Raw genomic sequence first — 137,697 nt, 5'->3', positions numbered from 1 at the left:
AACGGGGCCTTGCTGGTTCCCCCTATCAGAGGGGACAGCGATCTACAGAGGCAGGATAGACAGTGGAGTATCCCCAGTTCCCTAAGGGAGAGAGGGCAGCAGCTGAATTCTGGAGACTTATCAAGGCAGAGATCCGCTGGGCGCAGTGGCTCACGCCTGTCATTCCAGCTCTTTGGGAGGGCGAGGCAGGATGACTGCTTGAACTCAACAGCTCAAGACTAGCCTGGGCAACATAGCAAGCCCCCATCTCTACAAAAAATTTCAAAAAATTAGCCAGACATGGTGGCACATCTGTAGTCCCTGCTACTCTGGAGGCTGAGGCAGGAGGTTGAGGCTCCGGTGAGCTATGATTGCACCACCGCACTCTGGCCTGGATGACAGAGCAAGACTCTGTCTCAAAAAAAGAAAAGAAAAAGGGAGAGACCAATTTTGTCTTTGGGACAGGGTGTTGCACTTAATAGGAATTTCATTATTTGTTGGTTGGACATACAGTAGGCACTTTTTCTTTTCTTTTCTTTTCTTTTTTTGAGGTGAAGTTTTGCTCTTGTTGCCCAGGCTGGAGTGCAATGGCCCGATCTTGGCTCCTGGCAACCTCCACCTCCTGGGTTTAAGCGATTCTCCTGCCTCAGCCTCCAAAGTAGCTGGAATTACAGGCATGTGCCACCATGCTTAGCTAATTTTTGACGGGGTTTCTCCATGTTGGCTAGGCTGGTTTCGAACTCCCAACCTCAAATGACAGACCCACCTCAGCCTCCCAAAATGCTGGCATTACAGGCATGAGCCACCCAGCTGGGCCCACATTAGGTGCTTAATGACTCATTGCAGAGATGACACCTAGTAGGTACTTCCAAGGCTCTTTGTCGAGTAAATAAAGGTAACCTCGTGTTTTCTTCCAAGTCCAGAGTCCCAGGGGTGAGCCCAGAGTGAATCTAGAGTTGAAGATAGTTGTTTCAGGTTGAGGCCACCTGATCAGGAACACTGTGATGTCACTAGGCCAGCGTTACGTCTCGCGCGGACCGGTTCTCACGGGTGGGGGCTGGGAGGGGCAGACTGAGAGGTGGGGGGGCGGACAAAGGGGCCCTCGGTGCAGCTCCTGCCAGTCCCCGCGTGCGCCCGGCCCGGCCGGCAGGCCACATCTGGAATTCATTGCAGCCGCAGCCGGAAAGAGGAGAGGAGGGCGGGGCGAGCGGGGGGCAGAAGCGGTGGCTTTCCCCGCCCCCACTTCTGTCCCTGGTCCCTGCCCCGGGACGCTGCCGAGCCCGGCGGGCAGTCCCAGCCCCAGCCGCGGCCGCCCCAGGGACGCAGACGCCAAGGCCCCTCCGGCCAGGGCAGGGAGCCGGGTCGGCCTTGCCAGGTGAGCGCGCGTGGGGAGGAGGAGGCAGAAAGGGCCCCGGTCCCCCCTGAAGTCTCGGGATCCGAGCTGCGGGGCCCGATCTGGGGGAGTGGGGCGCGCACGCGCCGCGCGGGTTCCTGCTGCACGGAGCGGGTGGTCACGGTGCGCCCTCTCCACGACTCCCGGCAGCCCCCACTGTCTCGGCCGCGAACCCCCAGATTCCGCTCCCCGCCTTTCTCAGAGGCAGGAAGTTGGCGCCGGGGAGAAGGCAGAATCCGAGCGCTTTCGACTGGAGTCTTTGGGAGGCAGGACGCTGTGCCCGGCGACTAGGGTTTTGGGGAGTGTGTTTGGGGGAGGGGTGCAGCACCCCTCCTGGCTGACTCCGGCTATTGCGAGGGCAAAAGGAGGGGCGTGCTGAGGAGCCTCCAAGCCAAGGGGCGGGACCCCCGGGGAGGGCGGTCGCACTTCGGGCTTTCTGCCTCGGTTTCCCCAAGTTGTTTGCCATCCCCAGACTCCCGCGGGGGCGTGGCTTTCTTTTGGAAGGAAAAGGAAAGTCACCGTGTGGCTCAGACGCCTACTATTTCAATTCCAGCTCAGGGATGGGGCGTGGGTGAAGGGTGCGTGGGGCGGACCCCGCGTGTCCCCGGGCCCGGCAGAGAGTCGGAACTCGCCCCTTTCTCCGGCACGGGTTGACTCACCCGGGGATTTCCACCCCCTCCTCTGTCTCTGCCCTTGTCTGATGCTCCACGCGCTGAGCCCACGGTCTCCCGCGTGGGGCCACTCGGGCAGGCGCGTAACGCGGGGTGCAGCTGCTGCTGGGATCTGGTCCCCCACCCCTAGTCTTCCCAGAATCTCGAGGCGGGACCCCTGGAGGGACGGAGAGGAATCCCTCCAGTCCAACTTGGAGACGTGGGGGTCCCGCGCGTGTGGCGGTCTGGGGTCGGTGGGGAGAGGAGGCGTGGCTCCAGCGCGAGCGAGTGTGGATACCGCGCATTCCTAGGCCAGATAAGGAGGCCGAGAGTGCGGGCCAGCGCGGGGGCGGGTCCTGCTGTCGTCTCCATGGAGACACGCTGGGCTTTGCCTGGTTGTTGTTGGTGGTGGTGGTGGGGGGCGCTGCCCAGGGACTAGAGGTGTCCAGGCTCCTTTGTTGTTGTTTGGGTCTGGGCTGAGCTTAGGAGCTTCCACCCTTGGGAACCCACTAGGGGTCTCCTTTGTTGGTTGGTTCATTCAATCATTCATTCATTTGCCCATTCCACACGTTTTCTGAGGGCTTTCTTTGTGCCAGGCATCCCTGTAGGAGCTGATAACGGACTTGCTTCTTGGCCTTCTGCATTGACATTCTAGGTGCAAGGCCAGACAGAAAAGGAGAAATACCATGATAGTCTCTGATAGTGGCAAGTGCTGTGCAGATACAAAATTCCGCGGTTAGGAAAGGCTGCGAGACGGCTGCGGTAGACTGGCAGTCAGGGGAGTCCCCTCTGAGGAAGTGACCTTTAAATAGACACCTGAAAGATGGGGAGACAGTCATTCAAAGATTTGGGGAACGGTCAGGGACGGTGGCTCACACCTGTTTCAGAGGCCGAGGCAGGTGAATCACCTGAGATCAGGCATTCCAGACCAGCCTGGTCAACGTGGTAAAACACTCTCTCTACTAAAAATACTAGCTGGGTGTGGTGGTGGGCACCTACAATCCCAGTTACTTGAGAGGCTGAGGCAGGAGAATAGCTTGAACTCAGGAGGCAGAAGTTGCAGTGAGCTGAGATCACACCACTGCACTACAGCCTGGCCAACAGAGTGAGACTATATCTCAAAACAACAACAACAACAAAAAACAAAACAAAAGCTCTGGGGAGGGCCGTGCGAGGTGGCTCATGCCTGTAATCTCAGCACTTTGGGAGGCCAAGGTGGGCGAATCAAGAGATAAGGAGTTTAAGACCAGCCTGGCCAACATGGTGAAACCCTGTCTCTACTAAACATGCAAAAGTTAGCCAGGCGTGGTGGTGCGTGCCTGTAATCCCAGCTACTCAGGAGGCTGAGGCAGGAGAATTGCTTGAACCCGGGAGGCAGAGGTTGCAGTGAGCCAAGACTGTGTCATTGTACTCCATGCTGGGCAACAGAGAGAGACTCTGTCTCAAAAAAAAAAAGGTTTTGGGGAAGGGCGAGCCCCAAGAACAGCAAGGGCATGCCCCAAGAACAGCAAGGGCAAAGGCTTAGAGGTAGGAGTGGGGTGGCATGGAGGAAGCTTCAAGTGGTTGGAGTGGAATGGCTCTGGGGGAGAGTGGGAGGAGGCTGAGTGGGAGGAGGCTTTGTGGGCACAGGCCATGCTACTTGGGGTATAGGGAGCCATGGAAGAATTTGGAGTCATGGAGTGACATGGAGTTACAAGTTTAAAAGCTCCCCCTGGCTGCTTGGTAGGGAACGGCAGGGTAAGGGATCCTGACAGCCACAGGGAAACCAAAAGGTAGGGTGGCTGCCGGGCGCGGTGGCTCACACCTGTAATCCCAGCACTTGGGGAGGCTGAGATGGGCGGGTCACCTGAGATTGGGAGCTCGAGATCAGCCTGACCAACATGGAGAAACTTGTCTCTATTAAAAATACAAAATTAGCCTGGTGTGGTGGCACATGCAAAAATCGCCTGAACCTGGGAGGCAGAGATTGCTGTGAGCCGAGATGGCGCCACTGTACTCCAGCCTGGGCGACAGAGCGAAACTCCTTCTCTGGGGGACCGGGGGAAACTGTAACCACAGGGCCTGCCTCTCTGGAACTGCGAGGGGGTGGAGAGGAGCTCAGAAGCCACTGAGGCTTCTTCTAGCCTTCCCCTCTCCTAATCTCCAGCCAAACACTCGTCTGAGTCTCTCTCTCTTCCCTTCCTTCCAAAGCCCGTCGCTTGTCCCTCCTGTTCCATTTGAGTCAGGATGGCCTTGGTGAAGGTGACCAGGAGATAGGCTCTGTCTCCTTCTCAAAACCTGGTAGTCTGACACAGGGAAGGGATACAGGCCAGGCCACCATCCACCTAGAGGGTGACTCTTCTGCCAGCTCCAACCTCAGCGCCTGCTTCCTCTTTCTGGGAAGTGTCAACCGCCTAAGTACTTACCTCAGTCAAGTCCTAGTGGTTAAAATGAGGCTTGGATAGAATGTGGACCTCAGTTTCCCCTTCTCTAGGAGAGCTGCCTCTCCCTCTGTGGATGCCATTTAGCCTCCTGGGGCTGCATAAAGTGAGAGTGCAGCGCCCCCAGTTTTCCTCTCAGGGAAGACAGACTTTTTGGTCAGTCCCTGGGGTGCAAGAGCTGAACACATTTTATTTGTTTTGAGACAGAGTCCGGCTCTGTTGCCCAGGCTGGAGTGCAGTGGCAAGATCTCAGCTCACTGCAACCTCTGCCACTCGGCTTCAAGCAATTATCCTGCCTCCCGAGTAGCTGGGATTACAGACGTGCACCACCATGCCTGGCTTATTATTATTATTTTGTATTTTTAGTAGAGAGGGGGTGTTTCACCATGTTAGCCAGGCTGGTCTCGAATTCATGACCTCAGGTGATCTGCCCACCTTGGCATCCCAGAGTGCTGGGATTACAGCCGTGAGCCACCGCGTCCGGCCTGAATACATTTCTTATTTCTCCAGGAAGCCACAGTAAATCTTTTGGTGAGCGGCAGAGGCGGCGGCTGCACTGGCGAGTGTGCTTCCCAGGCCTGCAAAGGGACCTTGTTATTACTTATGAACTCCAAGAGGGGCTCAGCCCGCCAGGGCAGCCTGGGGGCGTCTGGGCCGGGTGACCCAGCGGTCAGACCCAGTTCAAACTGCCTCTAGGGACGTCCACACAGCATTAACTCTATCCTTGGAAAGCGCCGAGCTCCCGTTGCCTTTAAAGGACCCATCAGTAGGGCTGGCCGTAGAGCGCCCTCAACTGGACCAATCAGAGGCCGAAGATGGAAAGCGCGGGCCAATAGGCAAATCGTTCAGTGTCCTGGGATTGAAAATGAGCCAATCAGGGCGCCGGCTGTTTCCGGTCCGACGGCCGCAGCTGATCTGGCTGCAGTCTGGGCCCAAGCCTGCCTGGGACTGGCTGCAGCGTGCAGAGGGCATCAAGATGCCCGGGGCTCCGTCCAGCAAGGGAACAAGGGGCCTCTGTGTGGCGATCTGGGAGGGGCAGCAGTCCCCGGGGACGTGCACAAGCTCTTGTCTGTTCCCAAACTAGGACGGATGTCCCTCCGCCCTTGGGAGAGCAGCTGCCTCTGTCCAGCCAGGGGCCAGAATGCCCCTTGGAGGGGGCGGCCAGGGACTGCAATGGCTGGGTGACTCCGGAAGCCCTCATCACTCCTGGGCTCAGAACTGGCCTAACCAGAATTTTCTGGAAGGGTGCACATACTCCTTGCCAGATGTGTTTCTAGGGACCTGGGGAGGACTCCCCCTATTCTCTCCGCTCCCTGCCATTTAGCTAAGGGCTGGAACTTCCTCCCTCTCCCTTCATGAAAGGCATACACTGCACCGGCTCTTCTGACACCCCCCAACCCTACCCCCAAGCTGGGGGAAGGCCATGGTGTCTGCCTCTCATCCTCTCTGCCCAAAAGTGCCTCTTCCCGCCCTTTCCCCCCTGCCCCCACAGCTCAGTTTTCCTTGGTGGGGGTGACTCAGGCTTTCATGGAACAAATGTCTTACCCCCTCCCAGCGAGGCTGCACGCCCCTTCAGGGCTCACATGACTTCAGCAAATCTGCCCCATCCTCCCAGCCAGGACGTCCCAGTTTGGGTCTCTCCCATCTTAACTCTCCCCTCCTCACCCCCCCATCAGGCCTTCCTCACACCGGATGTGACTGCAGAGTGAGGACTCCACCCTCTTTGTTCGGGAGGCCTCACATCTGGATTTCATCCTGGCTGGGGAGGGGGTGCCAGGGCTCTGCCCATCCCCATGGGGCCTTCTGTCCCAGGGCAGAGCAAGATGGTGCTGATGAGAACAGGCTGTTGGAGATTGCGCCTGGTTGGCTTACATCCCTTCTCTTCCCAAAGGATTGGAGGGAAGAGGGGAACTAATAACATTAGCCAGTATTTGTTGAGTGCTTACTGTGAGCTAAACGTGCCTCATGCGTCATTTAAAAGGATTTTCCCAACACCCCACAAAATGGGCTTTCTTCTCTCCATTGCACAGATGAGGACATTCAGGCTGACACAGCGTCTAGGGACTTGGCCAGTGTTTCAGAGGTGAAATGGGAGCACACTCTGGATTGCCTCCAAGGTCTATGTCCTTGAAGATGGTGTGACCTCTGGGATGTTTGAACCTCAGGGCCGCCCTGGTGTCTCCCCAAGACCTTATCTTGGGAGCACCCGTGGCTTCAAGGCTTAGACTCAGCCTGAAATCCAGGGTTAGTGGGTGGTAACGAATGAGCAGGGGTAGGAGCTATCAGTGGTGACCCAGGTCAGCATGAGGCCCCAGGTGCCTGTGTGTTCCAGAAAAGAGATCATCCAGGCCCTACCTAAGGCTTGCTTTCTGGGTAGCTGGGCAAGGTTTCTGGAAGTCCACATATTTTTCTTTTATCTTTATTTTTTTTTTGAAACAGAGTTTTACTCTTGTTTCCCAGGCCGCAGTGCAATGGTGTGATCTCGGCTCACTGCAACCTCTACCTCCTGGGTTCAAGCAATTCTCCTGCCTCAGCCTCCCAAGTAGCTGGAATTACAGGCATGCGCCACCATGCCCAGCTAATTTTTGTATTTTTAGTAGAGACTGGGTTTCGCCATGTTGGCCAGGCTGATCTCGAACTCCTGACCTTATGATCCACCCGCCTTGGGCTCCTAAAGCGCTGGAATTACAGGCGTGAGCCGCCGCGCCCGGCCCCACATTATATTTTTCACGCAATTTGGGGGAACTTCTGTTCCTTTGAAAGCATGTAGCTACCCAGGAGGCTGAGGCGGGAGGAGGATCACTTGAGCCCAGGAGTTGAGTCAACTGTGAGCTATGATCATGCCACTGCACTCCAGCTTGGGTGACAGAGAAAGACCCTATCTCTAGAAAATAATAATGAAAATTAAAATAGGCAAGGCGTCATGGCTCATGCCTGTAATCTCATTGCTTTGAGAAGCCAAAGAGAATTGCCCAAGGCCAGGGGTTCAGGACCAGCCTGGACAACACAGCGAGACCCAATCACTAAAAAAACAAAAATCAGCCAGGTGTGGTGGCATGTGCTTGTGGCTGAAGCTGAAGTGGGAGGCTGAGGTGAGAGGATCATTTGAGCCCAGGAGTTTATGTCTGCAGGTAGCTATGACTGTGCCACAGCACTCCAGCCTCAATGACAGAGCAAGACCTTGTCTTGAAAAAATAGATAAATAGAATAAATAAGAAAGCGTGTAGCCTAGGGCTTACCAAGGCTGCAGAGCCAGTCTTTCTGGCCCTGACGCCGGTTAGATTTGAGACTTTAGGAAAGTGAATGAACTTCTCTTGATTTCTTCTCTGTAAGTGGGGATGGTTATGATTCTGAACTCCTGTGGCCATGCCACGAGGATTAACAGAATGGCAAATGGAGTCTCAGCCCATCCCAGGCCAGAGCCCAGGGACAGCCACAACTCTGACTGTCTGTCTGTCTTCTCTGCAGTTCTGACAGCCCCATGGCCCCAGCGGGCCTCTGAGCCCCACCATGGGCAGCTTGTACTCGGAGTACCTGAACCCCAACAAGGTCCAGGAACACTATAATTATACCAAGGAGACGCTGGAAACGCAGCAGACGAGCTCCCGCCAGGTGGCCTCGGCCTTCATCATCATCCTCTGTTGCGCCATCGTGGTGGAAAACCTGCTGGTGCTCATCGCAGTGGCCCGCAACAGCAAGTTCCACTCGGCCATGTACCTGTTCCTGGGGAACCTGGCCGCCTCTGATCTGCTGGCAGGCATGGCCTTCGTAGCCAATACCCTGCTCTCCGGCTCTGTCACACTGAGGCTGACGCCTGTGCAGTGGTTTGCCCGGGAGGGCTCCGCCTTCATCACGCTCTCTGCCTCCGTCTTCAGCCTCCTGGCCATCGCCATTGAGCGCCACGTGGCCATTGCCAAAGTCAAGCTGTACGGCAGTGACAAGAGCTGCCGCATGCTGCTGCTCATCGGGGCCTCGTGGCTCATCTCGCTGGTTCTCGGAGGCCTGCCCATCCTTGGCTGGAACTGCCTGGGCCACCTCGAGGCCTGCTCCACCGTCCTGCCTCTCTATGCCAAGCATTATGTGCTGTGCGTGGTGACCATCTTCTCCATCATTCTGTTGGCCATCGTGGCGCTGTATGTGCGCATCTACTGCGTGGTCCGCTCAAGCCACGCTGACGTGGCCGGCCCACAGACACTAGCCCTGCTCAAGACGGTCACCATTGTGCTGGGCGTCTTTATCGTCTGCTGGCTGCCCGCCTTCAGCATCCTCCTCCTGGACTATGCCTGTCCCATCCGCTCCTGCGCAATCCTCTACAAAGCCCACTACTTTTTCGCCTTTGCCACCCTGAATTCGCTGCTCAACCCTGTCATTTACACGTGGCGCAGCCGGGACCTTCGGCGGGAGGTGCTTCGGCCGCTGCAGTGCTGGCGGCGGGGGACGGGGGTGCAAGGACGCAGGCGGTCTGGGACCCCGGGCCACCGCCTCCTGCCACTCCGAAGCTCCAGCTCCCTGGAGAGAGGCATGCATATGCCCACATCGCCCACGTTTCTGGAGGGCAACACGGGGGTCTGAGGGTCAGGTGGAACAACCAGGCCAGGGCACAGAGCGGTTCACAGAGAGGCCACTGGGTGACCCCAGACAGAGACGAGGGGCTGCTGAGCCAGATGCCCCACCCCACGGACCTGGGTGATGTTACAAGTATTTCACACCTGGAAAGGCCAGATAAGGCACTGACTAGTCACATAGCAGTCGGGTCCTGAAGGCCAGTGTGGTGGCAAATGTGACTCCTTTAGAACTGGATCCTGGGGAGGCCAGGGCAGGGCACCTGTGAAGAGCCAGAGTGACGGCAGGTAGAATTTAGGGGAGCTCAAGGCAGGAGCACTTTACTACCTGGTACCAAGGATTTCTCCTTTCTTTTCTCCCTCCCTCCCTCCCTTCCTTCTCCTCCCTCCCTCCCTCCCTCCCTCTCTCCTTCTTTCTTATCTTGCTATGTTGCCCAGGCTGGAACTCAGCAGAGAGGTCTCAGCTCACTGCAACCTCTGCCTCCCGGGTTCAAGCGATTCTCCTGCCTCCGCTTCCCAAGTAGCTGGGATTACAGGCTCCCGCCACCATGCCCAGCAAACTTTTTTTGTATTTTTCATAGAGACAGGGTTTTACCATGTTGGCCAGGCTGGTCTCGAACTCCTGACCTCATGATCTGCCTGCCTTGGCCTCCCAAGGGCTGGGATTACAGGCGTGAGCCACCATGGTACCCCCATGCCTGGGGGCACAAAGAATGACCACGTTTTCCTTTCTGGCCCCCAGCCCTGCACTGATGTCTCCTCTTCGAATGTATCCCTCCTGCCACCTTCTCTGGGTCATTTCATGCAACTTCAGAACCACTGTCCCGAAGAGCGAGAGGCCTTCTCTCTGACCCTCCGGGGCCCAAATCCACAGCTTCCCCAAATTTCATCAGCTTCCATTTCGGACTTCTTCCCGTCTCTCTGAGTCTCGGAAACCACAGCTAGAAGTGGAACGGGGACGGCGCTGAGGCCCATTCCTCATTCTCACACTTCATTGGTCGATTGCACTATTTGGGGCACAGAGGAATCACCAGAGATGGGAAAATCAGCTTGAGGGTGCTGTGGAGGGCTTTGGGACTTTGACGTGGGGCGGGTGCAACTTGAGAAAATTCTAGGGGGTCAATGTTTGCACAGACATCCCCCTTTGAAAAACAGCCACCCTTCAGCTAGTCTCAGCTCCACACCTGCAGCTTCAGCTGAAGTACCCGGTCTCCCAAGCAAGACAGAGTGAAGTCTTGAGCCTGAGCCCCTCTGTGTCTTCTTTCAAGAGTTTTTTTTGGGGGGAAAGTTTCAAGATTTTTGTTTTGTTTTGTTTATTTGAGACAGAATCTCACTGTTACCCAGGCTGGAGTGTAATGGCACGATCTCAGCTCACTGCAACCTCTGCCTCCCAGGTTCAAGCAATTCTCCTGCCTCAACCTCCTGAATAGCTGGGACTACAGGCACCTGTCACCACACCTGGCTGATTTTTGTATTTTTAGTAGAGACGGGGTTTCACTATGTTGGCCAGGCTGGTCTCAGACTCCTGACCTCAAATGATCTGCCCGCCTCAGCCTCCCAAAGTGCTGGGATTACAGGCATTAGCCACCACGCCCAACCTTCTTCTTTCAAGTTATATTGAATGGAGCATGGGAGTGGTGGTGGCTAGGGACATTTCCTGGGGACGTTCTCCCCTAATCTGCCCCAGAAGAACTTCGCTAAACCCTGTGGATAATGGAAGGTTTGTTACGGTACAAACGTGTATTTATGTGTCTGTGTGTGTGCGTAGGTGTGATGTTTGACCCCCTCTCCCCATCATGTTTCCCCTGGAATGAATGCTGTTGGGTCTTCTCAAGTTCGTGTTGAAGCTGCCAAAGTCAGGGGGGGATCTGGTCCTGCCCATCCCCCTATGGGAGAGCTGGGGTGCAGCTCACCTTGGGGGAAGAAAACCTCATGCCTCAAAGTAATTTCTTGTGAATGCAAAGGCTGGGGGAGCAGGTCTTTGGGGGGCAAGGAGCCAGTCAGGGGCTTGTCTCCTCTCATAGAGCTCCCCAGATGCACCCCCGAACCCCAATGCCTGAGAACCAGATCTAGGCTAATAAACGGTTCAGTTTCTCTTTCTGGTGGTTGGTGCGTCTTTTCAGGCTTAAGGGAACAGTTTCTCCCAGGAGTGCCCCATGGCTGGGCTGGATGGAATGGGAAGGGGGTGGCTGCCTGGGTAACTCATTCTTTGCCAACCTTCCCTTTCTGTGCCCCTGACACCCTTAACCTGGCCTGAGCCAGGAGAAAACAGGTCAACCGGGATCCTTCCCAGGGGCTGCTCTCTTGCCCCTCCCAGGAATTAACTAGACCTGGGATCTCCCTGCTTTCTCTGAAAGAGACAGGCTGGCTGGAGGTGGGAGGCTCCTTCTCCCTCCCAATTTTATGTATCTACTAGGGGAGCTGCAGAGATGGTTTGAGTGGGATACAAACCATCCATATACCCACCCTGGGACTCAGTGTTCACCAAGCACTTCCTGGGCATGAAGACCTGACTGCTCAGGAGTGGAAGTTATTATAAACTCTTACGGAGGTGTGAGTTCAGAGACATCAAGCAAACTGCTCAGAGTCACACAGCGCTAACTGGGGCAACAGCTGTCTGGATTTGAACCCAAGCAGGCTGACTCCAGACCACACTAGACCCACCACTGGGCAATTGAGAGTTGCTAGAGAGAGGCAACTCAGCCAAGTGTGGTGGCTCATGCCTATTATCCCAGCACTTTGGGAGGCTGAAGTGGGCGAATCACTTTAGGTCAGGAGTTTGAAACCAGCCTGGCCAACATGGTGAAACCTCGTCTCTGCAAAAAATACAAAAATTAGCTGGGTGTGGTGGTGGGCACCTGTAGTCCCAGCTACTTGGGAGACTGAGCAGGAGAATCTCTTGAACCCGGGAGGTTGAGGTTGAGGTTGCAGTGAGTTGGGATTGCACCACTGCACTCCAGTCTGGGTGAAAGAGCCAGACTCTGCCTCAAAAAAAAAAAAAAAAAAAAAAAAAAAGGGAGAGAAAGAGAGGCCACTCAGCCCCCTCTTTGCAATGGAAGGAGGAGCCATGAGGTTCATCAGGAACCAGAAGCCAAGATGGGATGCCGCTGGGGCTGGGTCCCTCAGTGGCTCCCTGTACTCTTCTGTCTGCAGGCAGATGGCTCAGTGGCTCCTTTCCTTTGAAGACAGGTCTGGAGCTTTTTTTTTTTTTTTTGAGACAAGGTCTTGCTCTGTCACTAGGCTGTCGTGCAGTTGGTGCCATCATGGCTTACTCAGCCTCTGAAGTAGCTGGGACCACAGACAGGCACCACCAGGCCTGGCTAATTTTTGTGTATATATTTTTGTTTTGTTTTGTTTGTTTGTTTGTTTGTTTTTTGTAGCAAGGGGGGGGTCTCTCTATGTTTCCCAGGCTGGTCTCGAACTCCTGGGCTCAAGCGATCCTCCCACCTCCACCTTGGTCTCCCAGAATGCTGGGATTTCAGGCATGAACCCTTTGATGGAGGACTCGGCCCCCAAGCTGGAGCCCTACACAGCAACACCAGCTCAAAGGCCAGGACAGCCAGTGGGAGAGAAGGCAGATGGCAGAGGCTGAGGGCCTGCAACCCCCATTGGAATTCCCCTTCTCTAGCAGTTGAGAAAACAACCTCTGTTTGGAAACCTGAACCCTTGATGGGATGGGGGGTGGGGTGGGGGAAAGAGGCACAGGCCAGGTCAGAGCCAGTAGATTTTCCCCAAGTACCCACAGGCTTCTCCATTTCTGCCTTCAGGACTCTGCTCAAATGCCACCTCCTCAGAGAGGTCCTCCCTAGCCACCCCCTCTTATCGCCTGGTGGTATAGTATTGGGTTGGTGCAAAAGTCATTGCTATTTTTGCCGTTAAAAGTAATGGCAAAAACCAGTAACTTTTTTTTTTTTTGAGACAGGGTTTCACTCCTATCGCCCAGGCTGGAGTGCAATGGTGCCATCTCAGCTCACCACAACTTCCACCTCCCAGGTTCAAGTGCTTCTGCCTCAGCCTCCCGAACAGCTAGGATTAAAGGTGCCTGCCACCACTCCTGGTTATTTTTATATTTTTAGTAGAAATGAGGTTTCTCCATGTTGATCAGGTTGGTCTCGAACTCCGACCTCAGGTGATCTGCCTGCCTCAGCCTCCCAGAGTGCCGGGATTACAGGCATGAGCCACCACACCCGGAGAAAGAACCAGTCACTTTTAATGGCAAAAACAACAATGACTTTAGCACTAACCTAATATAAATCAATTTATCTGTCTCTACCTTCATTAAAATACAGGCACCGTGAAGATAGGACTGCACCTGCCTTATTTACTAATGGATCTCTAGCATTTTTTATTTTTAAGACAAGGTCTCACTCTGTTACCCAGGCTGGAGTGCAGTGGTGCAATCACAGCTCACTACAGCTTCATCCTTCTGGGCTCAGGTGATCCTTCCACCTCAGCCTTCCTAGTAGCTGGGACTATAGGCTTGCTAATTTTCTTTTTTTGTAGACACAGGGTTCTGCTGTGTTGCCCAGGCTGGTCTTGAACTCCTGGGCTTAAGAGATCCGCCCACCTCAACCTCGCATCGTGCTGAGATTAGAGATTGAGGTGTTAGCCGCCACCTTTCCTGGCTATCTATAGCTCTCTCACATCTTTTTTTTTTTTTTTTTTTGGATACAGGGTCGGGTTCTGTCACCCAGACTGGAGAGCAGTGGCGCAATCCCAACTCACTGCAGCCTTAGCGTCCTGGGCTCAAGCCATCCTCCCACCTCAGCCTCCCAAGTAGGTGGAACTATAGGCAGGTGCCAACACTCTGGGCTACTTTTTTGTTTTTTTTGAGATGGGCTCTCACTCGGTCGTCGAGGCTGGAGTGCAGTGGCGCAATCTTGGGTCACTGCAAACTCCACCTCTCAGGTTGAAGTGATTCTCCTCCCTCAGCCTCCCAGTAGCTGGGACTAAGGTGCATGCCACCACGACCAGCTCATTTTTGTATTTTTAGTAGAGATGGGGTTTCACCATATTGTCCAGGCTGGTCTCAAACTCCTGACTTTGTGATCTGTCCGCCTCCCAAAGTGCTGGGATTACAGGTATGAGTCACTGTGCCCAGCCACATTTTTTTTTTTTTTTTTTTTTTGAGACGGAGTCTTGCTCCGTCACCAGGTGCCAGGCTGGAATGCAGTGGCGCGATCTCGGCTCACCGCAACCTCTGCCTCCTGGGTTCAAGCAATTCTCCTGCCTCAGCCTCCTGAGTAGCTGGGACTACAGGTGTGTGCCACCATGCCCAGCTAATTGTTTTTTGTATTTTTAGTAGAGACAGGGTTTCACCATGTTGGCCAGTATGGTCTCTTGACCTCGTGATCCACTGGCCTCGGCCTCCCAAAGTGCTGAGATTACAGGCATGAGCTACAGCGCCCAGCCCCAGCCACTTTTTGTAATTTTTTGTAGCGACAGGGTTTCACCATATTGCTCAGGCTGGTCTCAGACTCCTGGCCTCAAGTGCTCTCCCACCTTAACCTCCCAGAGTGTTGTGATTACAGGCATGAGCCACCGCACCCAGCTGTCTCTAGCATCTTAAACATTACTTGGCAGGCCGGGCGCAGTGGCTCACGCCTGTAATCCCAGCACTCTGGGAGGCCGAGGCGGGTGGATCACGAGGTCAAGAGATTGAGACCATCCTGGTCAACAAGGTGAAACCCCGTCTCTAATAAAAATACAAAAATTAGCTGGGCATGGTGGCGCGTGCCTATAGTCCCAGCTACTCGGGAGGCTGAGGCAGGAGAATCGCTTGAACCCAGGAGGCGGAGGTTGCAGTGAACCGAGATCATGCACTGTTTTTTTTGTTTGTCTGTTTTGAGACGGAGTTTCGCTGTTGTTACCCAGGCTGGAGAGCAGCGGTGCAGTCTTGGCTCACTGCAGCCTCCACTTCCCAGGTTCAAATGCTTCTCCTGCCTCATCCTCCCGAGTAGCTGGGATTTCAGGCACCACCACGCCTGGCTAATTTTTTTGTATTTTTAGTAGAGACAGGGTTTCACCATGTTGGCCAGGCTGATCTCAAACTCCCGACCTCAGGTGATCCACCCGCCTTGGCTTCCCGAAGTGCTAGGATTACAGGCGTGAGCCACCGCGCCTGGCCCACGATCATAGCTGATCTTCCTCCATATCTGGGTCTGAAGATGCTTTGTTGATATCTCTCAAATCTTGGAGTCCAGATTAGAGTGAGCCTTCTGGCAGGAAACACAAGATGAGTTTCACCTCCTTCTTTGTCTAGGGAGGCTGCTGCCTATTATCGAGCAACAAAGGAATGAACTGGAAGAACCTGCTCAAATGCGAATTCTCAAGCTCTGTAGTCAGAGATTCTGACTAAGTAGGTCTGGAATGAATCTGGAAGTGTGTTTCTCACCAGTAATCCCTGGTAGTTAAACAATATATATTCCTTGCACTATATTCTGTTTTGTTGTTGTTTTGGAGACAGGGTCTCACTCTGTCACCCAGGCTGGAGTGCAGTGGCACCATCTCAGCTCACCGTAGCCTCAACCTCCCAGGCTCAAGTGATTCTCTTGTCTAAGCCTCCTGAGAAGCTGGGAAATATAGGCGCTCACCACCAAGCCTGACTACTTTTTAAATCTTTTATTTGTAGTGATGGGCTTTTGCCATGTTCCCTAAACTGGCCTCAAACTCTTGAGCTCAAGCAATCCTCCTACCTCAGCTTCCCAAAGTGCTGGGATTACAGGCGTGTGCCACCGTGCCCGGCCCTTGAACTATATTCTAAGAAGCATTCTAGGCTGGGCACAGTGGCTCAAGCTTGTAATCCCAGCACTTTGGGAGGCCAAGGCAGGCAGATCACGAGGTCAAGAGATCGAGATTATTCTGGCTAACATGGTGAAAATCCATCTCTACTAAAAATACAAAAATTAGCTGGGCGTGGTGGCATGTGCCTGTAGTTCCAGCTACTCGGGAGGCTGAGGCAGGAGAATTGCTTGAGCCCGAGACTCAGAGGTTGCAGTGAGCTGAGATCGCACCACTGCACTCCAACCTGGTGACAGAGCAAGACTCCATCTTAACAAAAAAAAGCAGCAGCATTCTAGACTCCATAATTCAGAGCAACACTGTCTGTGAGCACTGCAAATATGACTAATGTGAGCCAGGGACTGAATTTTACATATTATTGAATTTTAATGAACAGAAATCTAAATAGTTACATGTGATCATTAGCTACAGTACTGGGCAGTGCAATTCTAGATTTCATATTTCTAGTTTCTGCAGCCTCTGAACAACTGGGCTCTTTTGGCTACCATCTCAACACCTTTCTTTTTTTTTTTTTGACGGAGTTTTGCTCTTATTGCCCAGTCTAGAGTGTAATGGCACAGTCTTGGTTCACTACAACCTCTGTCTCCTAGGTTCAAGTGATTCTCCTGCCTCAGCCTCCCAAGTAACTGGGATTACAGGCGCATGCCATTAGGCCTGGCTAATTTTTGTATTTTTATTAGAGATGGGGTTTCACCACGTTGGCCAGGCTGGTCTCAAACTCCTGACCTCAGGTGATCCACCTGCCTTGGCCTCCCAAAGTGCTAGGATTACAGGTGTGAGCCACCACGTCGATCCAATTTATTTTTAAGAGATTAGGTCTTGCTATGTTGCCCAGGCTGGTCCGGGAGTCCTGGGCTCAAGCAATCCTCCTGCTTCAGCCTCCCAGGTAGCTGGGACTACAGGTGCACACTACTGAGCCCAGCTACAAAAATTCTTAATTCCTACTACCACTACTCTTATTAATGATAGTGTAACTTTCACATATTTCTTCCTAAGTTTTGGAATATTTCTTTCTTTTTTTGAGATGGAGTTTTGGTCTTGTTTCCCAGGCTGCAGTGCAATGGCACAATCTTGGCTCACCGAAACCTCCGTCTCCCGGGTTTGAGCAATTCTCCTACCTCAGCCTCCCAAGTAGCTGGGATTACAGGAATGTGTCACCATGCCCAGCTAACTTTGTATTTTTAGTAGACAGAGGGTTTCTCCATGTTGATCAGTCTGGTCTCAAACTCCCAACCTCAGGTGATCCACCTGCCTTGGCCTCCCTAAGTGTTGGGATTACAGGTTTGAGCCACTGTGCCTGGCTGGAATATTTCTTTTAATAATACCAAGATTAGACTCAGCTGGAAATGACAATAAATACAATATATTAATGACTTAAATGAGAGATAAATTGATGATTAGTGAGTTAAATGAGAGAAAAGGACAAACGCCCACCTCACCAGTCCTGTATAGGTTCCTATCTATCCATCCTTCCACCCATTTAAATAGTTTACTGAGTTTCCTATGAACAAGGCATTCTCTCTCTTTTTTTTTTTTGAGATGGAGTCTTGCTCTGTTGTCCAGGCTGGAGTGCAACGGCGAGATCTCAGCTCCTGGGTTCAAGCAATTCTCCTGTCTCAGCCTCCTGAGTAGCCCGCAACTACAGGCATGTGCCACCATGTCCAGCTAATTCTTGTATTTTTAGTAGAGACAGGGTTTCACTATGTTGGCCAGGCTGGTTTTGAACGCTTAACCTCAGGTGATCCACCTGCCTCAACCTCCCAAAGTGCTGGGATTACAGGTGTGAGCCACTGCACCTGGCCAGAACAAGGCATTCTCTAAACATAACCTCAATAAAATGATGAAAAGCAGGAAATCGGGAAACCTAATCAGATTTCACCCATCGTTACATCACTGACCTTGACGGCAAAAGAAAATCCAAGATCACTTGTTGCTTCCAATTGTCTTTTCACTAAGATCAATTTCTGAGCCTTTTTGTCTTTTGTGACCTTGATGTTTTCACAAAGTGAGGTCAGTTATTAGGCAGAATGTCTTTCAACTTGGGTTTGTCTGCTGTTTCCTTATCATTAGATTCAGTTTGTGCCTTTTTGGCAAGAAGACCCCAGCCTGCCACCAATTGGACCCATCACTGGTGATGTTAATTTTGACCACTTGGCGAAAGTGGTCTCTGCCAGGTGTCTGCTATAAAGTTATTGCTTTCCGGTTTGTGGGAGGTATGTGGAGACTCTGTAAATGTCCTGTTACTCATCAGACTTTCACTCTTTCAGCATCTATTCCTGCCTGAATAGATTATTACTCAATAGAATTTTTCTTTTTTTTTTTAAGACAGTGCCTCACTCTGTCGCTGAAGCTAGAGTGCAGTGTTGTGATCACAGCTCACTGCAGCCTCGACCTCCCAGGCCCAAGTGATTCTCCTGCCTCAGCCTCTCAAGTAGCTGGGGCTACAGGGACAAGCCAGTATGCCTGGCTAATTTTTGTAAAGAAAGGTTTCTCGGGGCTCTGCCTGTGACATACAGTCCCTTTCCACAACGTTGGAGATGAAGCTGGGCCTCGTGTCTGCACCTGCATGTTCCCCCAGCTTCCCAGAGTCCTGTGGACAATGACTGGGGAGACAAACCATGCAGGAAACATGTCTAGGGGAAAAAAATAATAACAATAAATAAATAAATGAAAGGTTTTGCCATGTTACCTAGGCTGGTCTCCAACTCTTGGGCTCAAGCAATCCACGCACCTTGGCCTTCCAAAATTCTGGGATTACAGGTGTCAGCCACCACACCCAGGCAGCCTCACCGGATATTTGGAAGCAAATCTGAGACCTCAAATCATTTCATTTGTAAATACTCCATTTTTTTTTTTAATTTCTAAAAGGTAGCAACACTAAAAAAAAAAAACAACTATACAATATCTTTTTTAGTCAGGGCGTGGTGGCTCACTCCATAATGCCAGCAGTTTGAGCGGCTGAGGCAGGCAAATAGCTTGAGCACAGAGGTTGGAGACCAACCTGGGCAACATGGTGAAACCCTGTGTCTCCAAAAAAAAAAAAAAAAAGCTGGGCATGCTGGGGGTGGTGGCATGTGCCTGTAGTCCCAGCTACTCAGGAGGCTGAGGGGGGAGGATTGCTTGAGCCCAGGACTCGGAGGTTGCAGTGAGCTGAGATTGTGCCCCTGCACTCCAGCCTGGGTGACAGACTGAGACCCTCATCCAAAAAGCAAAACAAAACAAAAACCAAAAAACCTTTTTGTAGAACCAAGGTCATACTACATTGCTTAGGCTGGTCCGGAACTCCTGGGCTCAAGCGATCCTCCTGCCTCAGCCTCTGAAAGTGCTAGGATTACAGGTGTGAGCCACTGCACCTGGCCTGTCTTTCCATTTTACTGATAACTAAGAATGATCCATCCGGGGGTTCAGATGCCATCTGCCTGACCCTGCCTTTGTAAATTCCCCATTTGGCATTTCCCTAAGGGTTTGATCCACCATGGATAACCATTGCCTGGACCCATGGTTTCATTAGCAGTCTTCAAAGGGTTTCTGGCTGGGCGTGGTGCGGTCCACATCTATAATCCCACCGCTCTGGGAGGCTGAATCGGGAAGATCTCTGGAGCCCAGGAATTCGAGACTAGCCTGGGTGACACTGTGAGACACCCCCAGCTCTACAAAAAAAATAAAAAATTAGTTGGGTGTGGTATCATGCACCTATAGTCCCAGCTACTTGGGAGGCTGAAGCAGGAGGATCGCTTGAACCCAGGAGTTGGAGGATGCAGTGAGCTCTGACGGCACCACTGCACTCCAGCCTGGGCCACAGAGTGAGACTGCCTCTCTAAAAACAAACTAACAAAAACCTACAAATGGTTTCTAAACCACTCTCCATCCTCACATCTAGCCATTTGTTCCTATTTGTCTACAAAGCTGACATACTTCTCAAAATTCAGACACCCGGTACCACCGTCTTCCCCACTTTTTTGGACAGATTTACCTATTCCCGGATAAGATGTTCAAAAAACCCAATACCACCTCCTTTCCTTGAATGTCTTATCCAGGAATAGTCAAATCTGTCCAAAAAACAAAGGAAAATGAAGTGAGTCGGATGTGATTCATTTTTGTCGGCAATGGTGGTGGCGTAACCGTTAAAAGTGCATACTATCAAGTTGGGAAAAGCAGATTTGAATCTTACATCCAACATTCAGCAAGCCATGTAGACTTCAGGCATGGCACATGACAACCGTCAGCTGGCTTCCTCATCTGTAAAATGAGTATGTTATTTTTTTTTCAGGTGGGGATGGAGTCTTGACTCTGTCTCCCAGGCTGGAGAGCAGTAGCACAATCTTGGCTCACAGAAACCTCTGCCTCCCAGATTCAAGCGATTCTGCAGCCTCAGCCTCCCAAGTAGCTGGGATTGTAGGCACCTGCCACCACGCCCAGCTAATTTTTGTATTTTTAGTAGAGACAGGGTTTCATTATGTAGCCAGGCTGGTCTCAAACTCCTGAGTTCAAATGATCCACCTGACTCGGCCTCCCAAAGTGCTAGGATTACAGGTGTGAGCCACTGCACCCAGCTCATTACTTTTAATAGCAAAGACTGCAATTACCTTGGCTTGGCACCAGCTAACAATCTCCAAGTTGCCGATTGCTTTTGGAGAATCAGCTGTGGGTGATTGGTGGTCTTTTCCGGGACGGAGCCTCCTCACCTGAGATCCCTCTGGCTGAATTTAAGGCCAGGGCAGGCTTAGCATTTTTTCCTGCTCACTGTGGTGGTGTAGAGAGGGAAACTTTCTCTGCGATTCAGGAGCAGACGCTGAGTGTTTTCACATCGTTCTTCAGAAGGTGGGCGAGTCTCTGGGCCGTGACTGGCATTTTTCTCTAGGGCTTGTGGCTGTCATGGACAGTGGCCATGTCAATGCCCCCCCATCCCCAGCAGGCTGTAGGGGGCTGGGAAGAACTGAGGGAGGAAAGCAGGGTGTAAGTTTCCTGGAAAGAAGGAAGGAAGGAGGCCCAATTTTGAAGTGGGTGAGAGAAGTGAAGATAAGTGCCTTGGCAATTTCTATAAACAGAATTACCCAGTATGTATTCTCCTATGACTGGTTTCTTTAAGGCAGTGTAATGTTTTTGAAATTCATCTTCTTTTTCTGACATAGGGTCTTGCTCTATTGTCCAGGCTGGAGTACAGTGGCATAATCATAGCTCACTACAGCCTTGACCTCCATGGCTCAAGCAACCCTCCCACCTCAGCTTCCCAAGTATCTGAGACCTCAGGTGTGTGCCTCCATGCCCAGGTGGCCTAAATTTTTATGTTTATTTCTTGCTGGGCATAGTGGCTCATGTCTGTAATCTCAACACTTTGGGATGACAAAAAAAAAAAAATTAGCTGTTTGTGGTGGTACATGCCTGTAGTCTCAGCTATTACTTGGGAACATGAGACAAGGGGATTGCTTGAGCCTGGGAGGTTGAGGCTGCAATGAGCTGTGATCACGCCACACACAGCAGCCTGGGTGACAGACAAAGACCCTATCTCTAAAAAAAGTCTATGGACTGGGCATGATGGCTCACACCTATAATCCCAGCACTTTGGGAAGCCGAGGTGGGTGGATCACTTGAGGTAAGGAGTTTGAAACCAGCTTGGCCAACATGGTGAAACCCAGTCTCTACTAAAAATACAAAATTAGCCAGGCGTGGTGGTGCATGCCTGTAACTCCAGCTAGTTGGGAGGCTGAGGCTGGAGAATCGCTTGAACCCAGGAGGCGGAGGTTTCGGTGAGCCAAGATCGCACCATTGCACTCCAGCCTGGGCAACAAAAGAGAAACTCTGTCTCAAAAAAGAAAAAGAAAAAGAAAGTCTATGGCCCCTATGTTTGTATCGCATGTGAGTAGGTAACTATTCTATTACTGTGTTTTCAGCTTTCAGCTATGGTGAGTAAACTGCTGTGAACATTTCTTGTTCATGTTACTTGGTAAATATATGCACTCATTCCAGGCATGGGATGGGTGGGTCCCGTGCCTCAGTAAAATTAGCTTTAATAAATGTTGACTAATCATTTTCCAAAGAGGCTATACCATTTGAGACTTCCTCCAGCAACGTAGACTTCTGGTTTTGCCAACACTTGAAAAAATGTTTTTTCATTGGTGCGTGTGCGTGTGATACTGCATTGAGGTTTTAGATTGTATTTCCCTAATGAGCAGCTTCCCATGTTAGCATTGGCCATCTGGGCTGCTTTTGTGAAGTGCCTGTTTAGCTCTTTTAGCCACTTAGTAAAAAATCGATTGTCTTATTAAATTGAAAGAGTTCTCTCTTTTTTTTTTTTGAGATGGAGTTTCGCTCTTGTTACCCAGGCTGGAGTGCAATGGCACGATCTCGGCTCACCACAACCTCCGCCTCCTAGGTTCAGGCAATTCTCCTGCCTCAGCCTCCCAAGTAGCTGGGATTACAGGCACCTGCCACTATGCTTGGCTAATTTTTGTATTTTTAGTAGAGATGGGGTTTCACCCTGTTGACCAGGATGGTCTCGATCTCTTGACCTCGTGATCCACCTGCCTTGGCCTCCCAAAATGCTGGGATCACAGGTGTGAGCCACCGTGCCCAGCCCATGGCTTTCTTTTTAATTGCACCTTTTGATGAGCCAAAACTCATTTTCAGCTGGGTGCAGTAGCTCACACCTGTAATCTCAACAGTTTGGGAGGCCAAGGTGGAAGGGTCACTTGAGGCCAGGAGGTCAAGACCAGCCTGGGCAACGTAATGAGACCCTGTGTTGACAAAAAAAAAAAAGGTGGGCATGGGTGGTGCATGCTTATAGCCCCAGCTACTCTGGAGGCTGAGGTGGGGAGATCACTTGAGCCCAGGAGTTCAAGACTGCAGTAAGCTGTGACTGCAACACTACACTCCAGCCTGGGAGAGTGAGCCCCTCTCTCAAAAACAACAAAAACCAAAGACTTGTTTTCTTTTTTAACTAGATGGGTGGGTGGGGACAGCAGCAGGGTGGGCTGGTGGAGGTGGCCTTTCTTTTCTTTCTTTTTTTTTATCAGAACTCATTTTTGTAGAGTCCGGTATATTTTTCTTTATGACTGATGTGCTTTGTGTCCTATTAAACACTTTACTGTCCACATGTCACACAGTTATTCTATGTTTTATTTCAAAAGCTTTCTTGGGCCGGGCGCGGTGGCTCACGCCTGTAATCCCAGCACTTTGGGAGGCCGAGGCGGGTGGATCACGAGGTCAAGAGATCGAGACCATCCTGGTCAACAAGGTGAAACCCCGTCTCTACTAAAAATACAAAAATTAGCTGGGCACGGTGGCACGTGCCTGTAATCCCAGTTACTCGGGAGGCTGAGGCAGGAGAATTGCTTGAACCCAGGAGGCGGAGGTTGTGGTGAGCCGAGATCGTGCCATTGGACTCCAGTCTGAGTAACAAGAGTGAAACTTCGTCTCAAAAAAAAAAAAAAAAAGCTTTCTTGACTCTGCTTTCTTATTAAGATAAGCAACTTGTGTGTTTTGTTTTGAGACAGGGTCTCGCCCAGGTAGGAGCACAGTGGTATGATCACATTCAATGTAGCTTCAACCTCTTTGGGCTCAAGTGATCCTCCCACCTCAGCCTCCAGAGTAGCTGGGACTAGAGGCACCTGCCACCATGTCCAGCTAATTTTTTTTTTTTTTTTTGAGATGGAGATTCCCTCTTGTTTTCCAGGCTGGAGTGCAATGGCACAGACTCGGCTCACTGCAACCTCTGCCTCCCAGGTTCAAGCAATTCTCCTACCTCAGCCTCCCAAGTAGTTGGGATTACAGGTGTGAGCCACCACACCCAGCTTGTTGGTAGTTTTGAAGGATATTTGTAAACTGAGTATTATGTGGGGAGAACAGGTGTCGTACCTTCTCCATCTTTGTAGGGCTCCATAACTCTTTATTGGGTATTAACTCCATCCTGGGTGCTTTGCTAGGCACTGGGAATAGGTCAGGGTATGGCTGATGTAAATCTCAAAATATATGATCACCAGCTGGGGTAAAGGCTCCGCAGGAAAGGGCTTTGCTTCTGAAACACCTGAAAGGGCTAGGGGAGGTCAGGTAAGGCTCCCTGAAGGGGGTCATGGTTAAGCCACAATAGGGAGAATAATTGGAGATTATCCAAGTGGGAGAACTGGGCATGTAGAATAGAAGGACTTTCCAGGCTAAGGAAACAGCACATGCAGAAGCCTTGCAATAAATATCTATGGCTGCATTAATGACAAGCCTCAAAGCCTAGTGGCTTAGAACAACACCCATGTGTTATATCTTGTGGTTTCTGTGAGCTGGGAATTTGGGAGCAGCTCTGTTAGGGGGTCTCTCATGAAGTTACAGTCAGATATCATCCAGGGTTCCACTCAGTCTGGTGAGTGCTAGAGCAGCCACTTCTAGTGTGGCTCATTCACCTGGCTGGTAAGTTGGTTTCTTTCCTATAGGCCTTCCTGCAGGGCTGCTTGAGCACCCTTACAATATGGTGGCTGGTTTCCCAGGGAGCCCGAGGTGGTGCTGCCATGCCTTTTATGATCACTCACCTCTTAGCCTCATGAACTGGCCCTGACTATGGAAGAAAGCTTCACAGGGCATGAATACCAAGAGGCAAGGGACATTGGGGGCCTTCTTGGAGGCTGGCCACCACAGGTCTTAGGCAGAAAGAGACTGGGACTATCCATGATGTAGCTCAACTGGAGTGGGTTGATAGGTGAGTGGCAGGAGCTGAATAGACAGGGCTGGGCACTGAGGTCTTGAGGGCAGCAGTGGTTGGCGGAGGTGGGCATTTCCCCTAAGAGCCCTGGGAAGCCATTCAGGGGCATTCAATGAGGTAGGGTGGAGCTAACATCAGATTTGGGCTCTGACGGGCTTTCTCCATGGTGAATAGGATGGTTAGAGGGCCGAGTAACTGCCCAAGAACGAGGCTGGGCAGGCATCCAGGAGAAAGGTGAGGGTGACCTGGGCTAGGGGCCGGGGAGGAGCAGATCAGCTGACTCAAGGGCTCTTTGAAGGAAACCCCACGGGGCTTGGCAACAAGCCTCTTGTGATCTCCAACAGAGAGCTGGCTTCTTGCTCAAAGGCCCCACAAGGAGTAGGCGGCTCTATCCAGCACACATTACAGGACTTGGGTTTCTGCAGAATTCAGTTCCTGGCTTGGGAAAGTCACTTCAGCCTGGAGAGAGTGCTTCTGAAGCCCTTCCGGGTGGTAAAGTGTCCCCTCTGTAACTGAGTGCTGCCGTTCCTGCCCAGGGCCTCTGCTGGTATGACTCAGCTTCAGCCTTCTGAGTGACCATGGCTCAGGACATGTGGCCAGCTCTCTACCAGCCCTCATGCTCTGGGCTATTTGGACTGTTGGACTGATCTCTGGGCCTCTCTTGGCCTCCCTGGAACGTGGCCCGGGAAGCAGGGAGCTATGGCCTGGCATATCTTTCCTTTTTTTTTTTTTTTTGAGACAGAGTCTTGCTCTGTCGCCCAGGCTGGAGTGCAATGGCACAATCTTGGCTCACTGCAACTTCTGCCTCCCGGTTCAAGCAACTCTTACCAGGTTAGGAATTTAAGACCACCTGGCCAACATGGTGAAACCTTGTCTTTACTAAAAATACAAAAATTAGCCAGGTGCAGTGGTACATGCCTCTAATCCCAGCATCTCAGCTTCTCGGGAGACCAAGGCAGGAGAATTGCTTGAATCTGGGACGTGGAGTTTGCAGTGAGCCAAGATTGTGCCGCTGTATTCCAGCATGGGCAACAGAGTAAGACTCCGTCTCAAAAATAAAGTTTTCTAGCCGCAGCATTTGGAAAGGATTTTCTAGGGCAGCTGGGAGGTCAGGGAGGAGGCTTCTAGAATGAAGTCCAGGTGGGTGATGATGGCTGGGGAAGCAGGTAAGTGGATAAGCAGAGAGACGTGGATTGTATTTTAGAGGAAAACATCAGAGCTTGCTGATGTTTTGCATCTGAGTCAAGGAGAGGCACGAAAGGAGATGCCTAGATATTTCGCCCAAACAACTTGGAAGCAGATTCCAACTTGCAGGGTGCCCTTAAGGCAAATCGTTTCCATATCTCTGAGCTTTTTTCCCCCTATCTGGGAGATGGGTCAAGCCATCTCTTCCAGACAAGGTTGACAACACCTTTGCAAAGGAAATTTAGCCAACAGGAAGTCCCCAATGAATGCAGCTGGTCTTCTTGAGTTCAAGTCCCTGAATAGGAGGTTTGTTCATCCGTCCCCTCTTCTGATCCCTTCCCCTGGCTCTAAGGTGGGTAGGGCCCTTGATCATGGGTTCTGACAGGTTTATGGGTTACTCTGGTGAGACTGTCCTCTGTCATTCCCTTTCTGATCCTACCCTAGTCCAGCTTCCTTCAAGTGCTAATCCCTTTGGTTTCCCATGGCCTGGACAGCTGGTCATCCCTGGGGCCACTGTTTTGCCTTCCGGTTCTGGATGAAAGACAGCTGGATTCATGATCCTTACTGCTGAGTGAGACTATGGTCTTGGGTAAGTGGCCTCTGAGAGTCCTGTGTGATGACTATTTCAGGCCATGGGAAACAGTGTCCTGCTACCTCCCTTTATGGTTGTTAAGGATTAAATAAAATAATTCCCAGCCTGGGCAACATGGGAAAGCCCGTCTACAAAAATACACAAAAAATTAGCCAAGCCTGGTGGTGTGTGCCTGTGGGTCCCAGCTACTTGGGAGGCTGAGATGGGAGGATTGCTTGAGCCTGGGAGTCTGATGTTGCAGTGAATGGTGATCATCCCACTGCATGCCAGCCTGGGTAGAATGAGACCCTGTCTCAAAAAAGACAAAAAAAAAAATCACAGCACTTTGGGAGGATGAGGCAGGAGGATAGCTTGAGCTCAGGAGTTTGAGACCAGCCTGGCCAAGATGGCAAAACACTCTCTACTAAAATATGGAAAAACTAGGTGGCTGTGGTGGCAGGCACTGTAATCCCAGCTACTTGGGAGGCTGAGGCAGGAGAATTGCTTGAACCTGGGAGGCGGAGGTTGCAGTGAGTCGAGATCATGTCACTGCACGCCAGCCTGGGAGACAGAGAGGCGCTATCTCACAAAAATAAAAACACAACAACAAAAAGCTTAGCCCTGTTTACTAATAGTATTTTATTTACCATCTTAATTCTTCAGTGTACAGTTCAGTATGTGCACATTGTGCAACAGATCTCTGGAATCTTCGTTTAAAACAGAAACTCTACACTTTGAATAATAACTCCTTTTCCTCTTTCCCACAGTCCTTGGTAACCACTATTCTACTTTCTGTTTCAAACGTTTTGCTTACTTTAGATACTTTGTAAGTGGAATCATATGGCTTGTCTTTGTGTGATTAAGTTCTCTCGCTGAGCATAAGATCCTCAAGATCCATGTTGTGCCTAATATATTTTTTCTTTTTCTTTATTCTTTTTTCCTTTTCCTTTTTTGAGACAGAGGCTCGCTCTATTGCCCAGGCTGGAGTGCAGTGGCATGATCTCAGCTCGCCTCATCCTCCACCTCCCGGGTTCAAGCGATTCTCCTGCCTCAGCGTCCCGTGTAGCTGGGATTACAGACATGTGCCACCACACCTATCTACTTTAGGTATTTTTAGTAGAGATCAGGTTTCTCCATGTTGGTCAGGCTGGTCTCTAACTCCTGACCTCAGGTGTTGTGCCTGCCTTGGCCTCCCAAAGTGTTGGAATTAGAGGCATGAGCCACCTGGCCTGGCCATTTTCCCTGTTTCAAAGACTGAATTAGGCTGGGTGTGGTGGTTCATGCCTGTAATCCCAGTGCTTTAGGAGTCTGAGACTGGCAGATCGCTTGAGCTAGTTCGAGACCAGGCTGGGCAACATGAAGAAATCCTGCCTCTACAAAAAAATATAAAAAATTAGCTCCTTGTGGTGGCACACACCTGTAGTCCCAGCTACTTGAGAAGCTGAGGTAGGAGGATGCCTTGAGCCCAGGAGTTTGAAACCAGCCTGGACAGCATAGCAAGACCTGTCTCTTTAAAAAAAAAAAAAAAAAGACCCTGTTGCTTCTACCTTTTGGCTGTTGTCACTAATGCTGCAATGAAGATGGGTATGCAAATATCTCTTTAAGATCCTCTTTTCAATTCTTTTGAATTTATATCCAAAAATGGGATCGCCAGATCATATGATAATCCTATTTTTAGTTTTTTGAGGAACTTCCACACTGTTTTCTTGTAGTGGCTCCACCATTTTACTGGATTCTCAACTGTGCACAAGGGTTCCAATATCTCTACACCCTCACCAACACTTATTATTTGACAGTGGCCATTCTAAGGGGTGTTAGGGGATATTTCATTGCTATTTTGATCTGCGTTTCCCTGATGACTAGTGATGTTAAGCATATTTTCATATGCTTATTTTGTATTTGCATATCTTCTTGGGGAAAGTGTGTAGGAAAATCGTTTGTGCATTTTTAAATCAAGTTTTTGTTGTTGGATTGTAGTAATTTATCTTTTTTTTTTTAGAAGGAGTCTTGCAGCCAGGCATAGTGGCTCACGCCTGTAATCCAAGCACTTTGGAGGCCAAGGTGGGTGGATCACCTGAGGTCGGGAGTTCAAGACCAGCCTGACCAACATGGTGAAACCCTGTCTTTAAAAAGAAAAAAAAAAAGTCTTGCTCTGTCGCCAGGCTGGAGTACAGAGTTGTGATCTTGGCTCACTGCAACCTTTTCCTTCAGGATTCAAGCGATTGTCCTGCCTCAACCTCCTGAGTAGCTGGGACTATAGGCATGCGCCACCATGCCCAGCTAATTTTTGTATTTTTAGTAGAGATGGGGTTTCACCATGTTGGTTAGGATGGTCTCGATCTCTTGACCTCCTGATCAGCCTCAGCCTACCAAAGTGCTGGGATTACAGGTGTGAGCCACTGAGCCTGTCTGGCAGTAGTTTATTTTTTAATACAAGTTTTTTTGTTTTTTCTTCCTTTTTGGTAGAGATGAGGTTTTGCCATGTTGCTCAGGCTGATCTGAAACTCCTGGGCTCAAGCGATCTGCCTTCCTGGGCCTCCCAGAGGGCAGGAATCACAGGCATGAGCCACTGTGCCTGGCTGTAATTTTTCATATATTCCAAATATTAGCAATTTACCAGATAATATAGTTTGCAAACTTTTTTTCCTCCATTCTGTAGGTTCCTTTTTCACCGAATTGGTCGTTGCTTTTGCTGTATAGCTATCCTTAAGTTTTATGCCAATCCATTTGTCTATCTTTTTTTTTTTTTTTGAGACGGAGTTTCGCTCTTGTTACCCAGGCTGGAGTGCAATGGCGCGATCTCGGCTCACCGCAACCTCCGCCTCCTGGGTTCAGGCAATTCTCCTGCCTCAGCCTCCTGAGTAACTGGGATTACAGGCACGCGCCACCATGCCCAGCTAATTTTTTGTATTTTAGTAGAGACGGGGTTTCACCATGTTGACCAGGTTGGTCTCGATCTCTCGACCTCATGATCCACCCTCCTTGGCCTCCCAAAGTGCTGGGATTACAGGCTTGAGCCACCGCGCCCGGCCCCCATTTGTCTATCTTTTCTCTGGTTGCCTATGTTTTGCTGTCATAACCACAAAATCATTGCCAAATTCAATGTCATGAAGCTTTTCCCCATGTTTTCTTCTAGGAGTCCTATATTTTCAGGTCTTACATTTAGGTCTTTAATGAGTTTTGAGTTAGTTTTTGTATAAGGTATAAAGTAAGGCTCCAACTTCATTCTTTTGCATGTGGCTATACAGTTTTCCCAGAACCATTTGTAGAAGACATAATCTTTCCCCCATGCTCTGGTGCTTTAAAAAAAAAAGAAAAAATTCTGCTGGGCGAGGTGGCTTAAACCTGTAATCCCAGCACTTGGGAGGCCGAGGCAGGCAGATCACCAGGTCAGGAGTTCGAGACCAGCCTGGCCAACATGGTGAAACCCCATCTCTACAAAAGTACAAAAATTAGCCAGGCTTGGTGGTGCGTGCCTATGATCCCAGCTACTCGGGAGGCTGAGGCAGGAGGATCACTTCAACCTGGGAGGCAGAGGTTGTAGTAAGTCAAGATTACGCCATTGCACTCCAGCCTGGGCAATAGAGTAAGACTCCATCTCTCAAAATAAAATAAAATAAAATAAAATAATTCCAGCTGGTTGCGATTGCTCACGCCTATTTAATCCCAGTACTTTGGGAGGCTGAGGCAAGCAGACGCTTGAGGCCAGGAGTGCCAGACTAGCCTGGCCAACACCGTGAAACCCTGTCTTTACCAATAAAAATACAAAATTAGCCAGACTCGGTGGAGTGCGCCTGTAATCCCAGCCTTCTAGGGAGGCTGACGCATGAGAATTGCTTGAAACTGGGAGGCAGAGGTTGCAGTGAGCCAAGATCTCACCACTGCACTCCAGCCTGGATGATAGAGTGAGACAGAATCTTATCCTGTCACCCAGATGGGAGTCCAGTAGCCCAATCACATCTCATTGCAGCCTCCACTGCTAGGGCTCAAGCCATCCTCCCACCTCAGCCTCCAGAATAGCTAGGATTACAGGTATGTGTCACCACACCTGGCTAATCTTGGTATTTTTGGTAGAGATGGGGTATTCCTATGTTGCTAAGGCTGGTCTTGAACTTCTAACCTCAAGCCATCCTCCCACCTGGGCCTTTGAAAGTACTGGGATTACAGGCATGAGCCACAGCGTCTGGCATGGTACTTCTTAATATATTTTTACCAATCTTCCTGCCTTAACCTCTGGAGTAGTTGGGACTACAGGCACACACCACCATGCCTAGCTAATTTTTTTTTTTTTAGAATGGTTTCTCCATGTTACCCAGGCTCCTGGACTCAAGCAATCCTCCAGCCTCGGTCTCCCAAAGTGCTGGGATGACAGGCATGAGCCATGTGGTGCTTTAAAAAAAAAAAGGAACAACAACAACGAAAAACCCCACACTGGCTATAGAAGAGGCACGGGCCTCTGTACACTGTGAGATTATTAGTACTAGCTACAAATTCTGTGCATACTCAAGATTTTCTGGAGTAGGTGTAATTACCCGGTTTTACAGGCAAGGATGCAAAGGCTGAGCCTCAAAGACCTACCCAAGGTCGTATAGCCGGCAAATAGATGGAGGTTGGATTAGAACTGAGGACTTTATTCAAGAGCCCTATTCTCACAACCCCATGGGGGCTTCTCGCTGCTTTATTCCCAGCACGCCTGAAAGAATGAATGAATGAATGCCTCGGGCACTGTGCCCACCTCCCAGCAAACTGTGGAGCTTGGACGAGCCCACTGTTTGGCGCGGGGGTGCCTGTCCGCCTTGCGCATGCGTAGTCCGTCGGCATGGACCGCTCCGCTCCATCCGTCTGCACAGGGTATCGTCTCTCTCTGTTTGGTACATCCCCTCTCCCCCTGCGCCAGGGCCAGGGTGGTACACGCCGCCTCCGCTAGTCGCCCCTCCCCATCGGTTTCCGCGCGAAAAGCCGGGGCGCCTGCGCTACCGCAGCTGCTTCTGCTCTAACCTCCGAGATGCCGGCGCGCACCACCCCAGCCCGGGTGCCCACGCTGGCCGCCCCAGCCATTTCGCTGCCCGACGATGTCCGCAGGCGGTAGGTACCATGGGGGGATCGCGGACTCTGGGGACCAGGCAGGGCGCTGGGTGGGGGGTCGTTTCCCCTCGGGGTGGCCGCTGGCCGCTGCTGACAGACGGGCGCGCATGCGTGGGGTGGTGCGGCGCGCAGCGGCGGTTGGCGCGGGCAGAGTGGCACTTCCGGTCCCGCGTGCCCGGGCTGTTTGGCGCCAAAATGGGCCGTGGATTCCCCCGTACCTCCCTGGTGGCTAGAAACTAGGTAGCGGGAGAGGTCTCTTTTGATCCCCAAATCGAGCAAGCTTTGGGTTTGTCTCCAGGGTTCCCTTCTCCACGCAGTGGCGTGCCGGGCTCCTGCTTCCAGCCTGGTTGCACAGGAAGTGGGCAGCCCGCGGCCAGCGGACACCCCTCGGGCACGGGCACTTCGGCCTCCACTTCCGGTGTCCGGCCGGGTCCCTGGGGGTGCTTCTCTGGCGGGAGGGGGTGCCTCAGTGCCTTTCCCCAAAAGCTGTGCATCCCGGTAGCGGCCCCCAGAGACGGACGTCATCGCTCGGGCCCGGGCTGGGCTGGCTACTGTTTGCGAGCCCAGCCTTCCATCAGTGGGGGGACTCATTCTGTCACTTGGGACTGTGCGGTCCTTGCTCCTTGGGAAAGTCGTGTTTTGGCAGGAACTTTAAGCATGCAGTACAGTGCAGCGCAAGGAAGCGTGAAGGATGCATGGTCGGTCTTCACTAGTAAATGTGTGTCTGTACTAGTAAATCTATGCCTTTGAGTGGGCATCAGGGAAGCCTTGCTAATGGGAACTGGCTACACTTTCGGGTGTGTGTGTGTGTGTGTGTGTGTGTTTGTTTGTGTCTAATGTTGGGGGCCGTGGCTATAGCAATTCATAACCTCTGTCCAATTTCCGTGCATAAGTATCAGTGGGAGCACTGGTCCCAGCCCCTTGTTCATGAAATTTATGCCTAAGAACTTGTTCAAGTGAGGTGTGCATTAGTCATCAGACCCTCACCAGACCTGGACACTTCCAACTGGATTTGCAAAAGCACTCTTTGCCATTTTGCTTCCTTGGGCTTGTTAAGTGACCTGGTTGGGCCAGGCCAGTACTGATTTGGGTCCTTGGGGTGGGATGGATATTTGGTTTGACCCCCTCTTTCTCTTTTTGAAGGCTGGGCGCTGTGGCTCACGCCTGTAATCCCAGCAGTTTGGGAGGCCGTGGCGGATGAATCTCTTGAGCCAGGAGTTTGAGACCATCCTGGGCAAGGTGGCAAAACCCCATCTTTACTAAAAATACAAAAATTAGCCAGGAGTGGTACCATGCGCCTGTAGTCCCAGCTACTGGAAAGACTGAGGTGGGATTAACACTTGAGCCCCAGAGGTTGAGGCTGTAGTGAGCCGAGATTGTCCAACCTGAGTGACAGAGTGAGACCCTGTCTCCAAAACCACTTTTTAATTTTATTTTTAGAGATGGGTCTCTGTTCAGGCTGGAGTGCCCTGGCACAATTATAACTCACTGTAGCCTTGAACTCCTGGGAGTAGCTGGGACCACAGGCCGCTCACCACCATGTCCAGCTGACTTTCTTAGTTTTTGTTTCTGTATACATGAGGTCTCACCATATTGGCCAGGCTGGTCTTAAACTCCTGCCCTCGAGCAGTCCTCGTGCCTCTGTATCCCAAAGGTTAGGATCACAAGCGTGAGCCACCCTGCCTTAACTACTCCGTGTTTTTTTTTTTTTTTTTTTTTTTTGAGATGGAGTCTTGTTCTGTCGCCCAGGCTGGAATGCAGTGGTGTGATCTCAGCTTGCTGCAGCCTCCACCTCCTGGGTTCAAGTGATTCTCCTGCCTCTGCCTCCCAAAGTGCTGGGATTATAGTCAAACCACGTCATAACCAGTTAGTGGGGATATATCTTCTTGAATTATCTGTGCCAGTATCCTCCCAAGATAAACCTTGGTTTAAAATGGAAGTGAAATTATGAAAGTGTCTAACTGCATGATGTTAAATGCAATTCAGAGAAGCTTGGGCCTAGTCTTTTTTATTTGCTTTTATTTTGCAGAGATGGGGTCTTGCCATGTTGCTCAGGCTGGTCTTTGACTCCTGGACTCAAGCAATCCTCCTGCCTTGGCCTCTCAAAGTGTTAGGATTATGGATGTGAGCCTGGCCTGCCCAGCCTTCTTGAAAACACAGCCTCCACTTGGAGGACCTTAAACAAGCACATGCCACCTCTATATTCTTAGTCTAGGCATGATGACATGGGTTTTCAGCTGGTATTGGACTAAATGAGAATATGCCTGGCTCAGAAAGGCTCACATGCTAGTGGCCAATTAGCTTGCTTTTTTCAGTTTTTGTTTTTTTTTTTTTTTTTTTTTAAGAGATAGGATCTCACTGTATCATCTAGGCTGGAATGCAGTGACACAATCATGGCTCACTGCAGCGTCGAACCCCAGAGCTCAAGCCATCCTCCTGCCTCAGCCTCCTGAGTAGCTGGTACATGCCACCATGCCCAGCTAATCCTTAAAAACTTTTGTAGAGGTGAGGGTCTTGCTTCATTGCTCAGGCTGGTCATGAACTCCTGACCTCGTGATCCACCCTTCTTGGCATCCCAAACTGCTGGGATTACAGGCATGAGCTACCGTGCCCAGCGTTAATTCATTCTTAAACCTGCTCATAGACAGGTAGGCTTCCCCACAAGAGTGCGGAATTTTGTCAGTCCACCCTGCATGTTGCCATTATAACGCTAAAATTAGTGATTATTTCAGGGTCTGTTATCAGAGTATGTCTGCTGTATTCACTGTGCCTGCAGCTTGGAGCACAGTAGACTGGAATGTTTGCCTGCCAGCTCTTCCCCTGCACAGCCTGGATTAACACACCAATGCTAGCAGCCTCCTTCACAATTACTACAGCTTTCTTATCTGCTAGTTATTCTGTGATTAGATTAAGCTAGGTCTTGAACTCCGTAAGTCCAGTTCCTTGACTAAGTACATACTGAATAAGGCAAAATTGACTTAACTCTTCGTTTTGCTCCCCTGTGGTAGGATTCTAGGGGTGCAGACTGCTGGGGTTCAAATTCCACCCTACTTGCCAGCTATATGGCTCAGTCATCGAACCTCTTGGTGCCTTGGTGTTTCATCTGTAAATACCTAAGTATTGGGTATTGGGAGTATTGGGAAGACTGAGCCCATCTGTATAAATGTGTTAAGAGCAGCACCTGTCCACAGGACCGGTTATCACATAGTTCTGTGTGTACAGACAGCATGCTGTGAGTTCGGTTCCAGACCACCCCAGTAAAGTGAATCTAGCAAGAAAGTGAGTGACACACACATTCTTGTTACTCAGTACGTGTAAGAGTTATTATTAGACTAGGCTGTGCACAGTGGCTCATGTCTGTAATCCCCAGCCCTTTGGGAGGCCGAGGTGGGAGGATCGCTTCAGCCCAGGAGTTCAAGACTAGCCTGGGAAACATGGTAAGAACACCCCCATCTCAACACACACACACACACACACACACACACACAAACACACAAACACACAGCCAAAAGTGGTGGCATGCACCTGGGATCCCAGCTACTCAGGAGGCAGAGGTGGGAGGATCGCTTGAACCCATGAGGTTAAGGCTGCAGTGAGCCAAGATTGTGCCACTGCACTCTAGCCTGGGTGACAGAGTGAGACCATGTCTCAAAAAAAGGTATACTACAGTTTTGACTATGCAGTAGTATTATATCTAAAACATGGTACCTACCTTAATAAAAAATACTTTTTTGCTTAAAAAATAGTCATCTAAGCCAGGTGTGGTGGCTCATGTCTGCAATTCCAGCACTTTGGGATGCTGAGGTGGGTGGATCACTTGAGGCCAGGAGTTTGAGACCAGCCTGGCCAACACGGTGAAACCCGGTCTCTACTAAAATACAAAAAATTAGCCAGATGTGGTGGTATGTACCTGTAGTCCCAGCTGCTTGGGAGGCTAAGGCAGAAGAAACACTTGAACTTGGAGGTGGAGGTTGCAGTGAGCCAAGATTGCACCACTGCACTCCAGCCTGGGCATCAGAGTGAAACTCCCTCTCAAAAATTACGAGCCTTCAGTGAATCATCTTTTTGCAGATAGAGGGACTTACCTCAAACTTACTGGCTTAAAGGACATAGATTTATTTTCTTACAGTTATGCAGGTCAGAAATCTGATGTGGGTCTCACCTGATGAAAATCAAGGTATTGTAGCCTACATTCCTTTCTGGGGGCTCCAGGGGATAATCTGTTTCCTGTTTTGGGGTGTTGGCAGAAGTTGGTGGTTGTAAGACTCAGGTCCTAGTTTTCTCACTGGCTCTAAGCCAAGGGTCGTTCTCCATTTCTGGAGGCCATCTCATCCCTCAGTCCATGCCCCCTTCCTCTCCCTTTAAAATCAGCAGCCGAGGGTTGCATCTCTCTCTGATCCATCCCTCATTATTGCTCGCTCTCAGTGCAGCTAGGAAGGTTCTGTGTTCTTAAGGACTCAAGTGATTAGATTGGACCCACCCAGATAATCCAGGATAATCTCCCATCTCAAGGGCTGTATTCTTAGTTATATCTGCAAAGTCACTTTTGTCACATAAAATAACATATTCACAGGTTCCAGGGATTACGGCATGGACATTTTTCGGCAGGTCTGCTTTTTTTTTTTTTTTAAACAGTCTCACTGTCAACCAGGCTGGAGTGCAGTGGCGCAATCTCCGCTCACTGCAACTTCGGCCCCCTGGGTTCAAGCAATTCTTGTGCCTCAGCCTTTTGGGTAGCTGGGATTACAGGCATGAGCCACCACGCCTGGCTAACTTTTGTATTTTTAGTAGTGGCAGGGTTTTGCCATGTTGCCCAGACTGATCTCGAACTCCTGAGCTCAGGTGATTTGCCTGCCTTTGCCTCTGGAAGTGCTGGGATTATAGGTGTGAGCCACCACACCTGGCAGGTCTACTCTTTTGCCTACGGCAGATGGCATCTTGGGCAGCCCTGCTCCAGCTGCCATGCAGCCAGCCTGAAGAAGCTGGGTTAACAGACTTGTAACTTGTCTTGCATGGTCCACTGTATTTTATTTTTGGAGACAAGGTCTTGCTCTGTCACCCAGGCTGGAATGCAGTGACACAATTACAGCTCTGTATGCTATAGTGATCCTCCTGCCTCAGTCTCCTGAGAAGCTGGGACCCCAGGTATGTGCTACCACACCTGGCTAATTACTATTTTTTGTACAGGCAGGGTCTCGCTATGTTGCCCAGGCTGGTCTCGAATTCCTGGGCTCTAGTGATCCTTCCGCCTCGGCCTCCCGAGCAGCTAGGACTACAGGCACATGCTGTCATACCCAGCTAATTACTATTTTTTGTAGAGACAGGGTCTCGCTGTGTTGCCCAGGCTGGTTTTGAATTCCTGGGCTCTAGTGATCCTTCCGCCTCAGCCTCCCGAGCAGCTAGGACTACGGGTATATGCTGTCATACCCAGCTAATTACTATTTTTTGTAGAGACAGGGTCTCGCTGTGTTGCCCAGGCTGGTTTTGAATTCCTGGGCTCTAGTGATCCTTCCGCCTCAGCCTCCCGAGCAGCTAGGACTACGGGTATATGCTGTCATACCCAGCTAATTACTATTTTTTGTAGAGACAGGGTCTCGCTGTGTTGCCCAGGCTGGTTTTGAATTCCTGGGCTCTAGTGATCCTTCCGCCTCAGCCTCCCGAGCAGCTAGGACTACAGGTACATGCTGTCATACCTAGCTAATTACTATTTTTTGTAGAGACAGGGTCTTGCTGTGTTGCCCAAGCTGGTCTCAAATTCCTGGGCTCTAGTGATCCTTCCGCCTCGGCCTCCCAAGCAGCTAGGTCTATAGGTACATTCCACCATACCCAGCTAATTATTCTTTCTTTTAGAGACAGGGTCTCACTCTGTTGCCCAGGCTGGTCTCGAATTCCTGGGCTCAAGTGATCCTCCTGCCTTGGCTTCCCAAGTGTTGAGATTACAGACATGAGCCACTGTGCCCAGCCATGATGTGTTGTATTTCAGACCAGCATTTCTGGCATAGAGGTATTGGAGTAATCTAACATTTTTGTAATTTCTTCCTGTCCATTATGTATTAGATACCTCTGCTGGGTTATTTTTCTTAAAACATAGGCTCTGATAAGGGTCGGGCACGGTGGCTCATGCCTATAATCCTAGCACTTTGGGAGGCTGAGGTGGGCGGATCACCTGAGGTCAGGAGTTCAAGACCAGCCTGCCCAACATGGCAAAACCCCTGTCTCTATTAATAATACAAAAACCCCTCAATTACGGTGGCGGGTGCTTGTAGACCCAGCTACTCTGGAGGCTGAGGTAGGGGAATCACTTGAACCCAGGAGGTAGAGGTTGTGCTGAGCCAAGATGGCACCACCGCACTCCAGCCTGGGTGACAAGAGCGAAACTGAGTCTCAAAAAAAACAAAACCAAAAAAAGGCTCTGATATCATGGGTTTTACTTCCCCTTGACTGGTTTGGTGGTTTGTTAACTCTGGAACAAGATTGATGAGCGTGATTGATGCTCCTGCCCTCCCTCAGAGCGTCCCCACCCTCCTCTCTGGAGGTGCCTTTCTCTCCCTGTGTGTGGCTAGTCTCGAGTTTGTTTCTTGGGTGTTTCCAGAGCCAGCTGTCCCGAGATGGAGCCCCTGTTTGAGCAGCTTCCTGTGCCCAGTTCACACAGAGCCCTCAACTCCTTCTTCCTGAGCCTGTTATCCTTTCCCTTGGGAAGCCTGCAGGCATGAGCTGTATTTGCCTTGTTCCTCCATGGCTGTTTATGTATGTCTTATCTTCCCTCTGTGGCGGGCTAATCTCCGAGGGAAGCACTAGGAATGAATCACAGAGTCTCAGGCCGAGCCCTAAGCCGGCATTCTCAGTCCTCTGCTAGGTCCTTCACCGCCATCTGCAACCCTGATGGCTTCAGCAGATGTGATCGGTGTCATCACAGTTTTACCAGGGAAGGGACGTCTCTAAAGTGACCGTCCCATGGGCTCCTCGGTGCCTGCCTGGGATCCCACCTGCCACTCTGGGGCCAGGCAGGTTAAATCAGGTCTTCACTGGATGAGACATCCTAGGGGTTCTGAAGGTTTCTCTCTTCTTCTCTTTGCCAGGCTAAATATCCCAGTTGATAGGAAGGGTTGAAAGAAAGCAGACCCATTCTGCAAAGGAGACCTTGGTCTCTGCAGTCAATTGAGCCTTGGCCTTCACACTCCAGGCAACCTCGGGATCAGGGACTGGCTGGCTGAGAAAACCAAGTCCCTCCGGTTTTCTCAGCGAAGTGACTGAGAAGTCAGGTGTAACGCTGCTACCACAGCATGTGTGCCTCTGGCTGGAAGTATGTATTTCTGAAGCCCTCCTGACTTAAGGCTCTCCCTGGACCCCAGTTGCTATAAGGGTGGAATGACTTTTGCCTGGAAGAGATTCCTTGTTCTCCTAGAAATCCTGATGGTTTTTTCTTTTGAGACAGGGTCATGCCCTATTGCTCAGGCTGGACAGGCTGGAGTGCAGTGGTACCATCATAACTCATTGCAGGCTCAAGCGATCCTCCCACCTCAACCTCCCAAGTAGCTGGTACCACAGGTGCACACTACCACACCCGGCTAATTTTTACTTTTTTTTTTTTTTTTTTTTTGTAGAGATGGGATCTCTCAGTATAGCCCAGGCTGGTCTCAAACTCCTGACCTCAAGTGATCCTCCTGCCCCAGCCTCCCAAAGTGCTGGGATTACTCAGTAGCTGGCATGAGCTACTGCGTCTTGCCTTGAGTCCAAGTGATACAGTATATATAATGTATAATATGCAGTCTCTATCACCACTCTGTCTGCATGGTACTAAGTATCGCTTCTACAGAGCGGCCTTGCCTGACCACCCAGCAAGGCGGGAAGTCCCTGTCTAGTGGCACCTACATCTAATGACTTAGCTCATTTTCTGGAACAGGGCCTGGCATTCATCAGGTGCTAAGATGCGAGCAGCACTGGTGGGGAAGCAGGGCCCGCATGGCCCGGAGCACCTGTTGTATGACATTGGTTCAGCAAAGCATTCCACACACTGCTGCCTGCACTGGCCCTCTAGGAAGTCCAGCCTGGAGGAGCCACTTCTGCCCTTCAGGAAAATGATAACTGAGCACCTGTCTGTGCGGATGCTGGGTGGGAAGGTCCAGAGATGGCAGTGGCCTGGTCTCTGCCTGGGGCACCTTCCTTCCACCACAAGACACTTACCCAGCTGGTTAGACCTGTTCTCACCCCACAGTCTGCAGTTAGCACCCAGGCTGGGAACAATAACCTCTGTGTTCCCCTCTCTTTCCTTGGTGCCTTCTCTTGTTCTTTCATATTTTTCCTGAAGAGATAATCTCCCTATGTTCCCCAGGCTGGACTCAAACTCCTGGCCTCAAGCAGTCCTCCCACCTCAGCATCCTGAGTAGCTGGGATGTCAGGCGTGCACCACTGCACTCAGCTATTGTTCTTTTATCTCTTCCCTCTTTCCCCACAAAAGAGTCAAGCCACTAATTGTCAGTAATCAGATCAGACCTCAGTTTTCCAGGCAAACTCCTGGCCGTTATATACTTAGGAATGATTAGTTAGATACATCCTGAAGAATGTTCTTCGAGGAGGCACCAGCCACCTTCTCTAACTTCACCTCTCTCTGCCCTGTGTGTGGAGGGCTTCCCTCGATGCCTTGACTCCCCCCATTTCATCCTTATTAAAATGCTATTACGTCCCACAGGTCTTTAGGAGCATTAGCTGGCTTCTCCGCAGTATCCTGTGGCCCTGGGCTACTCATTCTCACACTGGCCATTCTGTGGCACACCTTATTATGGGCTGTCATCAAATCCAGCTGGAGAAACCAGCTGTAACTGATTTCCCTTAGGGAAGAGCACCAACTGTATGACCTGCCCTTCCCCTTTCCTGGTACCTTTTTGAGTCAGGGTCTCACTCTGTTGCCTAGGCTGGCGTGTGGTGATGCAATCATGTCTCACTGTGGTCTCGACCTCCCAGGCTCAGGTGATCTTCCTTCCTCAGCCTCCCAAGTAGCTAGGACCACAAATGTGAGTCACCAAATTAAGATAATTTTTTTTTTTTTGAGACAGAGTATTGCTCTTGTTGCCCAGGTTGGAGTGCTATGGTACGATCTTGGCTCACTGCAAGCTCCACCTCCTGGGTTCCAGCGATTCTCCTGCCTCAGCCTCCCGAGTAGCTGGGATTATAGGCCTGTTCCACCACACCTGGCTAATTTTGTATTGTTAGTAGAGATGGGGTTTTTCCATGTTGGTCAGGCTGGTCTTGAACTCCCAACCACAGGTGATCCACTGCCTCGGCCTCCCAAAATGGTGGGATTACAGGAATGAGTCACCGTGTGTGCCCAGCTTTTTTTTCTTTTTTTTTTTTTTTTGAGACAGAATTTCACTCTTGTTACCCAGGCTGGAGTGCAATGGCACAAATCATGGCTCACTGCAACCTCTGCCTCCTTGGTTCAAGTGATTCTCCTGTCTCAGCCTCCAGAGTAGTTGGGGTTACAGGCATGCGCCACCACGCCCAGCTAATTTTGTATTTTTAGTAGAGACGGTTTCTCCATGTTGGTTAGGCTGGTCTTGAACTCCCAACCTCAGGTGATCCGCCCACAAGTGCTGGGATTACACATACATGTACATAGACACGTATATATGTGTATATATGTATATATTCTGTTATAGAGATGCTGTATAATCTCACCATCAGAAAAATCACCCCCAAAAGGGGAACCTTGTTCAGGTCAGATGACTTCTTAGCATTAGGCATTTCAGTAGGACACTCTAGATAGTGGTGGAAAGACAAAAGCCAGCTTATTTTTTTCTAACTCTCAGATTAAACTTCCTTAGAACTGTGATATTCTTACAGGCAAATGAAGTTGCTTAACAAGTATTTGTGTTTTCTCCCCTATTTTCTCCCCCTCAGGCTCAAAGATTTGGAAAGAGACAGCTTAACAGAAAAGGTAATCACCACCTTAAAGTTTTTCTCGCTATTAAATGTGACTGACATGCTTTGTGCCTCATAAAAAGAGGTTTGTTTTCTTGAAGTGGATTTGGCATTTTTTTCCCATGAAGTTTCAAAGATAATTGGGATAGTCTTGTTAAATGTTGGCATTAATTTACTGCTAATAGTTTTTTTTTTTTTAACCAATCTCAGTTACTAAACAATGTATTTTGGATTGTAACTTGTCCTGGTAACACTGTTATATTGTGTTTTTGTTGTTGTTGTTTTGAGATAGGGTCTCATTCTTTCACCTAGGCCAGAGTGCAGTAGCAGTGCAACCTTCGCCTCCTAGGCTAAAGTGATCCTCCCATTCAGCCTCCCAAGTAGCTGTAACTGTGGGCTCAAGCCATCACGCCCAGCTAATTTTTTATATTTTTTGTAAAGATGGGATTTTGTTATGTCACCCAGGCTGCCCTGAACTCTGGGGCTCAAAGCAATTCATTTGCCTTGAGCTCCCAAAGTGCTGGGATTATGGGCGTGAGCTACTGTGCCTGGCCAACACTTTGTTTTTTTTTTTTGAGGCGGAGTTTCGCTCTTGTTACCCAGGCTGGAGTGCAATGGCGCTATCTCGGCTCACTGCAACCTCCGCCTCCTGGGTTCAGGCAATTCTGCTTTAGCCTCCTGAGTAGCTGATTTTACAGGCACGTGCCACCATGCCCAGCTAATTTTTTGTATTTTTAGTAGAGACGGGGTTTCACCATGTTGACCAGGATGGTCTTGATCTCTTGACCTCCTGATCCACCCACCTTGGCCTCCCAAAGTGCTGGGATTACGGGCGTTGCGCCACCGCACCCGGCCCTGGCCAACACTTTTCAAAAGCGCAGTAATGTTCTTATAAACCATGATAAGTCTCCGTCTCACCTCCAACTTTCCCATTTTTCACCAATTTGGAGATAGGAGTGAAGTGATCCTAATGGAAATAACCCTGAACATGTTTCATGACTGTTTAGTTTTTTGGCCAAGACAGTGTTGCCTGCCATTCAATCATGGTGATGTGACCAGGCAGCTCAGTAATTTGTGTATTAGTCCATTAGTGAATAGCTTGGGAATGAGGGGACTGCTAAACCTATACTCTTCCCTTAGGAATGTGTGAAGGAGAAATTGAATCTCTTGCATGAATTTCTGCAAACAGAAATAAAGAATCAGTTATGTGACTTGGAAACCAAATTACGTAAAGAAGAATTATCTGAGGTAAGTCAGTTTCCAGCATCTTAGCCTCTAGAAAAACATCTCCTCCCTGTAACTTCTATGTGACCAGGGAGGCGGCTCTATCCCTAGTTGTCCTTGTTGCCTGATGATGATGATGGAAACGAATGTGTTTCCTTGTTCTCTTGACTGCCACTTGTTTACATTCACTGCTGCTTAAATTATCCTTTCCTGCTGTAGGAGGGCTACCTGGCTAAAGTCAAATCCCTTTTAAATAAAGATTTGTCCTTGGAGAATGGTGCTCATGCTTGCAACCGGGAAGTGAATGGACGTCTAGAAAACGGGACCCAAGTAAGAGGTCAAGACCGGAGAGTGAGAATGGCAGATGCCAACAGCCCGCCCAAACCTGTTTCCAAACCTCGCACGCCCAGGAGGAGCAAGTCTGATGGAGAGACTAAGCGTAAGAGCACGATTCATTTTCCTTTTAATTAGTTTTGAGACGGAGTCTCACTCTTGCCCAGGCTGGAGCGAAGTGGCATGATCTCAGCTCACTGCAACCTCCGCCTCCCAGATTCAAGTGATCCTTAGCCTCCAAGTAACTGGGATTAGAGGCATGTGCTACCACACCTGCTAGTTTTTATATTTTTAGTAGACATGGGGTTTCACCGTGTTGGCCAGACTGGTCTCAAACTCCTGACCTAAGGTGATTCACCCGCCTCAGCCTCCCAAAGTGCTGGGATTACAGGTGTGAGCCACCATACCCAGCGCTTTATTTTTTTAATTTTTTTGAGACAGTCTTGCTGTGTTGCCCAGGCTGGAGTACAGTGGTATGATCTTGGCTCACTGCAACCTCCATCTCCTGGGTTCAAGTGATTCTCCTGCCTCAGCCTCTTGAGTAGCTGGGATTACAGGTGTGCACCACTACGCCCGGCTAACTTTTTTGTATTTTAGTAGAGATGGTGTTTTGCCAGCTCAGATGATCTTCCCACCTTGGCCTCCCAAAGGATTGGGATTACAGACACGAGCTACTGCGCCTGGCCCACTTCATGTTTGGATATTATGAGGAGAGGTTCTATTCCTGGCCTTCTTTAGCGTTTGGCCCCTCAAATAACTGATGTGATACGGCTCAGCAAACTGGCAGCTGCTAACTGCCAACATTAGCAAGCTGGTTATTGACTAGAATAAAAATGCAAAGATGCTTAGTCCTCAGAACCTGGCTTCCTGCACTAACTTGGTAATGTTTAACTGCATCATTGCTGTGGGATTTCTATTCATAGTGGCTTTTTGTTTGTTATTAATGCTTTTTATTTCTTTAAACAGCTGAACCTTCACCTAGCCCCAGGATTACAAGGCAAAGCACCAGGCAGACCACTATCACATCTCATTTCGCAAAGGGGTCAGTATCTGATAAATTGGCAGCTGGCTTTTTTAGGGGCCAGCTGTTCTGGGACGGAACTGGTAGGGTGTCAGGTGGCAATTCTGTCTTCCGTGTTGATAGGTTTTTGTCTTGCAGTTCTGTTCACTAGACATTCATGAATAGCATTTCTGAAAACCTTACCTGTTTTTACTCACATAGGAAAGTTCAAATGTGCACAAAATCATGAGTTTTGTATAATGAATCCTGAAATACCCAGCATCTGAAGCCAACAGTTATCCACTCACAGCGATTGTTTTATCTATGTCCCTGTGTTGTGTGTCCCCACCTGGATTACTTTGTCCATAAATATTTCAGTATATTTCTAGACAATGAGATATCTTTTGACAACTTTTTCTTTATTACTCATATTTTACAATAATTGCTAACATTTAACAGTGTTTTTTTTTTTTTTTTTTAAACCAGGCTAGAGTGCAGTAGCATGATCTTGGCGCTCTGCAGCCTCTGCCACGCTCAAGCGACCCTCACCTCAGCCTTGCAAGTAGCTGGGACCACAGGCATGTGCCACCATGCCTGGCTAATTTTTTGTGTATTTTTGGTAGAGACCGGGTTTCATCATGTTGCCCAGGCTGGTCTTGAACTCCTGAGCTCAAGCATTTCTCCTGCCTTGGCGTGGCAAAGTGCTGGGATTACAGGTGTGAGCCACTATGCCCTTCACAGTCTTTTTTTTTTTTTTTTTTTTTTTTCTTTTTTGAGACTGAGTCTTATACTCTGTTGCCCAGGCAGGAATGCAGTGGCACAATCTTGGTTCACTGCAATGCAACCTCTGCCTGCTGGGTTCAAGCCATTCTCCATCCTTAGCTTCCTGAGTAGCTGGGATTACAGGTGTGTGCCAACATGCCTGGCTATTTTTGTATTTTTAGTAGAGATGGTGTTTCACCATGTTGGGCAGGCTGGTCTTAAAATCCTGACCTCAGGTGATGTGCCCACCTTGGCCTCCCAAAGTGCTGGGAGGAGTGAGCCACCACACCCGGCCAAAACAGTCTTTTTAACAAGACAAAGTATAATACTGTTCTGATGCTTTATAAAAATGTAAGAATTTCCTAACATCAAATGTATAGTTGGTATTCACGTTTCTTCCTTTGTGGTGAACAAGCTTTTGTGGCAAACCAACAGTGTTTCGTTGACTTGTTTCTTAAAAGTTTTAGATTCTTTCCCTCCTATTTTCTTGTAAATTCCTTAATTCCTGCCTTCTCTTCTTGCTGTTTACTTGAAGAAATTCATTCATTTGGGGCTGGGCACGGTGGCTCATGCCTGTAATCCTAGCACTTTGGGAGGCTGAGGTGGGTGGATCACCTGAGGTCAGGAGTTCAAGACCAGCCTGGCCATCATGGTGGAGCCCCGTCTTTTAAAAAAAAAATTCATTCATTTGTCCAATAGTTTCTAGATTGGGCTGATTGCATTCTTGTGGTGTTCCACAGGTCCCTTTGTCTTATGTTCCCTATAAACTGATTGATAGAACTACAGGCCTGATCACATTCCAGCTTTTTATTTTTTATGGCTTTTTTTTTTTTTTTGGTGACGGAGTCTTGCACTGTTGCCCAGGCTGGAGTGCAGTGGCATGATCTTGGCTTACTGCAACCTCCACCTCCTGGGTTCAAGCTGTTCTCCTGCCTCAGCCTCCTGAGTAGATGGGCTTATAAGTGCCTGCCACCCTGGCTTACGTTTGTACTTTTGGTAGAGACAGGGTTTTACCATGTTGGCCAGCCTGGTCTGAAACTCCTGAACTCAGGTTATCCGTCTGCCTTGGCCTCCCAAAGTGCTGGGAATACAGGTGTGAGCAACTGTGCCCCGTCTGAGGCTGACTTTATGGATGGTACTGTGTCCCTCCATCAGAGAGGTGTGTAATGCTTCTTCTCTGACACCAGCAGCTGTTGGTCAGTTATGAAACCCGTGATTTCTTAGGACTTGCAAGATGGCAAGATAGCATTCTAAGCCCATCATTCGGAGAAACGTGAAATCTGAAGCCTCGTGCTGGACGTGGTGGCTCGCACCTGTAACCCAGCACTTTGGGAGGCAGAGGCAGATGGATCACCTGAGTCAGAAGTTCTAGACCAGCCTGACCAACATGGAGAAACCCTGTCTCTACTAAAAATACAAAATTAGCTGAGAGTGGTGGCACATGTCTGTAATCCCAGCTACTGGGGGGGCTGAGGCAGGAGAATCACTTGAACCTGGGAGGCGGAGGTTGCGGTAAGCCATGATCACATCTGCACTCCAGCCTGGCCAACAAAACCACAACTGTGTCTTTAAAAAATAAAAAACAAACGGTGAACAAGGGCCCTTGCTGGGAGAGAAGAAGGCATCCATGCCCTGAACTGTCCCTAAGGGAGTGCATTGAGGAAAGAGTCCTGTTAGTCACTCTAGGCCCGCTGGAGGTCTAGGGTCTTGTTACACTAATGGTCGGCCTCGCTGTGTGTGACAGCCCTGCCAAACGGAAACCTCAGGAAGAGACTGAAAGAGCCAAATTGGATGAGTCCATCAAGGAAGAAGATAAAGACAAGGTAGGGCTGGCACTTGTTTCCTGATTCCAGCTGAACTTTTCCACTCTTGTATTTGATGATTGTGACCTCGTATGTGGTCTGTTCAAGTAAAAACCCTGTCTCGTTGGAGCTCTCCAGAGAGATGGGGCCAATCAAATGTATATGTGTGTATACAGATAGATAGATGTGTTTATACATGTGCACATGTATGTGTGTACATATACGTAATTTTATTTTCTTTGTGGGTACATAGTTGGAGTGTATATTTATGAGGAAAGACATGTATTTTGAGGAAGTGGCTCACAAGATTGTGAAAGCTGGTAAATGTGAAATCTGTGGGGCAAGGTAGAAGCCCGGGGAGAATTCATGTCACAGCTCAAGTCTGAAGGCAGTCTTGTATACATATGTGTTATATAGATGTATGTATATGTATTCTGACTGTTTTTTTTGAGACCAGGTTTTGCTCTTATCACAGGCTGGAGTGCAATGGCGTGATCATGGCTCACTACAACCTCCACTTTTCAGGCTCAAGCAATTCTCCTGCCTCAGTCTCCTGAGTAGCTGGGATTACAGGCACCCACCACCACACCCAGCTAATACTTTGTATTTTAGTAGAGATGGGGTTTCACCGTGTTGCCCAAGTTGGTCTCAATCTCCTGAGCTCAAGTGATCCACCTACCTCTGCCTCGTAAAGTGCTGGCATTACAGGCATGAGCCACCGTGCCTGGCCAAGTTTTTTTCTTTTAAGCTTTTTTTTTGAGGTGAAGTCTTAACTGTCACTCAGGATGGAGTACAATGGCATGATCTTGGCTCACTGCACCCTCCGCCTCTCAGGTTCAAGCGATTCTTTATCCTCAGCCCTTCTGAGTAGCTGACACTGCAGGCATGTGCCACCACACCCAGCGAATTTTTTTTTTCTTTTGCGAATTTTTATATTTTTAGTAGAGATAGGGTTTCACTGTGTTGGCCAGGTTGATCTCAAACTCCTGACATCAAGTGATCCACCTGCCTCGGCCTCCCAAAGTGCGAGGATTACCGTTGTTTTTTTTTTTTTTTTTTTTTTTTTTTGAGACAGGTCTCTGTCACCCAGGTTGGGGTGCAGTGGCGCAGTCATGGCTCACTACAGCCTCAACCTCCTGGGCTCAAGCAATCCTCCCACCTCAGCCTCCTGAGCAGCTGGGACTACAGGCACATGGCACTCAGCTAATTGTTCTATTTTTTGTAGATTTTGGGTTTCCCCATGTTGTCCAGACTGGTCTTTAAATAGATAAACAGATTTCTGACACAAGATGGAGAATCTTTGATTCTCTTATGTCGTATCGCTAGGCAAACTCTAGTGATGGGCAGTACCCCTGCCTGCTTCTCGGAACTGCCTTTGTTTTGGGATTGGCAGGGCATTAATACCGGAGTAAGAGTTTCTCAGGTCTTCTCCCCAAGACCCAAGCCCGCTCCTTTTCCACTCTTGTTGTAACTGTGTCAAATATGTTCATATTTCAGTTCACATTGTGGTGTTGATCTTCCCTTGAAACCAGTATTCTTATCTTTTTTGTTCTTCCCTTCCCTCCACACAGGATGAGAAGAGGCGTAGAGTTACATCCAAAGAACGGTAAGAATAGTTACTACACCTTTCTTTTTCTATGAGTTGTGTAATCTTGATCACAGAATTACTGTTTCAGAAAGTTTAAGGCCGGGCACAGTGGCTCATGCCTGGAATCCTTGCACTTTGTGGGGACCGAGGAAGGCTAGTCATTTGAGGTCAGGAGTTGAAGATCAGCCCGACCAACATAGTCTTTAGTAGAAACCCTGTCTCTACTAAAAATCCAAAAATCAGCTGGGTGTGGTGGTGAGTGCCTGTAATCCCAGCTACTCCGGAGGCTGAGGCAGGAGGACTGCTTGAACCCAGGAGGTAGAGGCTACAGTGATCCGAGATCATAGCACTGCACTGCAGCCTGGGCGATAGAGCAAGACTGTCTCAAAAAAAAAAAGTTTAAAAAGAGCTTTATCGTAAGTTTCCATGGCAACCATATCCTCATTAAGGATGTTGAATTTGGGGTCAGATCATTAGTGTTTAGATTGAAATTTAATTCTCCTCTTTCCTTGGAAGGAATGAATTGAGGATGTCTGACATTGGAACCATATGTAAAAATTGTATCAATTACTGAATGTTAAATGAGTATGCATCTGTTAGGGCTCCTGAGATAATGAGGGTTGCTTTTGGGGGTAGGAAAGAGGAGCTTTATAAAAACAGCTTCTGTGGGGAGGCTCTTGGCATTCACACTTGGGGTCTGTTTTGCTTGACAGAGTTGCTAGACCACTTCCTGCAGAAGAACCCGAAAGAGTAAAACCAGGAACATGCACTGAAAAGAACGAAGAAAGAGATGAAAAAGTAAAGCTCTATCACCTCCAAGTTTGTTAATTTTCCTTATATTCTGTACAGTCCCAATTTCTTTTCAGAATGCAGGGACAGGGTGTGGGGAACGTGGAGGAACAAGATGGCTTCTGCCAGTGATGCAATTGGCCTTGACTTTGGCTAAAACACTTTTAAAACTTGTTTTTTGGTGGTTCTCTACATGGAAGGTGGGTTATGAGGTTGTGATAGTGAGGATCTTTGCTACTTATTTGTGGTATTTCTTTTGTGTGTGTGTGTGTGTGTGTGTGTGTGTGTGTTTTGTTTTTTTTTGAGATAGTCTCCTGCTCTGTCACCCAGGCTGGAGTGCAGAGGTGCAATCTCAGCTCACTGCAACCTCCACCTCCCAGTTTCAAGTGATTCTCATGTCCCAGCCTCCCAAGTAGCTGGGACTACAGGTGCCCACTGCCATCCCAGTTTGTTTTTGTATTTTTAGTACAGATGGGGATTCACCGTGTCGGCCAGGCTGGTCTCAAACTCCTAACCTCAAATGATCCACCTGCCTCAGCCACCAAAGTGCTGGGGTTACAGGCATGAGCCACCATAACGACCAACCTTTGCTAGTTTATCAACTAGTCACAGAGCTTCAGTTTGTTATGTCACCCACTTGCTTCTCTGGCTGACAAGATCTTTGTAAAGATCTAATTTTCAGACATAGGGGGTGCTAATTTTTTTTCTTTTTTGAGACAGAGTCTTGCTCTGTCGCCCAGGCTGGAGTGCAGTGAACCTCCTGGTTTTAAGTGATTATCTTGTCTCAGCCTCCTGAGTAGCTGGGATTTCAGGCGCCTGCCACCACACCTGACTAATTTTGTATTTTTAGTAGAGATGGGATTTCACCATTTTGGTCAGGCTGGTTTCAAACTCCTGACTTGAGGTGATACACGCACCTTGGCCTCCCAAAGTACTGGGATTGCAGGCATGAGCCACTGCACCCCACCTAAAAACACTTTTCAAACTTGTTTTTTCGTTGTTTTCTACATGGAAGGTGGGTTATGAGGTTGTGATAGTGAAGACCTTTGCTACGTATTTGTGGTATTTTATTTTATGCTACTGTTTTTTTTTTTTTTTTTTTTTTTTGAGACAGTCTCCCGCTCTGTCACACAGGCTGGAGTGCAGAGATGCGATCTCGTTTCATTGCAACCTCTGCTTCCCAGGTTCAAGTGATTCTCGTGTCCCAGCCTTCCAGGTAGATAGGATTATAGGCACCTGCCACCACGCCTGGCTAATTTTTGTATTTTTAATAGAGACGGGGTTTCACCACGTTGGCCGGGCTGGTCTTGAACTCCTGACCTTGAATGATCTGTCTGCCTCAGCCATCAAAGTCTTGGCATTACAGGCATGAGTCACTACACTGGCCAACCTTTACTGCTTAATCAACTAGTCAGAGTTTCAGTCTGTCACCTCGCCTACTTGCTTCTCTGGATGATGAGATCTTGGTAAAGATCTAATTTTCAGACGTAGGAGGTGCTAAAATTCTTTAGCATCATCCAGACATAAAATTGCATTTTCCTCTATGAAGTCAGACCAGCTCTTTCCCCAGTCCCCCATCTTTTTTGTAAAATCTGAGCGTCTAAGGTTCTACGCAATACAGATGTTGGATCCTGTATTTTTTTTTTTTTTTTTTTTTTGATGCCTAAGGGCTGGGCATGGTGGCTCATGCCTAAAGCCTAGCACTTCGGGAGGCCCAGGTGGGTGGATCACTTGAGCTCAGAGTTCAGGACTAACCCAGACAATGTAGTGAGACCCTGTCTACAAAAAATTAAAAAATTAGCCTGGTGTGGTGGAGCGTGCAGCATGCAACGGGCCTGTAGTTCCAGTGTCTCGGGAGGCTGAGGCAGAAAGATCACTTGAGCTCACGAGGTTGAGGATGCAATGAGCCATTTTTGCCCTACTGCAATCAAGCCTGGGTGACAAAGGAAGACTGTTTCAAAAAAAAAAGACTAGAAGTTACTTACCAACTTGGGTGGGTAATGAGTGCCTTTCTCAGGAGGTTGGTAAAGGATAGCTGTCCATTGGGGAATCAACTAAGATAATGCACAATTAATTTTTTTTTTGAGACAGTTTTGCTCTTGTTGCTCATGTTGCTCTTGTTGCTCAGTGCAGTGGTGGGATCTCGGCTCACTGCAACCTCTGCCTCCCAAGTTCAAACTATTCTCCTGCCTCAGCCTCTCAAGTAGTTGGAATACGGAGCCTGCCAGCATGCCTGGCTCATTTTTGTATTTTAAGTAGAGATGGGGTTTCGCCATGTTGGCTAGGCTGGGCTCAAACTCCTGACCTCAGGTTCAGGAGTTCACCCACCTTGGCCTCCCAGAGTCTAGGACTACAGGCGTGAGTCACCACACCCAGCCGAGGTTGGTCTTTCATTGATCACCTTTCCTACCCTGATTCTAGTTAAATTAGACAGCAGTTGCAATCAGTGCATACCTGGAATTAATTTCAGAACAAGCAGTCCTAATGGGCTGGTTCAACCACCACCCTCCAAAGAAGGAACCTGGGGCAAGATTGACATCGCTCACCTGTAGGCACACTCGCAGGACCTCTTTTTGGCAGTAGGAAGGTTTGCAGTGTGTCTTAATACCAGCAACTTTGTGATCTCTTCCCAAATTACCACATGGGGAGTTTCTGAGGGTGGATTTGATTTGCCTGGTTCTTCTATGGCAAGATAGTTTGTTGTTGTTTGTTTTTAAGACAGTCTTGCTCTGTTACCAGGTTAGAGTGCAGTGGTGCTGTCTTGGCTCACTGCGGTTTCCGCCTCCCAGGTTCAAGCGATTCTCCTGCCTCAGCTGCCTGAGTAACTGGGATTACAGGCGCCTGCCACCACACCCAGCTAATTTTTGTATTTTGAACAGAGACAGGGTTTCACCATGTTGGCCAGTCTGGATCTCTTGACCTCGTGATCCGCCCGCCTCAGCCTCCCAAAGTGCTGGGATTAAAGGTGTGGGCCACCATGCTGGGCCATGTCTGGTTCTTTAAATGCAGCCTTAGGCTGGGTGTGGTGACTCACACCTGTAATGCCAGCACTTTGGGAGACTGAAGTGAATAGATCACTTGAATTCAAGATTAGCCTGGCCCCATCTCTACCAAAAATAAAAAATAAGCTGGGCATGGTGGTGTGCACCTGTAAACTCAGCTACTTGGGAGGCCGAGGGAGGAGAATTGCTTGAACCTGGGAGGTAGAGGTTACAGTGAGCCAAGATTGCACCACTGCCCTCCGCCTGGGTGACAGATCGAGGCTCCATCTCATAAATAAATAAATGAATAAATGCAGTCTCACTGGATGTGTTGTTGTCTCTGTTGGAGCTACTTTCTGGATTGGGCCATCCTACTTCATTCCTTTATATGGAAAGTGGAGATCTGTAATAAGGTTACTTTCTGTGAGGACATCAACACTTACTGATGACAGGTGGCAGAAGAATTTTGAAGTAAAAATACTTAAATAGCAGTGTTGTAGTATCTCCTTTCTAAAAGTTTCATTTTCTATCTACTTACCCTACTGAAGAAGAAAAGTGCTGTCTTGAACACCTGGGCACAAGTGATCCTCCCACTTCGGCCTCCCAGAGTTCTGAGGACAGGTGTGAGCCGCTGTGCCCGGCCGGTAGACCGTCTTTACTCCCACCAACTGGACTCTAGGATAAGCTCAGGTGTTTTATTTCCATAGGATGCTTTAATAGATCCAAACCAAATCAAAAAAATTAACTTGTCTTTTTTCCCCCCAACTCAGGAAGACAAGAGACTCCGGAGTCAAACCAAAGAACTGTAAGTACAGCGAACCTGCCTTTGCGCTTTGTTGTGAAACTGAATTGCTAGCATAAGTATTCTGGTAAAGTAACGTGTTGCTGTGGAACAATGAGCACCAATTAGACGCCTCTTATGTGGGCAACTTCTACTTGTGAAAGGTGAGACTACCCTGCAGCGAAGGCTGAAGTTAGCTTCTTTAATTTTAATTTTATTTTGGAAGGAATCTTGCTTTGTCACCCAGGCTGGTGTGCAGCGGCATGTTCTTGGCTCACTGCAACCTCTACCTCCCGGGCTCAAGCAATTCTCCTGTCTCAGTCTCCTGAGTAACTGGGACTACAGGCACATAGCACCATACCCAGCTAATTTTTGTATTCAGAAATACAAATTAAAAATAAAAAGCACAAATTTTAAAAATATTAAATTTAAAAACCACTTAAAAATAATAAAAGTACAAAAAAATTAGCTGGGCAGCAGTAGCCTGTGGTCCCGGCTACTTGGGAGACTAAGGCAGGAGAATCACTTGAACCTGAGAGGTAGAGATTGCAGTGAGCCGAGATCACACCACTGCACTCCAGCCTGGGCGACATAGTGAGACTCCATCTCAAAAGAAAAAGAAAAAACAATTAGCTGAAGCAAATGTGGAGACTGAGCCTGAATCCAGAGACAGCATTTCGCCATATTGGTCAGGCTGATCTTGAACTCCTGACCTCAGGTGACCCTCCCCATTCAGCCTCCCAAACTGCTGGGATTACAGGGTGACTTTGGCTTCGATTTCTCCTCCTGACCCCTGGGCCCTCCTCGGGGTTGGTCACACAGCTGTGTGTTGTGTGGTAGTGAAAGGCTATCGAGTGAGCAGCTGTGTTGTTACTTATCACTGTGAAAATGCTGTGTGACTAATTGCCCCAAGTCCAGAGGCCTAGAACAGTGTGCATTTGTCAAGCTTGCCTGTCTACGACTTGGTGGCTGTCGGCTGATCTTGAGCTGGCTTAATGGGGGTGGCTGAGCTGCCCCACCTCTGCCTTCACTACTTGGCCAGCCTGGATAGACGCTTGTGGCTGTGCAAGGGCATGAGGGCAAAAGTGAAATAGTACTTTTTCAAACCTCTGTTGAAAAAAATATTGGGCCAGGTGCAATAGCTCACACCTGTAATCCCAGTAGTCAGGGAGACTGAGGCAAGTGGATCACTTGAGGTCAGGAGTTTAAGATCAGCCTGGCCAACGTGGTCTCTATTAAAAATATAAAAAAATTAGCCAGACATGGTGGTGCATGGTCTCAGCTACTTGGGAGGCTGAGGCAGGAGAATCACTTGAACCAGGGAGGTGGAGATTGCAGTGAACTGAAATCATACCACTGCACTCCAGCCTGGGTGACAGTGAGACTCCATCTCGGAAAAAAACAATTAGCTGAAGCAGATGTTGAGACTAAGCCTGAATCCAGAGGTGGGCAGAATACCCCACCTGAGTGGCAGGGCCATGGCAGAGGGAGAGGTGATGACTCGGACCCGTGTGTGGTCAGCTTTCTACAGTCACTGACTGACAGATCGTATATCAGCCCAGGTCTGCTAAACCTGGGCAGGCCAGTCATGAGTCTTCCTCTACTGCAGTTCGGGTACCCATCAGGCCACAGAAATCAGGGCATTCCCTTGTCTGTTTTTTGCATTAAACCACTAGCATCTCTGACCAACATTTAGGTGGGGTGTTGATGGTGTTCCTGAGGACCATGAGTCCTGAAGTAGTAGTAAATGCCCTCTGAGTTTCCTGCAGCGAAGAAAGGCCACCTGACCTCTGAACCTGAAGGGGAGCCTCTGTCAGCCCTGGGAGCCTGTTGGTCCCGGTGCAGAGTCCCCGAGCTGACCAGCCTGTGCATGTGTTGTCTTCCTTGACAGAACACCCAAACAAAAACCGAAGGAGGAGCCGGACCGAGAAGCCAGGGCAGGCATATATGCTGATGTGGACGAAGATGGAGAGGAGAAAGTAAGGGCGGGATCTTTGGTTTTTGAACTCCCCTTATTCTGCTCCTGTTTGGTTGGGCAGGAGGGTACAGGGTGGGGCTCTGGGTTCAAGTCCAGCCCCATCCACCCAGACTCCATGGGGCCATCCAGACTCTTTTTCTCTGTCTGGGGGCTGGGATTTGTGGCTGGATCCCTGTGCCCGATGCCCAGTGAACGCTCAGTTGTCCTCTGTCCTTTGCACTAGAGAGGGTCTATGTGCGCCTGGGCTGAGATGTGCGTAAAGCATATTCTCTTGAGGCCTAATTGCTAAGAAGCCTTGACACATGTCAGCTCTGACGCACTTGTCAGCCACACCTCGATTTTTTACCAGCCTCCTACGTTTATCTGAGACTAGCTCTCCCCCTGCCAACCTCCCCAGTCTAGTTCAGCCAAGTGCATACATTTAAACCCTAAAGTATCACGTGGCACACAGCTGAGCCTCTGTCAAAGTACAGGACAGCCAGGTGTGCTGCAGGCTCTCCTGCCTGAACTCTAGGGAAGAGAGCTAGGTCATTGGTGGGGGGTGGCGCGTCCCTATCTAAGAGAGGCTGAAGACCCCAGGAGGGTCTCTGTGGGTTTCTGCCTGTTGTGTTCTAGAGAGCGGAGCGCAAAGTTACGGGCTTGGTGGGTGGCGAGTAACCTCAGTTCTGACCTGGCCGCTGATGGGCCTCCATCCTCACCCCGTAGCAGGGGAAACTTGGTATTTCCTCCAGCCTCCCACCGTGACTCCTTTTGTCCCTCATCTCTTCTGTCCAGATATTAGTCACCTTACTGTCGGTACTTGCCTGGGATCCCTTCAGACTGGAGAAAGCTTAGTGGCTTAATCACATTACTCCTTGTCCTCTATCAGAAACTAGCAGGGGCCTGAGCTCACACTGCCAGCACTTTTGCTTCATGTTAGAAACGGATGTGAGGGCCGGCATGGTGGCTCATGCCTATAATCCCAGCACCTTGGAAGGCTGAGGCAGGCAGATCACTTAAGGACAGGAGTTCGAGACCAGCCTGGCTAAGATGGTGAAACTTTATTTCTACTAAAAATACAAAATTAGCCGGCATGGTTGTGTGTGCCTGTAATCCCAGCTACTTGGGAGACTGAGGCAGGAGAATAGCTTGAACCCAGGAGACAGAGGTTGCAATAAGCCGAGATCATGCCATTGCACTCCAGCCTCGGCAACAAAAGCAAAACTCCATCTCAAAACAAAACAAACAAACAAAAAAAAACATTTTTTTGTAGAGACAGGGTCTCACTGTGTTGCCCAGGCTGGCCTCGAACTCCTGGCCTCAAGCAGTCCTCCCACCTTAACCTCCCAAAGTGCGGGGATTACAGGTGCATGCCACTGCACACAGCTTGTAAATAAAGTTTTATTGGAACAGAGCCTTGCTTTTCATTTACATTTTGCCTGTGGGTGCTGTTGTGCTACTGTGGCGGAGATGATCATCCTGACACAGACCACATGGCCGGCAAAGCTGAAAAACTTATTCTCTGGCTCTTTCAAAAACAGTTTGTCAAGCCCTAGTCTAGGAGATTGTTTAGTGCCTGCTTGTTTGTAGCTAGTAGGAACAGCTAAGTGGGGGAGGTGAAGCCTCATGTGTACCTGGTAGATCTTCCTAGGCCTGCCTGTCCTCCAGCTCCTCAGTGCTGGGACCCATAACCTGTAATTTTGCTGTTTGCATTTTGTCTCACTCTGGCTCAGAAACTAACTTTTTCTCTTCTTTATCTCTCTACCTCCCTTTTATTTTTCCCTGTTAGGATGAGAAGAAGCACAGAAGTCAACCCAAAGATCTGTAAGTGGTTAAAATGCTTGTGCCTTTGTGTCGTCTAAATCAGTAGAAAGCCTGTGCTAGGCTGAGTATGGTGGCTAATGCCTGTAATCCCAGCACTTGGGGAGTCTGAGGCGTGAATCACCTGAGTTGAGAGTTCGAGACCAGCCTGGCCAACATGGTGAAACCCTGTCTCTACTAAAAATACAAGTTAGCTGGGTGTGGTGGCAGGTGCCTGTAATCTCAGCTACTTGGGAAGCTGAGGCAGGAGAATAGCTTGAAGCCAGGAGGCAGAGGTTGCAGTGAGCCAAGATTGTGCCACTGTACTCTGGCCTGGATAAGAGTGAAACTGTTTCAAAAAAAAAAAAAATGCCTGTTCTAGAAACCTGTGGTGACGTAGACAGGTGCAGGGACCCTGGGGCCTCTGAAGGCCTCATCTCGGGATGACAAGCTGGCATTGTGCCTGTAGGGCTCCCATGAGTATCTTGCTTTCCCATGGGGAGGAATCAGTTTGTCATTTTCTGTGTTAGTTGGCGATGTGGTTAGTGTTTCTAAGCTGCTACTTGCTGTGTATCTGTTCACCTGCAGAGCTGCCAAACGGAGGCCTGAAGAAAAAGAACCTGAAAAAGCAAATCCACAGATTTCTGATGAAAAAGATGAGGATGAAAAGGTAAAGGCCTTATTTTTCTTTCCTTTTTTCATGATGGGGTTTCACCATGTTGCCCAGGCTGGTCTTGAACTTCTGGCTTTAAGTGATCCTTCTGCCTTGGCCTCCCAAGGTGCTGGGATTACGGGCATGAGCCACTTGTGCCTGGCCTGTTTGTTGTTTGCCATTTTATTTGAATCAGGACCCAAACAAGGTTTATATAATGGATTCGGTTGAGAAGTACCCTAAATGTTTCATCTGTAGTTTTCCCACTCCTTCATATATTTGTAACTCGTGGAAGGTTATCTGTAGTTTCTGGGGTTCTGGACTTTGCCTGTCACGTCTCCCTGTAGCCCTGTCTGCTGTAGGCTGCTTGAGCACATGCCGGTCTTTATTGTTCTCAGTAGAGCTTTTGAAATCGTGCTGTGTGTGTTCTGCATCACACAGGAAGCACAATTGTCTTTCTTGATGAAACTGATTGTTGAGCTAATGTACTGTCCACCTTAGCTTCCCACCTAATGTGTTTTTTTTTTGGTTGGTTGGTTGGTTTTTTTTTTTTTTGAGACGGAGGCTTGCTCTGCTCTCAGGCTGGAGTGCAGTGGCAGGATCTTGGCTCACTGCAACCTCCGCCTCCTGGGTTCAAGCCATTCTTCTGCCTCAGCCTCTTGAGTATCTGGGATTGCAGGTGCCTGCCACCATGCCTGGCTAATCTTCATATTTTTAGTAGAGACGTGATTTCGCCCTGTTGGCCAGGCTGGTCTGGAACTTCTGACCTTAAACGATGTGTGTGCTTTGGCCTCCCAAAGTGCTGGGATTACAGGCATGAGCCACCATCTGACATTAAACGATCTGTGTGCTTTGGCCTCCCAAAGTGCTGGGATTACAGGCATGAACCACCATGCCAGGCCTGGCTATAAGATTTTGATTATACAAGTTTAGGTGGTGGAGTGAGTAAGACCACACCTGCTGGTCCTCTCACTGCCTCCCTCCCCATCTGTCTGTTTTATGATAGTCACATACACAAAGTTCTTAACACCAGAGCGCTATCTGGGTGTAAAATGCTCTTGTATCCTTTACTCCTCTGTTTTCCCTGCAGGAGGAGAAGAGACGCAAAACGACCCCCAAAGAACTGTAAGAATTTATTCCTGGCATTATCCAAAGCTGATGGTAATGTTAAAATGATGGTTCTAGAAGAAAAGGGAAGGGGTTTTAGTAATTGCCAGAGCAACCTTGGGGAGCAACCTTAGGCTCATTTTGGATTGGGTTGGTGAACATGGACCAAGATGTGTCAGGCGGGTCTGCCTTCTGGCGAAGACCCACTGTGACCTCATACCTGGGCCTCACAGCAGCCAGGGTCTCCCTGTGCCAGGTGCCTCAGGCAGAAACCTCACAGGGGCGATGTTGATATTTTCTGAAACAATTAAACGATCTTGTGCTTTTTCCCCCAGGACGGAGAAGAAAATGGCTCGCACCAAAACAGTAGTGAGCTCCAAGGTACATGCCTGCCTGGGAATAAAGCTGGTGGCGGTGCTCACGAGGTGGCCGGGAGCGGCTTTCTGAGCGCCGTCATCTGTGTTCCTGCTCCCACAGACCCACCCTCCCAAGTGTATTCAGTGCGGTCAGTACCTGGACGACCCCGACCTCAAATATGGGCAGCACCCACCAGACGCGGTATGTGCAGCTCTCTTCCCAGCCTTCCACCGCCCGTCCCTTGTCCCTCTGCTCATCAGCCCCATGTCCTTCAGGTGGATGAGCCGCAGATGCTGACGAATGAGAAGCTGTCCATCTTCGATGCCAACGAGTCCGGCTTTGAGAGTTACGAGGCGCTTCCCCAACACAAACTGACGTGCTTCAGGTACCTGCACTTCTGTGTGCATGCTTGCTTTGTGGGAGGAGGAACTTCCCCAGAGGCCCCTACGGGCTTACGATTCTGGTGATAGCTTTTAGTGCCTGACCTGCAACATGTCTTAAGCTAACACTTCTTGGATAAGAGCCAACGTGGAGGGCTGGATGTGTTGCCTCACGCCTATACCAGCACTTTGGGATGCTGAGGTGGGCAGATCACTTGAGGTCAGGATTTAGAGACCGGCCTGGCCAACACTGTGAAACCCTGTCTCTACTAAAAATATAAAACGTAGCTGGGTGTGGTGGTGCGCACCTGTAATCTCAGTTACTCGGGAGGCTGAGGCAGGAGAATTTCTTGAATTCAGGAGGTGGAGGTTGCAGTGAGCCAAGATGGTGCCACTGCACTCCAGCCTGGGCAACAGAGTGAGACTCCGTCTCAGAGCCACTGTGGAAAGCTGCTGAAGGGACAGTAGACCTTTGCTGGTTTCTCGTTTTGATTTGGTTTTTGGGTTTTTATACTACATGTATTACCTTTCCATTGTGCCCACACCCTCAAGGTCACACACTGAGATGAACGCCTGCTCTGTGCTAGGTACCAGTGATCTAGGTGTTATGGGTGTAGCTGCTCAGGTCCTGCTTCACGGAGCCAGAAACAGGTGGTACTTGGTGGATAGTCACAGCCATGACAGATTTAAAAAGCCTGGTGCCACGCAGAGAATGAGTGGGAGGAAGAAGTTCTGTTAAGATGGGAGAGGCAACGACTTCAGTAAAGGCCTTGGTGACCTGCAAGAGAAGCAGCCGAGAGGATGGCAGAGTGGGCCCCCCCCAGGTAGAAGGGGGCATGAGTACCAGGGCTCAGAGGGGCCTGTGCCAACTGTGGAAGGTGAATGGTGAGGCTGGTGTGGTGGTTGGTGGGTTGGGGCCCACACAGGGCTTTAGTGTCCTCTGAGGGAAGGTGCCTAGAGCGTCCGGCCCATACCTTCACCAAGGCTCACCTCAGCTCTTGAGTGGGCAGAGGCCCAGGGCTCTCAGGCATCCCCGGCCTATTTTTTTGCCCTTTCCCTGTGGGTACAGTTACCCTCCAGGGCTTCACTTTGTTCTTTGTGGGAAATGCCTCAGCTCCAGGAATGGCCCTGCCTCCTTTTAGGCCTGGGTGTTTTCCCTCTCTGTGAACAGGAGGGGGAGTGCCTTGGGGGCCCCTGTTGGAAGCACCCCCAAGCAGCAGTTCCGGCACCCACAGCACCCACACGCTCTCTGTGCTTGTCAGATGGTGGTTCCCGCCCTCTCCTCCTTTGGGATCCTGATCCAGATAGATGCTGTTGTGTTTACCAGCAACCACGAGCCCCGCAGGCCTGGCCCAAAGCAGGGCCGCACACCTCTTCTTGCTGGTGCAAGTGATGCGTGCAGTGGTGGGCAGAGCTGGCAAGCACGCTGTCAGGTCCGCCTCTGGTCTTCATCAGGACAGAGGCCTGGGGGAGCCTGGGGCTGGGGCTGTCAGAGGCCTGAGTGTCTCAGCTTCCTCGCTGAGTTGAGGTCTGTCATAGATTCATTCCTGGAGGGTGGGACAGTGGCATGGAGGACACTTCACAGAAGTCATATTTCTTCTCTCTACTGGAGCTGGACTGCCTGGGTTATTTAGGGACTCTCCGTACTGCTGTACTTGACCTGAAAGTGGCGGATGGAAGCCAGTCATGGGTGGGGTCTGGCCTGGGAACTGGTGGATCCTGCCCCTGCCTGGGATTTAGAGCTTCTCTCCCCTATGTGTCTCCTGTATGAAGAGGGGAGCAGGATCCGCTCTTCTGGTGACCCTCCCTTGACCCTCGCTGTCTTTATCCATCTGTCTCTTCTGGGTCTTTCATCCTAAGGGTGATGCTGCCATCTCTTCTGTCTGCCATGCCTGGCACACAGTAGGGGAGCTCCACTGGAGGTGTTCGTTTTTTGTTTGAACATTTCTGGTCTCCAAGGCATGAAGCTGAGTGAGTGTTGTGAGGGGTGTTGTCCAGACACCTGTGCAGACTCCTACATAGGGGCTCTAAGGATAACCCAGCACCTTCGACTGGGAAGGGGTGGCCTTTGTGTCTAGATAAGCAGGTTCCTGAGCAGAACCCCCAGTTCACATCTTTTTCCTTAAGTTTGACATCTGGTCTCTTTATCTTCACTAAGGAACGTGCTCCCAAATGTCAAGGGTGCCCCCCCTTGTGTTGGAGATTCATGCCCAAAAGGAGACAGAAATCCTTCCCTCCCTCATCTCTTTTCCACACTGTTCTGTAACCTGCTTTCTTTTTTAAATTGAGATCTAACTCATATAATATAAAATTAACCATATACGAGGTATCTTAAATAGGAGAATTCATAGGTATAGAAAGCAGATTGCTGGTTGCAGGGGCTGGGGGCCAGGGGCCAATTGGGAGGAGTCTGGAGAGTGACGCTGCTTAATGGAAATGAGGCTTTATTAACATCTGAATGACGGAAATGTCCTGCAGCTGAATAGAGGTGGTGGCTGCGCAGCATAGTGGAAAGTTCTAGAAACCACTATTTCCCACACTTTAATCTCTAGGTGTTGCTCTTGCATACTCTTGATGCTTGGGTGGGAGAATAAGGTAGAAACTCCGGGTGATATAACACTGTCTCTTTTTTTTTTTTTTTTTTTTTTTTTTTTTGAGACGGAGTTTCGCTCTTGTTACCCAGGCTGGAGTGCAATGGCGCGATCTCGCTCACCGCAACCTCCACCTCCTGGGTTCAGGCAATTCTCCTGCCTCAGCCTCCCGAGTAGCTGGGATTACAGGCACGCGCCACCATGCCCAGCTAATTTTTTGTATCTTTAGTAGAGACGGGGTTTCACCATGTTAACCAGGATGGTCTCGATATCTTGACCCCTTGATCCACCCGCCTCGGCCTCCCAAAGTGCTGGGATTACAGGCATGAGCCACCGCGCCCGGCCGAACACTGTCTTAATCTAGTGTTCCGCAACCAAAAAATGAGCATCAGACTAGGCATGGTGGCTCACGCCTATAATCCCAGCACTTTGGGAGGCCAGAGCAGGTAGATCACTGGAGGTCAGGAGTTCAAAACCAGCCTGGCCAACATAGTGAAACCCTGTCACTACTAAAAATACAAAAATTAGCTGGGCATGGTGGCACGGGCCTGTAATCCCAGCTACTCAGAAGGCTGAGGCAGGAGAGTTACTTGAACCTGTTGCGTTTACCAGCAACCACTAGGCCCCCAGGCCTGGCCCAAAGCAGGGCCACACACCTCTTCTTGCTGGTGCGAGTGAAGCGTGCAGTGAGAAGGTGGAGAGGTTGCAGTGAGCCAAGATCGCACCACTGCACTCCAGCCTGGGGGACAGAGCAAGACTCCGTCTCAGAAACAAACAAAAAGTGTCGGACTTGCATTGTCTCATTGCCTGGTACCTGATATGAACTCTGCACCGTGACCCGCCTTCAAGGCTTAGCTGGTAAGTGTGTGCTTTGTTTCCTGTCTAGCGTGTACTGTAAGCATGGTCACCTGTGTCCCATCGACACTGGCCTCATTGAGAAGAATATCGAACTCTTCTTTTCTGGTTCAGCAAAACCCATCTATGATGATGACCCATCTCTTGAAGGTAAGTGGAGTGGTCCAGGATTACGTTTGGGTACACTTTAAAAACAGCCAGGCATGGCGACTCACATCTGAAATTCTAGCATTTCAGGGGTCTGAGGCTAGAGGATCGCTTTGAGACCAACCTGGGCAACATAGCAAGAGCCTGCCTGTACAAAAAAATAATAATATACATATATATAAAAATAGAAACATACAAAGCAATATTCAGCTGGAGCTACTGCCTTTTAATATTAGGGCACAAGACTTTGTGCCAGGAACAGCTGTAGGCCAAGTAACCCTGGTGACTGAGGAGCACTGACCTGGTTGATGGGATGTCTGCTGAGCTGGGCACTTGGAGGGCCTCTGTACCCTCCCGGGTTTGAGATGTGAGTCAGAGCCCTTAGGCCATTTCCTTTGGGGAAACTTTCTTTTTCTGCTCTAGGTGGTGTTAATGGCAAAAATCTTGGCCCCATAAATGAATGGTGGATCACTGGCTTTGATGGAGGTGAAAAGGCTCTCATCGGCTTCAGCACCTGTAAGTGTGTGGCCCATCATAGGCTGGCCCCGGGTCTGAAAGGAGTCCTTTGTGTTTTCCTTCCTGGGGTTTGGCTGGGCTCTGGTGGGAATTCTCAACAGGCTTGCAGAATGCCCTGTGACTGTGTGGGAACCTTAGCGGGTTCAGTTGGGGTAGCCTCTTGTATTAGTTATGACTGGCTCTGGAACACTCTCTCCAGTTGTAAGAGCAGGTCTTGGCTAGGTGCGGTGGCTTACACCTATAATCCCAGCATTTTGAGAGGCCAAGGGGGGCAGATCATTTGAGGCTAGGAGTTCAAGACCAACCTGGCCAATGTGATGAAACCCCGTCTCTACTAAAAATACAAAAATTAGCTAGATGTGATGATGCACACCTGTAATCCCAGCTGCTTGGGAGGTTAAGGCAGGAGAATCACATAAACCCGGGAGATGGAGGTTGCAGTGAGCCGAGATCATGCCACAGCACTCCAGCCTGGGTGATGGAGCGAGACTGTTCCCACCCCCTCATTCCCCAAAAAAAGAACAGGTCTTATTCTTGCAATCCAAACCCAGACCGAATTCCAAAAACCAGAGTTGAGCTTGTTGAAGGCCTACTCAGCTGGTCTTCATACTCCGGCTGGCTAAGACAGGATCCTGCAGAACGAGCCAGCTACGATGTGTTGTGCCTGTTTCTGACATTCGGGTACAGGATGACTTTTAGACTGTTGGATGAGCTTGGTAGACTCCTCCCTGCCCTGTGGCCACCATAGGTGCCATCAGATTCCAATTCCTTTTTCACAACTCCTCTGTTCACCCTAGCGTTCGCCGAGTACATTCTGATGGATCCCAGCCCCGAGTATGCGCCCATATTTGGGCTGATGCAGGAAAAGATCTACATCAGCAAGATCGTGGTGGAGTTTCTGCAGAGCAACTCAGACTCGACCTACGAGGATCTGATCAATAAGATTGAGGTAAGAGATGGAGGTTCCTCACCATCCAGGATTCCCACCGGAAACTTGCCTTCCGAACCAGCAGACACCTTTTTTCAGCTCGATCTAGGCTGGTTTGGCTTAAGCATGAGAGAAACCTGTTCTCTCTTTCAAGACCACAGTTCCTCCTTCCGGCCTCAACCTGAATCGCTTCACGGAAGACTCCCTCCTGCGACATGCACAGTTTGTGGTGGAGCAGGTAGAGAGTTACGACGAGGCTGGGGACAGCGACGAGCAACCCATCTTCCTGACGCCCTGCATGCGGGACCTGATCAAGTTGGCTGGGGTCACGCTGGGACAGAGGTCAGGACACGGTGGGGACGAGAGTGAAGACCAGGGACTGGGAGGGTAGACTGTGGCCCATGTCCTCTGTTCCACTCCTCTGAGATGCTGGAACCTCTCCTGTAGGCGAGCCCAGGCGAGGCGGCAGACCATCAGGCATTCTACCAGGGAGAAGGACAGGGGACCCACGAAAGCCACCACCACCAAGTTGGTCTACCAGATCTTCGACACTTTCTTCTCAGAGCAAATTGAAAAGGATGACAGAGAAGACAAGGAGAATGCCTTTAAGCGCCGGCGATGTGGCGTCTGCGAGGTAACCTTGCTCATGGGGGTTCCCACTCCCCTAAAGTGGCCCAGCCTCTGGCGTGATCTGTGGACGGTTCCATCTTTCTCCCTGTGGCTTGAGACTGACTGCTCAAATGTGACCCCTGAGACAGAAATTAGTTAGTGGCCTGGGAGGACCCCGCATGCTTCATGGAACATCAATAGGACACATATCCACAGAGGCGTGCTTGGGTGCTTTGCTGATAATTCCACTGGCCTTCACTGAATGGCCTGGCTTCTGGGTGGCTCTGCTGTGCCTGCATCTGTGTTCAAAGGGTCCCGTGTGAGGGCTGAGGGGTGTTCACATCTGAGTGGACACTTTGTCCAACTTAGATTTAAGGCCCTTAGGAAGCCTCCCTGTTTGTGAGTTTTTAAATTTATATTTACTTCACTCAGGAGGAACCAACCTAGTGCTGTGACCCAGAGACCAGGTATATTTTGATACCTATCACTTGACTTTCTTTTGGATGAACACTGGCTTTAGGCTTTGCCTTTGATCCCTGTGGCATCCCTTAACAGGAGCCTGCATATCCTCCCATTCTTACTTTTCTCAGTTAACACTTTTTTTTTTTTTTTTTGAGACAGAGTCTTGCTCTGTTGCCCAGGCTGGAGTGTAGTGGCGCGGTCTCAGCCCCTCCACCTCCCAGGTTCAAGCAGTTCTCTGGCCTCAGCCTTCACCTTCCAAGTAGCTGGGATTATAGGCATGTGCCACCACGCCCAGCTAGGTTTTTTGTATTTTTAGTAGAGACAGGATTTCACCATGTTGGCCAGGCTGGTCTTGAACTCCTGCCCTCAAGTGATCTGCTCACCTCAGCCTCCCAAAGTGCTGGGATTACGCGTGAGCCACTGTGCCCGGCCCTTAAATCTTTTTTTTTTTTTTTTTTTTGAGACGGAGTTTCGCTCTTGTTACCCAGGCTGGAGTGCAATGGCGTGATCTCGGCTCACTGCAACCTCTGCCTCCTGGGTTCAGGCAATTCTCCTGCCTCAGCCTCCTGAGTAGCTGGGATTACAGGCAAGCCACCATGCCCAGTTAATTTTTTTTTTTTTTTTTAATATTTTTAGTAAAGACAGGGTTTCGCCATGTTGACCAGGATGGTCTCGATCTCTTGACCTTATGATCCACCCGCTTGGGCCTCCCAAAGTGCTGGGATTACAGGCTTGAGCCCCGCGCCCGGCCAAATCTTTTGTTTTCAATTATGCAACTGTTGTGTTGACACAGGTAGATCTAGTTATTTCATTTTAAGTATTCTGTAGTATTTCATTAAATGAATATCCTAACTTACACCTCAATAATAGGCACTTCTTCAGGATTATAAATATACAGCAGCATCCTTGAGCAAAGCTTCTCGTGAGTGTATCTGCTTAGCAGTAGTATTGCTGGGCTGTGGGTGTCTATTCTTAACTTTGATCAAGAAGATTGCTATCCAAAGTGGTTTTACCAACTTATCATTCAAGCATTGTGCATTCTTGTTTCCTCACACTGCCCATCTGGCTTCTTAACCTTTACCCATCTGGTGAATGGGAAGGGAATTTTATTTCTCTCACCTATCATACGTCTAATGAGGTTGGGTATTGCTTTTTTTTTTTTTTTTTTTTTTGTAGAGACAGCGTCCTGCTGTGTTGCCTACTCTCAAATTCCTGGCTTCAAGTGGTCCTCCTATTTTGGCCTCCCGAACTGCCAGGATTAGAGGCATGAGCCACTGCACCCAGCCAAATATGCACATTTTTAAAAGTATTCTTGTCTTTTTTTGTTGTTGTTGAGATGGGTTTCACTCTGTCATCCAGGCTGGAGTGCAGTGGCATGATTATAGTTCACTGCATCCTCAACCTCCTGGGCTCAAGTGCTCCTCCACCTCAGCCTCCCAAGTAGCGGTGAGCACAGGCGCACGCCACCATGACCAGATAATTTTTAAAAAAACATTTTGTAGATGGGATTTTGCCATGTTTCCTAGGCTGTTCTTGAACACCTGAGCTCAAGCAATCCTCCCACCTTAGCATCCCGAGTTGCAGGGGCTACAGGAATTTGTTACCATGCCTGGCTAATTTTTAGTTCTTTTGTAGAGATGGGATCCCAGTATGTTGCCCAGGCTGGTCTTGAACTCTTAGATTCAAGTGATCCCTCTACCTCTTAGATTCAAGGTACAGCCCCCCAGCGTACCAGTTCAGACATGAGCCACCATGCCCAGCCCAAGAGTCTTAATTTACTATTTGTCTCATTGTTAATTCTTACTAAGAGCTGTGTGATTCACCTTTTTTCCTTTTTTGAGACGGAGTTTCACTCCTGTCGTCCAGTCTGGAGTGCAGTGATCTTTGGCTCACGGCAACTTTCACCTCCCAGGTTCAAGCAATTATCCTGCCTCAGCCTCCCAAGTAGCTGAAATTACAGGTGCACCCCACCACACCTGGCTAATTTTTATATTTTTAGAAGAGATGGGGTTTTACCATTTTGCCAGGCTGGTCTGGAACTCCTGACCTTAAGTGATCTGCCTCCTCAGCCTCCCAAAGTGCTAAGATTACAGGCATGAGCCGGCCCTGATTTGTCTTTTTAATGCCATTTTTTTTCAGGTGTGTCAGCAGCCTGAATGTGGGAAGTGTAAAGCCTGCAAGGACATGGTTAAATTTGGTGGCAGTGGACGGAGCAAGCAGGCTTGCCAAGAGCGGAGGTAGGTCGGGCAGAGGACTTGCTGGCTGATGGTGGATGCACCGAGGCAGAAGGGCCCCGCCGTGTGTGGGACAACAGTAGGATTCCTTCGTTAGGCATTGTCTCAGGGCCTGTCCCTGTTAGGAAAACAGCCCCAGTTGGTCTTACTTAGAAAAGTGGTCTTAGGTATAACCAGTGACATTGCAGGTGTCCCAATATGGCCATGAAGGAGGCAGATGACGATGAGGAAGTCGATGATAACATCCCAGAGATGCCATCACCCAAAAAAATGCACCAGGGGAAGAAAAAGAAACAGAACAAGAATCGCATCTCTTGGGTTGGAGAAGCCGTCAAGGTAACCCTTGGAGCCCCTTGGTCGGCTCACTGCCGCGCTCCCAATAAGCAGGTTGCCTCCTAGTATCTTGCCAACCTGACCTCTTGCGCAGCCTGAACCCCGGCACCCGGAAACCTGCCTGTTTATCCCTGAGAGGAGCAGGACTGGCCAAGACCATGTTCCGTGGCTCAGCACCAGCAAGGCATTTTTGTGTGGCCACAAGACTCAGTTCTCCTCATGTTCCAAAATGGACATTTGACACAGTTCTAGGGGCATCAGGCAGGTGAGCCCTCATAGCTTGTTTTTCTGTCTTGTTTTGAGAGAGTATTGCTCTGTCACCCAGTCTGGAGTACGGTGGTGCAATCTCAGCTTGCTGCAACTTCTGCCTCCCAGGTTGAAGCAATTCTCCTGCCCCAGCCTCCTGAGTAGCTGAGATTACAGGCATGCATCACCATGCCAGGCTAATTTTTTTTGTATTTTTAGTAGAGACTGGGTTTCATCATGTTGGCCAGACCGTTCTTGAACTCCTGGCCTCAAGTGATCCACCCACCTCAGCCTCCCAAAGTGCTGGGATTACAGGCAGGAGCCACCACGCCTGGCCCCTCATAGCTTGTTTTCAAGAGAGCTGTCACAGCCCCTCAGGCCTGGGGTGGGTGTTTTTGGAGTGTCAGCAGATGGCCTCCCATCTATGGTCACTGGCCTCTCTGAGGGTCAGTTCCTTTACCACAATGTGAGGGAGAGGAGTGAGTATCCTCTGTGTTGCTTCTCTGATGTCCGTAAATTAAAGATGCAATCAGTTCACGTAAGCATGAGGCTTGCCACCTGCTGGCTGCGTGGGCCATGGCTCAGCCCCTGTGGGAGGTCAGACATGGGTACTGGTGCATGGCATTTGTGCCCCTGCAGGGTTGGGGCTGGGGAGGAGGCTAGGGCCTTTCACAGGTGACACCTGGGTTGAGATGGAGAAGGTGGGGTAAGAGCTAGCCACATGAAGACCTGGGAGAACGCTGCACTGAGGTGGCAGTCAGCTGAGCTTGTTGGAAAAAAGGGAGGCCCCTGCAGCCGGAGTGGCCTGAGCCAGGGGGTGATAGGCAGGACAGGGGTCAGGGGTCAGACTGTGGCCTTATAGACCATGGTGAGGTGTTGGGGGCTGTGCTGTTAAAATTGAATGCTGGAACCTGAGTGGCAGAGCAGAGGTGGGAGGGATGGGAGCGCCCTTGACTGCAGCATCTGGCCAAGGAAGGTGATGTTTTCTGATTTTTTCTTATTTATTGTCGAAACCCTTGTAGAACAGGGTGCTCTCTGTAGCCACAACTCTTCGTTGACTTGTGTAATGAGATTGAGTCATGTTCTTACATAGAGTAACAGAGGACCATGCTGGTCAAGCCCAGCAAAGACCCTCAAAATGGTCCTCCCTGAACTTATCCTCTGCTTTTCAGACTGACGGGAAAAAGAGTTACTATAAGAAGGTGTGCATTGATGCGGAAACCCTGGAAGTGGGGGACTGTGTCTCTGTCATTCCAGATGATTCATCAAAACCGCTGTATCTAGCAAGGTTTGCATTGTTTTTTTTTTTTTTCTTGACTTCTGCATGCACTTTCTCATCATCAAGCCTGTTTTGCCAAAACAGCACCAGCAGCTTTTTGCCCTAGATGAAAACTGATTCCAGGATGAGTTGCCCTGCATGGACTCGGTCACATTCGCCGGCCAAGTTAGAACTTTCTCCCCGTGCCCGTGTTCCGATTCCAGGGTCACCGCACTGTGGGAGGACAACAGCAATGGGCAGATGTTTCATGCCCACTGGTTCTGCGCTGGGACAGACACGGTCCTTGGGGCCACGTCGGACCCTCTGGAGCTGTTCCTGGTGGACGAATGTGAGGACATGCAGCTTTCATACATCCACAGCAAAGTGAGGGTCATCTACAAGGCCCCCTCTGAAAACTGGGCCATGGAGGTAAGTGCCTGGTGCCCCTCATGAGCCCCTGCCTTGCCATGCAGGGTCACTGCTGATGTGCATTGTTTTGTTCTGATTTTTTTTTAATTTGAGACGGAGTTCCCCTCTTGTTGCCCAGGCTGGAGTACAATGACGTGATCTCATCACTGCAACCTCCACCTCCCATGTTCAAGAGATTCTCCTGCCTCGGCCTCCCAAAGTACTGGGATTACAGGCGTGACCCACCATGCCCGGCCTCCTTTTTTTTCCCTTAAGACAGGGTCTTGCTCTGCTGCCCAGGCTGGAGTACAGTAACACGATCTTGGCTTTTATTTATTTATTTATTTATTTATTTATTTATTTATTTATTTATTTATTTATTTTTGAGACAGAGTTTCGCTCTGTTGCCCAGGCTGCAGTGCAGTGGTGTGATCTTGTCTCACCGAAACCTCCACCTCCCGGGTTCAAGTGATTCTCTTGCCTCGGCCTCCCAAGTAGCTGGGATTATAGGCACCCGCCACCAGACCTGGCTAACTTTTTTTTGTATTTTTAGTAGAGAAGGGGTTTCACCGTGTTGGCCAGTCTGATCTCGATCTTCTGACCTCAGGTGATCCACCTGGCTCAGCCTCCTAAAGAGCTGGGATTACAGACGTGAGCCACTGTACCCAGCCTGACACATATTCTTATCTCCCAAGGGAGGCATGGATCCCGAGTCCCTGCTGGAGGGGAACGATGGGAAGACCTACTTCTACCAGCTATGGTACGATCAAGACTATGCGAGATTCGAGTCCCCTCCGAAAACCCAGCCAACGGAGGACAACAAGTTCAAGTGAGCGTGGGGGCCAGGCCTGGGGACAGCATGTACTTTGAGCTTGCATAGCTCCCGTTTCCCATGCACTTCTGCATGGTTGACGTCTGCCAGGAGCCCCCCAGTTAGTGTTTCTTGCTCATCAAAGGCCAGCCTGACTATGGATGATGCTTCAAGGGTGTAATTGGCCAGGAGTTGCTTTAAGTGTGTAGATGATCTGGTGTTGGCTTTGTAAGAGGTTTCTCTATTCAGGAACAGGGTTCATCTTCCCATTTCCAGACTTCCCATGTGTTCTTAGCATGTGTGCCCCAGCTCTGGCATGTTTTTGGCTGTTTCTTATTTTCCTCTGTAAATGAGACCTTTTCTTTGATTCTGTTCTAACTGGGTGACTGCTTTGAGGGAGGCCTTTTTTCTTTACATCCAATGCCCCATACCTTCTTTCTAATCTGTGTACCTCACTTGTTTCAACTAAAAGCATCAGCTAGCACCCTCAGAGGAGCAGGTGGCAATCAGGGTGACCCGGGAGGCCAAGTGGGCTTCCCTGGGTGCATCTGTGCTTCTCCCGTAAGCCTTGTACTGGCTTTGGCTTGATCTCTATTTTTATTTTTATTTTTTGAGATGGAGTTTTCACTCTTGTTACCCAGAATCTCAGGTGGCGCGATCTCGGTTCACTGCAACCTCCACCTCCTGGGTTCAGTTCAGGTGATTCTCCTGCCTCAGCCTCCGAAGTAGCTGGGACTACAAGTGCCTGCCACCATGCCCAGCTAATTCTTGTATTTTTAGTAGAGACTGGGTTTCACCATGTTGGCCAGGCTGGTCTGGAACTACTGACCTCAGGTGATCTATCCCCTTCAGCCTCCCAAAGTGCTGGGATTACAGGTGTAAGCCACTGCGCCCAGCCTCTATTTTTACTTTATTTATTTATTTATTTAGAGATAAGGTCTCTATCACCCAGACTGGAGTGCAGTGGTGTGGTCACAGCTCATTGCAGCCTTGACCTGCTGGGCTCAAGTGATCTTTTCACCTTAGCCTCCTGAGTAGTTAGGACTGCAGGCATGCACCACCCTGCCTGGTTAAGTTTTTTAAAAATTTATGTGGAGATGGTGTCTCACCGTGTTGGCCAGGCTAGTCTCAAACTCCTAGGCTCGAGTGATCCTCCTGCCTTGTCCTCCCCAAGGGCTGGGATTATGGACATGAGCCACCATGCTGGGCCTTGCTCTCTATTTTTAAGGCCGTCTTCAACTCTCCTTGAAGGGCTTACTAGTCAAGAATAATGTTGAACGTCCTCAAATACCTGTTGAGCCTTTATAGAGAGAACAGTAGGAGTCTGCTGGATTGAGTTCCTCACTGAGCCACTTGGGACTCTTGGTCATGGTGTGTTTTTTTTTCATTGCATTTTAGGTTTTGGGGTACATGTGAAGAACATGCAAGATTGTTGCATAGGTACACACATGGCAGTGTGATTTACTGCTTTCCTCCCCATCACCTATATCTGGCATTTCTCCCCATGCTCTCTCCCCAACTCCCCACCTCCCGCTGTCCCCTATTTCCCCCCAACAGGCCCCAGTGTGTGATACTCCCCTCCCTGTGTCCATGTATTCTCATTGTTCAACACCCACCTATGAGTGAGAACATGCATTGTTTGATTTTCTGTTCTTGTGAGTTTGCTGAGAATGATGGTTTCCAGATTCATCCATGTCCCTACAAAGGACACAAACTCATCGGTTTTTATGGCTGCATAGTATTCCATGGTGTATATGTGCCACATTTTCCCTGTCCAGTCTATCATCGATGGGCATTTGGGTTGGTTCCAAGTCTTTGCTATTGTAAACAGTGCTGTAATGAACATTTGTGTACATGTGTCCTTATAGTAGAACAATTTATAATCCTTTGGATATATACCCAGTAATGGGATTGCTGGGTCAAACGGAATTTCTATTTCTAGGTCCTTGAGGAATCGCCACATTGTCTTCCACAGTGGTTGAACTAATTTACATTCCCACCAACAGTGTAAAAGTGTTCCTATTTCTCCACATCCTCTCCAGCATCTGTTGTCTCCAGATTTTTTAATGATCACCATTCTAACTGGCGTGAGATGGTATCTCAGTATAGTTTTGCATGGTGTATTCTTAACCATATTCTAGATCCTGTTTGTTGATATCTTAGGGTTTTTGTATCGATGACTCAAGTGGGATTGGCTTGATTTTCTTGCTGTGTTCTCTCTGGGCTTTGGTCTCAAATCAGTGCCTTCAAAATGCAAAGCACAAGAAAGCCACTTCCTTCGAGCATCTGCAGATAATTTCTCTTGGTCACCAGAGTCTGGATTAAGCCAACAATAGCTGCTGCGGCCACAGCTGGCCACCTCAGGGCCTTATGTTTCTGTCCCTTTATTTCCTTCAGGTTCTGTGCGAGCTGTGCTCGTCTGGCTGAGATGAGGCAAAAAGAAATCCCCAGGGTCCTGGAGCAGCTCGAGGACCTGGACAGCCGGGTCCTCTACTACTCAGCCACCAAGAACGGCATCTTGTACCGAGTCGGTGACGGCATATATCTGCCCCCCGAGGCCTTCACATTCAAGTGAGTGCCCCGTCAGAGCAGCCAGGGCCAGGGTGCTCCAGGCAGAGTCAGGCTGGCTTTTTGGTGTCCCCCTCCTCACAGACATCCCCCACTCCTCCACACCAGCTGTTGTCCCAGCCATCACATTGGCATAGGTGGCAAACATAGAACATGGAGTATAGACTGACCACGGTGCCATCGCAGAGCAAAGCTGAGTGTCAAAGTCAGAACTCGGTGTGGCTGGGCATGGTGGCTCATGCCTGTAATCCCAGCACTTTGGGAGGCCAACACGGTGGGGCGGGGATCACCTTAGGTCAGGAGTTTGAGACCAGCCTGACCAACATGGTGAAACCCTGTCTCTACTAAAAATATGAAAAATTAGCTGGGCGTGGTGGTGCCTGTAATCCCAGCTACTTGGGAGGCTGAGGCACATGAATCACTTGAACCTGGGAGGCGGGGGTTGCAGTGAGCCAAGATTGCGCCACTGCACTCCAGCCTGGGCAACAGAATGAAACAGTCTCGGTAGCTGCTGTCTTGCTCACATGAGGTGCCCATCATGGGTCAGCAGAGGGCTTCGCCTGTTGGGTCCGTTGGATATCTGGGCGGCTTGAGTCAGAAGTTGCCAGTCTCCAAGCCCAAGGGAAAGCACACAGGACATTCCCCAGTCAGTAACTTGCTATTAGGTCACTTCTGCTCACTTCACATGCCAGGAAACACAAGATGCCAAGCAGTCGGGAGGCAGGAGCCTGGGGTATTTGAGCAGTATCGTCCACCACTGTAGCCAGTAATGCGCAGAGGGTGAATGCATGCTTCAAACTTTGAGACTGAATCTCCAGCTAAATTTTTTTTCCACTGAGACAGAGTCTTAGTCTGTCACCCAGGCTGGAGTGCAGTGGTGCAATCTCAGCTCACTGCAACCTCCGCCTCCCAGGTTCAAGCGATTCTCCTGCCTCAGCCTCCCAAGTAGCTGGGATTACAGGTGCGTACTACCACGCTTGACTAATTTTTGTATTTTTAGTAGAGATGGGGTTTCATCATGTTGGCCAGGCTGGTCTCGAACTTCTGACCTTATGGTACACCTGCCTCGGCCTCCTCCCAGAGTGCTGGGATTACAGGAGTGAGCCACAGCACTCAGGCTAAATGGTTTCTTAGGGTACTCCTCTGCCTTAATTCATCAGGTGTTTGCCTTTCAGTGGTTATTGTCAGTCAGTCATGCCCAACTGAGCACTGCAAGGTGGAAGATTCACTGATAGCAAATGGGTGCTTCTCCGCAGCATCAAGCTGTCCAGCCCTGTGAAACGCCCACGGAAGGAGCCTGTGGACGAGGACCTGTACCCAGAGCACTACCGGAAGTACTCCGACTACATCAAAGGCAGCAACCTGGACGCCCCTGAGCCCTACCGAATCGGCCGGATCAAAGAGATCTTCTGTCTCAAGAAGACCAACGGCAGGCCCAACGAGACTGACATCAAGATCCGGCTCAACAAGTTCTACAGGTCAGCCGAGGCCTCTGCCCTTCCAGAAGGCTCTGCCTGAAGCAGGGTTGTGACATAGCACCCACGGTTGTTCTAAGTTAGGTTGAAGCAGCTGTTTCTCCAAATGTTTCTGATGATCGTTGGACTGACAGTGACTAGAATTCTAGTTCCTAGCCCCCACTTTTAGGTCCTTATTATAATGCCACAGAGCCCTTTTTCCAAAAGAAATCCCTAAGCTGGCCGGGTGCTATTGCAAAGACTAGCTGGGCGTGGTGGCACATGCCTGTAGTCCCAGCTACTTGGGAGGCTGAGGCTGGAGGGATCACTCAAACCCAGGAATTTGAAGCTGCAGTTAGCTATGATCTCACCACTGCACTCTAGCCTGGGTGATAGCCAGACCCTGTCTCAAAAGAAAAAGCAGCGGTAGAGTATCTGGGCACCCCAGAGAACCTGCCAAGTTCCATCTGTGACTGTCCAGGTTCTGTCGCGCTGTCCCCACTTGTTCCCAGGTCCTCCTTTCTGTCTCTGGGATTTTTTTCTTTCCCAAGCTTTTGCCCTAAGTCCATTTTCTTTTTCTAAGACCCAAGTAACTGGCAGTGATTACGCATGAACCTGAAACTAACCTATACAGAAAGGTATACACTTGCCTCACCTCTTAGCTAACGTAGATCAAAGATTTCCTGAAGCCTTTGTAATAACATGAAAGAAAACAGTTCTGAGTGGTACAGGCAAGAGAAACACACTCTGGAGAGGCTGCTACCAGGAGGTGGGCACAGCAGGGCAGGGCCAGGAGTGCAGGGCAAGCAGCCAAGCTGACCTAATGGAGGGCGGTCTTTACCCTGTGGTTCCCTAACTGGGAGGGGTCTACCCTGCAGTTCCCTAATGTGGTTCCCTAACAAGCCTGCGGGTGGGGTCCTCTACCTTGTGGTTCCCTAACTGGGAGGTCTTTACCCTTTGGTTCCCTGACTAGGGGGGGTCTTTACTTTGCAGTTCTCTAACTGGGGGGGTCTTTACTTTGCAGTTCTCTAACTGGGGGGGTCTTTACCCTGCAGTTCTCTAACTGGGGGGGTCTTTACCCTGCAGTTCTCTAACTGGGGGGGTCTTTACCCTGCAGTTCTCTAACTGGGGGGGTCTTTACCCTGCAGTTCTCTAACTGGGGGGGTCTTTACCTTGCAGTTCTCTAACTGGGGGGGTCTTTACCCTGCAGTTCTCTAACTGGGGGGGTCTTTACCCTGCAGTTCTCTAACTGGGGGGGGTCTTTACTTTGCAGTTCTCTAACTGGGGGGGTCTTTACCCTGCAGTTCTCTAACTGGGGGGTCTTTACCCTGCAGTTCTCTAACTGGGGGGGTCTTTACTTTGCAGTTCTCTAACTGGGGGGGTCTTTACCCTGCAGTTCTCTAACTGGGGGGGTCTTTACCCTGCAGTTCTCTAACTGGGGGGGTCTTTACCCTGCAGTTCTCTAACTGGGGGGGTCTTTACCCTGCAGTTCTCTAACTGGGGGGGTCTTTACCCTGCAGTTCTCTAACTGGGGGATATTTACTCTGCAGTTGTCTAACTAGGGCGTCTTTACCCTGAAGTTCCCTAAATGGGGGTTCCTTACCTTGTGGTTCCCTCACCGGGGATGTCTTCACCTTGCAGTTCCCTAACTGGGGGGTTCCTTAACTGGTAGCTCCCTAACTGGGGGTGGCTCTTTACCCAGCAGTTCCCTGGGCACCCCAGGAACGTGGTGCTATTTAGTTTGGCATAAGCTCACCACAAAGGAGAGCTTCTAATGAGGCTCTCCTGCTCACAGGCCCGAGAACACGCACAAGTCCACCCCAGCGAGCTACCACGCAGACATCAACCTGCTCTACTGGAGTGATGAGGAGGCCGTGGTGGACTTCAAGGCCGTTCAGGGCCGCTGCACCGTGGAGTACGGGGAGGACCTGCCCGAGTGCGTCCAGGAGTACTCCATGGGCGGCCCCAACCGCTTCTACTTCCTTGAGGTGGTGCTCCTGCTTGCTAGAGGGAAGCCTTCGGGGTCAAAGTTGGCCAGAAAGGAGTCTGATACCGGGTTATGCACAAGGCGGCTTGGCCGCAGGGTTTAGCTTTTGCAAGAAGTGGGTAGCTGGCTGAGGTGAGGCTGTTCTGCAGGAGCTTTGCAGGGGTCCTGGCAGTGCCTGCAAAGCTGCTGTCACAGGATTCTCCATAGAACAGATCTGTGAGATTCAAGTTGTTCCAGCATTTAGCACTCCTGGTTTTTAAAAAATGATTTGTTAGAGAATGTAATGTTTTAGTATCCTGGTGCAACTAAATGTTCAGGACCGTGAGGCAGCCTCCAGCAGCCTGACTGTTGTCTTAGCATGAGTTGAGGAAGGTACCCCTGCACCTGGGTCCCTTGGGCTAGGCTCCCACATCCAGGCCCAGCCCACATGACTGCATGTGGCCCTGGTTATGGAGAGGCCCCCGAGTCAGCTGATTAAGCTAATGACTTGTAAATGGTTGGGGCTTGGCCTTTCCATGTTTTAATACAGCTGTGTTTCCCCAGGCTCAGATGAGGATAGCCCAGTTGGGCAGCAGACTCTACATAGCACTTTTTCCTCTTCTAGAACAAGTAGTCCAAGTGCTTACAATTGCAGGCATTTCAGCATCAGTCAGATCAAATGTTAGTGTTAATAAAATGGGTTGTTTTAAGTTTCCATTGTTAGCAAAATCAAACTCCTCTATTGGCGGCTAACTGGTCATGGCCCACTAAGGGAGAAGTTAAGTGACTCAAGTTGCTGTCTTACTAGTCTGTGTTAGAGAGGGGACCAGTGTGTTTCCCTCCTGAACAATTGCAGTGCTCTCTTTTTCAGGCCTATAATGCGAGGAGCAAAAGCTTTGAAGATCCTCCCAACCATGCTCGTAGCCCTGGAAACAAAGGGAAGGGCAAGGGAAAAGGTACATCACTGTTGGGTTTCAAGTCATTGTTTTGTAACTCGGAGGCTGCCTCGTGAATCACTGTAAAACCGCTAGCTTTGGAGGCCATCTGAATTAACAAGGCGCTGAGAGCAAGGTAGGACTTGGACTCTGATGAGGGTTTAGTCTCTGGCTTCTCCCCCTCCAGGGAAGGGCAAGCCCAAGTCCCAAGCCTGTGAGCCGAGCGAGCCAGAGACTGAGATCAAGCTGCCCAAGTTGCGGACCCTAGACGTGTTTTCTGGCTGCGGGGGATTGTCGGAGGGATTCCACCAAGCAGGTGAGCATCCATAGGCTCCATCTCTGAACACCTGGTGAGCCCAGATCAGGCAGGTGCTACCTGAAACACATTCTGACCCCTTCCTGACTCAAGAATCTCCTTCTGAGGCTGGGTGTGGTGGCTCACGCCTGTAATATCAGCACATTGGGAGGCCAAGGCGAGTGGATCACCTGAGGTCAGGAGTTTGAGACCAGCCTAGCCAACATGGTAAAACCCCGTCTCTACTAAAAATACAAAAATTAGCTGCGTGTGGTTGTGTGCGCCTATAATCCCAGCTATTCAGGAGGCTGAGGTGGAAAAATCGCTTGAACCTGGGAGGCGGAGATTGCAGTGAGCTGAGATCATGCCACTGCACTCCAGCCTGGGGGACAGAGCGAGACTCCATCTCAATAAAAGAAAAAAAAAGAATCTCCTTTTGGAGAGTTGAAAGCGTGCCTTCGTCCTTGGTCTGCCAGGCATCTCTGAGACGCTGTGGGCCATCGAGATGTGGGACCCCGCAGCCCAGGCATTCCGGCTGAACAACCCCGGCTCCACGGTGTTCACAGAGGACTGCAACGTCCTGCTGAAGCTGGTCATGGCTGGGGAGACCACCAACTCCCGTGGCCAGCGGCTGCCCCAGAAGGGAGATGTGGAGATGCTCTGTGGCGGGCCGCCCTGCCAGGGCTTCAGCGGCATGAACCGCTTCAACTCGCGCACCTACTCCAAGTTCAAAAACTCCCTGGTGGTCTCCTTCCTCAGGTAAATGGGTAGAAGCCCCCAGTGTTGCCTGCCCATGACCAGACAGCCAAGGGCTGTGCCACATGTTATCGGTGGTCATTTTCACCCTGCACTGAGGCCTCCGCCCCCGCAGAAGCTCAGAGCTCAGCTCTCAATAGTGAGAGACTTTGATAACATTCATGAGGGACTTCCAGCACATTGGGTCACTTCTCCCCTCTGTCTGTGGGGGTGACTCCTGCAGTCTCTCCCACCCACTACAGCTACTGTGACTACTACCGGCCCCGGTTCTTCCTCCTGGAGAACGTCAGGAACTTTGTCTCCTTCAAGCGCTCCATGGTTCTGAAGCTCACCCTCCGCTGCCTGGTCCGCATGGGCTATCAGTGCACCTTTGGCGTGCTGCAGGTGGGCTCCGGGGCCGGGATGGGCAGACAGATGTGGCCACTATGTAATGCAGCCTGCAGCCAACCATCCCTTACTGAAAACGGTTCAATGGCACAGGCCTGCCATCCAGGGACTAGAAGCTGTCGTGATGCTCTGTCTTGCTGGCTGGGTCAGGGGAGATGCATGCTCAGCCAGTGCCCGACCAGTCCACCTCTAGCGTCTACAGCTGTGTTCTCGTACATGCCCAGGGGGGTTGGCTGCAAGGGGCTTCTTGACATGCAGCTCCCGGGCTCCATTTCCTCAATGGGAAGGGCAAGTAGCGCACCACAGAGCACAGCGTAGCATTGAGTCTGTGCAGGGAAGAGGTGCTCAGAGCCATGTGTAGGTGTAGCTGTTTGATTGGTTTGAAAGACAGCTGTGCTCTAGGTAACTTCGTACACAAACCCCCACAGGAGACCAAGGGTTGCACTCCAGGTGGCTGTGTCTGCAGGGGCAGGGATGGGGTTGGTCTGTGGGGCCCAGGCCTTATCTGAAAAGCATCCTCAGTCCTCTGTATCAGCTCAGCAATTGACGGCATAACTAAAAATGAAGCAGCTAGGCCGGATGTGGTGGGTCACACCTGTAATCCCAGCACTTTGGGAGGTGGAGGCGGGCAGATCACGAGGTTATGAGTTCAAGACCAGCCTGGACAACATGGTGAAACCCCGTCTCTACTAAAAATACAAAAATTATCTGGGCATGGTGGTGCATGCCTGCAATCCCAGCTACTCGGGAGGCTGAGGCAGGAGAATTGCCTGAACCCAGGAGGCGGAGGTTGCAGTGAGCCAAGGTTGTGCCACTGTACTCCAGCCTGGGCTATAGAGCAACACTGTCTCAAAAAAATTAAGTTTTTAAGAAGTAAATAAAAATAAAAATGAAGCAGCTGCCCAGATGCTAGCACAGGACGTCTACCTGAGTGGGCAAGCACTTGGCTGCCTGCCCCTAGTTCAGCCTCAGGGCGACTCAGGCTCACCAGGCAAGACTTGTTGCAGCTGGTTTCTCTGTTCTTGTGACCACAGTCATCAGGGAAGCGGCAGGGATCCTGGTCTCGGATGTCCTTCTCCCCAAATGCTAAGGCCTCGGGGCCCTTGCAGTGCTCTTAGAGCTGGCCGCACTTGCCCACAGGGTTTGCTCCCATCTACCCCTCTGGGCTCAGCTGCTTTTGTTCTTTATCTCCTCTGACCTCTGACCAGGAGCACACCTGCCGGGGTAACGGGATTCTGCAGGTGCGATCCACGCCGGCCAGCCACTCTTGAGTTGGGCTGTTGACCCTAGGCCGGTGTCTGGCCATTCCAGTTGGGGGTGTCTGATGGTGTGGGTGTCTGTCCTTCCCCCACAGGCCGGTCAGTATGGCGTGGCCCAGACGCGGAGGCGGGCCATCATCCTGGCCGCAGCCCCTGGAGAGAAGCTTCCCCTGTTCCCGGAGCCACTGCATGTGTTTGCACCCCGGGCCTGCCAGCTGAGCGTGGTGGTGGACGACAAGAAGTTCGTGAGCAACATAACCAGGTAGGTGGCCCCCATTGCTCCTCCATTCGCTGCAGAGCAGGCCTCAGTAGCTCTTGGGACCCGTGAGTGCTCCCTGTTGAGTGAAGCTTGGGGAGGAGAGGATGCTATGGCATCCAGCCTGCTACACGGCACTCTGCCACCCCCAGTTTCCAGTTTTAACCCTGCGTCATCTGCTCCCTGAGTAGATGCTGTGTGCAGAACAGTCGGCCACACACTTGGCTGTGGTTGTCCGCAAAGCCCACACCGTAGCCCCATCCACCTTGCAGATGGCCTCCAGGCACACTGCCACCCATGTGACCTTGGGCAGTGCTGTGACCTCAGGAGAAGGCCATCTGAGCAGGCAGGGGGTGGCCCCCGTGATGAGAGGACAGCTGCTCCACGTGTCCTCAGTGGTGTCAACCTCCTGCTGTGTTGCAGGTTGAGCTCGGGTCCTTTCCGGACCATCACGGTGCGAGACACGATGTCTGACCTGCCGGAGGTGCGGAACGGAGCCTCGGCACTGGAGATCTCCTACAATGGGGAGCCTCAGTCCTGGTTCCAGAGGCAGCTCCGGGGCACACAGTACCAGCCCATCCTCAGGGACCACATCTGTAAGGTAACGGGACCCCTACCGAGCAGCCCCTCCTTGAGGCCCAGCCCAGCAGCCTCAGGGTAATAGTCAGAGCCTGCCCAAGGCTCAGCTGGGGCATGGAATCTGATCCCAGGCTCTTCCTCCTGAGTCCTCAGCCCGTGCATGACCCCTGGCTTCTCTCGCACAGTCATGGGGAGTGTCAGAGCTCCCACAGTCCTGAACATGGTCTGGAACGGTGTCTAGCCACTGCCCACCCACCCCTGCCTCCTCCTTCGCTGCCTCTACTCATGTTTTCCCAGGATGCCAAGACCAGCTCTTTACCCTCCCCCAGCACTACTCCCCTCCTCCACCCTAAAGACTCAGCTTAGATTCCCACACTGCCCCACCCCTGCATGCCCCAGGTCCCTGCCATGGCCTTGAGCTGAGCATGCCATCCCTGACTGTCTCTTTCCCAATGGGCATGAGCCCCAGGGGGCTTCCTGGTCACCATGGTGTTCCCAGCACCCAGCCCACCACGGATGCTCGGATGCTGCTAACACAGGGTGACCGCTGGGCCCCCACACTTTCAGGACATGAGTGCATTGGTGGCCGCCCGCATGCGGCACATCCCCTTGGCCCCCGGCTCAGACTGGCGAGATCTGCCCAACATCGAAGTGCGGCTCTCGGACGGCACCATGGCCCGGAAGCTGCGGTACACCCACCATGACAGGAAGAATGGTCGCAGCAGCTCCGGGGCCCTCCGTGGGGTCTGCTCCTGTGTGGAAGGTGCGGTCTGTAGGCTGTGGTTCCTGGTGGGCTTGGGAAGGACAGCAGAGCCCTGGGGTTTTGGTCCATGAACTTGGAAGCCAGGTCAGGGCACAGACACACCAAGACTGGGTGTCCTAGAGAAGGTAGCTGCTGACTATGTTAGGTAATAAAAGCAGGCTAGGCCATTGGCTCATACCTGTAAGCCCAGCAGTTTGGAGGTCAAGGCAGGAGGGTCGCTTGAGCTTGGGAGGTGGTGGCTGTGGTGAAATGATTGTGCCATTGTCCTCCCTCTTGGAGGCTGAGTAAGACCCTGTCTTACTCAGATCTCAGACTGACAAGCACTTGCAGGTCACTGGGGTGGCGCCCGCTGGGTCTGGACAGGAAGGAGGCTTCTGCGCCTGTCACTGGGTGGGGCCGGGGACAGCACAGTCTTTTCCAAGGGGACACCTGCTGGCCACTGGGTATTGCCAGCACTAGAAGTGGGAGGACAGCCCACAGAGGGACAGGGTTGAGACATCTGAGTTGAGGCAGAGATTGAGCCAGAAGAAGCAGGCTGCAACCCATGGGGGTGACAGAAAAAAGTCAATAATAAAAACAGGTCAGGCGTGGTTTAATTCCAGCACTTTGGGAGGCCGAGGCGGGCAGATCATTTGAGGTCAGGAGTTTGAGACCAGACTGACTAACATGGGGAAACCCTGTCTCTACTAAAATTATAAAAGTTAGTGGGGTGTGGTGGCACGCACCTGTAATTCCACACTACTTGGGAGGTTGAGGCAGGAGAATCACTACAACCCAGGAGGCAGAGGTTGAAGTGAGTCACGATCATGCCATTGCACTCCAGTCTGGCAACAGAGCGAGACTGTCTCAAAAAATATATAGTAATAATAAAAGTAGTGCCGAGAGAACGAGGATTGTTGGTTGTTCCATCCCAGGGGGCCCCTTGCACAGGAGATGCCATCTCTGCCTCCCAAAGCTCTAAGAGCCACTGTCCCCCATCCCAAGCCTTCACCCCATCCCATAACTGCAGCCTCATTACTGTCCTCTCTTCCAGCTGGCAAAGCCTGCGACCCTGCAGCTAGGCAGTTCAACACCCTCATCCCCTGGTGCCTGCCCCACACTGGGAACCGGCACAACCACTGGGCTGGCCTCTATGGAAGGCTTGAGTGGGACGGCTTCTTCAGCACAACTGTCACCAACCCCGAGCCCATGGGCAAGCAGGTAGGTGGGGAGGGGTGTCTAGCGACCTGGTTTAGGCTCTGCACTTGGAGGCCCAGCTGGATGGAGGCATGTGCTTAGCCCAGTGGGAGACAGCACCCCGGGACCCCGGGCACCCGGCCTCCTCTTCCTCCCACCTCCTTTGTGTCCATGGGACAGGCTGTCATGCCAAGGCCAAGTCTGGACTCTGCCATAGTGCCATTTCCCTCCCTGTCCCCCATGGTGATCTGGCCTGGCTGCTGCTGCCCTCACCCACTGCTTCTCTCCCCCCAGGGCCGCGTGCTCCACCCCGAGCAACACCGTGTGGTGAGTGTGCGGGAGTGTGCCCGCTCCCAGGGCTTCCCTGACACCTACCGGCTCTTTGGCAATATCCTGGACAAGCACCGGCAGGTCAGTGGGGCGGCACCCACCAGGTCTGGACAGGAAGGAGGCTTCTGTGCCTGTCACTGGGTGGGGCCAGGGACAGCACAGTCTCTTCTGAGGGGACACCTGCTGGCCACTGGGTAGTGCCAGCACTCGAAGTGGGAAGACAGCCCGAAGAGGGACAGGGTTGAGACGTCTGAGTTGAGGCAGAGATTGAGCCAGAAGGAGCAGGCTACAACCCATGGGGGTGACAGCTCAATTGCTGAAGGTTAAAATGAACCTGTACCTTTGTTTCTGCCTGCTTCTCAGGTGTGAGGTTCGCTTAATGAGTTAGTCTTAGTTAAGCATATTTTCATCAACACAGGGCACGCACATGGCTTAAAAACCAGTGTCCAGTGTTCTTTGAAAACCATGTTTCACCCCTCCCCTGCAAACCTGATTCTCAGGAATCAGCCACTCTTTTTTTTTTTCCTTTTTTTTTGAGATGGAGTTTTGCTCTCACTCAGGCTGCAGTGAAGTGGCAAGATCTCAGCTCTCAGCTCACTGCAACCTCAAATCCCTGGATTCAAGCAGTTCTGCCTCAGTCTCCCAAGTAGCTGGGATTACAGGTGTGCGCCACCATGCCTGGCTAACTTTTGTATTTTTAGTAGAGACGGGGTTTCACCATGTTGGCCAGGCTGGTCCCAAACTCTTGACCTCAGGTGATCTACCCACGTCAACCTCCCAAAGTGCTGGGATTACAGGCCTAAGCCACTGTGCCCTACCAGGGAAGCAGCTGGGGCTGAAATGTGTCTAGGTGGCTCATTTGTCTTTATTTTTCCTGAGACAGGATCTCACTCTATTGCCCAGGTTGGAGTGTAGTGACATGATTTCTGCTCACTGCAACCTCTGCCTCCCAGGTTCAAACGATTCTCCCACTTCAGCCTCCTGAGTAGCTGGGATTACAGGCACATGCCACCACACCCAGCTAATTAATTATTGTATTTTTAGTAGAGACAGGGTTTCACCATGTTGGCCAGGTGGTCTTGAACTCCCAGCCTCAAGTAATCCACCTGCCTTGGCCTCCCAAAGTGCTGGGATTTCAGACGTGAGGGACTGCACCAGCCCCATGTGTCTTTATCTTGAGTCTTTCTGAAGCTCTTTAAAGTCTCAGTGACACATAGCTGTGGGGTGGGACGATGGGCCAGTTGGAGGGTCCGAGGGCCTCGTGCTAGAAGGGCTTTGGGCCCATTTGAGCAGGACCAGAACCCCTCCCCCAGGGGCACAATGCCCAGGTGGTCCTCCAATCTGAGCAGGGGCTGGCAGCACACCTGCCCCTGGGACTGGCTGTCTACATCAGGCGTTGCCCTTCTCCCCTCCCACAGGTGGGCAATGCCGTGCCACCACCCCTGGCCAAAGCCATCGGCTTGGAGATCAAGCTCTGTGTGTTGGCCAAAGCCCGAGAGAGTGCCTCAGGTATGGTGGGGTAGGCTGGGCTTCCTCTGGGGCCTGACTGCCCTCTGGTGGTACATGCTGGGGCAGCCGCCAGCCACTGCTGTGGGCTCTGGGGTGGCCCCATCTTTCTCAAGGGGCTGCTGTGAGGACTGAGTGAGTTGCCTGTATCGAGTGCTTAGAGCAGGTGTGCTGCACGCAGCAGGTGTGTAGTCGGGTTGGGTGCTGAACAGGCCCTGGGGCCATGTCCCTCACTCTTGCCCAGTAGGTCTGGCTTGTCAGGCAACTGCCTCAGCTGCTCACTGGAGCCTCTGGGTCTAGGACCCTCAGGGTTTGCGGAGCGTTCAGTCCCCATGAACTCCTTAGCACTCTGCGGCTGATCGGGTCAGCCATGCCATTGGCACCTGGGTGTTAACCTTTCCCGATGGACTGTGTCTCTTGCACTCACCTGTTAAGTAGTGACACCGTGCATGTTCCCCAGAGTGACTTCTCCTTTTATTTCCCTTCAGCTAAAATAAAGGAGGAGGAAGCTGCTAAGGACTAGTTCTGCCCTCCCTTCACCCATGTTTCTGGCACCAGGAATCCCCAACATGCACTGATGTTGTGTTTTTAACATGTCAATCTGTCCGTTCACATGTGTGGTACATGGTGTTTGTGGCCTTGGCTGACATGAAGCTGTTGTGTGAGGTTCGCTTACCAACTAATGATTTAGTGATCAAATTGTGCAGTACTTTGTGCATTCTGGATTTTAAAAGTTTTTTTATTATGCATTATATCAAATCTACCACTGTATGAGTGGAAATTAAGATTTTATGTAGTTTTTATATGTTGTAATATTTCTTCAAATAAATCTCTCCTATAAACCACCCTGGGTGGGGACTCGTGATTTGCATGGGGCTTCTGGCTGAGGCTGGACAGGATGAAACTCCTCCACGCTGAAGGCGACCTTCACGGAGTTTGAAGCTAACACGTGTTTGAAGCTAGATACTCCGTGTGTGTCTCTGTGTCTGTTCAGAACAGAGTCACATGAGTTGATCCCCATGACAAGCAGATGGAACTTGATAGTGTAGGTTCCAGGAAAGCCTTTTCAGGGAATGGTCTCGGCCAGCCTTGGGCATGGCTGCTGGCCCCCCTTTGGTCTGGAGTAGGTCGTGATGCCTGGCAGCGGAGTAGCCATCCTGTGACCATGAGGACAGAGCTCTCTGCAGCAACTGGTGGAGCAAGAAGAGAAGTAATCACGGAGCTGCCCTCGGAGCCCCAGCTGCCCTGTCCCCAGGCAAAACCCCTTTAGTTATTTTTTTTTCTTTTCAAATATTTATTTTTAGACAGAGTCTTGCTCTGTTGCTCAGGCTGCAGTGCACTGGGACAGTCTCGGTTTAATGCAACCTCTGCCTCCCAGGTTCAAGAAATTCTCCCTCCTCAGCCTTCTGAGTAGCTGGGATTGCAGGTGCCTATCACCACGTTCAGCTAATTTTTATATTTTTAGTAGAGATGGTATTTTGACACGTTTGCCAGGCTGGTCTCAAAATCTTGACGTAATCCGCCCACCTGAGCCTTCCAGAGTGCTGAGATTACAGGTGTGACCCACGGCACCCAGCCTTCTGTTAGCTTTTTTTTTTTTTTTTTTTTTTTTTTTGAGACAGTTTCGCTCTGTCCCCCAGGCTGGAATGCAGTGGTGCAATGTTGGCTCTTCACAACCTCCGCCTCCCAGGTTCAAGCAATTCTCCTGCCTCAGCCTCTGGAGTAGCTGGGATTACAGGCATGCGCCACCACACTCTGCTGATTTTGTATTTTTAGTAGAGACGGGTTTCTCCATGTTGGTCAGGCTGGTCTCAAACTCCCGACCTCAGATGATGCATCCACCTCAGCCTCCCAAAGTGTTGGGATTACAGGTGTGAGCCACTGTGCCAGGCCAGTGTTTTTTAATAGTGACATAATGCTTTCATGTGTCTGGTGACCACTGGATGTACCTCTTCTCTGTGGAGGCCACATGACTTTGCTGGGAGCTCCCTGGGTGTTTGGGATGACTACCCCTGCCCAGTCATCCTGACTCGTCTTGGCTCTGCCATACAGAGGCTTCCCCTTTTTTAGGAAGTTAACTTATGTATATTTGTCACTCTTGGTTTTTGTAGCCTACTTATTTTTGAGATGGAGTCTTGCTCTGTAACCCAGGCTGGAGTGCAGTGGCGTGATCTTGGCTCACTGCAACCTCTGCCTCCCAGGTTCAAGCAGCTTTCCTGCCTCAGTCTCCCAGGTATCGAGGATTGAGCAGTGGGGATTACGGGCATGCACTACCAGGCCCAGCTAATTTTTATATATTTAGTAGAGACAGGGTTTTGCCATGTTGGCCAGGCTGGTCTCAAACTCCTGACCTCAAGTGATCCTCCTGCCTTGGCCTCCCAGAGTGCTGGCATTACAGGTATGAGCCACTGTACCCAGCCTTTGTAGCCTATTTAGAAACGCCTTCCCTCCCCTCACCAATAGATCTTAAACATATATCATCTTCCACATTTCTGACATTCTCATTTTAACATGTGAATCACTTTTCTAAGGACTAAAAATGGGAATCTCAGCTTATTTTTTGAAGACTGATAATAAACGCACATGGCAAAGTGCAGCAGCTCAGTTTGACAGATGGTGTAAAGTTCCCCCAGCTGAAATTTTTTTTAAATATACTTTTTGCTGCTTTCTTAAGCTAAAAATTCATTTTAAAGCATATAATGAGTATAATGGATTTTCTTTTTCTGGATTCCCAGGCACCCTGATTAAGGCAACTGAGTCTGACTCCTCACAAGGTCACACTGTATAAATAGAAGGATAAGAGCTCGTGTACCTATTGTCTTTTTAACTCTGTGAGACGGGCTTGGTCTGTCACCCAGGCTGGAGTGCAGTGGCCCGATCTCCGCTCATGGCAACCTCCATGTTCTGTGTTCAAGTGATGCCCGGCCTCCAAGCACTGGGACTGCAGGAGGATACCAACTGTGTTTATTTATTCGGAGATGGAGTTTTACTCTTGTTGCCCAGACTAGAGTGCAATGACGCAATCTCAACTCACTGCAGCTTCTAGCTCCTGGGTTCAAGGGATCTTCCTGCCAGCCTCCCAAGTAGCTAGGATTACAGGCATGTGCCCAGCTAATTTTTGTATTTTTGGTAGAGACGGAGTTTCACCATGTTGCCCAGGCTCTTCTCAAGCTCTTGACCTTGAGTGATCCACCCACCTCAGCCTCCCAAAGTGTGGGATTACAGGCATGAGTCACCACACCCAGCCTAATTTTTATTTTTGTAGAGATGCAGTCTCACTATATTGCCCAGTCTGGTTTCAAGTGACCCTCCCACTTAGCCTCCCTAAGTGCTTGATTATAGGTGTGAGTGACCTAGCCTATAATGTCTTTTTTTTTTTTTTTGAGATGGAGTTTTGTTCTTGTTGCCTAGGCTGGAATGTAATGGCTTGATCTTGGCTCACTGCAACCTCTACCTCCTGGGTTCAAGCGATTCTCCTGCCTCAGCCTCCTGAGTAGCTGGGATTACAGGCATGTACCATCACGCCTGGCTATTTTTTGTATTTTTAGTAGGGGTTTCACCATGTTGGCAGGGATGGTCTTGATCTCCTGACCTCATGATCTGCCCACCTTGGCCTCCCAAAGTGCTGGGATTACAGGCTTGAACCACTGCACCTAGCCAATTTTCTTATTTTTGAGACAGTCTTACTCTTGTCACCAGGCTGGAGTGCAGTGGCGGGATCTCAGCTCACTGGAAGCTCCACCTCCCAGGTTCAAGCTATTCTCATGCCTAAGCCTCCCAAATAGCTGGGATTACAGGCCTGCCACCTGGCCCAGCTAATGTTTGTATTTTTAGTAGAAATGGGGTTTTGCCATGTTGGGCAGGCTGGTTTTGAACTCTTGGTCTCAAGTGATCTGCCCGCCTCAGCCTCCCAAAGTCCTGGGATTACAGACATGAGCTACCACACGTTGCCGCTGATTATTATATTTTTCATAGAGACAGGGTCTCGATTTGTTGCCCAGGCTGCTCTCAAACTCCTGGGCTCCAGTGATCTGCCAGCCTTGGCATCCCCAAATGCTGGGAGTTTAGGCATGAGCCACTGGGCCTGGACAAGAATACAACATGCTAACTATACTGAATATGTTATATAATAAATCTCTTAGAGTGCCTTTACTTAAACTTTTTTTCTGGCTGGGCACGGTGGCTCACACCTGTAATCCCAACACTTTGGGAAGCCAAGGAGGGAGGAACACTTGAGGACAGGAGTTCAAGACCAGCCTGGGCAACATGGTGAAACCCCATATCTACAAAAAATACAAAAATTAGCTGAGCATGGTGGTGCACACCTGTAGTCCCAACTACTTGGGAGGCTGAGATGGGAGGATTGCTTGAGCCTAGCAGGTGGAGGTTGCAGTGAGCCAAAATTGCACTAGCCTGGGTGACAGAGCAAGACTATGTCAAAAAGTAATGTACACAGGAGATTGTGTGTAGCCTATATGAAAACACTATGCCATTTTATTTTATTTTATTTTTGAGACAGTCTTGCTGTGTCACTCAGGTTGGAGTGCAGTGGCACAATCTTGGCTCACTGCAGCCTCTGCCTCCCAGGTTCAAGCAATTCTCCTGCCTCAGCCTCCCGAGCACTTGGGACTACAGGCATATGCCATCACTCCTGGCTAATTTTTTTTGGATTTTTAGTAGAGATGGAATTTCACCATGTTAGGCTGATCTCGAACTCCTGACCTCAAATGATCCACCAGCCTCAGCCTCCCAAAGTGCTGGGATAACAGGTGTGAGCCATTGCACTCGTCCTATGCCATTTTACATCAGGGATTTAAACATATTCTGATTTTGGTACCACATGGTGTCCTGGAACCAGTACCCTGGGGACACTGAGGGGTGGCTGGACATAGATTTGTATACACATGTGTATCCACATCTAGGCTACTTTTCTAGGAGTTGAATGGCTGGGTTGAAACTTTAGAACTGGCAAATCCTCTAAAAATCCAGCAGGGGAGGCAGTCTCGCTCTGTCGCTCAGGCTGGAGTGCAGTGGTGTGATCTCAGCTCACTGCAACCTCTGCCTCCCAGGTTCAAGCAATTCTCCTGCCTCAGCCTCCCCAGTATCTGGGATTGCATTAACTTTACAGGCTTCTGGAAGAATTGACATGCTAATGATGGGCTTTCCTTTCTGAGAACAGGGGTTGTCCTCCTGTTTATTCAGGAATTCCTTTGTGCCCATCACATCTTTTCATCCTGATCTTGCAGACTTCGTAACTCGACTTTTAAATATTTAGTCCTGCCAGGCGCGGTGGCTCAAGCCTGTAATCCCAGCACTTTGGGAGGCTGAGGCAGGTGGATCACGAGGTCAAGAGATCGAGACCATCCTGGTCAACATAGTGAAACCCCATCTCTACTAAAAATACAAAAAATTAGCTGGGTGTGGTGGCACGTGCCTGTAATTCCAGCTACTCAGAAGGCTGAGGCAGGAGAATTGCCTGAACCCAGGAGGCGGAGGTTGCAGTGAGCCGAGATCGCGCCATTGCTCTCCAGCCTGGGTAACAAGAGTGAAACTCCGTCTCAAAAAAATAAATATTAGTCCCTTCATTACTAATATAAATGAGGTGTTTTCTTTATTTCTTTTTTTTTTTTTGAGACAGAGTCTCGTTCTGTTGCCCAGACTGGAGTACAATGGCGTGATCTCAGCGCACTGCAACCTTCGCCTCCTGGGTTCAAGCAATTTTCCTACCTCAGCTTCCTGAGTACTCCTGAGTAGCTGGGACTACAGGCATGCACCACCACACCTGGCTAATTTTTTTTTTTTTTGAGATGGAGTTTCGCTCTTGTTACCCAGGCTGGAGTGCAATGGCGGGATCTCAGCTCACTGCAACCTCCACCTCCTGGGTTCAGGCAATTCTCCTGCCTCAGCCTCCCAGGTAGCTGGGATTACAGGCGCACACCACCATGCCCAGCTAATTTTTGTATTTTTACTAGAGACAGGGTTTCACCGTGTTGACCAGGATGGTCTCAATCTCTTGACCTCGTGATCCACCCGCCTCGGCGTCCCAAAGTGCTGGGATTATAGGCGTGAGCCACCGCTCCTGGCCTTTATTTTCATTTTTAGTAAAGATGAGTTCTTGCTCTGTTGCCCAGGTTGGACTCGAACTCCTGGGCTCCACTGATCTTCCCTCCTCAGCTTCCCAAAGTGCTGGGATTACAGGTGTAAGCCACTGTGCCTGGCTTTTTTTTTTAAATGTATTACTACTTTTTGTAAAGACTGTGTTGCCCAGGCTGGTCTCCAGTAAGTTCAGTTCTTGTAGATATAAAGCAGAAGTGGAAGCGTTGGGTCATTTGGTAGTTGTTTTTAATTTTTTGAGGAAACGCCATATCATAGTTTGTAGTGGAAGGTTGTTTTTTTAAATGAAACGAACATGTAAGGCAAGGCTGAAGCCTGTTTGTGGGCCGCGCAGATACTTCCTACTTCCCTAGAAAACCACAGTAAAGACGTTGCCATGTCTCCTTTCTGCCCGTTTCTTGACTGTTACCACATCTGCATGTCCATCAATTTAGTATTTCCTTTTTATTTTTCCTGTATTTTTTTCCTTATTATTATTATTTTTTTTTTGAGATGGAGTTTCGCTCTTGTTGCCCAAGCTGGAGTGCAATGGCATCATCTTGGCTCACCACAGCCTCCATCTCAAGGTTCAAGCAACTGCCCTGCCTCAGCCTCCCGAGTAGCTGGGATTACAGGCATGCGCCCCATACCCAGCTATTTTTGTATTTTTAGCAGAGACGGAGTTTTTCCGTATTGGTCACGCTGGTCTCAAACTCCTGACCTCAGGTGATCCGCCCACCTCCGCCTTCCAAAGTGCTGGGATTACAGGCGTGAGCCACCGCAACCGGCCTTTTCTTTTTCTTTTTATTATTTATTTTTGAGATGGAGTCTCTGTCTTCCAGGCTGGAGTGCAGTGGCGCAATCTTGGTTCACTGCAACCTCCACCTCTTGAATTCAAGTGATTTTCCTGCCTTAGCCTCCTGAGTAGCTGGGACAGGTGTCCACCACCATTTTCTTCTTTGGAAACAGTTTCGCTCTTGTTGCCCATGCTTGAGCAATGGCTCACTCCTGTAATCCCATCGGGTTGGGAGGCGAAGGTGGGTGGATCACCTGAGGTCAGGAGTTTGAGACCAGCCTGCCCAACATGGTGAAAACCCATCTCTACTAAAAATACAAAATTATCCCTGCATGGTGGCAGGCATCTGTAATCCCAGCTACTTGAGAGGCTGAGGCAGGAGAATTGCTTGAACCGCAGAGGTGGATGTTGCGGTGAGCCAACATCGCGCCATTGCCCTCCAGCCTCAGCAACAAGAGCGAAACTCCATGTCAAAAAAAAAAAAAAAAAAAGTCTCGCTTCATCCCCCTGTCCTGTTTAAGCCCTCCAGTCTGTGGTACTTGGTCATGGCAATGTGAGAGAAAGTAGCAATTGTTAAGCCAGGTTTGTTCGTCTCTGATTTCCCGCATAATTTCACAAAGCCCTTGACTCTGGGACATATCTCTGCAGCTCTCCAGAAAGAGGCTGTGAAGACAAAACAGGATAGAGCACAGGGCACCTGTCTCTTGCCCGAGTCACTGTATTCCTTAAATGAATCTGGGCGGTGGCTCATGCCTGTGATCCCAGAATTTTGGGTGACCAGGGTGAGAGGATTACCTTAGCCTGGAAAGGTTGAGGCTGCAGTGATCTGTGATGGCGCCACTGCACTCCAGCCTGGGTGATAGAGCAAGACCCTGGTCCAGGCCTTTTTCTACATATAAAATAACATCTAATGAGGTTAGGGGATTACGCTTCTGCAGTCTATAACCAGATGTACTCTTGCACCCAAACCTTGATGTGGCCAAGCACGGCGGCTCATGCCTATAAATGCAGCACTCGGCTCACTGCAGTCTCCGCCTCCCGGGCTCCAGCAATTCTCCTGCCTCAGCTTCCTGAGTAGCTGGGATTACAGGCACATGCCACCATGCTCAGCTAATGTTTGTATTTTTACTAAAGGTGGGTTTTCACTGTGTTTGCCAGGCTGTTCTCAAGCTCCTGATTTGAGGTGATCTGCCCACCTTGGCCTCCTGAAGTGCTGGGATTACAGGCATAAGCCACTGTGCCCAGTCTCCTCCTTTTTCAGAGACAAGGTTTTTGCTCTGTCACCAAATCCAGAGTGTAATGGCACAGTAAGAGCTCACTGCAGCCTCAACCTCCTTGGCTCAAACAGTCCTCCCACCTCAGCATCCCAGGTAGCTGGTACTACAGGCATGCAATACTATACCGAGCTATTTTTTTGTATGTAGTGATGGGGTCTCATGACATTGCCCAGTCTGGTCTTGAACTCCTGGGCTCAAGAAACACTCCCGCCTTGGCCTCCCACAAATGCTGAGATTATAGGCATGAGTTGACAGTGCCTGGCCAAGAAATAGATGTTACATCTCACACCTATTACATAAATCCATATTATATATTCATGTCCAAAAATAATCTTTCCTTTCTTGGTGCCTTCTTTCCAAAGCATTCCTCATCAACAAGTTCTTATTCTTTCTTTCCAGGAAATGATTTGCATATTTGCATGTATCTGCATATCTATGTGCTATTACAAATTTACACGAATTGGTTCCTATAATATATGCCATTTTATATGTCACTTCCTCTCTTTTTTTTTGAGATGGAGCCTCTCTCTGTTGCCTCAGGCTGGAGTGCAGTGGCATGATCTTGTCTCACTGTAACCTCCGCCTCCTGGGTTCAAGGGATTCTCCTCCCTCAGCCTCCTGAGTAGCTGGGATTACAGGTGCCTGCCAGCATGCCTAATTTTTTTTTTTTGTATTTTTAGTAAAGACAGGGTCTCACCATGTTGGGCAGGGGCTGGTCTTGAACTCCTGACCTCGTGATCCACCCACCTCAGCATCCCAAAGTGCTGGGATTACAGACGTAAGCCACTGCACCCAGCCTTTGCTTCCTCTTTTTATCTTGATGGTTGTTTTTTGCATGAGCACAAATGGATCTACCTCCTTAAAGATCAAATAGCAATTTATAGATTATGGCATAGCATAACTGCCTCTATTCCTATGGATGGGTGGACAAGTGTTTGCAGTTTTTGTATCATAAACAATACTGCATGGACATTTTACTCTCATGTCTTTGCATACATTTACAAGTTTGTTCACAGCGGGAATTATTAGCTGGTTCAAAGGAAAATTCATACGTACTTTAAAACTTTTTTTGAGATGGAGTCTTGGTCTGTCGCCAGACTGGAGGGCAGTGGCGTGACTCAACTTACCACCTCCGCCTCCTGGGTTCAGGCGGTTCTCCTGCCTCAACCTCCCAACTAGCTGGGACTAGAATCACCCGCCACTACACTCAGCTAATTTTTGTATTTTTAGTAGAGACGGGGTTTCACCATGTTGGCCAGGATTGTCTCGATATCTTGACCTCCCGATCCACTTGCCTCGGCCTCCCAAAGTGCTGGGATTATAGGCATAAGCCACTGTGCCCAGCCCATATGAGCATTTTAAGTTTTAGTAGATGCAGGCCAGGCAAGGTACCATGTGCCTGTAATCCCAGCACTTGGGGAGGCCAAGGCAGGAGAATTGCTTGAGCCCAGGAGTTCAAGACCAGACTGGGCAATGTCATGAGACCACATCACTACAAGAAACATAAAAATTAGCCAGGCATGGTGGCACATGCTTGTAGTCCCAGCTCTGTGGAAGGCTCCTGTAGGAGGATTGCTTGAACCCAAGAGATGGCGGCTACAGTGAGCTATGATTGCACCATTGCACTCCAGCTTGTGCAACAGAGCCAGACCTGTCTCAAAAAAAAAGTAAAAAGTTTTATTAGATGTCAAGATTCCATCCAAAAAACTTACATGATCTCATGCACTAACATTATGTGTGAGCATCTGTTTCCCTATAATGTCTTACATAGGTATTTATTTTTGAGATGAAGTTTTGCTCTTGTTGACCAGGCTGGAGTGCAGTGGTGCAATCTCACCTCACTGCACCTCCAAGGTTCAAGCAATTCTTTTTTTTTTTCTTGAGACAGACTCTGTCTGCCAGTCTGGAGTGCAGTGGCACGATCTCAACTCACTGCAACCTCTGCCTCCCAGGTTCAAGTGATTCTCCTGCCTTAGCCTCCTGAGTAGATGGGACTAGAGGCACGTGCCACCACCCCCTCCCCCCGGCTAATTTTTTGTATTTTTAATAGAGACGGGGTTTCACCATGTTAGCCAGGATAGTCTTGATCTCCTGACCCCTTGATCCACCCGCCTCGGCCTCCCAAAGTGCTGGGATTACAGGAGTGAGCCACTGCGCCTAGCCCATGATCCTTCTGACTCAGCCTCCTGAGCAGCTGGGATTACAGGCACCCGCCACCACGCCCAGCTAATTTTTGTATTTTTAGTAGAGATGGGGTTTCACCATGTTGTCCAAGCTGGTCTCGAACTCCTGACCTCAGGTGATTCAGCAGCCTCGGCCTTCTGAAGTCTTGGGATTACGGGTGTGAGCCACCGTGCCTGTCCTGTTTCCCTATGACATCTTTACTACCACTGGGTGATACTGAATTTTTAAAGCTTTGCCCAATCTGCTAGGTTGTTTGGATTTTTTGTTGTTCAGAGTACGTTTGACTAAGCTTGTACAAATGTTTATCAGCCCTTCAGACCAGCGTCATATTTTCACTGATATAGCCAGGCCACCCTCTTGAAAGGCTGCAGAGGCCTCTCTTTCCTGCTCTCCAGCTACTGTTTTCCCTTCCACTCAGCTCTCTACAGGCTTCTAGAATATTTTTTTTCACAAGAAACACTGGTGATATTCGAAACACTTGAGTGACCTCCTCACTCACACCCCAGAGGATAAAAAGCATAATTTTTTTCCCTGTCTTATTTTTTCTCAAGCCATTCTCCCTAACAAGTTTGTGTGTGTGTGTGTGTGTGTGTGTGTTTGAGACAGGGTCTTGCTCTGTTGCCCAGGCTGAAGTGCAGTGGCATGATCATGGCTCAACCCCTTGGGCTCAAGCTATTCTCCTACCTCAGCCTCCTGAGTAGCTGGGACTGTCACAGGCACATAGAAGTATGACCAGCTAATTCTTAAAAAGTTTTGTTTTAGAGATGGGAAGTCTCACTATGTGTTAGCCAAGCTGGCCTTGAACTCCAGGCTCAAGTGATCCTTCTGCTTCAGCCTCCCGAAGTGCTGGGGTTACATGCACAGGCCACCACACCCAGCTAATTTTTCTATTTTGCCATGTTGCCCAGGCTGGTCTCGAACTCCTGACCTTAAGAGATCTGCCCACTTTGGCCTCTCAAAGTGCTGGGATTACAGCTGTGAGCCACTGAGCCCCACATTGTCAGTTTTTTTTTTTGTTGTTGTTCATTATCAGCCTCCTTAGGAGAAAACCCAAATTATTCTAAAATTGAATTTAAATCAACCAAGTTAGTTTCAGTTTAATTAGTTACTATCTCCCTAAAGGCAGAAACTAAATACTTAGGAATAAGATGGGGCCAGGCGTGGTGGCTCACGCCTGTAATCCAAGCACTTTGGAGGCCAAGTTGGGCGGATCACCTGAGGTTGGGAGTTCACGACCAGCCTGACCAACATGGTGAAACCCCGTCTTGAAAAAAAAAAAAAAAAAAAGAATAAGATGTTGTCTGATAGAGCTGGCTTTGGAAGACCACAATATCTTAGTTTTTTTCCCCCTCGCTGAAAACCAGTTTTTGCTCCTGGGGAGTCATCATGAATCACTCCAGCTGAGGATGGTTGTTCTTAGAGCAAGGAGCTGAGCAATAAGCAAGTAAATGCACAAAATTATACCGGAAAGCCAAGAACACTACAACGAAAAGGAGGAGGAGTGGCTCATCGGGCCCCTTGACATCTGAATCTGTGGGATTGGGAAAGAAGGCAAGGAACAGTTTGCAGAAGGACTGTTTTCCCTGAGCCTCGGCTTTTTGTTTTTGTTTTTGTTTTTTCTTTCTTTTTCTTTTTTAGAGATGGTGGTGGGTGTGTGTCGGGGTGGTGGTGGTGGGGTTCTCACCCTGTTGCCCAGGCTAGCTACTCTCGAACTCCTGGCCTCAAGCAACCCCCATGCCTCAGTCTCAAAGTGCGGGGTTACAGGCGTGTGACACCTCACCCAGTCTCAGCCTCAGTTTCTTGAGCTGTAAAATTGCAATAATATCCTCCTCACCCTGCTTCATATACAATAAGCACTCGATCAGTGAACCTTGTTGTTATTATATCATTTTCTTTAACTTATTTTTCTGAGATGGAGTCTCACTCTGTAGCCCAGACTGGAATGCAGTGACGCGGTCTCGCCTCACTGCGGCCTCTGCCTCCCGGTTTAAGCGATTGTCCCGCCTCAGCCTCCGGAGTAGCTGGGACTACGAGTGCATGCTACCACACCCGGTTAATTTTTGTAGTTTTACTAGAAACGGGGTTTCACCATGTTGGCCAGGATGGTCTCGATCTCCTGACCTCGTGATCTGTCCGTCTCGGCCTCCCAAAGTGCTGGGATTACAGGCTTCAGCCACCGCGCCCGGCTTATTTTGGTTTTTAAAGGGTAGTAGGAGCAGCAGTGAAATCAGCCTCTACGCCCCCACCGCCCTTCCGCGCTCCCTGCTCTGGTACCAGCAGCTCCCAGCAGCATACACAGCCGCGTGCGCCTCCACCTCCGTCCGCAGGTGTCGCTGTGGATGCCGCGGCCGGCCCCACTAGGCGGTGTCCGCGGAACCGGAAGTCTCCTTTTACACCCACTTCCGCTCTCTAGCCCGGGCTTGGGCTGCGTGGAGAGCCCTTTTGCGATGCCTACTGGAGATTTTGAGTGAGTTGGGGATCACGGAAGCGGGTACGGGAGGCGGTTACAGGGCTCTGGGAAGTATTATGGGGCCTGGGTGCGCCGAGGCCGCGGGGGCTTGGCCTGGCTGACTTAATCTTAGCTCCCCACACACTTGTTTCCGCAGTTCGAAGCCCAGCTGGGCCGACCAGGTGGAAGAGGAGGGAGAGGACGGTAAGTGAATCCGTTTGCCCCAGGTCATCGCGGCCAGGCCCGAGCCGGTTCACTGCTGCCTGTTTCCATCTCCCAGACTGGCACCGTGTTCGCCGTCACGGCCAGCCCCTGCCCCGCGCCTTCATCCTTGGGGCTCGCCTGTTGCCAACTCCAGATGTTCCTTGGCAGGTCCCTCTTCCTCCCATGCCATTGCGCTAGCCCTCCCAGCTGTTCCCTTACTCCAGGGAGACAATTGTAATCTCCTGTCTCCTGTTTCTCTCTGGCGCCTGGATGGCTTCATGGCGTGGCCCCCACCTTCCTACGAGGGATTCCCCCATCCTGGCCACTCCGCGTCCCCACAGGGCCATCCCAGTGTACTACCTGGCCAGTCCTCTGCCCTTGGCCTGCCTTTCTCAGCTTTTGCTGTAGGCGTCATCCCAAAGGCCCTTCCATCTCAGCTGGGGAGCTCCTGCCCCTGGAGCTGACCCCTTCTCCCCACGCTGCTTCTCGCAGACAAATGTGTCACCAGCGAGCTCCTCAAAGGGATCCCTCTGGCCACCGGCGACACCAGCCCAGAGCCGGAGCTGCTGCCGGGAGGTGAGTGAGGACTGCCACTCCGTTCCGGGCTGCCTCTCCCTCCAGCCGTGCCGCTCCTGATGCCCGTGACCCAGGGCTCAGTTTCTTGCTCTTTTTCCCCTTCTCCAGCTCCACTGCCGCCTCCCAAGGAGGTCATCAACGGAAACATAAAGACAGTGACGGAGTACAAGATAGATGAGGATGGCAAGAAGTTCAAGGTGAGGGTGGGAGGGGGCAAGGAGTGAGGACCCTTTTCCTTGGGGACCCTGAGACCAGAAGAGGTTGGGGTGTGTTGAGTGGGTTGATAAAGGAGCTCCTTTGGTTCCAGGAGCCTGACCCTTCTCCTCTCCCATCCTCAGATTGTCCGCACCTTCAGGATTGAGACCCGGAAGGCTTCAAAGGCTGTCGCAAGGAGGAAGGTGAGATCCTCCTTCCCCAGGGATAACACAGAGGAATTGGAAAACTGTGTTCCCTGGACCTTTGTTTTTAAGAGATGGGACTTAACTCTGTACCTGTTGTGAGTCTGAACTGAGCCTTGGGTTCTTGTATTCTTATGGGGTCTTGAAAAGTTCAGGGCACAGGAGTTGATGATGATGCACAGTAAAAATGTTCAATGATGGGCAGGGGTGCAGTGAAAGTAGCCATGTGTGGTGGTGTGCACCTATAATCCCAGCTACGGGGCAGGCTAAGGCAGAAGAATTGCTTGAATCTGGGAGACGGAGGTTGCAGTTAGCTGAGGTTGCACCATTGCACTCCAGCCTGGGTGACAGAGTGAGACTGCATCTCACCAAAAAAAAAAAAAAAGTTTGATGATAAATATCGAATGATAGTAATATCAAATAAATTAGATTAAAAATATTGTAAGTTAGATTCTTTTATTTTTTTTTTAAAGACACAGGGTCCAGTCCTGTTGCCCAGTCTTGAGGGCAGTGGCACAGTCAGAGCTTACTGCAGCCTTACACTCCCAGGTTCAAGCCATCCTCCCACCTCACCCTGCTGAGTAGCTGGGGTTACAGGTGTGCACCGCCACACCGGGCTAATTTTAAGTTTTTGTAGAGGTAAGGTTTCTCTATGTTGATCAGGCTGGTCTCCAGTTCCTGGGCTCAAGAGCTTCCACCTTCACCTCGCAAAGTGCTGGGATTACAGGAGGGAGCCCCTGCGACCAGCTGTGGTTAGATTTTTTATTCCTCTTAGCCTGTCAATGGAGGAATGGAGCCAGAAGGTGGTCACAGCAGTTTCTGGAAGAAGTGATATCAATTAATACACTTGGGACAGTTTGCTGTGCGCTTAGTTTGTACCATACCTCATGCCAGCCACCTGGCAGGGTGTTTCTCATTTGATGTCCTTAGAAGCCCAGGGAGGTAGGAAGCTTTTGTGGTTCCTGTTTTACAAGGGAGGAAGCCAAGGCTCAGGCTGGGTAGCTCAAAGGCCTGGAGGTCTGGGTGGAGCCCCTTCACATCCCTGAATATTGAACCCTAGTGGGAGCTTGTCCGCCAACATGAACAGGCCCCAGGCTGTGTAGCTCTCACCTGGGGCCCAATGCTGACAGCTGCCCTGCCTCCTGGAGCTCAGGCCTGGCGGGGACTCAGGCAATAGGAACTGTCAACAGAACTGTTCAGGGAGTGGTTGAGGAGGATGAAAATGAGGTTCAAGGCCCAGACACTCCGGGGAAGGCTGTAGGTCCGGGACACCCCACTGTGGAACCCTGCCTGCCCCTGCCCTCAATTGTCCCCCATTCCTCCCTGAGCCCAGAACTGGAAGAAGTTTGGAAACTCAGAGTTTGACCCCCCAGGGCCCAATGTGGCCACCACCACTGTCAGTGACGATGTCTCTATGACGTTCATCACCAGCAAGGAGGTAAGCAGGGCAACCAGACTGGGCTGGGGTCCTGGGGTGGTGGCAAATGGGGTGCCTCAGCCACCTCTTTGAATTCCCCCAAACCTGCCCCTGCCAGGACCTGAACTGCCAGGAGGAGGAGGACCCCATGAACAAACTCAAGGGGCAGAAGATCGTGTCCTGCCGCATCTGCAAGGGCGACCACTGGACCACTCGCTGCCCGTACAAGGACACGCTGGGGCCCATGCAGAAGGAGCTGGCCGAGCAGTTGGGCCTGTCCACTGGCGAGAAGGAGAAGCTGCCCGGAGGTGCGTGGACAGGGGTGCTGGATGCTGTTGTGGGCTTGGTGTGTGTCGGGGGTCCTTGATCATTGCCTGTTATCTCCTGCATGACAGCACAGTGGGTTTGACAGTGCCTGTCTTTCTTTGAGGTGCCTTTTACCTTCCTAGTTGGCTGCATCTCCTGTAAGGTTGGGAGATAGGTATCTCCTGTTTATATGCGACTTGGCAGCTGTGACTCTGCTGGTGGCCGTGTGACTGTCCTGATGTGAGCTGCTTGAGCTGCTGTCAGTTCCAGAGTGCTGACCCCTCCATCCCCTTGTGTATGTGTGGTGTGTTACATGCCTGTGACTCTACCATCTGAATCCTTCTGTGGGATTAGCTGGTGGTGAGTGGGGATGTGTACTTGTTGCCTGCCATGTGAGGGCAACCTGGGCACTGTCCCGTGTGTCCCATGATGCCATCGCTGTAGATGTGAGGCTGCTCTCCCTGTGACCCCCTGCCCTCTCAGGAGGGGGGTTGGGACTTTTCCTCCCCTGCCTTCACTAGTGTTGCTTGCTGGGAGCTCAAATGGTACCAGCTTTCTGGGTGTGACCTTGGTGTCCCTTTGGCCAACCGGCTGCCTGTGGCTTGGCAGACAGTGCCTGCTCTCGATCAGCACTGGAGCCCCAGCTTCCTGGGGCAGCTCTGTCCCTGTGCCTGTGCCAGGGTGAAGTTGAACTCAGCTGTCTGTTGGTCCGCAGAGCTAGAGCCGGTGCAGGCCACCCAGAACAAGACGGGGAAGTACGTGCCGCCAAGCCTGCGTGACGGGGCCAGCCGCCGAGGAGAGTCCATGCAGCCCAACCGCAGAGGTGAGGGGTGTCCCGACACCGGGCTGGTGAGTGGGCACCTCCGAGAATCCCTCATTATCCCCGAGGTGCACACGAGGGCCAGGCAGGGGACTCCACTCACAGCCACCTCCCCTCACAGCCGATGACAATGCCACCATCCGTGTCACCAACTTGTCAGAGGACACGCGTGAGACCGACCTGCAGGAGCTCTTCCGGCCCTTTGGCTCCATCTCCCGCATCTACCTAGCTAAGGACAAGACCACTGGCCAGTCCAAGGTAGGTGGGCAGGCACGGGGGGCGGCGGGGGGGGCGCTGTGGGGCAGGGCTTTGCCTGATGACCCCACCCACGCCTCCCCTCTGCAGGGCTTTGCCTTCATCAGCTTCCACCGCCGTGAGGATGCTGCACGCGCCATCGCTGGAGTGTCTGGCTTCGGCTATGACCACCTCATCCTCAACGTCGAGTGGGCCAAGTAAGATCCGACCCCTGCTCTGCCCCTGCCCCTGCCCCTGCCCCGGGTCCCTGTCTTGTCCCAGCACCGCCACTGAGCCTGGGGCCAACCAATAGTCCTATAGCAATTTAATAGTCCCCAGGTTGGTTTTGAGGGGACAGTCCTTGTCTTTTTCCAAAACCTGGCAGAGGGGTACTGGGTGGCAGCTCTTGTGCCCCAGGGTCCCTGCCAGACTTTGGGCCAGGCTTTGAGACTGGCCATCTGACTGTGTCCCCTTTGTCCTTGTATTACCCCATCTTTGCTCCCACCCACGAGGTGCCACTTGGGTGTCGGGAGTCTTGGGGTGCCCCCCAAGGTCTCACACCATGCCACCCTCCTCCTGCCTTCCCCAGGCCATCCACTAACTAAGCCAGCTGCCACCGGATGCTCGGCCTAGGACCCTTGGCGACAGAAGGCAGCCTCTGAGAGCATGGGCTCCAAGGGCAATAAAAAGGCTCCTCTCTCTCTACCCCGTCCTGTTTATTCTTGCATCTCCAGTCCTGTGGCAGGGCCAGCCCCTCCCCTTCCCTGGGTGTGGGTTTGGTCCCTGACCCTGCAGAGTCTCCATGGCCAGCGCTCTGAGTGGGAAAGGCGACTGCCGCCTGGGCTGCAGCAGGCCCAATCTGGCTGCAGTCACAGGCATTGCTTTCTGGGGGAAGTGGCACCTTGGAATGACACCTGGAATGTGGCTTCAGCCAGGCCACATCACAGGCTCACCTCATGGGACAGGCTCGGATGGTTCAGGAGTGGCTGTGGCATTCAGGGGCAGGGCTTGGCCGGTGCTCTTGCCATCCTCTGGCCTCCGGCTGTCTCTGTAGCCGGGGCAGTGTTGGCGGCAACAGCCGAGGCTGGGCACCACGGCCATGTAGAGCAGTGGGTGGATGCAGAAGGCCAGGGGCATGAGGCCTCGCATTGCCTGGTAGCCCACGTAGGGCCCCAGCTCCAGGGCCGCCATGGCCTGGCCCACATCCGTAAAATTTGGGCAGTGGCTGTCCCAGCGTCGCCGAGCCTCCACATTGAGCACCCGCATGATGTGGTAGGGTACATAGGAGCTGGTGTAGAGGGCCACGCCACTAGCCACCAGTGCTGCCACGCGCAGCTTCTCGGCCGCGGTCATGCCCGTGCTGCGCAGCACGGCCAGTCCGAGGGCACCATAGGCCGCCAGCGTGAGCAGCAGAGGCAGGACACAGCCCAGCCCTGCCAGCACCAGGCTATATGCTCTGTAGGCTGCCAGCCGGTGGCTGTCTGCTGTCCCCAGACACTTGATGCAGGCCTCGGGCCTGGCCACGCTGCAGGTGCCCACCCCCTGCTGTGGCCTCTTCAGGTGGGAGAAGCTGAGCGTGGGTGCGGCCAGCAGGGCAGCCAGGACCCAGCCTGTGGCACTCAGGGCCCAGGCGTGCTTGGGCCGCAAGTAGCTGCGGGTGAAGAAGGGGTGCACGATGCCCACGTAGCGGTTGAGGCTGATGCAGGTGATGAAGATGACACTGCCCAGCAGGTTGCAGGTGAAGAGGAAGCGTTCCAGACGGCACATGGCCTCCCCGTAGCGCCAGTGCTTGGGGGGATAGAGGTAGGCGGCCAGTGGTGGCAGCGTCAGGGCGCAAAGCAAGTCACTGACTGCCAGCTGGGCCGAGAAGACCACAGCGGGGTGCCATGGGCGCTGCTCAAGGGTGCTGAAGCGGTACAGGGCCAGGCCATTGCTGGCCACGGCCACCAGGAACTCAACCACCAGTATGGGCCACAGGAAGTCCCCCTGGAATGTATTGAGGATGTGGTCAGCAGCCACCAGGAAGTTGACAGGGCAGGCCTTGGCACCTGTGGGCAAAAGGTATCAGCAGCTGAGCACTCACCTCCCATAAGGCAGCTCCTGCTGCCTCCCGAGCCCATGCCCACCATGGCACGGATCCTGACACGAGTCCTTTCCCCTTGGAAGGGGATCAGACTCAGAGCCAGGGTTCTGCACTGGGCCCCAGTGGACCAGCTGGGGCAAGCCAGTGGCCACCCAGCTCCCCCGCCACCCTCATCTCTGGCCCCACTAGAGACCTCCTCCCCGAAGTCCAGCCCTGGCAAGTCCTGCCAGCTTCACTTCAGATCTGTGCTGCCTGACCCGCAGACTCTTCTCCCTGTGGCCACCAGAGGGCACCTGCGAGTGCTGGAGTCCTGTCCCCACCTCTTTTGCTTCCAGCTCACTTAGCTGTGGAGTGGCCGCCAAAGAGCCAGACTCACCCCACAAGATCACATGGGTACACTGCCACTCACCACACTCCCCAATGCCATCCTCTCTGCCCCATGACTCACTCCCTCACACTGGCCCACTCTGGCTTCCCGCCTGCTCCTGCAGGCTTGTGCCTTGGGACCTTCCCATCCAGACTTTTTTTGAGACAGAGTTTCACTCTGACGCCAGGCTGGAGTGCAGTGGTGCTATCTTGGCCCCCTGCAACCTCTGCCTCCCGGGTTCAAGGAATTCTCTTGCCTCAACCTCCCAAGTAGCTGCATCACCGCCCCCCCCCAACCCCCGGCCTGGCTAATTTTTGTATTTTCAGTAGAGATGGGGATTCCCCATGTTGGTCACTCTGACTTCTAAGGATTTTTAGAAGTCCTTTCTGTACTGGCAAAACTTGAGCAGTGCTGGTAATCCCAGCAAGGGGGCACAAAGGTTGCCTCCAAGGGTTTAATGATTTGCTAAATTTGCATTTACCCCACCCACCTCTAGGGTTTTGGAGCTTACTTATCTAGCTCTGGTTTCCTACGCCAAAACCAATGTTTGAACCACTTTGACCTCTGACTTCCTTTTCAGGCTGGTCTCGAACTCATGACCTCAGGTGATCCGCCTCAGCCTCCCAAAGCACTGGGATTACAGGCATGATCCACCATGCTTGGCCACACCCTGACATTCTTGAGGCTCCCTCCCCCACGACTGTGGTCCTGCCTGCAGACACCCCAAAGTGTGCCTGCAGCCTTCCCTGCAGCATTTTCCCCCATATCGTGCTTCCACCTAATGACAGAAAAACCTCCCTCCTCTGGGAGGATGAGGGCTCTGCCTACCCACTACTGGCACCAGTGCCCACCACAGTGCACAGGGCACAGCAGCACAGGGGCGCTCACTCTGGGGACAGGCTCCTCCTGAGGTGCTTATCCACTCCCAACCATAGCCTGCTCAGGGAGGAAGTGCCATCTATACCTCGCTTTTTTCTGGAGACAGGATCTCGCTGTCACTGAGGCTCAAGTGCAATCACAGCTCAGTGCAGGCTTGAACTCCTGGGCTCAAGCGATCCTCCTGCCTCAGCCTCCTGATTAGCAGGGACCACAGGCTCCTGCCACCACAAGCAGCCTCAACCTAGGTTTTACCAATACCCATCCCCCACTGCCCCCACCTTTTAATAATCTGCAGACCCCTGGATAGGCCATCATGCCTTCTCACCTGAGTGGTTGGCTGCCATGCTCCCACGCTGTCTGTGCCGAGCCTGAGCCTGTCTGCAACCCAGTTCCGCTGTGCCTCCTGAGTCTCCTGTGGCCAAGCCCCAGTCCCTCCCCCAGTTCCGGGGCCAGCCAGCAGAGCAGGCGAGAGCATCCTGTTTCCACCCACGTTTCCTTCCTCATTGTGCCACAGCCAGCTGGGGATTCAAGCTCATCTGCTTAAAGCGTGACCTCTGTCTGCTTGCAGGGCTCTTGGTGGCACCGTGGGGAGGGGCTGCCCATGCCCAATGCTGCCACCAATGACACCACCCAACCCCATGCAAGAAGTGGGAGAGGGGAGGGACCCAGCTTCCAAGAGCAAACCAGGTGGAAGGGACTCCCAGGTGTCACCGGCCCAGGCCTCTCTGGGTTGCTTTGTAGGGCTCCAGGATCCCCCATCCCAAAAGCTGACGTGGACCCCTGGCCAGTTCAGTCCTTTATTGGAGTGGAAGGGTTGGGGACACAACTCCTTTATGGCGTCTCTCGGGCCCCAATCTGGGGCATTCAGTCTATCCACTGCTCCGACACGGCTCGGCCTCATGCTGCTCTCTTCTGTGGCCGGCCCCGTCCCCGTCCCCGTCCACGATGCCAGGAAACCCCCTTGGGCCCCAGCCTGCCCTGGGCCCCCTGGGGCTTGTCCTTGGGCAACTTCCAGTCACTAAAACGACCCTTGCCTCTGTCCGTTTCCCGCCGCTTCCAGCCCGGACACTTGGCTGGCTGTTTTGGCTTTGCCTCAGGGAACAGGTCTGCGGGGAAGAGACCATGTCAGGGCCCCAGAACAAGGACGGGCCCCGAGGACCCCACTGCAGACCCCACTCCATACCCTCACTGGGCGCCTCGCCAACCGCCTGGCGGAAATACTCTATGTCATCATCTTCCAGGTCATCATCAGACTTGCTCAACCACGGGCTCGGCCTCCCCGGGGCCACTTCGCGACTGCTCCCAACCTGTGCCTTCTTCATGCCCTCCAGGCTCTTCTCCCTGAAGGAGGGATTGGGTGGTGGTCAAGGTGGCTGCCCATCCCCAGGACCCCTGGCCTGGCACTGCCAAGCCCCACCCAGACCTGTGGGCCTCCCGCTGCTCCTGCTTGCGCTGCACGTTCTGGGCCTGCTGGGCCCGCCTCTGCGCCTTCAGCTGCAGCCTTTTCTCCTTTGCTTCCAGGATGGCCTGCAGTTCCTCCTCCGTCTTGCGCACTGAACAGGGAGATGCAGTCACCGAGAGTTGGGCGCAGCCCCCCACCCTTGGGCCCCGGCCTCACCAAAACTGTGGAACATCACTTTGCCCTCCCCGATGCCGTCCTGGACTTTGATGAGCCGCAGCGTCATCCTCGGGCCGATCTGGGGGTGATGACAGAGAAGTGTCAGCCCATTGTTGGGGCTCGGGGTCCCCAAGGGTCACCTTCCCTGGGCCTCACCTCAGTGAGCCGCACGGCGCTCTGTTGAGCCAGCATGTTGCCGCGGCCAGCGATGGCCTGGGGCAGCTCTGTGATGTTATGGTCACCGTCGGGCTCCGCCTCACTCTCCGACAGCCCTGCGCCCCTATGTGGGGAACACTCGCAGCTCAATGGGGAAGCTCAGACTCCTGGGCCCATTCTGGGGTCCCTGGGCTGCGGGTGGCCTCCTGCCCTATGCCCTTCTTACGTGGCCAGCAGCTCGCTGATGTCCTGCAGGCGGCTCATGTTGGGGAACTTCTCCTGAAGAAGCTTCTTCATCCCGCGACTCGCACCCACAGGAACAACCTTGATGCTACTGTGGGGACATGAGTGGATGACAAGGGGGTGGTCAGGGGTCTTGGGGCTTGCAGTCCACATCTTGCCTTCCCACAGTGTGTCAGGGCGTTTACTTAGAGACAGAGCAATCACAGAGTCTCAGCAAGAGTGCTGTCATCAGCCGCATGAAGAGGCCCCCATCCCGTACCCCCTCATCCCTTGCCTGCCAGGATGCTCACTAGTGGCGGAAGTCCAGCTCCTGGGAGTCAGGGTTGTAGTCAATGAGGAGGCAGCGCTTGATGGTGTTCAGGTTTACCTGGGAGGTGAGGAAGACCGCATGCTCCAGTAGACTCTTGGCAAAGTTTGGGGAAATGCGGGCTTCAGGGGATACATGCCCTGTTACACTGACTTTGGCACTGGCTAGAAATCTTGCTTCCAGCTTGCACCTGTGGTTTCAGCTATTCTGGAGGCTGAAGCTGGGGGACTGCCTGAGCCCAGGAGTTCAAAACCAGCCCAGGCAACATAGAGTGTGTCCATGTCTACAAAAAGTAGATGTAAAAACGAGCTGGGCATGGTGGTACATGCCTGCAGTCTCAGCTACTCAGGAGGCGGAGGCTGCAGGATTGCTTGCACCCAGGAGTTCAAGACCAACATAGGGAAACTGTCTCTTAAAAAAGTAAAGAAGAAATCCTGGTCCCACAGCCCACATTAGACTCCCTGATGACTGGTATCTTACCTAAGTCCCATCTGAGAGTCACTGGTGACAAGGATTAAGAGCTAGGACTCAGGAGCCAGACCAATTTGAAAATCCAGTCCTGCCCCCTGGAATCTAAACTCAGCATCTCTGCCAGCCTCAGTTGTGCTTTTTTTGGAGACAAGGTCTCGCTTTGTCACCCACGATGGAGTAGAGCGGTATGAACATGCCTCACTATAGCCTCCACCTCCTGGGCTCAGGTGATTCTCCCACCGCAGCCTCCATGTGCCACCACACCAGACTACTTTTTAAAAATCTACTTTTTGTAGACATGGGGTCTTACTATGTTGCCCAGGCTGATCTCAAACTCTTGGGCTCAAGCGATCCTCCTTCCTCGCCCTCCCAAAGTACTGGGATTACAGGCCTAAGCCACAGGACTGGGCCCTGCAGCTTTCCTCTGTAAAACAGGGCCACGAGAAGAGATGCTACACTCAACACACACAGAAAATAAAACTCTGTATGTCTTTCCACCTGCTGGACAAGGCGCAGCTCGCAGGGTGGGAGTGCTGGGGGCATCACTGGACACATGAGTGGGATTTAACCTCAGGACTCAGCAGACCCAGGAGCTGTCAGCCTCAGCACTAGGAGTAGTGAGCGAACCACCTGAGGGCCTGTGGCACCTCTTCCACTGCACTCACCCGTACCTGCCACCTCACTAGGCCCACCTTGTGCACGTTGATGGAAGGGAACAGGTTCTGGAACATGGTGGCCATGAGCTTCACATGCATGCCATGGGGGCCAAAGCTGTTGAGCACCAGGAGGGGCGGGTGGGCAAACTGCTGCTCGTGCATTCGGTGCCGGCGCAGCGAGGAGACCACGTCACGCACCAGTGAGTACTGCAGGGCAGGAGGAGGGGGTGATCATCAACCACACATGGCTGGAGCCACCCCCAAGTCCAGCTCCCGCCCACATGACTTTGTACCACCTCCCCCCCTCACCTTCTTGACCTGGAAGGTCAAGGTGGGGCCTCCTGGGAGGCGCATCAGCTTCTGCAGGGGAAAAAAAGATCAGTGAGGCTGGAGAGGTCTAGCAGAGGAGCCCGGGAGTAGGCACCTTTACCCAATCTCTTCTTCAGAGCGTTTACTTTGAAGCCAGAAATCACAGCAACTCAGAGGCATATGTGTTCATCATGAGAGATGGGGAAAGTGGGGGTCTGGGGGAGATGAGGGGGTGAGGGTGCCTACTCACAAAGTAGACACTGGTCTCGGTTTTGCTCAGGATCAGAAAGTGTGTGACCCCAAGGGGCCCAGCCACTGCCACGCAGTCCTTCAGTGAGTTCTTCTTACGAACCTAGAAATGACAAAGAGAAAAAAACAGCTTAGCCGGGCATAGTGGTTGCGTGCCTGTAGTTCCAGCTACTTGGGAGGCTGAGGCAGGAGAATCACTTGAACCGGGGAGGCGGAGGTTGCAATGAACCGAGATGTGGCCATTGCATTCCAGCCTGGGCAACAAGAGTGAAACTCCGTCTCAAAAAAAAAAAAAAGAAAAAACATAGCCATCCCTTATTGCAGTGACTATAAGCTGATACTGCAGATCCTGTTATGGTCTGTCTTGCACCTGACCCTTTCAACAAGCCCAGAAGAGCAAAAGGATCCTAGCGTTTACTTCAGAGTCAATTGGACATGGATTTCAGTTCTAACTGTCTCTTGCTCACAGTGCATCTTCCCATTTGACAGATGAGCGAACCAAGGCCCAGCAAGATTAAGTAACTAGCTTCAGGTACTGGGGAAAAGTCAGTTTCCAACCCTGCTTTGCTGTCTCCAGATTCTAGCCTTTTTTTTCCTCCTCGACATGGCCTGCCCCTGTCACCCAGGCTGAAGTAAAGTGGCATGATCCTGATTCACTGCAGCCTTATATTTCCTGGGCTCAAGGAATCCTCCAACCTCGGCCTCCCGAGTGGCTGGGACTACAGGCATGCACCACCATATCAGACTAAACGCTGGAATTACAGGCTGAGCCACCACGCCAGGCTCCAGATTCCAGTCTTATTTTTTTATATCACTTCTATTTGATATTAGAGACATTCCAGTTTTAACCGCCACCCTTAGGCTACTAACTATCCCGCAAGCTGTGCGCCCTCGCTCCAGCCCAGGAAAGCACTGAGGCAGAGATGATAATCCCCATGAGGGTCCCTTTCTCCAGCTGGGGAGACTGAGGCCTCCCATAGGGAGGCATTACTGCGGCCGCGAAGACGAAGCCCACGATGCGTGGAGACGGGCTAGGGGTGAGGTACAGACCTGCAGGCGGCTGGCAGTAAGCGGCTCCATGACCCGCCGCACGTCCAGTGCGAGCTGCCGGATGTTCTGACCCGCGCAGCCCCGCGTGAATACGAACGAGTGCGGGTTAGCGGCGTAGGCCTCGAGATTGTGGAGCTGCGCCTGGGCGCGCGCACGCTTCTGGTGCCGGGACTACGGCGGCGAAAAACAAACAGTGAGCACCGCGACCCGGACCGAGACCCCGCCTGTGCCCCCTGCCTCCCCAGCCACTGAGCCTTACCCTCCCTGACCGCCCCATACTGCTGTGTCCTCCGCGAGGGTTCTTCTGTCTGCCGATTCCGGCGCCGCGCAGCTCACTTCCGGCGCCTGAGAGGCCTCACGGAAATCGGCACGGCGTGGTGACGTCATCAGGCAGTCCTGCGCACTAGGCGGCCTCCGGGAGCGAGGAGGGGCAATCAGGTGGAGTGGTTGCTATGGAGACAGGGAGGCCTGTTTCTAGGGATACGGGGCGTGGCTACGAGGCTCCCGGCTGCAGAGAAACTGATCTGCCAGTTCGAATCCTGCTTCGGCCCATTTCCTCCAGCTGGGCTAAAACCACTTGCTGCATTCCGAGACTTCTAAAATATCCCAAAGTGAGGATGATAATGTCCTCCGGGCCCACGAATGAGGAGCGATCATGTATGCACAATGTGGGGCGCTCTGGCGCCAGGTACTTGGGGAGAAGCCACTAGAGGGAATAAGGACTGTGGCAATCATTCATTTTGATCCCGCAGCTCCTCTGGGCCAGCTGTCCTCCCCCGTCTGCAGACCCGCTGAAGGATGGAAACTCCACATCACCTTCTGGAAACTCAGGGCAAGGCGGGCGCTTCGTGAATAACTTGCCCCCTCCTTCTTTCCGTTCAAAGCCTCAGTCTTGGCCTCAGGCCTCTGGCTTCTTCCTCAAAACCTTGCAGTTGGGGGGACACCCCCTCCCTGCGCTGAACATTGCTCTCCTCTCCCCCATCGACCTCCTCTCCCTCCTCTCCCTCCTGGCTCTCTCCAGCACCCCAGTTCTTTCTCCTCTCCCCTGTATGTGTCTCTCTTCCCTCTCATCTTCTCCCTGTCTCTGTCATCAGTTGTCTCTTTCGTCATTTATAACTAAAGAAGTTTCCTTTCTCTGTGTCTGGCCCCATTCCCATTTCTTTCTTCTCCTCTGCCTCCCTATGTCTCTCCCAATTTCCCCATCTCGCCCTATCTCTGCCATCTCCCCATGTCTTTCCCATCTCCATCTGTCCGAGTCTGTCTTCTTCAGCCCTACTCTGTGACTTATGACGTTTACTCCCTCTCTACTGCCAATGGGGAAGCCAGAGGGGGCTGAGAGTGGGGCGGGGGGGGGCGAGGGGCCCAGCATGGGGGCCCCAGCTCAGGCCCAGAGCCCAGCCTGGCAGCCTCTCTCAGATCTGGGACGACTGTTTCCTCTTTCAACCCTGGAGTCCATTCGAGTTACTTGGGAACTCAGGACGGTGCAGACCAGGGGAAGGAGGCGGCTCTTCCAGCGTGTGGCTGGTTGTCGGTGGGGCCTTCGGACAGGTCTCGGACTCTGGGCCTGGGCTCTGCGGGCTCTACGTGAGTTTCTTTGTAACCCTGGGAAATGACTGCATGGTTACTTCTCACAGTTCCGTCCCTGTGTGATTTGACTTGTGTGAAAATATGACCGAGTGTGTGGGAGACCAATGGTGACCTCCCTGGTGTGGTGGATGGGTGTCTGGGTGTCACCTGTGTGTACCTGTTTTGTATCTGTGCATCACAGTGTGATCACAAGAACCAGGGTGTGGACAAATCTGACACACAGATAAAGACCCACTTAGGGCAAGGCTCAGTGGCTCACGCCCATAATCCCAGCACTGTGGGAGACTGAGGCGGGTGGATTACCTGAGGTCGGGAGTTTGAGACCAGCCTGGCCAACATGGAGAAACCCCGTTTCTACTAAAAGTACAAAAATTAGCTGGGTGTAGTGGCAGGCGCCTGTAATCTCACCTACTCTGGAGGCTGGGGCAGGATAGTCACTTGAACCCGGGAGGTAGAGGTTGCAGTGAGCTGAGATCGTGCCGTTGCACTCCAGCCTGGGTGAAAAGAGCAAAACTCCCTTTAAAAAGAAAATGGGAAATAAAGAAAAAGACCCACTCAGCCCACCCCATTTCCCTTTACATTGTGATGTATGTGTGACTGTATTTGGAACATACAGTTGTTGCCTGAACCTGTGTTATGTTTCCAGCTGTGTCTTTTATTTTTTTATCAGTGGGATATCCTCTATTTATGAAAGCATAATTTCAATGCAAAAGTCAAGCTTTATGGTTAGGATAGGTTCAGATCCAATCTGACAATGTTTAACACTAACTTTAACATGTTAAAGTTCTGATTCCTGAAAGTTTTTCTCACTTAATATATATTCCCTCTGGCTGGGTGCAGTAGTGGCTCACGCCTGTAATCCCAGCACTTTGGGAGGCTCAGGTGAGCGGATCATGAGGTCAGGAGTTTGATACCAGTCTGGCCAACGTGGTGAAACCTCATCACTACTAAAAACATAAAAATCAGCTGGCGTGGTGGCGGGTGCCTATAGTCCCAGCTACTCTGGAGGCTGAGGCAGGAGAATCACTTGAACCCAGAAGGTGGAGATTGCATTGAGCCAAGATCGTGCCACTGACTCCAGCCTGGGAGAGGGAGCAAAACTCCATCTCAAAAAAAAAAAAAAAAAAGGGCTGGGCAGTGGCTCACACCTGTTATCCCAACACTTTGGGAGGCTGAGGTGGGCAGATCACAGGGTCAGAAGCTCGAGACCAGCCTGACCAACGTAGTGAAACCCTGTCTGTACTGAAAAAAAAAAAAATACAAAAATTAGCCGGGTGTGGTGGTGGGCATCTGTAATCCCAGCCACTCGGGAGGCTGAGGTGGGAGAATCGCTTGAACCTGGGAGGCGGAGGTTGCAGTGAGCCAAGATCCAGCCATTTCACTCCAGTCTGGGCAACAGGGTGAGACTCTATCTCAAAAAAAAAAAGAAAAAGAAAAAAGAATACACTGTGGGCTGGGCGCCGTGGCTCACACCTGTAATCCCAGCACTTTGGGAGGCCAAGGCGGATGGATCACGAGGTCAAAAGATCAAGACCATCCTGGCCAACATGGTGATATCCCATCTCTACTAAAAATACAAAAATTAGCTGGGCATGGTGGCATGTGCTTGTAGTCCCATCAACTCAGGAGGCTGAGGCAGAAGAATTGCTTGAATCTGGGAGGTGGAGGTTGCAGTGAGCTGAGATCGCACCACTGCACTCCAGCCTGGCGCTTGGTGACCAAGTGAGACTCTGTCTCAAAAAAAAAAAAAAGACAATTCTTCAACCACAATTTAAAAATTTCCAGTGGCTGGATCACCTGAGGTCAGGAGTTCAAGACCAGCCTGACCAACATAGAGAAATCCTGTTTCTACTAAAAATACCAAAATAGGTGGGTGTGGTGGTGCATGCCTATAACCCCAGCTACTTGGGAGGCTGAAGCAAGAGAATTGCTTGAACCCAGGAGGCGGAGGTTGTGGTGAGCTGAGATCGTCCCATTGCACTCTAGCCTGGGCAAAAAGAGTGAAACTTTGTCTCAAAAAATGAATAAAGTAAAAATAAAAATGTCCAACTGTATCTTTTATACTTATTTTTTATTTTAATTAATTAATTAATTTTAAGATAGGAGTTTCACTCTTGTCCCCCAGGCTGGAGTGTGGTGGCTAGATCTCGGCTCACTGCATCCTCTGCCTCCTGGCTTCAAGCGATTCTCCTGCCTCAGCCTTCCGAGTAGCTGGGATTACTGGCCCATGCCACTATGCCTGGCTAATTTTTGTATTTTTAGTAGAGACAGAGTTTCACCATGTTGGCCAGGATGGTTTTGAACTCCTGACCTAGAGTGATCCACCTGCCTTGGCCTCCCAAAGTGCTGGGATTACAGGAATGAGCTACTGTACCTGGAGTTTTGCTGGGTGTTAATGTGTGTATGTGTGTGTGTGCGTGTTAATGTGTGTGCGCGCGCGTGTGCGTGTGTGTGTCTGTATCTTTGTGTCTGCTCTGTTATGTGCCCATATGTGTATGATTACTGTGGTATACATGTGTGAGTTTCTGAGTCAAGCTACCTCGGCTGGTTCTCATCCTGGTCTCTTTCCGGCTGTGTGACCACAGGCAAGTCACTCACCCTCTCTGAGCCTGTTTCCCTGCTGTAAAATGAGGCTACATACAGAGAAGCTACATACAAATGACATAAAAGGTGTGGAGAGTTTAGAGCCATACGCTACACACAGTGAGTCCCCAGTGACAGGCCTCATTCTATGTGTGGTGTGTGTGTCTGGGGCTGGGATCCCGCCTGGCTGCCCCAGGGCCTGCAGCCTCCCATGCTCTGGGCTCTGTAGTGGAGGGTGGTGGGGAAGGGGAGGGACATCCAGGACACTGACCTGTGTTATCAGGCTCTGGTTGCCTGGGCAGGGGGATCTGGCAACTCTGTCTCATTTCTCATTTGGGAAATGCTAAATATTTATAGTTTGGCCTCCTGGGCCCAGCATTTCAGCTCCACTCCCAGGCTCTGAGGGTTGGGGAGTGGTTACCAAGCCTCATCTCTCCTGTCCCAACATCCCCCGCCCCTGCACACACCCTTCTCTAGCTGAGAGGCTCCACTGGACCCTCGACTCTTCTTTGGACTTCTTGTGCGCCCTGTGAGCTTCGCTGGATTTAGGGTCTTGGGCGTGAGAGGTGAGAGGGTGGGAAGGTAGGTGGAGGTTAATTCTCACTGTCGGAAAACCCCAACCACAGCTTGGCTTGGGGCCCCCAGTCCATCCCGCCACCGCAGGCAGAGTGTGAAAGGCAGCTGGGGGCAGGGGGAAGTGTCAGTGATCAGAAGACAAAGAGAGGACCCCCCTGCTTGGAGTTCAAGTCCAGAAGTCAATGTGGCCGTCTCCAGCCCAGAACCCTGCTCCCACCTGACTCAGAGTAAAATCCAAGTCCTCCTCTAGGCCCACAAGACTCTTCACATGTTGCCCTGTCACCTCTCACCCACTCCTGCTTTCCCTCCTCACTCTGTTCCAGCTTCACAGACCTTTCTGTCATTTCTTTTTTTTTTTTTTTTTCAGTCTGTCTTTGTCACCCAGGCTGGAGTGCAGTGGCACGATCTCGGCTCACTGCAACCTCTGCCTCCTGAGTTCAAGCAATTCTCCCACCTCAGCCTCCTGAGTAGTATCTGGGATTATAGGCGTCTGCCATCACACCCAGCTAATTTTTGTATTTTTAGTAGAGACAGGGTTTCACCAAGTTGGCCAGGCTGGTCTTGAACTCCTGACCTCAGATGATCCTCCTGCCTTGGCCTCCCACAGTGCTGGGATTACAGGCGTGAGCCACCATGCCTGGCCCCTTTCTGCGATTTCTTGGGTCCAACCTTAGGGCCTTTGCACCTGCTGTTCCCTCTGCCTGGAATGTTCATCCTCTTCTTTCTCTTCCTTCTGGTCTTTCAGAAAGTGTCACTTATTCTTTATTTTAATTTTAATTTTTAGTAGAGATGGGGTTTCGCCATGTTGGCCAGGCTGGTCTCAAACTCCTGGGCTCAAGCAATCCTCCTGCCTTGGCTGGACTTCCAAAGTGCTGGAATTACAGGCGTGAGCCACTGTGCCCGGTCAAGTGTCTCTTCTTCTGTGAGGCCTTTCCTGACTCCTCTATTTTTATTTATTTATTTTTTCTGAGACAGAGTCTCTCTCTGTTGCCCAGGCTGGAGTGCAGTGGTGCGATCATGACTCACTGCAACCTCTACCTTCCAGGTTCATGCGATTCTTGTGCCTCAACCTCCTGAGTAGCTGGGACTATAGGTGCCTGCTGCCACGCCCGGCTTTTTGTATTTTCAGTAGAAACATGGTTTTGCCATGTTGGCCAAGCTGGTCTCAAACTCCTGACCTCAAGTGATCCTCCTGCCTCGGCCTCCCAAAGTGCTGGGATTACAGGTGTGAGCCACCGCACCTGGCCCTGACTACTCTATTAAATGTCCCCAAACCCAAGGACTGTCACCTCCTTTCCTGTTCCATTTTTCTCCTAAGCACCATCACCCTCTGACCTACCTACCGGCTGTTTGACTTATTTCTGTTCTCCCACCTTGAATTTCAGCTCCACAAGGGCAGACATTTTATCTATTTGGGTTAAGGCTGTGTCCTCATTGCCCAAAACGGCACCTGGCATAAAATAGGCACTTAAGGCATGCATGGTTGGATGAATAAGTGAGGCAATGCGTGTATGAGATGGAGACCCTCAGGATACGTGTTCGCACAGGCATCAGGAAGTATACGTTTAGGGCTGGTTGGGGCTGCTCACACCTGTAATTTCAGCACTTTGGGAGGCCAAGGTGGGAGGATCACTTGAGCCTAGGAGTTGGAGACCAGCCCGGGCAACATAGTGAGACCCCATCTCTACAAAAAAGTACCGGGGCATAGAGGTACACACCTGTAGTCCCAGCTACACAGGAGGCTGAGGCAGGAGGACTACTTGAGCACAGGAGTTGGAGGCTGCAGTGAACTATGACTGCTCCACTGCACTCTAGCCTGGGCAACAGAGCAAGCAAGTCTCTCTTTTTTTTTTTTTTTGAGATGGAGTCTCACTAGGTCTAGGTCGTCCAGGCTAGAGGGCAGTGGTACAGTCTCAGCTCACTGAAACCTCTACCTCCCAGGTTCAAGCCATTCTCCTGACTCAGCCTCCCGAGTAGCTGGCTTACAGGCATGCACCACGCTCAGCTAATTTTTTGTATTTTTAGTAGAGATGGGGTTTCATCATGTTGGCCAGGTCTCGATCTCCTGACCTCAGATGATCAGCCTGCCTTGGCCTCCCAAAGTGCTGGGATTACAGGCGTGAACCACCATGAGACCAGCCTGGCAAACATGGTGAAACCCCATCTCTACTGAAAATACAAAAGATGCTGGGCATGGCAGTGCGTGCCTGTAATCCCAGCTACTCGGGAGGCTGAGTCAAGAGAATAGTTTGAACCCGAGAGGGGAAGGTTGCAGTGAGCCAAGTTCACACCACTCCAGCCTGGCAACAGAGGGAGACTCCGTCTCAAAAAAATTCCAGCACTGGGATTAAAAAATCACAGGGCAGTGGAGAAATCCCATCTCTACTAAAAATACAAAATTAGCCGGGCGAGGTAGTGCACACCAGTAATCGCAGCTACTTGGGAGACTGAAGCAGGAGAATTGCTTGCACCCGGGAGGCAGAGGTTGTGGTGAGCCGTGATCGCACCCCTGCACTCCAGCCTGGGCGACAGAGTGAGACTCCGTCTCAAAAAAAAAAAGAGAAAAATGTTCCAGACTGCAAAAACAGCAGGAACAAAGGCCCAGAGGCTGCAACTTGCTTGGTGTGAGGAAGGGCGTGGGAGGTAGTGAGGGCAGGAGGGGATAGGCCAGATAGCGCAAGTTTTTATGGGCCATGGAAAGATTTGGGCTTTTTCTCTAAAGGAGGTGGGAGCCAAGGAGGATTCTGGGCAGAGGAGGGAAGGAGGGAGGGATGTGAACTGACTCGGATGTTCACCGCCGCCCTCTGGCGGCTGTCGTGGGTAGTAGACCTGGGGTTGAGGATGGAAGTTCAGAGAGCAGGGAGACAGCTGCTGTCAGGAAATCCAGATGGTGTCTTGAGCTGGGAATTCAGGGAGGGTGTGGGGGGAGGGGGGAGCAGTGGGGACGTGGAGGAATTCGGGGTCTAAACAGAAGAGCAGACAGGCCTGGCTGATGGATTGGATCTGCTGGGGTTTTGGTATGAGGACGTGGAAGATGGGGTTTCCAGTATGCGACGGATAGGAAGACAGTGAGACGTTTCGGTCACTCCTCACCTCGTTGCACCCCGCTCCCTTTGCTTTTTTTTTTTTTTAGATGGAGTTTCGCTCTTGTTGCCCAGGCTGGAGTGCAGTGGTGCGATCTTGGCTCACTGCAACCTCCGCCTCCCTGGTTCAAGCGATTCTCCTGCCTCAGCCTCCCGAGTAGCTGGGACTACAGGCATGCACCAACATGCCCAGCTAATTTTTGTATTTTAGTCGAGACGGGGTTTCGCCGTCTTGGCCAGTATGCTCTCAATCTCTCGATCTCGCGATCCGCCCGCCTCGGCCTCCCCAACTGCTGGGATTACAGGCGTGAGCCACCGCGCCCGGCCTCGCTCGTCTAATGAATGAATGAATACATGAGACCCGTTATCCTGCGGGGCTCCAGGAGCTCGGTGTTGAAGCCCGAGTGGGATCACCTTGAAGCCCTCAGCCGCTGCGGGAATGAGATGGTGACGGGAATTATGGGCCAGGGACACCGCGGGTGTAGACGGCCGCATCCCCGCGTGGAAGCGGAGGGGTCTGGCCAGGCCCCAGCACCTGGTCTTCCTCGCGTTCCTCTTCTGCCTGCAGGTCGGCCGCCATGGGGACGCCCTGGTGGCGCGCGCTGCAGCTGCTGCTCCTGCTGGGCGCGTCATGGGCGCGGGCTGGCGCCCCGCGCTGCACCTACACCTTCGTGCTGCCCCCGCAGAAGTTCACGGGCGCCGTGTGCTGGAGCGGCCCCGTGTCCGCGCGGGCGACGTCGGAGGCCGCCAACGCCAGCGAGCTGGCGGCGCTGCGCTTGCGCGTCGGCCGCCACGAGGAGCTGCTGCACGAACTGCAAAGGCTGGCGGCGGCTGACGGCGCAGTGGCCGGCGAGGTGCGCGCGCTGCGCAAGGAGAGCCGCGGCCTGAGCGCGCGCCTGGGGCAGCTGCGCGCGCAGCTGCAGCACGAGGCGGGGCTCGAGGCGGGACCCGGGGCGGCCCAGGGGGCGGAGCCTGCCGCGGCGCTGGCGCTGCTCGGGGAGCGCGTGCTCAACGCGTCCGCCGAGGCTCAGCGCGCCGCCGCCCGCTTCCACCAGCTGGACGTCAAGTTCCGCGAGCTGGCGCAGCTCGTCACCCAGCAGAGCGACCTCATCTCCCGCCTGGAGCGCCTGTGCCCGGGGGGCGTGGGCGGGCGGCAGCAGGTAACCTCGCAGCCTCCCGGGATAGCAGCATCGTCTGTGAAATCGGCCTTTTGCAACCCCACGATCTCTTATCCGCGGTTCTGAAATCTGCAAAACCCTGAAAATCGGATTCCTACTCGCCCCCTCTCGTAACGTGTTTGGGTCAAAAAGTGACTGGTGGCTATTTATAGCCTTTACTTATCCACTTAATGTGAATAGTCATAGGATCCTATAATTAAGCATATTATCACGTAAAGAGCAAAAACCCCTTTAGGGGTGTTATGTATGTTCCATACACACATGCATATACATAACCCTCCCTGAATCTAAATCCAGCCGTGTTGTTCTGAATTCTGGAACGTGTCTGGGTCTGGGTTTGGGATAAGAGATTGTTGCGCTGTGACAGTCCCTGACTTACAGGGTGGGTGGGAGGAGTCAAGTTGGATATTGTTGGATGTGTTCTTACTATACAGAGAAGGAGGCTGGGGCACAGATCAGGAGGACAAACACCGGATATTTAAGCCTAGATCTGTCTGCACTTTATTCTTTTATTTTATTTTTGAGATGGATTCTCGTTCTGTCTCACAGGCTGGAGTGCAGTGGCACGATCTCAGCTCACTGCAACCTCCACCTCTCAGGTTCAAGCAACTCTCCTACTTTAGCCTTCCAAGTAGCTGGGATTACAGGCGCATGCCACCACATCCAGCTAATTTTTTTGTATTTTTTGTAGAGACAGGGTTTCACCATGTTGGTCAGACTGGTCTCAAACTCCTGACCTCAGGTGATCCGCCCACCTCAGCCTCCCAAAATGCTGGGATTACAGGTATGAGCCACTTCGGCTGGCCTGTCTGCACTTTAAAGCCGAGTTGTTTAGCCTTTGGGGAGGATCATTCCTAGGACTGGAACACCCCACTGCCAGATGTCACATCATTTGGGAACTGGGAGATTTGTCCACCATCCCTGCCCCTGAGACCAGGCCTCCTGGCCTGACAGTTAGTGCAATTACACCTGACTTTCTCTGTTACCTTAGGTTCTGCCCCCACCACCACTGGTACCTGTGGTTCCAGTCAGTCTTGTGGGTAGTACCAATGACAGCAGGAGGCTGGACTCAGCCCCAGAGCCCCGGAGAGACCAAATCCTGAGACAGCAGGAGCCCCTGCCTTCTCTCATGCCTGCAGTTCACCCTGCTGTCCCTACCGAGCCTGCGGGTAAGTTGACAGCAGAGCTGAGGAACTGTGGGTAGAGGGAAATTGAGGAGTCAGGATTTTAGTGGTAGATTTCTCTCATTGTGAGAGGACTGGAATAAATAATACTCTTATTCTGATTTTTAAAAAGACCAAACTTCTTACTAAGGAGTGAAAAGGAAGAGGGACTCTTATTTTAGTGAGGCAATGGTAGATTTAGCACTGCTACTTTGGTAAGTGTTTGAGCTGGTTCAGAGTACTATGTTCAGGACTTATATTCCGGTGAGGAGACCATTAAAAAACCAGGGTTTAAGAATTCCAGACTTGCCATTTCCTCTGGTTAGAGACAAGGGACCCAGAGTCCTAGGTAAGGAAATGGCTATTGAGGCTTGGATTCTGGTGAGAAAATGGGAGAGGCAGGCCTCTTATTGTGGTGAGGACATGGGAGAGGCAGGACTCTTTGGTAGAAAAGTTGGAGAGGCAGGACTCTTATTCTGGTGAGAGGACCTGTGAGAATCTCAACTCTTGCTCCAGGAAGGGACTGGTCAGCCCAGACTGTGCCTCCCCATATCGCTGTGCCTACAGGCCCATGGCAGGATTGTGCAGAGGCCCGAGAGGCAGGGCATGAACAGAGCGGAGTGTATGAACTGCGAGTGGGCCGACACGTGGTGTCAGTATGGTGTGAGCAGCAGCTGGAGGGTGGAGGCTGGACTGTGATCCAGCGGAGGCAGGATGGTTCGGTCAACTTCTTCACTACCTGGCAGCACTACAAGGTGGGCACAGGCGGGCAGAGGCAGGGCAGGGGAGGGAGCCTCTTCTGGCCTCCTGACTTTCCTGCCCTTCCAGGTGGGCTTTGGTCAGCCAGATGGAGAATACTGGCTGGGCCTTGAACCTGTGTATCAGCTGACCAGCCGTGAAGACCATGAGCTGCTGGTGCTCCTGGAGGACTGGGGAGGCCGTAGAGCACGTGCCCACTATGATGGCTTCTCCCTGGAACCCGAGAGTGACCACTACCGCCTGCGGCTTGGCCAATACCATGGTGATGCTGGAGATTCTCTTTCTTGGCATCACGACAAGCCCTTCAGCACCATGGATAGGGATCGAGACTCCTATTCTGGTAAGGAGAACTCTTATTCTGGTGGGAGGATAGGGGAGACGGGACTCCTGTTTTGGTGTGGGAATAAAAGGAGATGGGATAGGTAAGACGCCCCTCTTTAAGTATTAAGATAAGCAAGCTTTTATTCTGTCAAGAGAACAAGGGACAGTACTTTTATTCTGGTGAGGGGACAGGGAGCCTACATTCCTTCTCTGATGAGGCAAAAAAAAAAAAAAGGAATCAAGACTCCTGTTTGGGTGAAGGGCAGAGGGTGAAGGCTAGTACTCTTATTCTAGAAAGGAAGTAGATAATTACTTTCTTTTATTTGATAAAGGAATAAGCAGTAGACTCCTAGTTTGCAGAGAAGGTGGGAAAGATGTGACTTGTACTTTGGTAAGGAGATAGGGAAGGAATTAAGGCTATTACTCTGAAGAAAATCGGGGAGCCAGGGCTCCTATTTTGCTGAGGAGATGGAAGATCAGGGCTTGTATTGAATAAGAATAGGAGGGGCCAGGGGATGCCTGGCAAAAGCCTTACACTGTGAGGTGCAGATAGAGGCTTTTATTCTGATAAGGGGACATGGACTCTCTCTCTCTCTCCCCTAGGTAACTGTGCCCTGTACCAGCGGGGAGGCTGGTGGTACCATGCCTGCGCCCACTCCAACCTCAATGGTGTGTGGCACCGTGGTGGCCACTACCGAAGCCGCTACCAGGATGGTGTCTACTGGGCTGAGTTTCATGGCGGGGCATACTCTCTCAGGAAGGCCACCATGCTCATCCGGCCCCTGAGGCTGTGACTCTGTTCCTCTGTCCCCTAGGCCCCAGGGGACATTGGTCAGCAGGAGCCCAAGTTGTCCTGGCCACACTTTCTTTGTGGCTCAGTGCCAATGGGTCCCACGGAACTTCCCCTCCGTGGATCTGTGACCCTGGGTGCTGCAAATGGGACCCAGGAATCCCCCCCTGCCAATATCTCGGCCCCAGATGGCTCCCCAAGGTCATTCATATCTCGGTTTGAGCTCGTATCTTATAATAACACAAAGTAGCCACAGACCGTGTCTGGTTTGTGTCTGCACCTGGCAGGGGTCACTCCCTGGGCCTGCCCTCCTCTTCCTCCACCTCCTCCTCCTCCTCCTCCTCCTCCTCTTTCAGGTCCTCCAGGATGAGGTTGTCCAGGTCTTCCAGGAGGCCCCCCTGGCTCAAGCAGGTGGCCACAGTGGAGCCACTGCTGATGTGAGGGTTGCTGGGGTGGAGCACTTTGGGCAGGTGGTTCTGCTTCCGGCTCTTGGGGTGAGCACAGGACGTCCCAGGCACGTGGGGCTCTAGGGAGGGAAAGGTGTTGCTGGCATGGGGTTTGAGGTCCTGGGAGAGTCTGAGGAGGAGGGGGCTGAGGCCATTCGGGGCTATAGGGAGGAGCTGAGGCCACAAGATACGGGGAACAGAGTGACCAGACATTCAGAGGTGTTGAAGATACAGGAGACCCAGGGACATGGGGAGTCACCTGAGACTACAGGGGACAAAACAGGGGCCCCAAACCCAGAGACCATGGGGGCAGAGGCCATAGGGACCCTCAGGTATGGACCCTCAGAGCCTCGTGGGCAAGAGCACGGAGACTGGGGGGCCACCTAGAAGCAGTGGCTGCTGCCGTGGGAGATGAAGTGGACTGAATGGAGATTTGGGGACTTAAAGGGACAGAAGGGGATGAAGACTGCCCAGGCTGTTAGGGGAGAAGAGCCTCACCTCGACGGTTGTAGCAGTCAGCAGCTGAGCAGGAGTGAGTGTGGGTGCTGCGGCGATCCGTGTCCCGGTCCCAGCGCGGGGGGAGGATCCGTGTTGGATACACGGGGAAGCCGCACCCGTAGCAGGGAGACGGGGACCCCATCTGTGCCCAGCCCCTGGGGGCGGGCAGGGCTGTGAGGGTCCGAGGGCGAGGCTGGGCCAGGGTGGGGCCAGGGCAGGGAGGGGCAGGGCTGGGGTGGGGTAGGGCTGAAGGGGAGCTGGGGGTCAGCGCCCTCACCGGAAGTTGTGCCGACACTTCGGGCAGTGGAACTCAGCCAGGCCCCACATCTTGTCGGCTGGCACTGGCTCGTAGCGCTTCCGGCATTTCCGGCACCGGGATACCTGGTGGTGGTGGGGAGGCGGGTGTGGAGAGGGGACCAAGGGTTGTTAGAGGGTCAGGGGTAACTGTGCTGCATCGGCTGGCCTGAGCTTGACCAAGGCAACTCAATCAGCGACTTTATATCCATAGCTTGATATTGACCATGGTGGGAATATTTACACCATGGAAATTGGCAAACACTACACATCTCGGCTTTCTGCCTCTTTTGCAAGACTTAAGCATTGAACAGAAGCAAACTACTGGTCAGGAGGTTCAGAGGCCAGATTCGGGGCCGTGTTTTTGAGGTCAAATTTGGTTTCTTTCTTTTTTTCTTTTTCCTTTTTTTTTTTTAAGAGACAGAGTCTTGCTCTGTCACCCAGGCTGGAATGCAGTGTTCTGATCATGGCTCACTGCAGTCTCAACCTCCCAGGCTCAAACAAGCCTCACACCTCAGCCTCCTGAGGAGTTGGGACCACAGGCACACACCACCACTCCCAGCTAATTAAAAATTTTTTTTGCCAGGTGCAGTGGCTCATGCCTGTAATCTTAGCACTTTGGGAGACTGAGGCAGTAGACTGCTTGAGCCCAGGAGTTTGAGACCACTTGGGCAACATGGCAAAACCCCATCTCCACACACACACATACAAATATAAAAATTAGCCAAGTATGATGGTGCAGGCCTGCAGTCCCAGCTACTTGGGAGGCTGAGGTGGGAGGATCACCTGAGCCCAGGAGGTGGAGGCTGCAGTGAGCTATGATCACACTGCTGTACTCCAGCCTGGGTGACAGAGTGAGACTCCATCTCTTAAAATTTTTTTTTTTCTTTTCTCGCCCTGTCACCCAGGCTGGAGTGTAGTGGTGCAATCTCGGCTCACTGCAACCTTCGCCTCCCAGGTTTAAGCTCTTCTTCTGCCTCAGCCTTCTGAGTATCTGGGATTACAGGTGCCCACCACCAGGCTTGGTTACTTTTTGTATGTTTTAGTAGAGACAGGGTTTCACCATCTTGAACAGGCGGGTCTTGAACTCCCGACCTCATGATCCACCCACCTTGGCCTCCCAAAGTGCTGGGATTACAGGTGTGAGCCACGGCACCTGGCCCAAAAAATTTTTCTTTGGAGACAAGGTCTTGCTCTATCACCCAGGCTGGTCTCCAACTCCTGGGTTCAAGCAGTCCTCCCTGCTTAGCCTCCTAAAGCACTGAGATTGCAGCCACGAGCCACTGCACCTGGTCAAGGTTGATTTCTGTAGTAGCTGTTCAACTGTGGGGTCAGGGGTCAGGCTTTGGGGTAAGGGGTTATTGGGCTTCTCACGTTGAAGGTCAGAAGTCCAGTCCTGGGCCAGGGGTTGGGATCAGAGATCAGGGCTGCGCTCTGAGTTTGGAGGTCAGAGATTGGGCTCTCAGTGATTGAAGCCCATTAGGTCAGAGGTACAGTCACTGAGGATGGGAGTTGGGAGTGGAGTTCAGGACAGTCAAAGTCAAGGTTAAGTTGTGGGTCATCACCTCCTTCCGCTGGGGCACGCGGCGCCACCAGACGTGGTCGCAGGAGGAGCAGGCGAACTGCCGGTCCACAGCGGGGATAAGGTCGTCCTGGGCCCGTTGAAACATGCGTAGGTTGGCTTCTGTCAGCGGCAGGAGGGAGGTCGCCACTGCCTGTGGAATGGGGCAGGAATGGGGCAGGTGGGGATGAGGCGGGGGTGGGGTCACCCTTTTTCTTCTTCTTTTAATTTTTTTTTGAGATGGAGTTTTGCTCTTTTGCCAGGCTGGAGTGCAGTGGCGCGACCTCCCCCTGGGGTCACCCCTTCTGTACCAACATAAACATCAGCCCTTCTCTCCCTACAGAGGGGTCTTCCTCCTGCCCCAGTGAATATCTCCCCTCCTTTCCTAATGGACATGCTTCTGTGCCTGCAGATGTCCTCCTCCCCACTTCCCCATCCCTAGCCACAGCCACCAACTCACCTCAATGTCCCGGTCCTGTTTCATATCTTCTGGTGGGTCCTGGGTGGAGATAGCAGGGGCAGAAATGGGGGATGGGGCTCAGGCCTCTTTCCATCTGTTTGCTGGGGTAGAGGCCTGGCTACAAGGAAAATGGGGTGCCCCTAACTCGCCAGGAACTCACAGAGCACTGCCCACTTACTGAGAGCCAGGTGTGTGGTCTCAGTTGTCCTCATAACAGCCCTGAGAAGTGGGCACACCTGTGACATTATTGCTGCACTGGAGAAACTGAGGCTTAGTGGAGGACTTGCCTGAGTGAAGCCAGCCTGACTCCCATACTCACTTCCTGCCTGCAAATGCTACATGCTTGTTGGTGTTGTGATGCATCACCCCTTTGACGCCACACTGTGCCAGAGATAAGTGGTGGGAATCTGGGTTGAGATTCAGGTTTGAATCCTAACTCTATCACTTCCAGTTGTGGGGACTTGGGCAAGCCACTCCCTGCCCCCTGGGTTCCCACTGACTGACAGGCATGTCAGAGCTCAGGCTCTGACTCCAGGTGGCCAGGGTTCAAATCTCAGCTGCCACCTGCTTGCCTCGAGAACCTGGCAAGTGACTTAAGCCTCAGTTTCTTTGTCTATGAAATGGGGATGATAAATAATAGGACCTGTCTCCTGGGTCACTGTGGTGATGAAATAAATCAATTCCTGGAGTCTCGCCATGTGGGAAGTACTCAATCAATGCTACCCTCTGTTATTGTTATTATTATTTTATTTTTGAGATGGAGTTTTTTGCTCTTGTCGCCCAGGCTGGAGAGCAATGGCACGATCTCGGCTCACTGCAACCTCCGCCTCTCGGATTCAAGTGATTCTCCTGCCTCAGCCTCCCAAGTAGCTGTGATTGCAGGCATGCACCACCACACCCAGCTAATTTTTTGTGTTTTTAGCAGATACGGGGTTTCACCATGTTAGCCAGGCTAATCTCGAACTCCTGACGTCAAGTGATCTGCCTGCCTCTACCTCCCAAAGTGCTGGGATTACAGGCATGAGCCACTGCACCCGGCCCCTCTGCTATATTTTTATCATACTTTTACATGTGTAAATGTGGACTATGATGCATATTTTATTATACTCTTTTACAGCCCTACACTGAGCCTTTCAGGCAGATGAAATCCACAGCGTTCCCATCACCAAAGCTCTCCAAGAAGCAAAGTAGCCGCGTTGAACCTGTGCTTCAAAACCATTCATTCATTCATTCATTCACTCACTCACTCACTCACTCAACACAAGGGTTCCATTTCCCCACCTCTCTCTCCTCCCCAATCCCCTGCTCATCGCAGCCTTTTTAGGGACTGCCACTAACAACCCTTCCCCACTTCCAGTCTTTGCTCATACCATTCCCTCCCCCACCCCAAGACCCCTGGCTTCCCCTCCTAGGGCTCACTACACCCCATCCTTTAAGACGTGGTACCTCCTCCTCCAGGAAGCCTTCTCTGACCTCTGGGGCTCCCCTACCATGGCAATAATCCTGGCTCCTTTCATTGCCTAGTTTCATGGCTCTCTCTCTCCCATTGAATACAATCAGCACATAATGAGCGCCTACTGTTTGCAGGCTCCCTGGTCTCGCAAACGATGGAGAGGTGAAAAAGTGAGTAAGATTGGGCATGAGTTGCAGACGACAATGCCTGGTCCCTGCTGTTTCAGAGGAGGGTCCCCATGAACGGGTCGGGCCCCCTCTTGCTCTCCCTCCCGTGACCCAGTCCTTTGAGAGGGGAAGGGTTACCTGGGCATCCAGGCCGTTACTCAGTTCTTGGCCATCTTTTTGCTTTACCCCTGCGGGGAGAGTGCGCATAAGGGAAGGGCCTTTGAAGGGTCTGTGGGAGTTCCAGGCCACCCAGAACCGCGACGCAGAGCCTCCCCCAAGCTGGGATCTCCAGGGGAGGTGATCTCAACGCCTCTCCCTACACCACGCCCCCTCGGCGATCCCACGCGCGGTCCCCGCACCAGGCCCGGGCCCCCTCAGCCTCACCGTACACGATGGAGCGCCCCACTCCCGTGTGGTCGCTGCCGAATTTCCTCATCAGAGCCCCCGCCTTCTTGGAGGATACCTTCCCATGAAACTTCTCCCGGAGGCGCCGGACGCTCTTCTCCAGCTGGGATGGGGACACGGGGGCTCCGCTGGGGGAAGGGGACGCGCGATCTTCCCTCCCCCATTACTAGGCACCGTTCTCCCGGCCTGAACTTGACCCTTGGTTTTGGCCTCCGCCGCCCCCCCCCCATCCCTCTACGGCATTTCCTGGAAAAAGCCAAAGTCCCCACAGGGCGTTGGGGGAGGGCGCGGGCCGGGGCGAGCGTCCCAGCCTAAGGTGGGGGGTCGGCCAGGTTATCTCTGGCCTCTGACCTTTGACCCTGCAGCCCCCGCTTTTCCTCAGGGAGGCCTCATTTTGCTCTGGGGAAACGTGGGAGTCACTTTCCTTTTCAAGGGGGGCGAGCGCAAGGCAGGGGTAAGGATCTGGGGTTCTAGGATGGGGGTCCCCAGGAACTGCGAAGCCCCTTCCGCGCCTCCTGGCCGCTCCTCGGGCTCTGTCGCGGCTCCCCCCCGGACCAGCCGTAGCCATCTCCTACCTCCACACCTTCCTGAGACATGGTGGCGGCGGCGCAGGTCCCCGCGAGGGTCCGCACTGCGCGGCTCAGCCGCCCCCCTACCTGGGCGCGCCCGTCGGTCCAGCAGCCGCGCAGGGCAGGGGGCGGTGCCTCGGGGCCGGCTCCGCCCTTCCTCCCCGGCCCCTGTTTCGCTTTCGGTTCGGGGGGGACCGGGCGCGCTGGCTCCGCCCTGGCTCCGCCTTTGCTCTTGCGCCCCAAACCCAGGCGGGAGCCCCGGGTCTGCACCCTGCGGCGGAGCGCGCAGACCTCGGGCGGGGGAGGCGGCGCGGCCTCTGCAGTCGGTCACATGTCCCCACGCTGCGCGGGGTCCGCGTCTTCACGTCCCTCGTGGGGGCGGGGCTGCATCGGAAGGCCGCGGCGAAGCCCCGCGCCCCCCCACCCAGCGCGCGCTCCCCCAGTCCATCACCCTCCTCTGTCCTCCCTCCTCCCCCGGGAATCTGGAGCTTCTGAGGACCTGGGCCCTTTTCCTGCCCTGAGTCTCTGTCCCGCTACGGTCACTTCTTTGAGCCTCAGTTTACTGCTCTGTGAAATGGGGAAGATCCTGGTTTCTACACCATGGAGTGGAGCCTGTGCCAAGATTCCCGAGTGGATCGCGTAATAGCGCCTGGCTTGCAGTAGGCGCTCCACTAGCACTGGGCCACCTGCTGTGTGCCCTTGATGGGGCAGGCAGTGTGTGTGTGTGTGGTGCGGGGAGCGGTGCTTGAGAAAAATACAGATTCTTGGTCTCTAGTAACCCGGTAGAATCCGGCTGTCTCAGGGATCCAGGGAATCTGCCATGGTTGAGAACGCGGTGGGCCGGGACAATTCGAACCTTGTACAGGATGCATCTGGTAGCCCTAGAGTGGTGGGGCTCTGGCCCAGCCTGGGGACATCAGAGATGGCTGCCTCGTTGGAGGAGGGGATGCTTTGTACAGCGTCACTGGAATTGGAGGTCTGGGGGAGGAATAGAGTGGGGAGATGAAGCAGCCTGCGGAGCCCCCAAAGCAAGACTAAGTCTGGGGCGCTCGGGCAAGGGTTTCTTAAGCCCAGCACGCTTGACATTTTGGGCTGCCTAGTTCTTTGTGTGGGGGACTGTCCTGTTATGGGGAACATTTAACAGCATCCCTGGGCTCCACCCACTAGATGCCAATGGCTCCCCACTCTCCCCATGGTGACTACCAAATATGTCTCCAGAGACTGCCAGATGCTCTCTGAGTGGCAAAATAGCATTGTGTTCAACGACTCCAGTTTTTTTTCTCCATTGGACACCCCTATAGGTAAAACTGTTAAAGCTCCACCCGCAGATGGATGTTTGTTTGTTTGTTTATTTATTATCTTTTGAGACAAGGTCTTGCTCTGTTGGCCAGGCTGGAGTGCAGTGGCTTGATCATGGCTCACTGCAACCTTGAACTCCTAGGCTCAAATGACCCTGCTGCCTCAGCCACCTAAGTAGCTGGGATTACTGGCTTATGCCACTATTCCTGGCTAATTTTCAATTTTTGTTTTTTGGTAAAGATGGGGTCTTGCTATGTTGCCCAGGCTGGTCTCAAACTCCTGGCCTCAAAAATGGATATTATTTATAAATTATATACAAATACAGTTGTATCAATATATTCTGTAAATTGTTATATAACAGTATGTTTATTATAGAAATATATATACATATATATATTTTTTTAGATGGAGTCTCACACTGTTGCCTGAGCTGGAGTGCAATGGTGAGATCTGGGCTCACTGCAACCTCCACCTCCCGGGTTCAAGTGATTCTCCTGCCTCAGCCTCCCAAGGAGTTGGGATTACAGGTGCCTGCTACCACACCTGGATAATTTTTTGTATTTTTAGTAGAGATGGGTTTTCACTATGTTGGTCAGGCTGGTCTCAAACTCCTGATCTCGTATTCCTAACCCCCCTTGGCTTCCCAAATTGCTGGCATTAAAGGTGTGAGCCTCTACATCGGCCGAAAGATCTGTTCTTTAGTAAACAAAAAACTGGTTCAGGCGTGGATCACGAGGTCAAGAGATAGAGACCATGCTGGCCAACATGGTGAAATCCCGTCTGTACTAAAAATACAAAAATTAGCTGGGCGTGGAGGCGTGCACCTATAATCCCAGTTACTCAAGAGGCTGAGGGAGGAGAATTGCTTGAACCTGGGAAGCAGAGGTTGCAGTAAGCCGAGATCACGCCACTGCACTCCAGCCTGGTGACAGAGCAAGACTACCTCAAAAAAAAAAAAAAAACAGGCCGACTCGGTGGCTCACACCTGCAATCCCCACACTTTCAGAGGCAGAGGTGGGTGGATCATCTGAGGTGAGGAGCTCAAGACCAGCCTGACCAATATGATGAAACCCCGTCTCTACTACAAATACAAAAGTTAGCCAGGCATGTTGGCATGGACCTGTAATCCCAGCTGCTCAGGAAGCTAAGACAGGAGAATCGCTTGAACCCAGGAGGTGGAGATTGCAGTGAGCCAAGATCACACCATTGCACTCCAGCCTGAGCAACAAAAGTGAAACTCTGTCTCAAAAAAAAAAAAAAAAAAAAAAAAATAGAAGAGAAAAGAAAACTGTAATCTCAGCTACTTGGGAGGCTGAGGCAGGAGAATCGCTTGAACCCAGGGGGCGGAGGTTGCAGTGAGCTGAAATCGTGCCATTGCACTCCAGCCTTGGCAATAAGAGTGAAACTTCATCTCAAGAAAACCAGAAAACTGTAGATTTAAAACTATACATGAGGGCTGGCCTTGGTGGCTCACGCCTGTAATCTCAACACTTCTGGAATCTGAGGCGGGTGGATCATTTGAGGCCAGGAGTTTGAGACCAGCTTGGCCAACATGGTGAAAACCTATCCCTACTAAAAATACAAAATTTAGCTGGGCATGGTGGTGCACGCCTACAATTCCAGCTTCTTGGGAGGCTGATGTAGGAGAGTTGCTTGAATCGGGCAGGAGAGGTTGCAGTGAGCTGAGCTTATGCCACTGCGTGCACTCTAGCCTGGGTGACAGAACAAGACTCTCAAAAAAATAGATAGATGAAGCTGGGCATGTAGCACTTTGGGAGGTCAAGGTGGGAGAAGCACTTAAGGCCAGGCATTCAAAAACAGCCTGGGCAACATAGCAAGACCTTGTCTCTTAAAAAAAATAGTTATTTAAAAAAAACTGAAAATAAGCAATAAAACCCCCCAAATCTAGATATTCTAATGTTTTCCAGTTGAACTCCAAAGCTTTGTTTATAGGATGCATGTACTCCACTTTGGAGACTACTATACTTGCAAACTACAAGCAGTTCATGATTCTTTATGGCTGAACAGTGCAATTCTAGGCAGGGACGGGGGCTGTGGACTGCACAGAGGACCCGGGATTTTATCCTGAGGGTTCTAGGCAGGGACGGGGGCTGTGGACTGCACAGAGGACCCGGGATTTTATCCTGAGGGTTCTAGGCAGGGACGGGGCTGTGGACTGCACAGAGGACCCGGGATTTTATCCTGAGGGTTCTAGGCAGGGTCGGGGCTGTGGACTGCACAGAGGACCCGGGATTTTATCCTGAGGGTTCTAGGCAGGGACGGGGGCTGTGGACTGCACAGAGGACCCGGGATTTTATCCTGAGGGTTCTAGGCAGGGATGGGGCTGTGGGCTGCACAGAGGACCCGGGATTTTATCCTGAGGGAAGTGGGGAGATTTGGAAGGGATCTCCCATCATAGCTGCCAGTTACTAATCTATTTGCCCAGTGTAGGGGGAGGTCATAGTTATGTCCCATCCACTGGTCGGGGTGGGCACTGGGTGGGCAGAAAACAGGTAAGACTCTGATCTAGCCCTGATACAAATCAGATCTACTAGGTTTTATAATTCTTTTATTTTTGTTTTTTTGGACAGAATATGCAGATCAAAGGTCTGTTAGGTTGTAATCACTGCAGCAACCATATAGAGCATCTGCTCTGTTCCAGGTGCTGTTCCAGGCACTGTGGACATGGCAGCAAACAAAACGAAGATCCCTGCCCTTGTAGAGCTGGCATTTTTTTTTTAAAGGGATAGGGTCTCACTCTGTTGTCCAGGCTGGAGTGCAGTCATAGCTCTGCTGCAGCCTCAACCTCCTGAGCTTAAGCAGTCCTCCCGCCTTGACCTTCTGAGTAGCTGGGACTGCAGGTGCATGCCACCACATCTGGCTAATTTGTTTGTTTGTTATTTTGTTGTTGCTTCTTTTGTATTTGTTTTGAGACAGAGTCTTGCTCTGCTACCCAGGTTGCAGCGCAGTGGCGCGGTCTCAGCTCACTGCAACCTCTGGCTTCCAGGTTCAAGTGATTTTCCTGCCTCAGCCTCCTGAGAAGCTGGGACTACATGCATGTGCCACCATGCCCAGCTAATTTTTATACTTTGTGTAGAGACAGGGAATCTCGATATATTGCCCAGGCTGGTGTTGAACCCCTAGGCTCAAGTGATCCTCCCACCTTGGCCTCCCATAGTGCTGGAATTTCAGGCATAAGTCACTGCCTGGTCAATCCTTATGATGTTATGTAGTCTTTGTAGCTCAGTCTTGAGAAATGACTCAACCTTCTGGCTCAGGGCCTCTCAGAAGGTTGCAGTTAAGGAGTTGGCCAGGGCTTCCATCATCTGAAGATTTGACTGGGGCTGGAGAATCTGCTTCCAAGGCGGCTCACTCCCAGGGCATGCCGATGGCTGCTGTTATTGGTGGAATGCCTCGATTCTTCCCAGTATACTTGAGTGGCTTGAGTGTACTCCCAGCATGGCAGCTGGCCTCCTGAGCACACCAGAGAGCCAGGTGGAAGTTGTATAATTTTATGATCTAGACTGAAAGTCACATAGCATCACTTCTGCCACATGGTGTACATTGAAAGCTCATTGGCTGGGCACAGTGGCTCATGCCTATAATCCCAGTAGTTTGGGAGGCCAAGGCAGGAGGATCACTTGAGGCTAGAATTTCTAGGCCAGCCTGGGCAACATAGTGAGACCCCATCCCTACAAAAAATTTAAAAATTATTGGCTGAGCACGGTGGCTCACTCTTGTAACCCCAGCACTTTGGGAGGCCAAGGCGGCTGGATCACCTGAGGTCAGAAATTCGAGACCAGCCTGGCTAACATGGTGAAACCCCCTCTCTACTAAAATTACAAAAATTAGCTGGGTGTGATGGTTGGTGCCTGTAATCCCAGCTATTTGGGAGGTGGAGGCAGGAGAATCACTTGAACCCAGGAGGTGAAGGTTGCAGTGAGCCGAGATTATGTCACTGCACTCCAGCCTGGGTGAAAGAGTGAGATTCTGTCTCAAAAAAAAAAAGAAGCAACGAATCTTGACCTGGAGCTGGACCCTTGGAAGCTTAAGCTGAGTGACTGTGTGTTAATTGTGGAGGAGGGCTGGGCATGGTGGCTCACACCTGGAATCCCAGCACTTCAGGAGGCCAAGGTGGGCAGATCACTTGAGGCCAGCAGTTTGAAACCAGCCTGGCCAACATGGCAAAACCCTGTCTCTACTAAAAATACAAAAAGTAGCCGAGTGTGGTGGGGCATGCCTGTAATCCCAGCTACTCGGGAGGCGGAGGTAGGAGGATTGCTTGAACCTGGGAGGCGGAGGTTGCAGTGAGCCGAGATCTCACCACTATGCTCCAGCCTGGATGACAGAGTGAGACTCCATCTCAAAAAATATATATATATATATATATTTTTTTTATATACATATATATATATGGAGAGAGAGAGAGAGGAGGAAACGGAGACCACTGGAGCATGTGCGTGCTTTTCACAATCTAGTCAATTTCCCACTCCAGTTGAGTCAAATGAAAAATTGATCGAGAATGCGCAGAGCTGGAGAAGGTGTAGGGAAATGAGAAATTTCCCAAATCCTTGGAGACAACATCCATTGGTGAAACCTTGGAAAAATCTGCTGCTAAACTATTAAGCATGCTGGATTAACTGAGTCTCTCATTTTCTGTCACCTTCTTCTTTTTTTTTTTTTGAGACAGAATTTCACTTTTGTTGCCCAGGCTGGAGTGAAATGGTGTGATCTCGATTCACTGCAACCTCCACCTCCTGGGATCAAGTGATTCTCCTGCTTCATCCACCCAAGTAGCTGGGATTACAGGTGCCAGCCACCATGCCCAGCTAATCTTTTGTATTTTTAGTAGAGATGGGGTTTGATCATGTTGGCCAGGCTGGTCTGGAACTCCTGACCTCAGGTGATCCACCCATCTTGGCCTCCCAAAGTGCCGGGATTACAGGACTGAGCCATCATACCCAACCTCTTTTTTTTTGGATACAGAGTCTCACTCTGCCACCCAGGTTGGTATGCCAGGTTGGTATGCCATAGCTCACTGCAGCCTTGAATTCCTGGGCTTCAGTGATACTCCTGCTCAGTCTCCCAAGTGGCTGTGAAGATAGGTGTGCACCATCATGTCAGCTACTTTTTTTGGTTTTGACATGGAGTGTTGCTCTTGTTGCCCAGGCTGGATTGCAATGGCACGATCTTGGCTCACTGCAACCTCTGCCTCCCAGGTACAAGTGATTCTCGTGCCTCATTAGCTGGGATTACAGGCATGTGCCACCACGCCCAGCTAATTTTGTATTTTTAGTAGAGACAGGGTTTCTCTATGTTGGTCAGCCTGGTCTCCAACTCCCAACCTCAGGTGATCCACCCACCTTGGCCTCCCAAAGTTCCGGGATTACAGGTGTGAGCCACTGCTCCTGGCCATTTTTTTTTTTTTTTTGTAGAAACAGCGTCTCATTATATTGCTCAGGCTGATCTTGATCTCCCAGGCTCAAGTGACCCTCCCTCCTCGGGGCCCCAAAGACCTGGAATTACAGGCATGAACCACTGCACCTGGTTTGAATTTTTCTTGCAACAAGCATCTAATCTATAATTTTTTTTTTTTAAGACGGAGTTTCGCAAGAGCAAAACAAGAGTTACCCAGGCTGGAGTGCAATGGAGCGATCTCGGCTCACCGCAACCTCCGCCCCCTGGGTTCAGGCAATTCTCCTGCCTCAGCCTCCTGAGTAGCTGGAATTACAGGCACGCGCCACCATGCCCAGCTAATTTTTTGTATTTTTAGTAGAGATAGGGTTTCACCATGTTGACCGGGATGGTCTCGATCTCTTGACCTCGTGATCCACCAGCCTCAGCCCCACAAAGTGCTGGGATTACAGGTGTGAGCCACCGCGCCCGGCCTAATCTATCATTTTTACGAGAAAAAATACCCAATAAGATAAAGCCAATTAATTTTTAAAAATGACATGGATGAAACCCTGGACACCATCTTTGACAATGAATGCCTAAGATGTAAGAAGTAATTTGGAGGCCGGTCGCGGTGGCTCAAGCCTGTAATCCCAGCACTTTGGGAGGCCGAGGTGGGTGGATCACGAGGTCAAGAGATCGAGACCATCCTGGTCAACATGGTGAAACCGAAACCCCGTCTCTACTAAAAATACAAAAAATTAGCTGGGCATGGTGGCGCATGCCTGTAATCCCAGCTACTCAGGAGGCTGAGGCAGGAGAATTGCCTGAACCCAGGAGGCGGAGGTTGCGGTGAGCCGAGATCGCCCCATTGCACTCCAGCCTGGGTAACAAGAGTGAAACTCCGTCTCAAAAAAAAAAAAGAAGTAATTTGGGATTTAATAATCTGAGTAGTTCTCAGTAAATGGAACATCCTTTGTAGCACAGAAATCTATTGTTTGAGTCTTGTGAAATCAGCTTCATATACTTCTCCAGGAATACCTTATGGGCGAAAGCTGAGGAACCTGTTCGGTGGAGCTCTGCTCAAACGAGTTTGTGAGTGGAGAAATTACAACGGCTAAAAGAAATGTCCTGAGTATTTGGGGCTCACTAGGTGTCAGGCTCTCTGCAGGTTACGCCCTTGGCCTTAGGATCTTCTGGCTTAGGCATGATTGGCCCTTACAGAGGAAGAAACAGCCTCCAAGAGATTAAGCAAATCATGCGGACAGCCAGCTTATAAGTGGTATAGCCAGGATTTGAACTCAGGCCGACTGACTGCAAACTCCTTCAAGCTGGAATTTAGGTTGAGAATTGTAGATATGAAGGGGGCATGCTTTGGAACCAGACAGTCCCTAACCAACCTCCCTCCCTTCCTCTCTCCTTCCCTCTCCCCGTTCCTATTTTCTTTCTTTTTTGAAACAGAGTCTTGCTCTGTCACCCAGGCTGGAGTGCAGTGACACGATCTTACATCACTGCTACCTCTGCCTCCTAGGTTCAAGGGATTCTCGTGACTCAGCCTCCCGAGTAGTAGCTGGGATTACAGGCATGCACCACCAGGCCCGGCTAATTTTGTATCTTTAGTAGAGACAGGGTTTTGCCATGTTGGCCAGGCTGGCCTCAAACTCCTGGCCTCAAGAGATACGTCTGCCTCAGCCTCCCAAAGTGCTGGGATTATAGGCGTGAGCCACCACATCGGGCCACTTTCTTCCTTTTTGGGGATATGGGAACTTGCTGCGTCACCAGGCTGGTGTGCAGCGGCGTGATCCTAGCTCACTGCGGCCTTCACCTTCTGGATCAAGTGATCCTCCCACCTCAGCCTCCCAAAGTGCTGGGACTACCGGTGTGAGTCACCACACCCACCACGTTGGTTTATCTTGTGTTTCCTAAGGCATGGCCTGTGAGAAACAGTCCTTCACTCCAACTTGCTGCCACATCTCAGCTCCTGACCACAGAAACATCCATTGTTAATCATTGATCCTACGTTCTAGAGGAAAACTTTGTCTAGAAGTCTCTGAGACAAAGCGCTGAAGAAAAGGCAGTTGGTGCAGACACCAGGCCTGTAACTCTGGGACATGGGATGGCCAGACAGCATCACCTCTTTCTACTTTACATTTTGAAATTTTAAATTTGTGGCTAGCATTCCCTCACCTCTAAGCACGACCCTCTGCCCTTTTTTCCTTTTCTGATTGCAAAAGCAAAGCGTGTTGGACCCCTCCAAACAAGTTAGTTAAACATTAAGAAGTGTTTCATTTAGAAGGAGGAGGTCCCTGTGAACGCACGCATGGTAAAAAACATTACATACTTCTTTCCGTGGCCACTGAAGTGTTTTCCATGTTGAAGAACAGGAGATGGAGGATGTGCACATTCTGGTTCTGGGGGTCTTTCTTTCTTTCTTTCTTCTTTCTTTCTTTCTTTCTTTCTTTCCTTCCTTCCTTCTTTCTTTCTTTTTCTTTCTTTTCTTTTTCTTTCTTTCTTTCTTTTTCTTTCTTCTTTCTTTCTTTCTTTCTTTCTCTTTCTTTCTTCTTTCTCTTTCCTTTCTCTTTCTCTCTCTCCCTCCCTTCCTCCCTCCCTCCCTTCCTTCCTTCCTTTTTTGAGACAGAGTCTCACTTTATTGCCCAGATTGGAGTGTAGTGGCACAGTCTCAGCTCACTGCAACCTCCGCCTCTCGGGTTCAAGGGATTCTTCCGCCTCAGCCTCCCGAGTAACTGGGCTTGCAGGCACCTGCCACCACACCTGGCTAATTTTTTTGTATTTTTAGTAGAGACGGGGTTCCACCATGTTGGGCAGGCTGGTCTTGAACTCCTGACCTCAGGTGACCCGCCTGCATTTGTCTCCCAAAGTGCTGGGATTATAGGCATAAGCCACTGTTTTAGGCCACTATGCCCGGCCCCAGTTTTCTTTTCTATATGTCTGCCTTTGGGAGAATCTTCTTGTCGTCATGTATCCTAAAAAGATAATAAGTATAGGCCAGGCTCAGCAGCTCCCATCTGTAGTCCCAGCTCCTCAGGGGCCTGAGGCAGGGGGATCACTTGAGCCCAGGAGTTCAAGGCTGCAGCGAGCCATGATCATGCCACTGCACTCCAGCCTAGGTGACAGAATGGGAACCTGTCCATAAAAATGAATAAGAACTAAAATTTAAAAAGTAAACAGGTTAGCTAGGTGTAGTGGCTCCTGCCGGTAATCTCCGCACTTTGGGAGGCTGAGGAAGGGGGAATCACTTGATTCCAGGAATTCGAGACCAGCTTTGGCAACATAGCGAGAACCCATCTAAAAAAAAGGAAGAAAGAAAAGAGAAAAATAGTGGAGAGATTTAAAGACTCAATGAAACCGAAAAGTTGGTTTTTTTAAAAAGATAAAGAAAACTGACAAACCTTTAGCAATACTGACAAAGGAAAAAAAGGTGCAAATAACTAAAATTGTAAATGAAAATAGAGACATTACTACTGAGCTTACAGACATTTAAAGGATCATAAGAGAATGCTGTGAACAATTATTCACTGAGAAATCCGATAATCTACCTAGATGAACAGATTTCTAGA

At 51.2% G+C, this 137,697-nt stretch overlaps 7 protein-coding genes and 3 non-coding genes across 19 annotated transcripts; 5 read left to right on the top strand and 5 right to left on the bottom strand.

Annotated features, from left to right (window-relative positions):
- The first annotated feature begins 1,226 nt into the window (after window positions 1-1,226).
- On the top strand, window positions 1,227-11,103 carry S1PR2 (sphingosine-1-phosphate receptor 2). Its single transcript, XM_002761704.7, has 2 exons — window positions 1,227-1,354; window positions 7,911-11,103. Exon 2 carries the CDS (start codon window positions 7,953-7,955, stop codon window positions 9,012-9,014), a length of 1,062 nt encoding a protein of 353 aa, XP_002761750.1. The 5' UTR covers window positions 1,227-1,354; window positions 7,911-7,952; the 3' UTR covers window positions 9,015-11,103.
- A 7,169-nt stretch (window positions 11,104-18,272) lies between these two features.
- LOC118150358 (small nucleolar RNA SNORA73 family) lies at window positions 18,273-18,438 on the top strand. Its single transcript, XR_004738465.1, has one exon. It is a non-coding gene; the product is annotated as a small nucleolar RNA SNORA73 family (small nucleolar RNA).
- A 12,760-nt stretch (window positions 18,439-31,198) lies between these two features.
- Window positions 31,199-85,236, top strand: DNMT1 (DNA methyltransferase 1). 7 transcript variants are annotated; one of them, XM_078360519.1, is made up of 41 exons: window positions 31,199-31,332; window positions 35,462-35,509; window positions 41,230-41,266; window positions 42,391-42,498; window positions 42,734-42,913; window positions 43,774-43,849; window positions 46,314-46,392; window positions 47,943-47,977; window positions 48,673-48,757; window positions 52,500-52,534; window positions 54,402-54,489; window positions 56,257-56,291; window positions 56,856-56,937; window positions 58,010-58,044; window positions 58,362-58,407; window positions 58,504-58,584; window positions 58,659-58,768; window positions 62,241-62,359; window positions 62,780-62,872; window positions 63,670-63,821; window positions 63,955-64,142; window positions 64,248-64,434; window positions 67,011-67,108; window positions 67,294-67,441; window positions 68,857-68,972; window positions 69,167-69,371; window positions 70,046-70,179; window positions 72,559-72,732; window positions 73,986-74,207; window positions 75,979-76,171; window positions 77,021-77,105; window positions 77,272-77,400; window positions 77,856-78,138; window positions 78,378-78,519; window positions 79,877-80,043; window positions 80,461-80,638; window positions 81,184-81,379; window positions 82,413-82,579; window positions 82,850-82,966; window positions 84,304-84,394; window positions 84,880-85,236. In XM_078360519.1, the coding sequence occupies exons 5-41, from the start codon at window positions 42,832-42,834 to the stop codon at window positions 84,912-84,914; spliced, it is 4,488 nt and encodes a 1,495-aa protein (XP_078216645.1). In that variant the 5' UTR covers window positions 31,199-31,332; window positions 35,462-35,509; window positions 41,230-41,266; window positions 42,391-42,498; window positions 42,734-42,831; the 3' UTR covers window positions 84,915-85,236. The 7 variants fall into 7 exon arrangements, with proteins under 7 accessions (XP_078216645.1, XP_078216643.1, XP_035139476.1 ...); XM_078360517.1 differs by having other exon boundaries at window positions 42,694-42,913; XM_078360518.1 differs by lacking the exon at window positions 31,199-31,332 and adding an exon at window positions 31,451-31,572 and having other exon boundaries at window positions 42,694-42,913.
- An 11,909-nt stretch (window positions 85,237-97,145) lies between these two features.
- EIF3G (eukaryotic translation initiation factor 3 subunit G) lies at window positions 97,146-101,850 on the top strand. Its single transcript, XM_035284041.3, has 11 exons — window positions 97,146-97,208; window positions 97,348-97,394; window positions 97,887-97,970; window positions 98,079-98,167; window positions 98,309-98,368; window positions 99,702-99,806; window positions 99,904-100,093; window positions 100,807-100,914; window positions 101,033-101,169; window positions 101,257-101,363; window positions 101,735-101,850. The coding sequence occupies exons 1-11, from the start codon at window positions 97,189-97,191 to the stop codon at window positions 101,748-101,750; spliced, it is 963 nt and encodes a 320-aa protein (XP_035139932.2). The 5' UTR covers window positions 97,146-97,188; the 3' UTR covers window positions 101,751-101,850.
- P2RY11 (purinergic receptor P2Y11) lies at window positions 101,470-105,019 on the bottom strand. Its single transcript, NM_001204433.1, is given in 2 exon segments — window positions 101,470-103,193; window positions 104,800-105,019. Coding segments are annotated over 2 exon segments (1,113 nt in total). The 5' UTR covers window positions 104,819-105,019; the 3' UTR covers window positions 101,470-102,099.
- Window positions 105,020-105,252: 233 nt separating this feature from the next.
- Window positions 105,253-109,994, bottom strand: PPAN (peter pan homolog). Its single transcript, NM_001204432.1, is given in 12 exon segments — window positions 105,253-105,580; window positions 105,658-105,815; window positions 105,898-106,027; window positions 106,093-106,171; window positions 106,249-106,372; window positions 106,475-106,582; window positions 106,782-106,858; window positions 107,962-108,132; window positions 108,235-108,285; window positions 108,485-108,586; window positions 109,534-109,704; window positions 109,793-109,994. Coding segments are annotated over 12 exon segments (1,398 nt in total). The 5' UTR covers window positions 109,811-109,994; the 3' UTR covers window positions 105,253-105,371.
- LOC118150383 (small nucleolar RNA U105B) lies at window positions 106,654-106,733 on the bottom strand. Its single transcript, XR_004738490.3, has one exon. It is a non-coding gene; the product is annotated as a small nucleolar RNA U105B (small nucleolar RNA).
- Window positions 108,355-108,439, bottom strand: LOC118150375 (small nucleolar RNA SNORD105). The gene has a single exon (XR_004738482.1). It is a non-coding gene; the product is annotated as a small nucleolar RNA SNORD105 (small nucleolar RNA).
- A 986-nt stretch (window positions 109,995-110,980) lies between the features above and the next one.
- On the top strand, window positions 110,981-121,828 carry ANGPTL6 (angiopoietin like 6). 3 transcript variants are annotated; one of them, XM_054249942.2, is made up of 6 exons: window positions 110,981-111,117; window positions 117,931-118,522; window positions 119,532-119,709; window positions 120,271-120,458; window positions 120,532-120,802; window positions 121,387-121,828. In XM_054249942.2, the coding sequence occupies exons 2-6, from the start codon at window positions 117,941-117,943 to the stop codon at window positions 121,575-121,577; spliced, it is 1,410 nt and encodes a 469-aa protein (XP_054105917.1). In that variant the 5' UTR covers window positions 110,981-111,117; window positions 117,931-117,940; the 3' UTR covers window positions 121,578-121,828. The 3 variants fall into 3 exon arrangements, with proteins under 3 accessions (XP_054105917.1, XP_054105914.1, XP_054105916.1); XM_054249939.2 differs by having other exon boundaries at window positions 120,220-120,458; XM_054249941.2 differs by lacking the exon at window positions 110,981-111,117 and adding an exon at window positions 117,229-117,296 and having other exon boundaries at window positions 120,220-120,458.
- Window positions 120,899-127,564, bottom strand: SHFL (shiftless antiviral inhibitor of ribosomal frameshifting). 2 transcript variants are annotated; one of them, XM_054249944.2, is made up of 8 exons: window positions 127,433-127,564; window positions 126,837-126,960; window positions 126,591-126,640; window positions 124,833-124,871; window positions 124,377-124,526; window positions 122,795-122,898; window positions 122,518-122,672; window positions 120,899-122,099 (listed from the first exon to the last, which is right to left on the bottom strand). In XM_054249944.2, the coding sequence occupies exons 1-8, from the start codon at window positions 127,451-127,453 to the stop codon at window positions 121,864-121,866; spliced, it is 879 nt and encodes a 292-aa protein (XP_054105919.1). In that variant the 5' UTR covers window positions 127,454-127,564; the 3' UTR covers window positions 120,899-121,863. The 2 variants fall into 2 exon arrangements, with proteins under 2 accessions (XP_054105919.1, XP_054105920.1); XM_054249945.2 differs by having other exon boundaries at window positions 122,518-122,564.
- Between the last annotated feature and the right edge of the window lie 10,133 nt (window positions 127,565-137,697).

The sequence above is a fragment of the Callithrix jacchus genome, chromosome 22, assembly GCF_049354715.1.
Source record: "Callithrix jacchus isolate 240 chromosome 22, calJac240_pri, whole genome shotgun sequence".
Taxonomy (NCBI): domain Eukaryota; kingdom Metazoa; phylum Chordata; class Mammalia; order Primates; family Cebidae; genus Callithrix; species Callithrix jacchus.
This window is presented reverse-complemented; position numbering and strand designations above follow the sequence as displayed.

What these genes read in the sequence shown, in the direction of transcription:
- EIF3G (XM_035284041.3), top strand. Translation starts at nt 97,189, where the DNA reads ATGCCTACTGGAGATTTTGA. An exon ending in CATGCAGCCCAACCGCAGAG is followed by an intron (nt 100,915 to 101,032) that starts GTGAGGGGTGTC and finishes CTCCCCTCACAG; the next exon opens with CCGATGACAATGCCACCATC. An exon ending in AGACCACTGGCCAGTCCAAG is followed by an intron (nt 101,170 to 101,256) that starts GTAGGTGGGCAG and finishes TCCCCTCTGCAG; the next exon opens with GGCTTTGCCTTCATCAGCTT.
- SHFL (XM_054249944.2), bottom strand. Translation starts at nt 127,453, where the DNA reads ATGTCTCAGGAAGGTGTGGAG. An exon ending in GTAACGGCCTGGATGCCCAG is followed by an intron (nt 124,872 to 126,590) that starts GTAACCCTTCCC and finishes ATCTCCACCCAG; the next exon opens with GACCCACCAGAAGATATGAA. An exon ending in GCGTGCCCCAGCGGAAGGAG is followed by an intron (nt 122,899 to 124,376) that starts GTGATGACCCAC and finishes CACCACCACCAG; the next exon opens with GTATCCCGGTGCCGGAAATG.
- S1PR2 (XM_002761704.7), top strand. Translation starts at nt 7,953, where the DNA reads ATGGGCAGCTTGTACTCGGAGTACCTGAACCCCAACAAGGTCCAGGAA.
- ANGPTL6 (XM_054249939.2), top strand. Translation starts at nt 117,941, where the DNA reads ATGGGGACGCCCTGGTGGCGCGCGCTGCAGCTGCTGCTCCTGCTGGGC. An exon ending in TGTCCCTACCGAGCCTGCGG is followed by an intron (nt 119,710 to 120,219) that starts GTAAGTTGACAG and finishes CTCTTGCTCCAG; the next exon opens with GAAGGGACTGGTCAGCCCAG. An exon ending in CTACCTGGCAGCACTACAAG is followed by an intron (nt 120,459 to 120,531) that starts GTGGGCACAGGC and finishes CTGCCCTTCCAG; the next exon opens with GTGGGCTTTGGTCAGCCAGA.
- DNMT1 (XM_035283583.3), top strand. Translation starts at nt 31,253, where the DNA reads ATGCCGGCGCGCACCACCCCAGCCCGGGTGCCCACGCTGGCCGCCCCA. An exon ending in GCACCTTTGGCGTGCTGCAG is followed by an intron (nt 78,520 to 79,876) that starts GTGGGCTCCGGG and finishes CTTCCCCCACAG; the next exon opens with GCCGGTCAGTATGGCGTGGC. An exon ending in AGCCCGAGAGAGTGCCTCAG is followed by an intron (nt 84,395 to 84,879) that starts GTATGGTGGGGT and finishes ATTTCCCTTCAG; the next exon opens with CTAAAATAAAGGAGGAGGAA.